The 141,857-nt window shown below is 47.7% G+C and overlaps 6 protein-coding genes across 6 annotated transcripts; 2 read left to right on the top strand and 4 right to left on the bottom strand.

The window, feature by feature from the left end:
- Window positions 1-4,827: 4,827 nt before the first annotated feature.
- Window positions 4,828-34,680, bottom strand: EDEM2 (ER degradation enhancing alpha-mannosidase like protein 2). The gene is made up of 11 exons (XM_045833651.1): window positions 34,490-34,680; window positions 34,163-34,273; window positions 32,287-32,326; window positions 28,977-29,082; window positions 25,071-25,196; window positions 17,561-17,772; window positions 14,989-15,130; window positions 13,596-13,720; window positions 10,293-10,437; window positions 7,439-7,560; window positions 4,828-5,390 (listed from the first exon to the last, which is right to left on the bottom strand). Exons 1-11 carry the CDS (start codon window positions 34,594-34,596, stop codon window positions 4,893-4,895), a joined length of 1,734 nt encoding a protein of 577 aa, XP_045689607.1. The 5' UTR covers window positions 34,597-34,680; the 3' UTR covers window positions 4,828-4,892.
- Window positions 34,681-49,736: 15,056 nt separating this feature from the next.
- Window positions 49,737-53,917, top strand: PROCR (protein C receptor). Its single transcript, XM_045833107.1, has 4 exons — window positions 49,737-49,997; window positions 52,188-52,439; window positions 52,774-53,049; window positions 53,288-53,917. The coding sequence occupies exons 1-4, from the start codon at window positions 49,919-49,921 to the stop codon at window positions 53,401-53,403; spliced, it is 723 nt and encodes a 240-aa protein (XP_045689063.1). The 5' UTR covers window positions 49,737-49,918; the 3' UTR covers window positions 53,404-53,917.
- Window positions 53,918-79,167: 25,250 nt separating this feature from the next.
- On the top strand, window positions 79,168-120,922 carry MMP24 (matrix metallopeptidase 24). Its single transcript, XM_045833191.1, has 9 exons — window positions 79,168-79,380; window positions 97,841-97,989; window positions 102,502-102,618; window positions 104,324-104,628; window positions 111,625-111,786; window positions 113,094-113,308; window positions 115,287-115,425; window positions 116,873-117,139; window positions 119,010-120,922. Exons 1-9 carry the CDS (start codon window positions 79,168-79,170, stop codon window positions 119,345-119,347), a joined length of 1,905 nt encoding a protein of 634 aa, XP_045689147.1. The 3' UTR covers window positions 119,348-120,922.
- A 104-nt stretch (window positions 120,923-121,026) lies between these two features.
- On the bottom strand, window positions 121,027-122,685 carry MMP24OS (MMP24 opposite strand). The gene is made up of 3 exons (XM_045833511.1): window positions 122,626-122,685; window positions 122,043-122,531; window positions 121,027-121,550 (listed from the first exon to the last, which is right to left on the bottom strand). The coding sequence occupies exon 2, from the start codon at window positions 122,526-122,528 to the stop codon at window positions 122,364-122,366; it is 165 nt and encodes a 54-aa protein (XP_045689467.1). The 5' UTR covers window positions 122,529-122,531; window positions 122,626-122,685; the 3' UTR covers window positions 121,027-121,550; window positions 122,043-122,363.
- Window positions 122,686-123,217: 532 nt separating this feature from the next.
- On the bottom strand, window positions 123,218-129,677 carry EIF6 (eukaryotic translation initiation factor 6). The gene is made up of 7 exons (XM_045833021.1): window positions 129,535-129,677; window positions 129,204-129,315; window positions 128,993-129,078; window positions 127,350-127,525; window positions 126,732-126,908; window positions 126,356-126,537; window positions 123,218-123,499 (listed from the first exon to the last, which is right to left on the bottom strand). Exons 2-7 carry the CDS (start codon window positions 129,308-129,310, stop codon window positions 123,490-123,492), a joined length of 738 nt encoding a protein of 245 aa, XP_045688977.1. The 5' UTR covers window positions 129,311-129,315; window positions 129,535-129,677; the 3' UTR covers window positions 123,218-123,489.
- Window positions 129,678-130,564: 887 nt separating this feature from the next.
- Window positions 130,565-136,807, bottom strand: FAM83C (family with sequence similarity 83 member C). Its single transcript, XM_045832629.1, has 5 exons — window positions 136,434-136,807; window positions 136,195-136,337; window positions 134,055-134,222; window positions 133,716-133,840; window positions 130,565-133,212 (listed from the first exon to the last, which is right to left on the bottom strand). Exons 1-5 carry the CDS (start codon window positions 136,690-136,692, stop codon window positions 131,781-131,783), a joined length of 2,127 nt encoding a protein of 708 aa, XP_045688585.1. The 5' UTR covers window positions 136,693-136,807; the 3' UTR covers window positions 130,565-131,780.
- Window positions 136,808-141,857: the final 5,050 nt, after the last annotated feature.

Raw genomic sequence — 141,857 nt, 5'->3', positions numbered from 1 at the left:
TTGTTACTTTTGAGGAAGTCCAGTTTTTCTGTTCCCGTCATTTGTGTGTGCTTCAGGTATCATCTCAGAAGACATCGATTGCCTAATCCAGAGTTACCAAGATTTATGCCTGTGTTTTCTTCTAAGATTTCATGGGTTTAGTTCCTATGTTGATCTTTGATTAATTGATTTAAAATTTTAATATGGTGTGAAATCAGGGTCCAAATCTTTCTTTTGCAGGTAGATCATTATCCAGTTGTCCGAGCAACTTGTGTTTAAAATGTCCCCTATTAGGTTGCCTTGGAGGCTTTTCCAAAAATCAACTGACCATAAAGGACGGTTTATTTCTGGATTCTCAATTCAATTTCATTACTTTTATGTCGTCTTAAGCCAGTAGCAATGTCTTGATTTTTGTAGCTCCCCAGTCAGTTTTGAAATCAGAACACATTGAATCCTCCAACTTTGTACTTTTTCAAGATTGTTTTGGTTTCTGGGCCCCTTGAATTTCCATATGAACTTTAGAATCAGTTTGTCAGTTTCTCTAAAAAAAGGAAGCTGGGATTTTGATAGAGATTCCATTGCATCTGCAGATCAATTTTGGCAGTAATGTCATCTCAACAATTTTATGTCTTCTAATCTAAACAATGTTTTATAGTTCTCAGTGTACAATTCTAATTCTTAAACTTCTTTCGTTAAATTTACCTCTGAGTAAGTTATTCTTCTTTTATGCTATTGTAAATGGAATTGTTTTCTTAATTTTGTTTCTAGATTGTTCATTGCAAATGCATAGAAATAAACTGATTTTTGTCTGTTGATCTTGTAGCCTGCAACCTTGCTGATCTAATGTTTTCTCTTATTTGGGAGAGGTATAAAGATAATGATTAATTTTAAACTTCAAATTAAGAATGTGTACCAGTCACAATGGTCTGTAGGTATACAGTCAGGTGCCTGACAGGAAACAGATGGCTCACTTAAGTGAGGAAAATTAGAGGAGCTTTTAATAAAAAGACTATTTACAAGAGTGTGGGCAGAGTGCAGGAGAACCACAAGAGATAACTCAGTGACCTGGGGCCAGTAATAATAGCAGGGCCATTACCATCCCTGGAAAGGCTACCATTACCTGAAAAGAAAGGGTTGGGCAGAGAAAACCACCTTAAGAGAAACAGTGACCTTCAGCTGAGAGACTAACCAGCCTGAAACAACCCGCTGGAAGGGAGCCAGGAAAGTAATTATGACCTCACCGTACTTCCTCTCCCCATCTCCTGCCCGATGCCCCATTGGCTAGACCCAATTGGTAGTCAAGAGAGCAAATGAGCCCATTGATGTTGTGGTTCACACAGGACTACAGCAGTTGACAACAATTCACCCATTTGGGGTGAGGAGGGTAGACAATACATCCATAGGGGCAAATGGAAGGTACCTACAAACTAGGTTATAATGCAGTAACAAGCAAACTCCATCTGAATCATTCAAACAAAGTACAAGTAAAGAAATAATAAAATAAAAGCAGAAATTAGGAACGGAGAAAAACATAACAACTGATAGCAACAACCACATCAAAGTTTGTTCTTTAAAAAGAATAATAAAATTAAGAATCTCTGGTAAGACTCATCAGGAAAAAGAGAAGGCATGGGTAACTAACATTAGAAATAAAAAAGAGATAGCCCTGGCTGGTGTGACTCAGTGGGTTGAGTGCCAGCCTGCGAACCAAAGGGTTACCAGTTCGATTCTCAGTCAGGATACATGCCTGGGTTGCAGGCCAGGTCCCCAATGGGGGCGGCGTGAGAGAGGCAACCATGCATTTATGTTTCTCTCCCTCTCTTTCTCTCTCCCTTCCCCTGTCTAAAAATAAATAAATGAAATCTTTTAAAACAAGAGATAAAATGGCTTTATGCTAATAAATTACTTAAAAATACAACTTTCTAGGTTGGGGTAGAGGATGGGCTTTAGAAAAAAGGACTTTCCTACCTCCCTGTGGCCTGCCCTCTAAGGTGTTGATTGTTGATCGGGGTGTCCATGAACGTGAGGGTGAGCTGGCCTCAGCTACAAAGAAACCCTGCATAATCAAGGGGGGGGGGTGTGGATCGTGGCTCTAAAAGCAGCCATATCCCTGACCAAGTATCTCAGTTGGTCAAAGCATCATCCCGACACACCAAGGTTGTGGGGTCGATCCTTGGTCAGGGCACACACAACAATCAACCAACGAACGCATAGATAAGCAGAACAGCAAATCAATGTTTCTCTCTCTCTCTCACCCTTCCTCTCTCTCTAAAAATCAATTAATAAAATTTTTTTTAAAAGAGCAGCCATAGCAAATGGTAGTTGTTAGTTTTTTAGGTGTTATAATTTCCTTAGCTTTAAGTCCTGTTGAAAGTTACAGCAGTTCTCATCTCTATTATGAGGAATTACGTGGAGGTGTGGTTCCTTTGGAGGTAAAGTACTAAGAGGACAGTAAGGATCGTGCCTACCCAGGTGACTGCAGGGGCTTGCCTCAGACCTGCAGAAAATGAGCAGCAGCTGCATTAACAAAGATTCTGGGCAAAAAACCGGAATCTTAAGTTGGCAGATAAATCCAGAGAAGCTCCAAGTTAGAAGTCATCTTCTCAGCTATTAGAGAAATGGCCAGTTCAAGGACAGGGCAAGAAATCAGGAAACGTGTAAGACAGGCCTGGAACATCTTGTTACACCAGAAGGCAAAGGAAGCTGTGCAAGGCACCTGGAACGGCATTAACAGGACTCAGGAGAGGTGCAAAGAGAGGCTTTTACTGGCCAGAAGTGTGACAATTTGAGTTTTGATGATAATAATTGCAATGGACTGAAAACCATCAAATGTGTTTAAATCCAAGAGTTCACAGTATTTAAAAACAAAAACAAAAAACCTCCTTGTCCCTGTCACCTTTAGAGGATGCCAGGGTATCTACCCATTATTTTGAAAACTTGAATAAACTATCCCTCAAGGTATCTACATAGTTAATGAGGGGACATCTTTCTTTAGAGAAATATTCCAGCCAAACTAGCGTGTCACTATTCTGTAACCCCTTCTGAAATAATGGACCTAGGTAATGAGCAACACAGGGCTGTTACAACGGAGACAACCAGACATATGTGCCTCCTAGTTGAGTTATACAACACTACTCATGAACCATTCTTGCAAAATAAAACTTTAAAAATATGAGTCTAATAAAGCCTGTAGAGCTTAATCTCAATGGAAATGTATATACATGGATTCATATTAAACAACAGCAGGAGAATGAAATGATCAAAACACATCATATGGGAAACTCTAAAATACAGCCCAGTTTTTTTCAACAAACAAATTGCTATGAAAGAGAGAATTCAAGACAAAGAAAACACGAGCCACAGACTGTAAGAAAATATTTGCAAGACATGTATGATAAAGGTTTTTTATCCAAAATATACCAAAAAATCACTTAAAACTCAACAAAAAACAAAGTCTATTTAAAAAATGGTCCAAAGACCTTACTTAACAGATACCTCACCAAAGATACACAGAAGGTAAATAAACATATGAAAAGTTTCCACATTGTATGTCATTAGGGAAATGCAAATTAAAACAAGATGATTCCTATAGCCTATTAAAATGGCCCGAATCCAAATCAGTTTTGACACCAAATGCTGGCACGACTGTAGAGCCGCAGGAGCTCTCCCTTGCTGCTGGAAACGCGAGCCGCCTGGGGAGACAGTTGTAGCAGTTTCTTCTGAAACCTAACAAGCTCTCACCACACCACCCAGCAATCACACTGCCTGCCATTTACCCACAGGGGTTGAAAACCTGCACACAGATATATTTTAGCAGCTTTATTCAAATTGCCAAAACTTGGGAGGCAACCAAGATATCCTTCAGTAGGTAAACGGTTCAATAAACTGGTACATCCAATGTACGAACAAGAAATGAGTTATCCATCCATGAAGACACAGAGGAACCTCACATGCAGATTACTAAGTGCAAAGCCAATCTGACACGCTACCTACTGTATGACATTCCAGAAAAGGCAACACTGTGGAGGGAGGGAAAAGATCAGTGATTGCCAGGGATTGGGAGAAGGAAGGGATAAATGGGTAAAGTGCAGAGGATTTTTAGGGCAGTGAAACTATTTTCAATCATTCTTATTTGAAACACGTGAGATTTCCCTCTAACTGACTTAGGGTGGCTATAAATGAGGCTGGCCGTGGGCTGACTGCCTTTGAAGCTGGGTCTGCTGAAGCTGGGTGATGAGTTCATGAGGGCTATTATCCTAGTGTCTCCACTTTTGTTTACTGTAAATTTTCTATAATCGAAGATTTAGTCACTCATTTCCACAGAGGCCTTCCTAACTACCCTACCTAAGGTAGATGACCTCTCCATGATTTTCTAGCATGGCATCCTCCTTTTCTTCATTGCACTTGCCAAATGGTATCTTAGATATTTACTAGTTTATTTCTCTCTACTAGGATTGGGTTTCCACAAGAATAAAAACTCTGCCTTGCTCACCACTGAACTGTAGCGCTGGGGCTGGCCCACAGAGGTGCTCAGTAAATCTCTGTGGCATAGAACGATGGTGCAGTAAATGGGAGGATAAAGGACGGAAGCACGGGCTGGGCGAGCACTAATGAAGAAACTCGTTTATAACAATACCCTCCACCCCAAGATACCAGAAAAAGGGAACTTTGAAAGGATGGAAGACTCAGTGATCAACTCCTGGAGACTTTGCAGCCAGCAGACTTTGGGTTTAGTTGCTTCTCCAACTGTATGAGAGAATAAACTAGATTCACAATTGTTTTTAGCCATGAACCCTTTCTTTGAATGAAATCTCCTGAAATAACCCAATATTTTAAATAGAAAAGCGAGACAGTCAAAAGCAGATTTATTGTTACAGTCTGGTTTCAAAAACAGAACAAAAATCATCCAGTGGTTATGAGGAATCCAGGAAAACCTGTCCCAGTAATGCCAGCTTAGAGGTGAAGGGCTGACTAGGGCAGCTCAGAAGTGGGGTTTTCTGCTTGGCCGGCTTCTTCTCCTTCACCCCATCGTGGTTTTCAGGGGAGGAGAATGTTCCTGGCCCTGCTGGGGGTTCCCATGGCCCCGAGCTCATCGTTTTCTTAACTCTTGACCTATTGCGTTTGAGAGAGAAGAACTCCCTCATCAAGTCCTCCACCTCCCACTGCTCTTCCTTCAGCCTCCTGCAGCAGTGCAGGGCGGCGGGGTCGATGGGGTGCGCTTCCGTGTTGAAGATATAGCCCCCAGCCCCCAGGATGCACTCCCCATAAGGAGTGATCACTGTATCAAAGGTGGAGCCGTTGTTGTGAATGAAGTTGTCTGGGTCAAACAGAAGGTAGAGGTATTTCACAGTCTCGGCCAGGAAGAAAGACTCCATGCGGTTGTCAAGCTTGTGGTCTCGCAGATCCTTGATCTGCCATGGGGGAGAGGAAAAGCAAGTCAGAAGAGCATCCCAGTGCAGCAGGAAGGGTCAGGGGACCCTGTTAGGAATTCCTGGTCTACCACTTAGCAACTGAGGGCCTCTGGGCAAATTATTACAACTTCCAACAGGGCCTCCTACTTTCATTCTTCCCCTAAAGTATATTTATATCACAAGTCTTACCTGCCACTCCTCCACTGAAAACCCCCAGGTGACTCCTCATTTTACACAGACCAACAAACCACAGTCCAGGGCCTAAAAGGTCCTTGATGATCTGGCCCCACCCTCCCTGACCTCGCCTTTTATTACACTGTCCGTTGCTCCTGCAGGCCCAGCCACGAGGCCTTTCTGTTCTGAGAGTGAGCAAGCACATTCCCGCCCCAGGTTCTTTGGGCCTCATAGTTTGCTCCCTCACTTCCTCCAGTCTCTGCTTAAATGATCCACCTTCAGAAAGGTCTCCCCTGATCTCCACCCCTGACCTGACAATTCCTAACCCCTATTTCCCACCTTTTTGTGACTATGAACACACATCTAATCATCCCCTTTGATAGCACTATAAAAATGTGGCATCATATACCTGGCTAATCCTCTCTTGATGGGCAATAGGGTGGCCACCAAGAGTTTGCTATTATAAACAACCTATTAGGAGTCTTATGAAGAAAAATTCATAGTGAGTTTATGGAGGTAGATGAATATAAGTTTACTTGCTACAAACACTTATTGTAGCTTCCCAGAATTAGCAATACATTTTTTAAGCAAAACTAATTCTCAGTGGACATCTATTTTACACACAAAAAATGTGCCTACAATACGAACTTAATGTACCAAGAATGCTAATTCTCTGGCCCCGTTTGACAAAGGCCAAGGAGGCAGATGCCTGTCCACATCCTTCACCCTGGACGGCCTCCAAGGGCTTCATTTTCATGGAAACAAGCTGAGCATTCCCAACAAGTCCCCAGTGGACTTATCCACTTCGGCTTATTACACAATACAGCAGATTGGAGAGTAAAACACCACTGCTTTATTTTCCCCCTTCATATATACATCTTTTCTTTAAATATATGCATTTATGTTCTACTTAGAGAATGTAATTATATAAAATTTTGAAAATAAAGAGGTTTCTTGTTTGTTTTTAATCCTTTACCCCAAAATAAAAGCCACTGTTGGCTGTTCGGTGAATTTTCTTCCAGACTATTTCCTCACACATCTGGTTTTTAAATGGAGTGGCTATTTACATCTTGCCTGCTTGGGTCCTCTAAGGCTGTGACACGGGTCTCACTCTAGACCCTTTCGATCCAGTCTCCACAGAGCAGCCACAGTGATCTTTCTAATATAAAATCAGACGATGTCACTGCCGTGTCATAAATCCTGCCCAGGCTTCCCATTCCAAGCAGAATAAAGGCCAGACTCTTCTCCACGGCGTATACAAAGCCCTACGTGACCCAGGGCCTGCGTACCTCTGGGACTTGACCTCTTCCCGCTTTCCTCCTTGCTCACTCTACTCCAGCGACCCTGGCCTTCTGTCTCCCACACGCTCGCTCATGGTTTTCCCTACTAAAATGTTCGGTCTTTCCTCATCGCAATAACCCTCAGCCTAGCACAGTGCCTGGTCTGTGAAAGACGTTCAATAAACATCTGTGAGACTGGTAGGCTGTGTCATTATGGATCCCCAGGTTTGAACACAAGGTTATGGGCCTCTGAATTTCCCTTCTAGAACCCGTTTTATAGGCCTTTTCACAAAACTCACCCTTGCAAAGTCGCCTATTCCAACAGCTAAAGGATCTCCGAAGCAGGGAGAATGCCAAGGGCATGGAGCCAAGACCCTGGGAACTAATACGAGCTCTGCTTCTACTATGTAACCTTTAGCAAGGCTCTTAGCTTCTGTCCCTCAGTCTCCCCATCTATAAAATAAAGGTATTATGTACATTTCTAAGGTCCTTTTCCAGTGCTAATATTCCAGAACTCCCAACATTCTACCCTTAAAGAGGCTCTTTAGCAGCAGGGGAGACATTTCCCAATTCTTGGAGCCATGAAACACTTACTGTTGCAAATCCACACTCCACTCTGCTGATTTTTTCAATGGACTCCACAGCATCTCTTCCAAGCTCTAAGAGGGTGGGATCCCCCGTAGCACGGTAGAGGTACATGGCGCTCTCAATGAGCTCTGCAAAATCCAAAGCAAACCCTTCTCACCCAGTGGCTGACCGGGGAAGGTTCGAGCCCACTTAGGGCAGTGAGAGACTCCTCCCCTCCATACCTTGTCTACAGAGCCCCCACTAGGAGGAAGGAACTTGGGACAACTCACTCAACGCTGAGTTTCCAGAGCCAACAGATCCAAAGCCTGAAGCTTGGTGGAGACCAGCATTACAACTGGCCATGGACTCCCATTCCAAGGAGAAACACACAGTCAGTCTCTGGGACAGGGGATGTGGCAGAGGCAGCTGCCTCTCTCCCAATATCCGTTTCCGCCTTCTTCCTTAGTAACAGAATCCCTGACTTTCGCTGAGTACATGGCTGCCAAGACTAACAGCCACTCTCAGCAGCCAGGTGTGGGATTCGGGTGCCTGACACCATAGAAAGCTATATAAGGCCAGACATGAGAGAGAAACATTTCTATCTTAACCAAGCTACTACTTTTTTTTTTTTTTGTCACGCTCAGCCCAACCTACCTAAAACTTGAAGAGGATGAGCTTGTCATTATAAGGCCGTTTCTGAGATGGGATGAAACAAAACACGAAGGCCAGCCTTCAATCTAGCAAAGATGCGGCCACCCCTTCACCATGCCCAGAGCAAGGCAACAGCCTTGCCCTAGTCTAGTCCACCCACAACTGGAATTTGATGTTTAGACATGGGCTCCATCTGAAGATGAGTGTTAACCAACAGGAGTTGGTCTAGATGAGAATATTTATTCTGGAGAAAAGAATACCCAGGAAGAGGTACTTACAGCTTTCAAATATCTGAAGAGCTATCATGGAAATGAAAGATTGGTCTTTGAGGGTGGCCCCAGTGGGTGGAAGCTACTGCTCAATAGACTGTCCTACTTCTCCGCCTGCCTCTTCTCCGAGAGGGAAGGACTCTCCCCTCCCCATACCGGCCCCTCCTCCGGGTTATTGCCCTTCCTGGTTTCCTCCTCGATCAGCACTTTCCCCGTTTTTGATTTATTACTGCAAACTCTATTTCTTGTTTTTGGAGAAAAGATCTCAGCCTTCTCTCCAGTTTTCTCCTCCTTCTCCGCCCCCCGCCCCGCCACCCTCCCTAACCCCAAAGGCCTCTAGACAATCGCTAATCTAATCACAGATATTCTAAGACACAGACTGGGACAGTTCACTGGTAGGAAAGAAGAGATAGTGCTGTTCCAAGAAGCCTCCCCTTCAGCTGCAAGCAGCCGGCTGGACCAGTGCGCCCAGGGCCAGTCGTTTGTCTTCTCTTCCTCACCCAGGGGCCTACGTTTCCTAGTAGCTGCTTTAAATTCCTAAATACCTGGTCACCTCTCTAGAAAATGGTGACAGCCCAAGATTTAGATTTGGACTTGGGGTCTGGGGTGGGGGGGGGCGGGTAACAGTCCTCAGAGGCTTTGCTAGGCTCTGTGTGTTGACATTGCTGATCAGATACACGTACCAGAGCAGAAGGCACTGGCTAATCTAATTATAGAGTAGGACCTTATTTCCCATTTGCTATTGTCTTGGGATAGGAAGGGTGACTAGACTAAGGCGTTGCTGGATTCCTGGATGTGGTGTCTTACTTTCCACTAATGCCTTCCGGGTAGCCTATCCTGCAAATGTAACAGGTTGCCTCTGTAAGTAGTGAGCTCCCTGCCACTGGTAGTAACCAGACAAAGACTAGATGACCACTTGACATGGCTTGAACACACAAGCCTAAGCCTCATGCTTAGTCCCAAACTCTGTCTTCATTTTGTCTACTGGTAACACTGGAAATGACGATACCTTCTGAGTTTTTGCTTAAGGAAAAAAAAAAAGCCACGAAAATAGATGTATAAGTACCAGGAACAGCAGCCTCTAAGGAGTCAAAAGTGACTGATTTGCTCTTCCCAGCGGCTGTTTTACTCCCTCTTCTGTTCCCTCTCCACAACTCCCATGACGATCACTTGCACTGGAGAAGGAAGGAAAGGGGGCAGAGGAGGGCAGAGTGGGCAGAAGCCACTGGAAGGCCTGTCTCACAGCTAAAAGGAATTCTGGCGGGAAGGTGTGAAAAGTCTAGGACAGTGGAGACGGAACCTATTTTGGGATGGGGGATGACCGTGTGTGCTGACTAAGCTTCCTTCCTCTGTCCCCCTGTCCCTTCCCCACCTCACAACATTTAACCTTGTTGCAGTGAATCAGAGGACCAGAGCTGGAAAGGAACTGGAGACTTTATCTAGTGTGTAGTCCCTTCCTTCTCTGCATCTTGATTCCTGAGCTGCAAGTAAGGAGGTGGGTGAGACCAGATGATTCATTCCTAAGGTCCATTCCAAAGCTCTAACATTTCTTACTACAGAAGCATAATTTATCTGACCCACTGACTTAGGAAGTTTGCCTAAACTTCTGGAATCTTGATGGTAGGAACTCAAAAGGAGTAAGCCTGGCTTTTTCCATCTTGTTCACATGCTCAAGTTTGAAAGAGCGTATTTATTTAGGGGCCCTGGCTTCCAGTCCTAGCTCCAATATTTATAGCCTTGGGCAAGCCACGCCAACCTATCAGGCCTCAGTTTCCCTAAGTGAAAAGATGAGGATAAGTAATTCCTAGCAGGAAAACCATCCAGAGCCACTGGAAGAGTCAGATGGAAACAAACAAACAAACAAACAAGACTAGCGAATACTTGTGAGGCATGGAAACCTCTAGAGACATGAGGATTTGGGGTCCAGAGAAACAAACCTGATGGCCAGAGCTGCTGCTTACCTGGCCGAAGTGGGTAGCCCTCCCGCTTCTCCACTGTGTATCCCTGAGGAATGTTGTAGAATTCCGGGAGCCCCCCAAACTGCTTCCACACAGTGTAGTAGTTAAGGAAGGTCTTCATGGCATTGTCAATGTCCCCAATGAGGCTCTGTAGGAGAGAAATGGTTGGCAGGCAGGCAGCCACCAGGCATAAAATCCCACAGTCTCAGGGAAGAGAAAAGCAAAAGCTCTAGAGCTAAGAAGGCCTGCAAGCAAACCCTGCGTTGGCCATTTACTCACTGTGAGGCTCCGAACCAGACATTGACCTGCTCTGAGCCCCATCTGAAAGATGCAAACTAGACCTCAGACATTGATGTGAGGGACAGAGGTTGTATACAAAGTGCCTGGCTGCCGGTGTGTGCCCAGTTGCTGCGGGCCACTGACAGTTTTTACATAGGCAAGCCGGCCGTCTGGTTCAAAATCTTAACAAAAAAAAAAGAGGTTGACTACCAAGTCTCACTCCCACTCTACACCCCAGCATGTAACCATCTGGTATTAGTTTGTAAACATAAGCAAATACACATGAATATATATTATTTCCCCCACATTAAATATAGCTGATTAAATGTACTGTTCTCAGGTTCCCTTTATTCACTTAACAATATAGCTTGATTTTTTCCCATGTAAGTTCATAAAGAGCTCCCTCCTCCTATTGCATTGCATTCCACTGCTTGGACCATAATTTAATTAGGTCCTCATGAATAGCCAGTCGGCTTGGTTCTAATCTTTTGCTATTTGCTTTATCAAGGTTGCAATAATCTTGTACATATGTCACCTCAAACATACGCAAAGTGTGTCTATAAAATAAATTTCCAGAATTAAGATCGCTGGATCAGAGGATGTGCGCATTTGTAGTTTTACTAGCTGTTGTTAGGTAGCTATTATTAACATAAGCTCACAGGGAAACAGCGGGCCTTCCTGACCTCTCCATTGGACGTCTCAGGGACAGGGCAAACTTGACTCTTCCCAAGCAAAATGCTTGGCTCCTCATTTCCCCACAAAGTTGTCTCTCTCCCCTCTCCCTTCTCATAAATGGCACCAGCATCTACTGAGTTACTCTGGCCAGAAACCTGGTGGCTGTCCTTGGCTCCTCCCGTATGCCCTACCCACATCTACTCCATCAGCACTTCCTATCAATCTCCAAAACATCGAGATTTTTCTCTCTTTTTCTCTAGAGCCACCACTGGGTCTGGTCACCAGCATCTCACACTGGGATGACCTCAAAGGCCTCCTCGTTTATCCCACCACTTGTCCTCTCCCCCTCTCCAGCCCGCTGTCCCCAAGGCAGCCAGAGTAACCATCTAACTACACGCACCAGACCTCAGGGCTTTCCACAGGCTTAGCACAGAGTCCAGACCACTCCCCGTGGCCCTGAGGGCCCTGCACGGTGCGGTTACTGCTGACCTTCCATCCACTGATCTTTTCCTCCCCTGGACTGTGGCTTTTCTTTGTTTCCGATAAACACCCAACTCCTGACTCAGGACCTTCACACACAATGTTTCCTCTGCCTGGAAAGTTACCCCCCGCCCTCAGTCCCTCAAGTGTCAGCTTTAGCATCACCACGTCTGAGAGGCTGTCTTATAGAAAGTCCGTCCCTATCCAATGTTCTGTTTTTACCTCTGATTTGTTTCCCTCATTGCCATTTATTATTTTATGTATTTATCTGTTTAAGTTTGTCTCTGTGTCTTGCCCCCTATCAACTTTATGAGGGCAGCAGGGCCCGGAACCCAGAAGGCATTCAAACATTTGTTGAGTAAGTGCACGAACAAATTTGATATCTCTGAGCCTCCTTTCTTCATTTATGAAATAACAGTTACCTCAGTGTGTTGTGATGATTCTGAGTAAAGTCCCTGGCACAGAAATCATTTTTTACAAGTATTTAATTTATCACGAACTTCTTAAAAAATAAGCCCTAAAATCTCATTAAGAAATATATTTCCAAAAAAATTGCTTTTATATTTTATAATTACTTATCAAAAAATTGTAAGCTTTAATGTTGTTTTAATAATTTATATATTAATAACTAAATATAGAAGAAAAGAAATGAAATACTCAGAACCTAGGGTCACAGGAAATTTTCTGTTTTTAACTTCTATGTACTATAACCAAGCCTTGTTACAGAGATATATTATAGGGTATCAGTAAAATTTTTTCAGCATAAAATATAATAATTAGGATAAAATTCTGTTGGGGGAGTAGAATGGAAATATGAGTTCAAGGAGAAAAGGGTATATGGTATGCGACACATAAGATTAAAAATATGCAAGGGGTGCTTTAGTTTTTCAAAATTCTTCTAGGTGGCATTCAAGCAATAAAATATGAAGATCTCAGGAGAGCTGGACCAATATTTAATATTATTGAGTTCTCCCTGAGCGTGTTTTCACATCTGAACAATAAGAGGCTAGGCTAAGAGTGTGTAATGAAGGACCAGTTACGTACATAAACTACAGTGTGTCTATTCAAAGGAATACGTGCAGCTGTTAAAAAAACGTAAAACTACATTGCATCAATAAAGAAAATCTCTAAGATATAACCAGTGATAAAAGAAGATGTACATGTTCCTATATATAAAAAGAAAAAAGGGGGATACAAACATTCACAAATGTATGTATATAAAGTTGTGGAAAGATATACAGAAAACTGATTAATAGGGGCTGGACTGGGGAGAGGGTCTGGGGGGCGGGGCTCAAGACTTCACTTTTCATGGTATTCCCTTTTGTGCTTTTTAAATGTACCACCACCTCTGTGTCATTACTTTTACTTAAAAATAAAAAGAGCTAATTGACAGAAGTATTGTGGTACACCTCGGGGGCTGAGCAGACGGGCTCTAAGGTCCCTTCCAGCTGCGAGTCTCAGACCGGGTAATGGAAAAACACGGTGACGGCAGGCAGCAGCCCCAGCTGCGTTCACGCCCTTTCTCGGGGCTGCTCTCGAGAAGGAGGAGATTTGGCAGAAATGTCCAGTGCAGGAACAGCTGTGGCCAATGTCTGTTACTGCCCAGCCTGGAAAGACACTCTCTGCCTTATATTAACAACCTTCCAGAGCAAACTAGAAGCCAGGTTCCTGACACCTTCCAGCTCCCCTTGGAAAATTTGGTGAGGCGGAATTTCAAACCTGTCCAGTTCATTCTGTCTCTCTTCCATTCCCAAACCATCCCTCCAATAAAAGTACCGAAGCAACTAAACTACGGGCTTTGAGTTTCATTTCAGAATGAGCTTGCCTTGTCAGTTCCATAGGAAAACGACCTCCCTCTCTAACCATTCCTACCTGAATACCGGGCCAGTAGGCCTCCAAGGACTGGAAGACTGGCATGGACACAGTCCCCTTGTACATCTGCACCCACAGGTACCAGTCATCGAAGCGGGTGTAATTCCGGATGGCTTTGTTATATTCTGCAGTGGAGATGGGATAATGGACATGTCAGTGATTAGGGAAACAACAGGCAGCCCTTGGCGACCGAAGCGTGGACTTGAACTTTGGAAGGATCATGTGATGGTTTAGCCTCAAAGCAGACTAGGAAGCAATGAGACAGAGAGGAAGGAGTATGGGGTCTGGAGTCAAACTTCTGGGCTCAAATTCTAGCTCCAGATTCACCACGTGCCAGCTGTGACCTCGGGTAAGCTTTCCCCTCTTAAGCCTCAGCTCATGCTCTGGATAGTCAGGAAAGCAATGTTCTATGCCTCTTAGGGTTGTCCAGTCATTTAGTCACCCAACAATATGCACTAAGCACCTACTACAATGCCAGGTACCCAGGGGTGGCAAACAAGACTAAGAAGGCTCTCAGCCCTCAAGGGGCTTACATTCTAGTGGGAACTTGAACTTACACCTCCCCCTAAACTGTAAACTCATGAGGGCCAGGACTTTTTTTGTTGACTGCAAAATCCCCAATACTAAGATAGTACACACTAAATACATACAATACTCTCTGAATAAATGAAACACCAAATACACATGCAAATAAATAAGACAATCTTACCCAGTGTTATAAGGAACAAATAAAACAGTCCATGCTCAGTGCTTGGCACAGCACTTGGCCTGTCACTGGTACTCAAGAAATATTTGCTGAACAAATGAATGGTGGCTATAATAATAATTATTAGGTGCTCAACAATTCTTCCACATCATTATTACTAGTGGCTAAGGGCCTAGAGGGTAACATGTTTTTACTCAACAAGCATTAATCTACAACCTACCTTGTGCAAAGCATTGTGGGAAATACAAAGATGAAGAAGGCATGGATGCTGTAACTGTGGGTGACAGCTGACTGCAAGAGAGAGGCTAAAGGCCTTAAATTCTGAGGAAGGATTAAGCTACCACGTGGGCAAGGTGACATTTAAGCTGGGCCTTGAAGGTTAAATAGAATTTGGGCGCATGAAGACAGGAAATAAAGGTATTCCAGGCAAAAAAAAAATGCATGTGCAATGGCCAGGAAATAAAAAATCCAGGGCCACCCACAGAGAATGCAGCATGGTTCACCAGCTCTTGTAAGAAGGCAGCAAGAGGTGTAGTGGGCATCAAGTGGGCAGCGTACGTGCACGGTGACTTCAGACCTGGGTATTCAGAACTGATTCTCTACGCACTCGGGAGCAACTGAAAGTTTATAAACAAACCACCTGTCAACAGGAAAAATCATGGGGAAAGCCCCTTACCCTGCCTTTACCTAGGAACATGGCCATGAGCTTCTTATCCTGAAGAAGGATGGCTCCTTTCACCAGGTACTCAAAGTAGGAGTCCACACCAGCCCCGATGCCTGCGTCCTGGGCCACCCACTTGCCAGTGAGCACGTCAATGTGGTTGCCGACCTAGGAAAGAGACAAGTGTCCCGACAGAGGGCCCAAGACGAAACAAGGACCTCTCCGCACCCCTTACTGCCTAGTGAGATAAGGCAGGCACCCCAGTGCTTCTTTGGGAGACATGCAGGCTATCGGGATACAGGGTTGGGGGGTCCAGGCTGCATCATGGCCAGCCCTCCTGCACAGATATGCAGCCCTCCTGCATGGATACACATGTACAGTGCAGATGCACGTCTTGCACATGTATGAGGACTTAATATCCACATTGAGCAAAAACAAAACAAAACAAAAAAACCAAAAACAATGATTTGGAGTGTTTATCCCCTGTCCCCAGTGAGTGTGACCTGGGAGATGAGAACTTGCTGTTCCCACAATCGGTCTCCGATTTCTAAGAACTCTGCACGTGGCCCCAGTGTTACAGAGGCGTCCAACCCACGGCCCAGTACGGCTATGCATGCAGCCCAACACAAAATCATAAATTTACTTAAAACCTTTATTTTGGTCATCAGTTTGTATATTTAATATGAGGCTCAAGATAACTCTTCTTCTTCCAGTGTGGCCCAGGGATGCCAAAATGTTAGACACCCCTGGAAGACACAAGACATACTTAACATCTTTCCCTAAATCAACTCAGGGAGGACAACCAAGAAACGGGGGGAGTGGATGCCCATGAGGGGAGGAACTGGGTAGCTGGAGACAGGAGTTAGAGGACCTTCACAGGTGTCACTGGTTATGTTCTTTGTATCCTTTGACTTGCGAACCATGTGACTGATAAAACCATTTTAAAATAAGATCTAAAACAATTAAACGAAGAGATGTGTTGTCCATAATAACTTAGATCCTGATGGAAGCTGATAACTTCATCTGTTACTCAAAGAAACTGCGAACTGTGCTGTGTGAGTTTGGGTCCTCCCAGGAGCAGGTCCTCAGCAGGGAAGGGGGCAAGTAGTTGATTTTGAAAGTGAGTTCCTGGAAATACCAGCAGAGGAAGAAGAAAGGCAGGCAGGAAAGTGAGGCAGCCCTCAGAAGGCGTGCCATCGGGCAAGTTACCACCATGGGAACTGGAGCGCGATGCCAAGGGGCAGCTCTGGCAGTCCACGCAGAGCACGCGCCTCTGCGTGATTTCAGCCGAGGGACAGAGACCTGGGGAGATTACCCGCAAATTCCCATCAGTACTCACTGACTGGGAACTGCTCCAGGGCTAGCATTAAGTCCTGATACTTCCAGTCGAAGGAAAAGAGCAGGATCCAGACACGAGAAAAAGCTGATAAGCAAAGAAACACGGGTGATGGTGGTCAGAAGCCAAGCCAGTGTGCACGAAAGTGGTAAGGGCTGAGAGGACACGGGCAAGGCACCCACAGGGTCCACGAGGGCCCCAGGGCTCGAGAAAAAACTGCCTGTGTTGGACTTAATAACAGAGTGACTATAGGTTTCCAGAGGGGCATGTTCTTAAGGGATTTTCAAGGATTCCTCATAAGAGTTTCACTTTCAAGCTTAGAATTAGACTTTGCATAAAATGTGCCTCCATCTGAATCACCTTCAGTTAACAGTCTTTATAAGTCAATGACTCAGCAAAAGAGGTATTAATACATCATCATCACTACTGAAGCAACCGAGGATCCGAGAGGTTGAGCAACTTGCTCAGGGTCACACAGTTTCTATGTAGCAAGGCCTCAGCTCAAAACATGCTCTGACTAAATCTAATGCTATTTCCTGCACAGCTTTGGTTAAATTACTGTTTTACTAGATTATCCAGTTTAGGAGTGAAACTGACCTTTGAAATCAACTGGCCCAAGTGTGTTAAGTTGCCACGAGTTAACAGGTATTAGGAAGGGGAAGCTCTGGGGTCAAATAAGTTTGGGAAATGTTGAGTTAAGCAAAGCTGAATAAATTTATTTGCCATAGGATTTAACACCTTTAGCCTGCTGATGTTCATCACGACTTCCCCCTGCTTCCCCCAAAAAAGATACTATATATAGTATTCCCCCAATTTAATTGACTGGGAATTGCTTTTTCATGGAATAACCATTCATCATCTCCCAGAACCAGTGTTCTAAGAAACACAGTTTTACAAGCAAAGATAGACAGTGAAAATGAGGGCCAGGTGGGCTGACGATCTGAGGTCACCAAATAAGTTAGGGGCATGAAGCACATGACCCACTCCCCAGCAATCAGAGAAATTCAAGAAGTCAAAGCTTAACATAGTCCCTTTTCCCTACCAAAGGATGTTCTCCTCTCATGCTCTCTGCACCTGTGCCAAAACATGAAGTGGACGCTTGGTCTGTTTCCAGTGCCATGAGCCTAAGTCCTGGACCACTCCTGAGGTCATCCTCAGTTGCCTTTGGCTGCACTGCAACTTGTTGCTCAGAGCCCTGAGCCTCATAAACAGGGGCCAAGGTAGCCAACTTGACTCTGACGGGAAGGGTGCAGCCAACCTACCAGCCCGATGTCTGACCGGCTCTCCCAGAGACGCATCAGGGCCACTCTGGCCACGTCTTCGAACACGGGGTCACCAGTGAGGCTGCTCAGGGTGGCGAATTCCACAATGAAGGTCCCGATCCCTGCCGTACAGGTGACAGGGGTCTCTCCCGGGTTCACGCCATGAAGCAGGTTCACCGTTCCATATGGCATGCCAGTGGGGGTCTGAAAGGCTGAACGATCACAAAATTATGACCCTGGACAGGAGCAGGGAGCTAGGGATGGCTGGATACCGGCCCAAAGCCTGCTGCCTTGGCCAGCACTTCCTCTTTATCTCCTGGGCCATCTACTAGAGACTCGGCCAGAGAAGGACAGATGTCACTGGAGGGCTCTCAGTGGCCATGGAAGCCGGCCCCTGTCAAATGCTGCTCCCCAGGACCCTCGGGCTCTTGCCCACGATGCCGAGGAAAGCAGAGGGCTGCTCTCTAGGATGTCACATGCCACACATGCTCCTGCGGACACAGCAGCTCTACCTTTACCTATTTCACATGTTGCCTTCAGAGGCCAGGCAGGCGACTCAGTGTGAAGCAGGCAGGGTTTGACTGCGGGGAGTGATGGGGCTTGTGGCACCCTGAAGAGCAAGCCCCCTTAGAAGCCACTCGTATGCTTTTAATTTTTTATTTCAGTTTTACTGAGATAAAATTGACATACAGCATAACTTGACTTACATATATTGTGAAATCATTACCACAATCAATTTTGTTACCCTCCATCATCTCATACAGATACAAAAAGAAAAAAGTTTTTTTCCTCGTTGAGAACTTTTAGGATCTACTCTCTTAGCAATTTACAAACACATCATACCACAGTGTTAACTATTGTTGTCCTGTTGTATGTTACACCCCAATTCTTTTTTTTATTTTTTTAGATTTTTATTTATTTTCAGAGAGAGAGGGAGGGAAGGAGAAAGAGAGGGAGAAACACATCAATGTGTGGTTACCTCTCATGCACCCCCTACAGGGGACCTGGTCTGCAACCCAGGCATGTGCCTGACTGGGAATACAACCAGCGACCCTTTGGTTCGCAGGCCCGCACTTAGTCCACTGAGCTATACAGCCAGGGCACACAGCCAGGGCACATCCCCAATTCTTATTTATCTTGTAACTAAAAGTTTGTGTCTTCTGATTCCTCCCATATACTTTTTTAAACCCCATTTTGACCAAATGAAACATATCTGCAGACCTAAACACAGGACCCAGTTTGATATTCCATCTTTAAATAAAGAGCTTAGGGCCTAAATTATTATATTTTTTAAAAATAGACATCAACCACTAAACCGCTGAGATGGTCCAACCTCAGTTCATAGGTAGGAAAAGTTGTGCTTGCAAGGAAGTGACTCAAAGGTCACACAGAGAAAGCCACACAGAGCTGGGATGGGAATGCCTGCCATGTCCCCACTCCCTTCCCCTCTCCCCACAAGCCCAATGCTCTGCCCACCCCTCCCCACTACTTTCCGATTCAAGGCAAGGAATGAGACAGGCAGACATTTCCTCTCCAGGCCAAAAGGTCAAACTACCCACAGCAGCCTGTGCGTCACCAAACTGTGAACAAACTCATCAAAACCTCCAAGGGCTACGAGGTTCAGCAACTTGGCTGTAGATAAGAAGCTTGCTATCTGGCAGGCGTGAGGGGCAAGCAAGGAGAATGAGAGCCACAACCCAGAAGGGCTCAAAGGAGTATTTCCGAAAAGTTAGGCAGTATTCATAAGAGAGGGAATGAACACATTCTATTTCTTGACCTAAACGGTAGATACACTGGTGCTGGCTCCAATATGCACGTTTTAATATGGACATTTCTCAGGACAAAAGTTTCTTAAATGGCACCAAAAGAAGAAGGGAGCAGCCAAGCAGAGTTTCCTCTGGGGATGGATCGCACTGGACATCATGTCTGTAAGGAGACACTCGGGCCGGGAGCCATGAGGGAGACCTGAGCCCAGCTCACTCCCTCTCCTCAGTCCTCCCCCCACCACGACAGGCAAGGACTGTGTGAAAGGGAGAAGTGAGGCGGCCAAGAGGCTGGTGGAAAGCACAGCATGATGTGTCTGGGTGTGAACGGCCCTCGGCCTCCGCCACACCCCGAAGAGAACAGAGTGTCCAGCCGATGCTGTCAAGGCCAGCTGCTGCCACACCAGACAAACAGACTGAGGCTTGGCCTGCAGCCCTGCACTCGGCTTAGCTAAAAACAAGCACCTCTCATTTCGATGACATTTGAGGTTCTCCAAGCACTTTCCCCTTTCTGACCCTGTTCAATGCCTCCCCCAAACCAAATGTTACTAAGCAATGAATGAGTTAACAATGAGATTAAGAAAGAAATCAAAAGATACCTTGAACTAAACGAAAATGAGAAGACGAAACTCAGACTCAATGGGACACAGCAAAAGCAGTCTCAAGGGGAAATTTATAGTATTACAGGCCTATCTCAACAAATAAGACAGACTCCCGGTCAAGATGGAGGCGTAGGTAGACATGCGTTGCCGTCTTGCACAACCATAAGAAGAATTACTATGAATTTCGAAATGAAAAACACCCAGGACTGCCAGAAGACTGAACTGTACGGAAGTCCAACAAACAAGGATTTAAAGAAGCTATATTCATCCAGACAGGTAGGTATGAGGGGTGGAGATGGGGAGCCGGGGCACAGAGGATGTGGTGTGGTGGCGGCGAGCCAGCAGTGGCGAGGTGGCAGCGGCAGCCAGTGGAATGGACAGTCCCACATTCATGTGTGATGGACAAAAGTCAGGAGGGCACCTTGCACGCAAATGACCCCAGGCCCAGTCCAGACCACACAGCCCAAGGTGCCAGCACCAGGAAAAATAAAGCCTCATAACTTCTGGCTGTAAAAACCAGTGGGGGTTGGGGAGGCAGAATAAACTTCTAGTTTCTCAGAAGAGTCCAGAACATTTGCAAACCCACCCACTCTGCCAACCACAACCAGGGCAGCAGCTGAAAAGACACCAGTCACATATGGGAAGTGGGTGAACCAAGTGGAAATAAGGTGAGTGCCAGGCGAGCCCCCAGAAGTCAGCCAGCAGCAGCACTGTCCCCTCTTCAACCCTTCCCCTACTTCCCATGGAACAACAAAGTGGTAAAGCAGGCGGCCTGCCCTGGCAAATGCCCAAGTCTCCGCCCCGTACAACTTAATGGGTGTACTAAGACAGGACGTCAAAGAAGCTCTACCTAGTACGCAGACACAGGGAGGCTGCCAAATGGGGAGACAAAGAAATGTGGCCCAAATGAAGGAACTGAACAGAACCCCAGGAAAAGAACTAGGTGATGTGGGGATAGCCAACCTATCAGACTCAGAGTTTAAAACAGTGGTGATCAGAATGCTCAGAGATCTCAATGAATATGGGAAAAGCATAATGAAAGAAATGAAGGCTACATTATGAGAAATAAAAAAATCCACAGGAAACCAACAGCGAAGGGATGGAAGCTGGGATTCAAATCAACGATTTGGAACATAAGGAAGATATAAACATTCAACCAGAACAAAATGAAGAAACGAGAATTCAAAAAAATGAGGAGAGTTTAAGAAGACTCTGGGATGTCTCCAAAAGGGCAATCATAGGGGTGCCAGAAGGAAAAGCAAGAAACTGAAAACTTATTTGAAAAAATAATGAAGGAAAACTTCCCTAATTTGGCAAAGGAAATAGACATACAAGTCCAGGAGCACAGAGTCCAAAACAAGTTGGACCCAAAGAGGACCACACCAAAACACATCATAATTAAAATGCCAAAGGTTAAAAATAGAGACTTAAAAGCAGCAAGAGAAAGGCAAAGGGTTACCTACAAAGGAGTTCCCATAAGACTATCAGCTGATTTCTTAAAAGAAACTTTGCAGGCAAGAAGGGACTGGCAAGACGTATTCAAAGTCATGAAGGCAAGGACCTATATCCAAGATTACCCTATCCAGCAATGCTATAATTTAGAATGGAAGGGCAGGTAAAGTGCTTCCCAGACGAGATAAAACTAAAGGAGTCCATCATCATCAAGCCCTTATTATATGAAATGTTAAAAGGACCTAAGAAAAAGAAGATTAAAACTATGAACATTGAAATGACAACAAACTCACAATTATCAACAACTGAACCTAAAAAGCAAAAACAAAAACTAAGCAAACAACTAGAACAGGAACAGAACCATAGATATGGAGATCATTTGGAGGGTTATCAGCTCCGGGCGGGGGCGGGGGGGGGGAGGTAAGGGAGAGAATGAGCAAAATGTGTAGGGATTTAGAAGCATAACTGGGTAGGTACAAAATAGACAGGGAGAGAGGAAATGGAGAAGCCGAAACACTTACATGCATGGCCCATGGACATGAACTAAGGGTGAGGGTCACTGAAGGGAACATGGGTACCAGGCAGAGGGGGAAAAATGCAGAAAAGTTAGGACAACTGTAATAGCATAATCAATAAAATATACTTAAAAAAAAAGAAGTACAAATAGGTAGTTCCAGAATAGCCACAGGGATATAAAGTACAGTATAGGAAAGGGAGTAGCCAAAGAATTTATATGCATGACCCATGGACATAACAAATGTGTGGGGACTGCCTGAGGGAATGGGGGGGTGGTGCTTGGTGGAGGGGGACAAGGGGAGAAAAATCAGGACAACTATAACTGTATAATCAATAAAATATAATTTAAAATATATTCTAAAACTAAAACAAAATTGAAACTTGGTTCAGTTACTGGAAAGTAACTGAAATATGTTTGATTCACATACAGAACTGGGGTATGTGAATTTACTTTTTCAACTGTACATTTTATAAAATCTAAATAAACATTCAAAGAATATAAAATACTAAATAAATAAATAAATAAACATTCACTATTTCTGATGAAAATCTAACATCCAAATCAGGATGTGCTGTAAATGTAACTTACATACCACAATTTAAAGACCTAGTATAAAAAAAATCCCATTAACAATTTTTATACTGATTAAATGTTAAAATAACAACATTTTGAAATATCTTGGATTGAATAAATTATTAAAATTTAACAAAAAGGAAAACAAGAAAAACCTCAAATAAATAATCTAGCTTTACACACTTAAAGGAACTTGAAAAAGAAAACAAACAAAGCCCAAAATGAATTGAAGAAAGATAATAAATGAAATACAGTGAACAAAACAATATAGAAGATCAATGAAACCAAGAGCTGGTTCTTTGAAAAGAGAACAAGACTGATGAACCTTTAATGAGACTCATCAACAAAAAAAGAGAGAGGGCCCAAATACATAAAATCAGAAGTGAAAGAGGAAAAGTAACAACTGACACCAAAGAAACACAAAGGATTGTAAGAAAATATTATGAACAACTATATGCCAATAAGTTGGATAATCTGGACAAAATGGATAAATTCCTAGAAACATACAATCTGTCAAAACTGAATCAGGAAGAATCAGAAATCTGAATAGACAGATTACAACCAATGAAATTGAAGCAGTAATAAAAAACCTCCCAACAAACAAAAATCCTGGACCGGATGGCTTCACAAGTAAATTTTACCAAACATTCAAATAAGAACTAACACCTATCCTTCTCAAACTATTGCAAAAAATTCAAGAGGAGGGAAGACTCCCAGGCTCATTTAATAAGGTCAGTATTATCCTAATTCCAAAACCAGATAAAGACACTACAAAGAAGGAAATTACAGGCCAATATCCCTGATGAACATAGATGCTAAAATCCTCAACAAAATATTAGCAAACCAGATCCAGTAATACATTAAAAAGGTCATACACCATGATCAAGTGGGATTTATTCTGGGGATGCAAGGCTGGTACAATATCCACAAATCAATAAGCACAATATACCACATAAACAAAACGAAGGATAAAAACCATACATCAATATCAGTGGATACAGAAAAAGCACTTGATAAAATATAGCACCCATGTATGATAAAAACTCTAAGCAAAGTGGGAATATAGGAAACACACCTCAATGTAATAAAGGCCATATATGACAAACCCACAAACAACATCATACTTAATGGGAAAAAACTAAAAGTATTTCTCTTAAGGTCAGGAACAAGACAGAGATGTTCACTTTTACCAATATAGTAGTAGAAGTCCTAGCCACAGCAATCAGACAAGAAGAAGAAATAAAAGGCATCCAAATTGGAAAGGAAAAAGTATTATTTGCAGATGACATGATACTGTATATAGAGAATCCTAAAGATCCCACCAAAAACCACTAGAACTGATAAATGACTTCAGTAAAGTAGCAGGATACAACATAAATATCCAGAAATCAGTTGCATTTTTACACACTAATAATGAACTATCAGAAAAGAAAACTAAGAAAACAATCTCACTTACAATTGCATCAAAAATATACCTAGGAATAAATTTAACTAAGGATGTAAAAGACCTGTACTCAGAAAATTATAAGACACAGAAGAAAGAAACTAAAGAAGGTACAAATAAGTGGAAGCATATACCATGTTCATGGATAAGAAGAATTAACATCATTAAAATGTTCATGCACCCTGGCTGGTGTGGCTCAGTGGATTGGGCATGGGTGAACCAAAGGGTTGCCGGTTCGATTCCCAATCAGGGCACATGCCTGAATTTCGGGCCAGGTCCCCAGTAGGGGGTGTGTGAGAGGCAATTACACATTGATGTTTTTCTCCTTCTCTTTCTCCCTCCCTTACCCTCTCTCTAAAAATAAATGAATAAATTTTTTTTAAAAATGTTCATGCTACCCAAAGCAATCATAGATTCCATGAAATTCGCATCAAGATACCAATGGTGTATTTCACTGAACTAGAACAAATATTCCAAAAATTTATGTGAAACCACAAAAGACCCTCAAGACAGCAATCTTGAGAAAGAATAAAGCTGGAGGAATCATGCTACCTGATATCAAACTATATACTATAAGCCACAGTGATCAAAACAGCATAAAACAGATATATAGATCAATGGAACAGAATAGAAAGCCCAGAAATCAACCCACACCTTTATGGTGTATTAATATTTGACAAAAAAGGCAAGAACATACAACAGGGTAAAGATAGTCTAATGAATAAATGGTGGTGGAAAAAATGGACACATACGTGCAGAAAAATCAGACTAGACCACTTTCTTATACCACACACAAGAATAAACTCAAAATGGATTAAAGGCTTCAAGGTTAGGCTCAAAACCATAAAAATCCTAGAAGAAAACATAGGCAGTAACATCTCAGACATTTCTCATAGAATTATTTTTTCTGATATATCTCTGGGCAAGGGAAACAAAAGAAAGAAAAACAAACAAATGGGACTATATCAAACTAAAAAGTTTTCTGCACAGCCAAAAAAAAAAATTAACAAAATGAAAAGACAGCGCATTGAATGGAAAAACATATTTGCCAATGATACATCTGATAAGGGTTCAACATCCAGTATTGCCACCCTCATTTCCAGCAAGGGAAGCAGGACCTACTGAACTTCCTCTCCCTCCATCGCAGTGTGGGTCTTACCTGGGAGGAGTTTTCGGGCTGCCTCCTCAGCCAGCCTCAGGAGAGGTCCAGAGCAGGGCCATCCGGCCTCCACTTCCACCCCAGCCTTCTTTGACAGCAGGTGAGCAGACAGAAGTCCTCCTACCACTGCAGATGGAACAAAAAGCAAGTGTCAGAAACCCAGGGACCAGTGTTTCCCCTGTGCAAACTAAAACTAAACACTCTCACTGGTGGCTCACTGGGAAGGGGCTAGAGCCATCTAGTGAGAAGAATCCCTTAATTCCCCATATTCAAATAGTGTTAAGTTTACAAACTTGTGTTCTCTCGGTGGGTCACAAAAACAATGGCTATCTTTTTTTGTTTGTTTTTAAGTCCCTACTGTCTACCAAACACTAAGCACTATTGTCTCCTGTTTAGATGAAGATACTGAGGTTCAGAGAAGCAAAGGGACTTTCCCTGGGTATCCTGGTAGGTGGTAGAGCCAGGTCTGTCTGCCTCCACTTGGTCACTCCACCTCCCAACCCCTACCAAGACCTGGAGTGGGGAGAACGGTGGGCAGAGTAGTTTTTACCTTCACTTTATCAATTTATCACATAATATTCAGGACTTATAAACAAAGGTTCTGTATCTGGAAATATGGCTAAATAGATACCATACAGACCCTCTCACTGACCAAAGATGGTGACCTTAAGCTGCAGTCTGTCCCCTCCTCTGGCAGAGTGGAAATAAGAAACAAAGACAAGAACTACCCAAAGCAGGGAGTGTCATAAAAGACCCCCATGCATAATGATGGCATATGAAAGAAGTACATGCTGTATAAGAACAAATTAGAAATAAGCCTGACACACCTTCCATAGGGTACAGTAAGGAAAACATTTCATTCCTCAAATCTTGATGCCAAATAAAGGGGAAAAAAAATCTCCCCTAAGAATTAGTAACTACAGTCGGTACTCGCTAAGTTTATTCACTAAGCCTGAATTCACACCAACTGGGTTGTCTAGAAAACTTTAAAAATTTAGCAAAAAGTGGTTTTTGGAAGATAGTACCTCCAGCCACATGGCAGAAGTGAAGAAAAACTGTATCAGGAAGAACCCACCGTCAACCCAGGCCTCAAAGAATCCCACAGGTGCAGGGGGAGGTCTAGGGAATGAGTATACATTTAAAACTACATAAATCACAAAACATACAAAGGAAGAAACAAAGCATTATGAGTAAGAGCCAGCAGAAATGACACTAGAACAAGACTTAACAACACTTCAGATACTGCAATTACCAGACACATGATACAAAATTATTACATGTGATACAGAGGGGGGCAAAAGTAGGGTTACAGTTGTGAGTACGCAAAACAGACTTTATTCTTGTATTATTAGCTATTAATTATTGTATTATTTTCTATACAAATAGCTGCAAACCTACTTTTGCCACGCTCTTTATATTTAAAGAGATAAAAGAAAGTTTGGAACATATGAGCAAGTAGCTAGAAATTATAAAAATGACCAAGCCTACTTATAAAAGAACTAAATAGAATTTCTAAAAGTAAAAAAATATATAACTGACATTTAAAATTACAGATAGGCTTAACAGCAGATAGGATATATCTGAAGAATTAGTGCACTTGAACACAGAACTCACAAAAATTATCCGAAATGCAACCAAGAGATAAGATGACTTGTAACAAACACAGAAGGGACTTGGGGCAAAAAGGTATAATACATATCTGGCTGGAGTTCTAAAAGGGGAAGAGGGAGGAAATGGGGGAAAGGCAGCACTTGAGGAGAAAATAGTTACAAACTTTTTAAAACTCCTGAATGACACCAGTTCTCAGATCCAGGAACCCCAAGCGAGATAATAAAAAGAAACATTTATACATCTCACAGTAAAACTGCAGAACGCCGAAGGAAGAAAAAAGATCTCACAGCAGTCAGAGCCCGTGTAAGAACAACTGCTAAAGCCCAGTGATGAGCACATCTGGTTCATTATACTATTTCCTCTACTTTTACGTGTATTTGAAAACTCCCATAACAAAAAATTGTTTAAAAGAGGGAGTTGCCAAGGTAAATACAACTGATTATCTACAAAGACATAAATTAGATTGGCAGATTACTTAACAATGACAATGAAACCAGAAGACAACAGAAAAATTTCTTCAATGTGCTAGCAGAGAATAACTCAATCTGGAACCATTCGCCCTACAAAAACATGACCCCCCAAAGGCGAAACAAATGCAGCGAGATAGACATTTTTATACAAATGAAAGCTGAGCAAGTTTGCCAAGAACACACCTGGATGAAAGGCTGTTCTCAAAGAAGTACTTCGGATAGAAGGAAAGGGGTCACAGAGGTAAGGTCTCAGACCCTACAGAACAGACGGTCAGAAAAGTGCTAAACAGATACATCACCTGTATGGGACGTCTAAACGTCACCTGTATGGGACAACAGTAATGAAGGGAGGGCTTCAAAGAATTTCCACAGCCTATGGGTCAGGACACCCTCAGAGTCAGGTTCTGTACTATTCAGGAGGAGAATGAAGATCTTCATTAACTTTACGTTTTGTTATGTTTGTTAAATGTTCTAGGAAAACTATTTAAAAACCTAGATATTATGCATAATATCTAAATTAATAAAAGGAAAATAAAATGAGGGGGGAATCAGTCTAAAGAAGGCACAAAAGAGGAGAGAGAAAAAGAACAGAGATAATGGGGCAAATAGCACAAAAAAGAATCACAGAAATGAATGTAAACATGCCAGTAATTATTGTAAATGTAAATGGATTAAACATTTCAGTTAAGAGATTGTCAGAATAGATAAACAAAATATGCAACTTACAAAAGACATAGAGAATCATAAAAATACAGAAAGACTGAAAGTAAACGGGTAGGAAAATGTATATGGGGCAAATGCCAACCAAAAGAAAGCTGGTATAATTGCATTCACATCTGAGACAAAGGGGTACAAACAGCCGTATTTCCAGGTGACAGACTGGGCTCAGAAGCTGTGGGACACAGAGAGGAGTGTGACCTCACACTCGGGTCTGATCCCTGAATTGGGGTGGTATACCACGCTGTCTCTCTGCAGCATCATCTTTTAAAAGGTTGTATTTATCACATTTCTATAAAATACAAATAAAGATAAGCAAAATAAGGGGGGAGAACGTAACTCTGCCATCCGGAGGTGCAGCTGTTGAACCACTGGCGGTCCACAGGCTCACTGAAAATAAGGGCTGGGCTAGCTCTGTAAGAGTCATTGGAAATTGGCTAAAAATATTGACTCTAGGGCCCAACCCAGAGGTCACAGTTTGTTGGTTTAAGGAGGAGCCAAGACAGGTGAACTTTTTAAAAGGTCACAGGTGGTGCTGATGGATCCCCAGGTTTGGGAGCTTAGTACTCGAGACTTGCACTGTGTAACACGGCCGTCATTAACCACATGTCACTACTGAAATTTAAATTCATTAAAATTAAATGATGTTACAGATTCAGTTCTTCTTCAGCGCAGCAGACACATTTCAAATATTCAATAGCCACATGTGGCTCATGGCTACCATACCAGACAACATAGCTATGAAACTTCCATCATTGCAGAAAGTTCTAATGGGTAGCGCTTCCTGTACGATAAACTCCAAGGCGAGGAGGATCACCTCTTTCTCATTAATGGCTGTGTGCTGAGCACCAAATATATGTCAAATATGTGAGTAATTCTGGCATGTTTCTTTCCCATCTTTTCCATCCCTGCTCATGTCTGAAACCAGTGAGGGATCCTGAGATCTTCCCTCTCTACCCTCCAGGAGGGAAGGAGAGCTGACATCACTGGTTTGGGCTGAGTGCCTTGGCAGGGTCAGCCCTTAAGAGCCAATTTACCACGTCCTGGTTTATACAGAGGCAAAAACTCCACGCTCTCTTTTCCAAAGGCCATAGAAGGCAACCCTTACCTCGGATGTTGGTCTCAAACACAGAGGCGTTCACATCGATATCAAAGTCCAAGTTGTCCTGGAGCACTTCAACTACTCTTTGGAATTCTGAGACATTCCCCAAAATCTGGGAGGGAAGAGACACATGACAGTGAGGCCATCTCAGTCTTGAAGGCATCGAAAATGTTGGATTGAATCCCACACTGGTGTAGCCCTCACTTATTCAACTTAAGACCTGCAGTTTCTGTTCTAGGACTGGTGACAGGTGAAGAAAACAATGAGAACTGAAATTCATACAGACCTAAGATCAAGAGACTGGTTAGAAAAATTCTTGGGTACCAATTCAAGAGTATTCATATAAATAATATAAACCTGTACAAAAACAATACAGACTGCATACCACATTAAAGAATTCTTAGTTTGCTACTTACAATAATTATGTTGTTTTTAACCTCTTTACATTCATCCTTGTGGAAAATACTGTGGGTCTGTTGGCCCACCACTGACTCCCAATCTTCTGTACCCCTGTAGCCTCCCAACATAGAAGCCAGAAGCCTACTTTGCTGCTAGAGGTGATTGTGTTACCCAGTCCATTCTGAGCCTTGAGAAGTCTACTGGGGGCACGTCTGGGAAAGCTTCTTTTTCCCCAGCAAAAAAGGGCAGACACAGCTAGTGTGGCTTTTACTATTCTTGTCTTTCTGCCTTGAAAACAGACTAGATTTCTGGCGCTGTGGCAGCCATCTTAGACCACGAGGTACAAAGCATGAGAATGAAAGTCAACACACTAATGGTAGAATGGAAAGATACAAAGAGCCTGGGTCTCTGATGGCACAGTTGACCCAATGTTAGACATTACCTCCAAACTATTTATTACTTGAGAAAAATTAAACCCTCTCTGTTTAAACCATCACCCAATGCAATCCTGATACCTTTTCTTCTGATAAGAGCATCTCAATTTCCCCTTGAGGAATCACCCTTCTTCCACAGTTACTCTTATAGTTTGGGAAAGGCTGCCTCAATCCCCTCAGCTGCACAAATAGGCACTTGACCTGAACCAGATAATGTACTTACTGCATCTTGGCCAAGTGATTGGTTCAAGAATAAACATGTGACCCAAGCCAAATCAATGAGACTTAGTTCCTGCAATTAATGCAAAAGGACCTATCCTTTCCCCCACACACATTACTAAATGAGCGCAATGTAAGTCTGGACCTACTGTTGGCTACCCTGCCAACATAAAGAGAGCCTGAGAACAAAGCCAATGAAGAAGGCAGAGATAAGAGATGGAGAAACAGATTCCTGAAGACACTGTTTTCATGTCAAGATCCAGCTGGGTCTGAAGCCAGCCATTACCTGGACTTTTGTTATTTGACTCAGTAAATTTCCTTCTTGTCTAACCAGTTGGAATTGCATCTCTGTCACTTGCAACCCAAACAATCCTTATCTCAGTGTTCAAGGCCCTCTATGATTTGAACCAAGCGACCTTTCTGACCAAGTCTCTCATGATTCATCTTCATCTAGCCTATCTTCATCCACACAGGAAAACTCTACCCAACTCCCCAGTTTCTTGCCTTCAGACATGCTGTTTCCTCTGCCAGAAACCACTCCCAGCTACGTCCTCCTATTTCCAAATCCTACTTATCTTTGGTAGTCTAAATATCACCTGCTCTAGGAAACCTTTGATTTTTCCAGCTGAAATTAACCTCTTCTTCCTTTAAAAGACTCCAGGAAGTTCATCCACACAATTCTTAGGGGATCTATTTCTTTCCTCATTAAGAGAATCTTTGGACAGAAGCCTCACTCATTCCTGCATTCTCCCAGAGTGCCGCACGTGGCTCATGAAGGGATTACACAAGGAGTGTTTGTTGAATGGTTACATGAGTCTTTCTCCACGTTGAAGCTAGTGATCTGCTCAAAACAGAAATTTCATCATTTCCTGCCCTCTACTTAAGAGAGTTCAGTGGCTTTCCATTTTTTCAAATTAAAGTTCAAAATCCTTACCATAACAAACATCATCTGGCCTCCATCAATCCCCCCCAGTCCCATCTGCTTCTCCCTTTTCCTTCCCCACATCCCGTACATACTGGCCTTCCTTTAATTCACTCCACTTGCCATAGTCTCGCGTGCCATAAGGCCTTTGCGCATGCCGTTTCCTCTGCCTGGAACACTCTTTCCTCCCTCACTTTCCTAGTCAACATTTGCCTCTCCTTCAGATACCAATTTAAGTGTCATTTCATTACCTTGAGGAAGTCCTCTGTGTCCTCCTCAGTGTAGCTCAACTTATTCTAGTTATAACCACTGAAAGAACTATGTTCCTTTCCCACAGTGCACTCACCTCGACTTGTAATTACACATTCCTTTATCTCTCTTACTAAAATCATAAACTTCAGGAAAGCAGGGAATGTCTGTTGAAACTCACTGCTGTAACTCCAGAGCGTCGTACTATGCTTGGCATACAGTTAGCCTTGAATAAAATATTTGATGAATGAGCCCTGGCTGGTGTGGCTCAGTGGATTGAGTGCTAGCCTGTGAACCAAAAGGTTGCCAGTTCAATACCCAGTCAGGGTACATGCCTGGGCTGCAGGCCAGGTCCCAAGTTGGGGGCAGAGGCAACCAATGGATGTTTCTCTCCTCTTTCTCCCTTCCCCTTTCTCTAAAAGTAAACAAATAAAATCTTTAAAAAATATATTTGATGAATGGGCAAATACATACAAATTAGCATGAAGGATAAAAAAGCTAATTTATATCTACAAGGTGATCACCATCATGTAAATACTATTAGTATATAAAAATGAGAAGGGTTGACAAGAACCAGCAATAGTGAAATCGAGGGAAGAGATTACATCCTCTCTTGTGGCTTCTTCAAGGCCATTTCATAGCTATGTACACTAGGCAAGTCATCTTATCTCTCTAAGCATTAGATGTCACAGTGGTTAAGATGGGGTTGTTGGAAGGATTCAACAAAATAATACATGTAAAGTGCTGAGCACATACACGACACACTAATTACTGCTTTGTTTTTATCACTGAACTTTCCCATTAGAATGCAAGCCCCTGCAAACAAGGAGGGCATCAAAGTCTCTGGGTCCCTCACTCTGACTAGAGTTCTACAAGCTATCCTTGTTCTGTGTTCATAACAGGTCTTCTACACAGAGTTGCTGAATAACTGAACCTGAATAAGTTTGGGGTTCTTCGTGAATTTCCTCTATCTAGCTGGGCAATGAGAACCTGAAGCTTCAGAATCATGAGATGAAAATAAAAGACCTAGGTGAAGAATTCATTTTTCACCAACAGTCAAGCTGCCAAGAAAAGGAACAGATAAGACACTTACCAGCAAGGTGTCCAGAGCATCAATTAGAGTCAGAGAAAAACTGTAAAAGAATAGAAATCCCAGCTGCTTAGTAAGAAAATCAAACCACATATTAAGTCTGCCCCAGATCAGTACCCAACAAACGAATACATGAGGCACAGCAATACCTCTGCCTATCCCACTGCCAGTCACAACAGAGAAGCCATATTGAAAATTTCCAGGAACCTCTGACCCATTTAATGCACCTGGGATAGTGGACTGATTAAGTTCAACTGTATCACCTGGCATTCTTCTCCGCCATCGGGAGGCAGTATGAGATTGCATCTAAGGATCAAGGCTTTTCCACATCTAGAGACTTATCTCACAGTGCACAGAACTATATGCTTGAGAGTGCTCATAGTAGTATTGTTTAGAACAGCAAAAAGCTAGAAATAACCCAAATGTACATCAATTGAAAAGTGATTAATTGTAGTACATTCAAACAATGCACAGTTATGAAGTTGTCAAAGACTTTTATTGAGTTCTTAAAAAATGACTTCTGTCAGCTAATGTTAAGACACTCAAATTATATTGTTAAGTGAAAAAGACAAGGGACAGAATAGGCAGTGTAGTATGTTTCTATCTGCATTTTCAAAAAGAGACAGACAGAAAGCAGGTTAGTGGTTGTTTGGGCGGGTGGTGGTGGAGGAATTAATTATAAAGGGGCACAAGGGAACTTTTTAGGGTGTTCTATATACTCTTGACTGTGATATCAGAACATCAGAAAAGTTCTATCTGTTGATAATGGTTACTATACACTTAAAATGGGTTACTATACACTGAAAATGGGTGTATTTTATTATATGTAAGTTATGCTTTTAACTTTAAAAGGTGACAACATAATGGTATTAACCAAAACTATTTCTAAAAGACACAAGAAAGTGCACAGTGGTCCGAGTATTAGGGAACGGGAGGTATTTACTTTACTTATGTGATCTTAAACTGCTTGAATTTGCCATTTGCTTCTATTACTTCTTTCAACTAAAAACAAAAAACAAAACCAGCAGCACAAATTTTGTTGAGTTTACTTAACTTGTCCAGTCCTTAGCATACTCATTTGTAAAACAGAGATAACAGCACTTAAATAACTCCTAGGAGTGTTAAGAGAAGTAAATGAGATGATACAGGTAAAATGCTTCGCACAGTGTTTAATCAGTGTCAGCTTCAGTTGAATGCAATGATTTCTTCACTCAGCAAGGAACAAGACAGAGAATTCCACCACTCACAGATTTTTATTCCAGTGCAAGAAAGACAAACTAGTGGACAAGTGAAAATGATAGTATCAGAGAGGGAGAAGTTCTAAGAAGAAAAACACTGTGATTTGTGAGAGTGACCTGCCTGGCAGGGGTGGGTGGTTAGGGAAGCTGAGGCTGAGGTGACATTTGGGGCTGAGATCTCCAGAAGCAGTCAGTGATGCAAGGATCATGGGGGGGGGGGGGGACACGTGTGTTTCAGTTTCGTTAACAACATAGACTCTGATATTTCATGTTTGGGAGAGTTACATCCCCTTCTGGGCTTGTTTCTCCACTTATAAACTGAAGGGATTGGGTCTTTTCACTTCCTGAAGACTTTCCATCATATTCTACAATTCGGGAGATTTGCCCAAGTCCCCACAGCTGTGCCTCCTGGTTGGAGCCCAGAGGTTCAGCCCACCACTTCGAGATCCAAACATCCAGGGGGCTGGGGGGATCCGAGTGGTGCTGGCCTGAATTGGGGGGAACGGGGCCTCACCCTGGTGAGGGAGGAACTTTTCCCGATCCGGTAACTAACCCAAGAAGCCAGCAGCCCCAGAAGGCCCACCCACCTAGGAGCGGAAGGCCAGACCCCGGCCTGCCCCTCGTTCCTCCGCTCGCACTACCTGCCCCAGGTGTCGTGCCCGTCACAGGTGAGAGGTCGCAGCTCGTCGTAGGGAAATGCATTCTCCAGGTAGCTGTCGTAGGCGTGGTAGAACATGGCCTTGACTCGCTGCCTGGTGCGGGGTACGAGAAATAAGGCAGGGGGACAGAAAATGAAATCAGGCAGGGGGAAGAACAAGAAATAGGCGGAAAGTGGATATCACCCCCTGATTCTGCCAGGAGTCCGAGCAAGTGAGGGTAGGGGTCCTGGGGTGGAGCTAAAGGGAAAGGACCCGGTCTGCGCTTTCCATTCCCCAAATATGCCAGGGCGGGGAGCCAGACCCCTTCACCTGTAGTGGGCGGGGTCGGGCGCGGTGCCTTCGGGGCCCGGCGCACCATGGTGTAGGGGCAGTAGCAGGCACAGGAGGCCGAGCGGCACGAGCAGCCGGAAAGGCATAGAGTTCGTGTCTGTCAGCACTGCCGCTGCCGCAGCAGCTACCGCCAGCCGTTCATCCTGAGAGCCAGGAGGCTCTTCCGGGCACCCGCGTCACTGCGCCTGCGCGCTGATGAGTCCGTCACTCACTTCCGAACTACAGGACCCAGAATGGAACCGGTGGCGAATCCCGGGCACAGAGCATCTTGGGATACATAGTCTGGAGCGGAGGTCCACGTGTCTTAAAGACAGTGACGAGTACAGCTGGTATAAGTAATTAATGTCTTAGTAACAGCATTGATTGAGCAGTTGTGTATTAAAACTGTATGGCGTACTTGAATACATTTTTTAAAACCACTTTGTTAAGGGTGAAAGTAGGGACTAAATATTTGACTAGTGGAAATATTTATATATAAAGATGGATGAAGAATGTTCACCCTTTACTATTATCAGGCATACTGAGTTCCCCAAACCAGTTCCCTGCTGATTAAGGTATAACTTACTAGCATTTATTTGTCCAAAGCTGCCACTCTCGAGATTTCCAGAAATCCTGTCAGTTCTAGAAATTCATGAATTCTTGACCTTCCTATCCTCTCATTTGGGATGTGGTTACATCCTCCGGGTCTCTTCAGTCTCCATCCTAGTACAGAGCTTCCCTGTCCTAATCCCCTGGCCCACACCAGTGGCTGTAGCCCTGTAGAATATCCCAGGTGAGAATGAAAACCCTGGGACACTGTAGCTTTAAAAAGGTTTGGAGCACATTTGTCCATTTTCCTTCTTGCAAGTTCCAAGAGTTTGGTCAGCATTTTAGGCCACAGCGACACCCACAACTTTGGGCAGTGTGATATACAATAAAATCAAGCCTGGATTTGAAATGAGACCTGGACTTCAATTCCAACTTCAAGTCCACTTAAAGCTTCTAAATATGACCCTGGAAATTGCCCCTCCTCCAGACTCAGCTTCCTCATTTATAAAATGAAGAGTCTGAACAAATGGACCTCTGAGATCGTTTAACTCTAGCTTTCTATGATGCAAGTGTAATAGGCAGTTAGGCATGAACAGAGTAGGAGCAGATACTCCAGGTACAAAGTGTCACCTGACAGAGAGCCCCGGGTGCCTAGCAACCTCAAAACTACAAGCCCTTGCATGTCCACTCCCTTAAACATTAAGCCCTGGAAAAGATATCTAGGCCTCAGCTGAGTTTCTGCTCCAGGCCCCCAAAAGTAGCAAAACCAGGCACAATGGTGGACCTCCAGACCAGCTTCAATGACTAATGACCCCTTGGTGCCCACCAATTAGTGGAGACTGTGGCCCTGAGGGGCCCAATGGAGTAAGCTGATGAATATTCTATTGAGAATATCGATGAGAATATGATGAATATTGATGAAATCCTTCCCTGAGAACTCCCGATAAAACCCCCCAGAAGAAGGACCCTTCACAGCTGCCTCCAGGGACCATGCTCTGCTTTTCCCCAGCCCCTTCTTTTCCAGGGACCCATTCTCATTTTCTCTCTCTCTCTCTCACTCCTCTCTCTCTCTCTCTCTAATTCCTCCACCTTAGTTCACTGGAATCTTTCCCCCTCTTCTTCCTCAAGGCATGTTTTCTTTGTTCTTTGTCTCTCTCTTCCTTCTAAGCTCCAAGGGCCCTTCTTTTGCCTCTGTAACTTCTTATCTGAGCCCATTTTTTCTACAGCTCATTTCTTCTACATCTCTAAATAAACTTTCTAAATAAACTTTCTCTTACAGTTTGAGCCTTGGCTCTGAATTCTTTCTTAGCCAGAACTCAAGTACTAAGATTGCTGAACTGAGGTTGCTGACCCAAGGTCTAATATCCGGTGTCGATTTTGGAATGCAAACAAATATGGTCTCCTTTGGTCGAACATCCTTGGAAAATATCCCTCAGATAAATATCCCGAAATGCCATCAGTTGACATGAGAATTCAAACGCTGACTTTACCTGAAGAGCCTGAGGCAGTACAGCGTAGAGGTTAAACGTGGGGGTTTAGATTTGAGCAGGTCTGAGTTGGAATACTAGCTCCATCACCTATGAGGAATGTAGCCCCACCAGTTTTTCTTCTGAGCCTCATTTTACTCATCTGTAAAATCGGAATAATACTATTAGCTACCTAATTGTATTATGAGGATTCAGTGAGCTATTACATGTAAAGTGTTTGTCATAGTGCCTGGCAGAGGAGACATTAAAAAAAATTAGGATGCTTTTGGAAACTCTTCTTGGAGGTGCCAGATGGATGGGAAACAGAGACTGGGACAACAACCCCGGGGGCCCTGTATTAGCTTCCTGTGCTACTGTCACGAATTACCACACACTTGGTGGCTTAAAGCGACAGAAATTTACTCTCTCACAGTTTTGGAGGCTGGAAGTCTACAATCAGTTTTTCTAGGCCAAGCCTGAGATGTTGGCAGGGCCATACTGCCTCCTCCCTCTGGAGGCTTTAGGCGAGAATCTGCTCCTTGCCTCTCCAGCTTCTCCTGAAGAAGAGAATGTTGCTGGCATTCCTTGGTCTTTGGCTGCATCATTCCAATCTCTGCCTCTGTCTTCACACCACCTCCTTCTCTGTGGGTGTGTATCACGTCTTCTTCTGCCCCTCTCTTGGAAGGATGCATGTGATTGCATTTAGGACCCACCTGGGTAATACAGGATAATCTCGCCTCTCAAGATCCTTAATTTAGTCACATCTGGAAAGACCCTTCTTCCAAATAGGGTAACATTTACAGATTGTAGGGATTAGGACCTGGTTATCTTTAGGGGTCCATTTCTCAGCCTAGCACAGGTTTGGGCCTGGGTCTTTCCCTGCTGTGAAACTTGCTCAGGCCTAATGGTTCTCCATAGAAGTCCTGTAGCTTACCTTTTTGTCTCCCATTCAAAACTCTAGTAAGGATAAGATGTTTGCAGTGGAGTGGAGCCAGGTTGCTTGATGATAACAGGTCTTTTTTATGTTCAAGAGTGACATATTCATAATTTTTCTTTGTTTTCTTTTTCTTTCTCTTTTTTTCAAATATTTTATTTATTTATTTTTGAGAGAGGGGAAGGGAGGAAGAAAGAGAGGGAGAGAAGTATGGATGTGCAAGAGAAACAGATCAGTTGCCTCTCACACACCTCCAGCCAGGGACCGGGCCCACAACCCAGGCATGGGCCCTGACCAGGAATCGAGCAGGTAACCCTTCGGTTCACAGGCTTAGTCCACTGAGCCACACCAGCCAGGGTTGTCTTCTTTTACTAATTTGATGAAAACATGCACTTTCCAAACTGTCATAGAACAAATATAACCACAACTTATATTTCCACAATTTACATGGTTCATTTCATAGTTATCTCATGGGAAAAAAAAATTGTTTTACCCTTTGGAAAAGGACTCTTTCTTCCAGACTTCACCTCTCATGCTGTGTTTATTTTGGATTCTGGAAGGTTGTAGTCCACCAGAGAAGTGTCAAATTGAACATTTACTTGTGAAGAGACTCAGCGTACATTGCCCAACGTCTCTGAACCAAAATTGTCGGATTTGAGATGTGGAAATTGACAATAACATAAAGGATTTCTGTGGATTAAATGGTATAGTAGTCAAAATTCTCAGCACTGTGACTGGGACATACTTAGTTATTGATAAATATTCTCTTTACTGCTCTTTTATTCCTCTTTTTTTTTAAATGGGGGGTCCATGTATGACTTCTAGTTACTGAGCATCCGCCCCTAGTAATCCAAAGTGTTACGGGCAATCATTCTTATCCTCAAGAGTTTGAAGCACAGTGCTGCGCACACACGTGACAAAGATTCCGAAGTAGCCAAGCCTCAGTCCTTTCTCTTAAGTGCTCAAAATTTTGATAGGAAAGACATCTGTTGGTGAATACTTGGAATCACAGAGTGTTCACGTCTTCCTATGGGCCAATAGGGTTTGGAGGATGCACGGACTGTATCAAAACCCAAGGTCAGTACTCTCGGACTCTGCACTGAGTGGAACAAGCCTTGGACTATTGGTCAGAAGCCCTGGGTTCTATTGTTAGTTTAGCTACTATCTCTGCATGATTTTAGGCAAGACACTTTCCTTCTGGGGCTTCAGTTTCCATATCTGGAAAATGAGATCATGAGACTCTCTCTCAGCACAAGGAAAATATTAACAGATTCATACAGACTTATTGCAAAAAAAAGTCAAAAAACAGAATTAGACACACATTCACTGAAGAAAATTTCCCCCAGAAAAATCATGAAGCAGAATAAAATGGTAGAACAACACTCAAAATAAAATTTGACTATTAGCCAACTGAATAATAATATCAGTAATGCTAATAAGAAAATGGCCAGAAGATACCAGTAATAACAAACATTCGTATACAGCATGTACTACGTCCCAGGCACTATTCTTAGTACTTTACATGCATCTACACCCTTACCCTTACCACAGCTCTCTGAAACATTATTATTACTATCACTATTTTACAGATTAAAAAATTTAAGCACAGATTTTAAAAACTGAAGGGAGTTACAGTAACAACCCACATCTCACACTGAATAAATGGTAGAGCCAAGATCGGGACCCAGACAACGGATAATCTCCTGCATTAATGAAAGTAATGGCAAGTGTATGAATAAAAGGCAAGTACTGAATAAAAAAGTGGAAATCTGACTTTTGCAGTGTCCTCTAGCTTTAGCTTCATGTGAGTCTATATTCAACTTCCCCTCCCTTTTTGCTAGAAAGTCAGTGTGAAAAGTTGAATTCCCTGAAGCAGGAAGCCAAGGCACTTTTGTTCACCTTTGACCCAGTACTCATGACTACTTAAAGCAGGGAAGTATCTGGGAATTTCTTTTTTAGCATCTGGGGATCACGTGGTTCAAGTGGATTCTCCCAACTCCCAGCGCAGAGCTTGCATGCTACGTACTTTGGGAGTTCCAAGAAATAACTAGTTTATTCCTGGGAAACTTCCTGTCTCCATCTGTAGCTTTTAGAAATGCTTGAATTTCCCCTGACCGCAGCATATGCAAACATTTAGAGCAATGAAGGACTCCTGGGTCAGAGCCCCAGACGTGTATTATAATGCTCATGTTTCAAGTGAACTTGGATCTGTGGTTACATCTGCTTAGAGAAACCTAGCTATCCTGGGTATGTTTAGGTAGAAGTACTGACTCAAGAAGTGACCACAGATGGCCTCACAGTCTGGTCCGTACCAGCTCCTGGGCCAGACAATAATCTTTGAGATCTCAAGCCCTGAAACTGGTGTTCATTCCTTATAAGCAATTCAAAACAAAAACAATCTTATACTATATAATAAATGGAAGCAACAGCCAAAAGGTGGAAGCAATACAAGTGTCTATCAAAGGGCGGATGGAAAAACAAAATATGGTATAAGTAGAATGGAATGTTATTTAGCTTTGTAAAGGAAGAAAATCCTGACGCGTGCTACCACATGGATGAACTTTGAGGACATTATGTTAATAAAATAAACCAATCACAAAAGAACCAAAAACCCCACAAATGTTGTATGATACCACGTACATGAGGTACCTGGAGTGGTCAAATTCATAGAGAGAGAAAGTAGAAGGCCAGCTGCTAGGGGCCAGGGATGGGGGATGGGTTATTGTTTGGTGGGTACAGAGTGTCAGTTTCACAGGATGAAAAGAATTCTGGAGATGGAGGGTGGTCGTGGTCGCACCGCGAAGTAACTACTTAACAACACTGAACTGTGTGCTTAAAACAGTTAAAATTGTAAATTTTACATTATGTATTTTACCACATTTTAAAAAATTATAAAATGGAAAAATATAAATGGATAGTGGCCCAACAAATTTCTCATTTTTTTCCATGGTGTCTACTTCACCGCTTTTTTTAGGAAATATCCAGTTCTTCCAAAGAAAATATGTTTTTATAACGGGGAAACGGTGCCTGCTTTGCTGATTGCCCAGAGCAGACACTTTCTCTGCCTATTTGATGGCATGGAATTAGCCTGACACCACCCCAGGCTGACGGAGGGCAGAGCATAGGCGTTTCCTGAGGCTCTGCCTCGGCCTCTGGCCCTGCGGCCCCAAACTCTACTGCTGGAGAGAAGGGAGAAGCCTACTAGAATGCAAATCCTTTCAGCAAACATTTATGGAGAGCTGATAATAATAACATTTAGAATTTGTTAAGTTAAACTTACTAGTGCTCAGAAAAACAATCCAAAACATGATGCTAAAGTAACAAGATGATTGTGTGACCTTTTGATGTGACAATAAAGCATCGAGCAAGAGTCATCTGCCTCTGAAAAGAAATTTAACATTATTTACACAATTGATTAGTGTCCAGACATTTTATAATTCTGTGAAGTAATGAGGTGTGATAACTTCTTTTGCTGCCTGGTGGAGAAGACAATCCTAAAGGTTATGGTTTTATTACCCTCTAAGACATTAATCCATTTGTATATAATATAGCAATCTCATTTCAATGTTTTTCTTTTTCAGTTTTTATATTTTATTTTGAACTGCCTTCGTTATTCTGCTTGTCCCCTTATTAAAGAGTTAAATGAAACATTGATGTATGCTCCTGTCTATTTGTATGAGAATTATGTTTTTAACATGCTGATAATTATTCTTGACACTAGGCGTTAGACCCTGGGTTATGCAATACGCAGACCCATGATACTCCTTTGAGAATAGTTTCTATTGTATCCTCATTTTCCAGATAAGAAAGCTGGAAAGATTAAATAATTTTCTGTGGGCCAATTATGTGTCAGGCATTTTGCTAGTCACAGTTTCCTTTCCTTCCCTGGACATCTATTTATTTGTTCATTCATCCAATAAACATCTATTGAGCACCTATCATGTGACAGGTACTGTGGTAGGCCATTGATACAGAAATGTTAAGACACATTGCCTTACTTATTACAAATTTTGATGTGAAGGACAGATGCTTAAACATACATTTATCATGAAAAGAGGTAAGGGCTGTGATGAGGGGAAAGAGTGGGCTATAGTAGAACAGAGGGAATAGCCAACCCAAATTTGTGAACATGAAATCATGGAAGGCTTCCTGGAGTAGGTGGTACCTACATTAATAGTTTTAGGTGGGCCAGAAAAGGGGGTGAGAATCACCTCAAGATAAAGGTCCAGTTCCTTAGTGTAGCATGCCAGGTTCTTCCATGGACTCCTGGTTATCTCTTTACATCACTTCTTCCTCCCCATCACCTATTCTATTTTGACCATACTTAAGTATCATTGATTTCTCAAACATGTTATGTCCTTTCTCTTCTCATATATTCTTTTGTACCTCCTTCTCCTTCCGTCTGAAACAACTTTCCCCGTGTATTTTATTCTCTCTTGGCCCTATTTCTACCCTTCACCTGTTCTGGAGGACCAGCTTAGGCATCTCCTGCTCTGAGAAGTCTTCTCTGACACCCAGGCTAAAATACTCAATCATACTGTGTTATCGTTGTCAGTTTCCAAGGCTCTCCTCCCTACTGGATCGTCTGCTTCCTGAGAAGGGATCTCATCTGCTTCAGGTCCTAGCACACAGTAAGTGCTCAATAAATGCCCAGTGAATAAAAGAATAAAGCAGCATGTGAGCAGCTTTAAAGGAAATGAAAGAAGAAGAGAGGATGGCTCTCAGAAGCTTTTAGAAATAACCTGTGGCAGTTCGGAATAACAGAAGCACAGAGTATAGTGGCAATTGCTAGGGACTGAGCTAACAAAAATAACATGTGCCCAGAGCTGTACTAGGTGATTCACTCATATTACCTCATTTCATTCTCACAACAGCTATGTGAGGCAGGTACCATTATTCTTTCTATTTTACTGACGGATTCAGAGAGGCTAAGCGGCGTGCCCTAAATTCACAACTAGCAAGGGGTAGAGCTGAGATGTGAACCCAGGCAGCTTTACCCCAGAGCCCATGGCCTCAGTCTGTACCCCTTCTGCTCTGGGGCCTGGGGGCCGTGCAGCATGGGCTGAGAAGACAGCACAGAGATCCCTGTAAGGAGTTTACAGCACAGAAGAGAAGACAAGGCGGTAGGCTGTGACAGTGTAGCTACAATGGGAGACAACAGTTTATCAGTTTAGTGAGAAGAGCAAGAAGTCACCTCTAAGCTGGCATCCCGAAAGGCTTTCAGAAGGAGGTGGCATCCGAGCAGGGCCTTACAGGAGTGGGAAGGATCTGGAGAGGCCTAGAGAAAAACAGCGGAAGGATAAAACACATGTAATAATAACTCATAATTAATGCATTGGAACATTAACAAATTAAATATGGGAAATCACATGATCATATCATTAGATAATGACAAAGGACTTGAGAAACTCAAAACATTTACTGTAAAATCCCAGGAAACTATAGAAAATATAGTCAGTAACATCGTAGTAACTACACATGGTGTCACATGGGTACTAGACTTTTGGGGTAATCACTTCATCAGGTATATAAACGTCTAATCACTAGTGGTACACCTGAAGCTCAGACACTATCGTATGTCATCCATAATTAGAAAATAAGTTCATTTTTCACAAACTCAGCAAACTAAGAATAAAAGGAATCTTCAATAAAGAATCTCTATTAAAACATACAAAAATCATATTTAATGGTAAAAAATCAAAAGCTTTCCTTTTAAACCAGGAAAATGACAAGAATACTCTCTTACATTTTCTATCATTTCTACTCAACCTTGTATTAGAGGTTGCAGCGAGAACAATCAGTTCAGAAGAAACTGTATAAAAATTAGAAAGGAAGAAATAAAACTGTCACTATCAGTAATATGACAATGCATATAGAAAATTCAATTTTCTATAAATAATAATTTGATTACTATAAATAATTACTAGAATAAATAAGTTTATTAAGGCTTCTAGAGAAAAATGTCAGTGTAATTAAATTATCAGCATTTCTATATATCAGCAATAAGCAGTTAGCACATGAAATGTCTTTTAAATACCATTTTAAATACCATTTTAAAATATGAAGGACCTAGGGAAAATCTAACAAGGGCCGGGCAAGCTTTCTAGAAAGAAGTTTATAAAACTCTGACAGACACTAAAGAAGGTGTAAATAAATAAAAGATACTGTCTACCATAAATCAGATGATTCAATATTGCAAAACTGTCAGTTCTCCCCAAAGCCATTAACACATTATATGCAATATCAGCCCAAATCCCATCAACCTGATAAAATTATTCTAAAGTGTATGTGTAAAAGTTCAATATACAAAAATAGCCAAGATACTCCTGAAGAACAAAGTGGAAAGACTTGATCTGCAACATATGAAGATGTATTATAAATCTATGCTAGTTGCAATAACATGGAATTGATTCAGGGAGAAAAAAATAAACAGGCCACTGGAACAAAATGAACACATTTACTGTAAGTCAGAGATGTCACTGGGGGTCATTGGGAAGGGCAGACTTTCCATAACTGGTGCTGGGACAAGTGGATACCCACTTAGTTTCTGGATAAAAGAAACTAATCATGACTTCTGCGTCATGCCGTACACTTAAAGGTGAAAGACACAATTATAAAGCTTTTGATGATGAATAGCAGAATATCTATGTGACCCCAGGGCAAAGAAAGATTTCTTAAGGCACAAAAAGCATGAATAATGGAAAAGATGGATAAAGTTGGGACTTTCTTAAAATTGGGAACTTCCGTGTGCCTAAACACAAGAGAAAGTAAAAAGATAACGTTTGTGTGCTCCGTGTTCAGGAAACCAGGAGGAACAGATATGGATGAGAATGGAATACACGCAGAGATAAGGCTAGAAAGATAGGGAGAAACCAAGCTGGGACCACCAGGCTCCCACCACTTGCTGGGCAGGCAAGAGCTGGAATCGCAGTGGCTTTATGAGGCTTCTTGTCCTGTTTCCTAAACTGGGGGGTGTTAGTGTCTATAGGGGAAAATCTTGAGTGATATTTATATCTATTCCTTTGCCTCCCCTTCAGGAAATCATACTCAGTGCCTACCCTCCATTCCCGCTGCAGGGTCAGTTCTGTTGGCTGCCCCAAAGCCGAGCTCCTTTCTTATCTCTCCCACACACCAAACGCATACCGAGTTCTGGCACTACGGGTGAGTCATCTCATTTACCCTCACCGGATGGTCTAAGAGTTAAGAAGGCATATTTTGGAGTTCAACTCGCCAGGGGTTGAGGCTCAGCTCTGTCTTTTACTTGTTGGGTGTCTTCAAGCAGGTCAGGTCACTACTCTGTGCCTCTGTGCTCTCATTTGTAACATGGGAATAGTGGCTGTTTTTTCATACTTTTCATAGAGCGCTAGTGCGAATAAAACACATGTACTCTGCTTACTTAATACAGTGTCTTGCACATTGCAAGTTCTCAGTATGAGTTATTGTTATTCCATGGCCTAAGGTGGAGGTGATCTATGAAGGGACCACACTTTGTTGTTATCTGAGTTGGGCCTGTTGGTTTAAACTGCGCATCCTCAGTAGCTAGGAGGGGAGGGAGCAGGCTAGTCCCTTGAAGTCCGGCTGGGCTCACTGCCAGTCCCTGGCTCAGCCCTGGCTCCTGACAGGGCCTCCACACACTCACTGGTGCTGCGCAGCACTGGCCCTGCCCTGCTTCCTGTCTCCCTTATCTTCCCCTGGCAAATGCTCTCTGGAGTGAGAAATGCCACCACTTGCTTCCTTCACTTCCTTTTGCTCCGTCAGATCCTCATTCTTTAGCTCTCTGTCAAATCTCAGCTGCTGGCCCTGGACCCACTCCTCTCTGTGGTTATCTGCCCCTCAGCCACCCAGGCAAGGTGCAGCGTCTGTCTCTCTTCTCTCACTTACCCCCAACCCTGGGTGTAGAGGGAGGGAGGGAGCACCCTTCAAGCAGGCCCCTCACCAACTTTCCTACCCCCAATACTCTCTTGATTCTCCCTGTACGCAGTCCCATAACCCCATTATTTGTTTGTTTGTTTGTTTGCTTGCTTATTTATTTGAGATAAAAACATCAATTTGTTGTCCACTGTTGATTATGCACTCATTGGCTGATTCTCGGATGCGCCCTGAGTGGGGGTCAAACCCACAACCTTGGGGTATCTGGTCAACATTATAATCAACGGAGGTACTAGGCCTCTTTCAGTTAAAAATCCCTGTTCTGCACTTCCCTTGGGCAAGTTACTTAAACTTTCTGGACCTTAATGATCTCATCTGTAACATGGAGAAAATGAGCCTCATGCTATCTGCCCCAGAGGAACTGCACGAATTTGGGGCATGCTTTAGATTATACATAACATAAATATTCAAGCGTGTCAAATGTATGTATCCAAAATGTGTTAATGGATTGTGATTCCCCCCAAATTTTTGAGATACTATGTGGTGGGGTTAGAATTACAAACTTTGGCATCAGACACACATGGGTTCAAATGATAGCTTTCGCTGTGTGACCTTAGGTAAGTTACTTACCCTCTCAGAGCCTCAGTGTTTATTAATAAAATGAGAATGTTAATGAAACCGACCTCAGAGGGCTGGCAAATGGATAAAGCAGGATTATTTATGTAAAGAGCTTAACACTGACCTGGACTATGATAAATGTTAGCTAAAATAATAATTGTTGTCTTTGCTATTTGGTTTTTAAGACTCTAGTGTGTGAGGAGGGTGCTTGGAATAACAACTCAGTAACAACCGAGTGTGGTCCCTTCAGAGATGTTCCCCTTAGCACACAGGTGGCAAACACAAGGGCTGCAGGCTGAATCCAGCCCTCCACCTCGTTTTATCTGGCCCGGCACCTTGTTTCTACCCAGCGGCAGCACTGAGCTCCTTGCCCTAGTTAAGGAGTAGTTACATATATACAGTCCTAAAATTACATTCGGCCTTTTGAAGGCAACTGAGAGGCTGATGTGGCCCCCAGTGAAAATGAGTTTGACGCCCCTGCCTTAGGATGTGGAACAATAATAACTCATATTGAGAACTTACAGTGTGTGAGGTTGCTGTTGCCGCCTCCGTCCTTGACAGATCTTAGCTGATGAGAAAGACCCCTCTGCAAGTAGCGCTGTGGGTGATGGGGTGGCCCCTCTTTAACCGCAGGGACCCAGGCCTTACCTGCATAGATCAAAGACTCACAGCACTCAATTCCAAATCCGTTCAATCATACACTTTATCACCCTCTGTCCCAAAGCACCCTTCAAGCACTCAAGGGAGAAAAAAGGCAAAGCAGAAAGATGCACAGACTCACTAGGAACCAGATAAAAAGCAAACCAAAACCAAAACAAAGTGCCATTTATACCCAACCATCTGACAATGCCATGAGTTGGCAAGGATTTGGAGCAAGGGAATGCTCGGGCGTTGCTGGGAATGTAAGTTGGCCCAAACTTTCTGTAAAACAACTGGGCAGTATGCAGTAACATTAAAGATGCAGATGCCCCATGACTCAGCTATTCCACTCCCAAGTTTGCAGCTACAAAGATTCTGCCACAAATGCACAAGAAGACATGTACAAGAATGCTCATACTGGCATTGTTTGTAATAGTGGGAAACTAGGGAGGGGGGATAGAACTTTAATGTCTAACAACAGGAGAATAGATAAATTGTGGCATATTTATAAAATGGCATACATAAGCAGTGGGGCTAATGGATCTACATGTAACAACATGGATGAACTGTATTAGTATGTCAGGTGAAAAAAGCAAGTTACATAGGAATCTGTGCACTTCGGTACCATGTATAGAAAGCTCCACATATGCAAAATACTATATATTGCTTAGAGAGGTATGTATACGTAGTATAAGTATTAGAAATGTAAGGAGATGAAAAATAGTAGATTATGACGGGCAGTACTTTGGTGGGAGAGGGGAGAGAGATGCAGTTGGGGAGGCTTGCCCCGGGGGCTTCGATCATGTTGGCAACATTTTATTTCTCGTGCTGGGGACATGCATGTTTGTAACAAAATTCTTCAAGCATGAAATAGTTCTTCAAATATGAAATATTTCATAATATTTTTAAAGGCAAGGCAATAACTGGTAGTGATTTAAGTCCTTCCACTTTTCTTGAGTCCCAGTTCAGGAAAACCAGGCCCCCGTTCTTCTAAGTAGACCATTTTGGTGAGCTGGGAAAAGACTTTGATGTTATTCCTCAGCTCGTTTGCAAAAACGAAGAGGTGAGCGTGGACACTCTTACGTGCATTCCCATCGGAGAATGGGCACCTGGTGTGTGTCCAGGGTTTGCTCCCCTTCCACTATGACATCAACTCTCCCTCCGAGAAAAAAATACAAAGTTTAAAGTCCCCCAAGCCCTTTCTCTAACCCCATTCCTCAGAGGTGATTTCTACTGACAGTAACTTTCCAGGCATTTTTCCTATGTGTATACAAATACTTAGATACACGCAGAATGTTATTTTTTAAATACAAGTGGAACTTAATCAACAAACGAAAAAGCAAGCAAACTATAACCAGACACATTGAAATTAAGAGCAAACTGACAGTAACGGGAGGGGAGGTGGGAGAGGATAATGGAGGGAAAGGGAGGGTTGTCAGGAACGTGCACAAAGGACGCATGGACAGAGCCAAAGAGGGGCAGGCTCCCGGGTGGGAAGTGGGGATGGGGGCGGGGGTCCGGCGGGGTTGGGGGGAAGTGGTGGGGGAGAAATGGAGACAACCGTACTCGAACAACAATAAAAAATGTGAAAAACTAAAATAAAAAATTTGTTCATGCCTAAAATAATGGAATTAGTACTTGGACAGAGGGAAATATTTTAAACTAAAGAGATGGAATCATACTAAGTGTATCATTCCCCAATTCATTCACTTATCAATGCCTCGTATCAATACCTCTGCTCATAACGATCTTGCTACTCTCTTCTACCATAACTTATTTTAAACTTTTATTTTTAATTCTAAAACAGGTACATGATCACATTCTAGATGCAAAATTTTCAAATACAGAGAGAGTGATAAAACCCTTCACCAAATAGAGTGAAAAGCTTTTTACAAGATTGCCACCCCTAACACGTGCGTGCGTGTGCACACACTCTCTCACACTCAGTGTCAGGCTCCCCCCTGGAGGTAAGCCACTGCTGTATCTGCTGTGCATCCTTCCGGATTCATTTACTCCCATAAGGAAATAGGTTGTTTAGTTTGTGTGTGTGATTGACACATAAATTGCTAAACTGAGCATAATGTCCTGCAACTTACTCTCGGAGACTTATGTATATCATCTCTATCTCATTCAGTCATCCATAAGGTGATATTTGTTATAATGTTACCTACTATGCGCACTACCGTAGACACATAACTAACAAGATGGACAGCCTCTGTCCTCGTGGAATTTACATTCTGGTAGGACATTCAGACAATAAACATGTAAATAAATAAGTAGTATAATGTCAGGCTATGCTAAGTAATCTGATGAAAATAGAGTAAAGATTGGGTAGGGGGAGGTTTTATTTTAACGACTGCATAGTATTCCATAGTATGGATTATCATACTTTAGGGGAGTAACTTTCCAATTTTTCTACTTGCTTCCTGTAGTACTAAATATGTATTACATGCTATCCAAACCCATCACAGGAACATATATGCACAAAAACAAAACACACATATAACAACCAAACAAATGTTTCATGAAACGATGCTTGACTTTACCAACGGGGATACACTGAAATGTTTTATTCTGTTCTGATTCATTTTAATTGTTTTCATCGTCCACTAATAAGATTGTGACCTCAGTTTAAAAGCTACTGCTTTAAGTAACCAGTCCTCTATTGAGATTTAGATTGGTCATAATTCTCTTTTATTACAAATAAATGATGCTGTGGTGAGATGCTCTATACTCATTTTGTGATTCTTACTGAGCACAAAATTCCCTGATTGTGTAATTACTATTTCCTTTAAATTGCTGTAAAATGTAGCCAGCATGCAAGAAAACGGAATTCTAATCCCTGATCTGTGGCCACTAACTATGAGGCATAAGCTTTGGTCAAGTCCCTGAACCTCTCTGGGCCTCGGTTTCCCCATTAGTAACCTGCTGGTCCCTACACCCCAGAGTCTGCTCTCAGCTGAAAACAGATGCCCCACCCTCTGACTCATCGAGGGCAGGAATCCTCTTTGAGCCCCTGTTCCCCCTTTTCGGCTGCCGCTCCCTGCTCCCCAGAAGCAGCTCAGGGAAAAGAAACAGGCAGGTCTGGGCAGGAGGGTGTAGCAGGGCGGGACTCGGGGCGGGCAACAGGGAGGCCGGCCCCCTAGTAGGAAATGAGACAGGGTAGGAATAACACTTTATAAGCCTGACGCCCTTTTCCTCCAGCCACCCGCTGGCCATCTTCCAGCCTCCTCTGTTCAGTCCCCTCCCCTCCTGGGCAGTCCTCACTTCTTGTCTCCCAAGGCTGCAGTCAGTGGGAGCCCCCAGCCTGCCAGAGCCAGGAGCCCAGGTGGGGTCAAGAACTCCAGCCCCAGGATGTTGACAACATTGCTGCCGCTGCTGCTTCTACTGCTCCTGCCCAACAGGGCCCTTTGTAGCCTGGAAGCGTCAGATGGTGAGTCGGGGCACATCTCCTGCCTTGGGATGGTGCTGGAGACTTCAGCCTGTCTGCATATGTGGGCGAGACCAGGGGAGAGCTTATCCCATGGTGTGTGTGTCTGTAGCTGGCTGGATCTCTCTATAGGGCAGGCAGGATCCCAGAGACAGGCTTGTGACCTAAATCCAGGTGAGAAAGTACAGTTCAGCACATGGGAAGGGGGAGATGGAGGAGGCCAGGGTGGGAGAGTGGTGGTGGAGGACAGGACTGGAAAGATGGGACAGGGACAGGTACAAGTGGTGAGGGAGTTAGCCTCAGGGAGAGGGAAGAGACAGGGGTGAAGTCTGGAGAGGGAGAGCTGAGGGTGTGATGGTGGATGGGGATGAGTCTAGGGAGGGAGGGAAGGTACCCAGAGATGAGATGAGAGACGGAAGGAATGGGAAGACATGGAGAACAGAGGGAAGACTTGGGAAAAGCCCGGGGCTGAGATACGTGAGGCAGAAAAGGAGACCAGAGAAGGTGGAGGAGTCCTGGGGGAGTGGGTGAGGCGAAGCTGGAGGAAGGAGAAGCCGTGGCCAGTGGGAGAAGTCTGGGAGATCCGGCTGCCTGAAAGGCTCCATTTAAACACAGAAGGGGAATTCTTGCCCTTCATTGTCATTGCACGGTGGCCTCCTTCCCCTTCTCCTACAATCTGTACAGCTTCAGTCTCCCCCTCTGAGAAGGAGTGAATAATAACCAGTATTCAGTGAGCGCTCACTATGGTTAATGCACGTATGGGTTCATTTAACCCCCACAAAATCTCTACAAGGCATGCAATATTATTATTTCCATTTCACAGAGGAGACGGGGGCGCACAGCAGTTAAGAACCTGTCTAGGGTTACCCACACAGGTGTTCTTATTCACACCCGTGGGAACAGAGCACTCCTCAAATGCCAACGTCACGACACACACGCACAGATGTGCAACCGCAGGCTCAAACCCTCCTCACACATTCTCTGGGCACCGACTCCGTGCCCGGCCGTTACAAGGTGCAGGAGGCAGAGATAAGCAGATGTGGTTCTAGGCTAGAGGAGCCCAGTGCTGCCCGTGTGCGCAGACAGTTCTGTGGGATCCCTGGAGCAGGTCCACAGTGTCTGGGAGGGTAAAGAGGAGAGGCATCAGGAAAACTTCTCCAAGGAGAAAACAACCAAGCTGAGCCTTGGAGCGTGAATAGAAGCTTGCCAGGAGGCAGAGCAACCCTGACATGCTATTTGCATGTCAGTCAAAAGGCAGCACGGGGAAGTCCAAGGACTTTGATGTATGTAGGTCCTGGGAAGAGGCTGGAGAAGGCGGCAGGGGCCTCGTCCCCAGCAGCCTTGAATGCTGTGCTAAAGACTTGGGACTTGATTCCGTGAACAGACACCCTATGGGGAGTCAGTAGAGCTGAGCGGCTAAAAGTGCTAGACTCCAGCTGCTTGCGTTCAAACCTTGGCTCTACTCTACCATTTTAGCCTGTTTCCCATATGGACTGGGGTTAATAATAGCAGCGGCTGCATTAAGTTAATGGGAGGAAGGCACAAATAACATAATAATGTGTGCCGAGTACAGTGCCCAGGTCATAATAAGCCCAACAATAATAATTATTATTATAATGATTAATTATTGATAGGGGAATGTGTCCCTGGAAGATTTTAAGCAGAAGAACACAATCTTATTTCTGGATGAGGTGGAGGTCAGATTAAAAGGGGTGATACTGAAAGATGAAGGCATGGGTGTGAGGAAAGAGGTCACCGCCCCAGCCCAGGTGAGGGCTGACGGGGCCTGAAAGAGGGCACTGGCTGAGGAGTCAGAATTGGGATGTTTACTGCAGGTCAGGAATTGCTGACCAACTGGAAATGAAATGGGGGAAGGAAGGGGTGAGAGGGAGAAAGGAGATCAGAATGGCTGTTCCACTGACTGCCTGGATTACCCTGGAGCAAGTGGCTTCTCCTCTTCTGGCCCGTTTCCTCGTTTGTAAAAAGAAGATAATAATCCCTGCCCCACTCTCCTGGCACGATTACTGTGAACATTAACTGGGAGGGAGGGTGGGAGGACACTTTATGAAGGGCCAAGAAGGTGGGCGGCCAGCCTCTGGGTAGGGGATTATTATCTCGGCTATATGCTGACCCATCCTTCGCCAGCCTGTCCCACGCCCCCCGGGGAATAATGTGCTGACTTCCGCCCCCCAGGCCCGCAGAGTCTCCACATGCTCCAGATATCCTACTTCCCAGACCTCCATCAAGTGTTGCACCGAGGCAACGCGTCGCTGGGGGGGGTCCTGACACACGTACTGGAAGGCCAGGACTCCAACATCACGATCCTCCAGCTGCATCCCCTGCAGGAGCCCAATAGCTGGGCACTCACAGAAGAAAGCGTACGGCTCTACCTGCAACTGTTCCAGAACATTGTACAGCTGGTGCACAAGGAGCGGGGTGTGGCTTGTGAGTGGCCTGCGCATGGGGGCGGGGCCTACGTGGAGCAGAGCCTGTAAGGGGGTCTTGTGGATGGGCGTGGCCCCAGGGGGGTGGCCTTGTGTGGGTTGGTGGCTCTCTGGAGCCCAGAGGTGCCCAAGCACCAGTATTTGCTTATTGCTGAGTACCAGCTGGAGGCTGGAGAGGAGTCGGTGTTCAAGATCATAGGCCTTTCATCAGGCCCTTGTCCCATTCCTAGTCTTGGGGTAGACCCACCCTGAACCCCAAAAGTTCACTTCCTCCTGATGGACATCCCTCACACCTTCTCCACACAGCCCCTTGACCCTGAATCCCCCATCCACAGTTCCTCTGACCATTCGCTGTTTCCTGGGCTGTGAGAGGCCTCCTGAAGGTTCTAAAGCCCAAGCCTTCTTTGATGTGGCTGTAAACGGGAGCTCTTTTGTGAGTTTCCAGCCAGAGAAGGCCACATGGGAGGCAGGGCCCCAGCCCCACTCCGGAGTGGTCGCCTACACCCTGAAGATGCTCAACACCTACAATCAGACTCGGTACGACCTGCAGCATTTCCTGCAGAACACCTGTATACAGTACGTGAAGGAATACAACGCAAAAAGTTCGAAAGGTATGATAGCATCGGCGATGGGCCTGTGTGGTGGGTGGGTTCCAGGCAAATGGATGGACCTGGATGCCTTGAGAAACAAGAGGCCCAAGGCTGGGGGTTTGGGACTGAGTACACGTAGCTTAAGTCACTTAATGAATTAGCCCCCTTCCTTTGGGGGCAGAAATTCCTTGGGTTTTGACTCAGACCATGGATTCCTTGGGGGTATGTTCTTCACACTAATTCTCTGCATGTTCTCCAGAGAGCCAAACAGGCCGCTCCTACACCTCGCTGGTCCTGGCTATCCTGGTGGGCAGTTTCATCATCACTGGTGTGGCTGTAGGCATCTTCCTGTGCACAGGTGGACGGCGGTGTTAATTACTCTCCAGTGCCCTCTGGCAGACTGCTGGACCAATGGGAGATCTCAGCTCACTGAAAAACCAAACAGATTCCCCATCTGGGACATTGTTTCTCAGAAGGTTTGGAGTGGCAGCTTTCTTCTCCCAGATTTGCCCACCCAGAGTTTGGGGGAGAAAAGGGGAGAAGACTAGGAGACAGAGTACTTGGTTTATTAAGTACTGAACTGGTCCGAAGATGTGAATGCTTCTCTTTCTTTGTGGAAAACAGATGGTGGAGTTGTGGTGGTGGTGGTGGGGTCTATGGCTCATCCTCCAAAGACAGACAGAATCACCAAATAAAACAAGTCATCTACAACCAAAATAAACACCATTCAATGTTTCCAGGTGTGTCAGACGTAGGAAGGGACAATGGTATGAAGGAGGTAGAAAGAAATAACCAGAGAAATGGTAGAAGTGAAAACTGTAAGTATTATGGGAGCAAGGAGTTATTAATCAATCAATCAATTAATAACTAATAAATTCCTTACTTATAATAAGGCATTATTATTTCCTCTACTTTGCAAAACTTCTAGAAAGGTAGCCTCTACCCTTTGCTTCTACTTCCTTATTTCCCAAGCACCCATCACCCACTGCGACCTCACATTTCTGTAAACTGCTCTAATAACATCAACGACCTCTAATTGTGAAAACTTCATCCTCCATGGTATGGGCACATTTCACTTTGTGGACTAGAACTCATATTACCCCAACTTCTGACATATCATACTTCTAAGTTTTAGAAACTGTTCAATTCCTTCATTATGTTTTAGCTTCCTTAGAATTCCATTTTGGAGTTCCTTTTGTTCTCCTTTAAACTGTACCTTTCTGGGTGACCTACCAACTTCCACGGCTCCAAATACCATCTGTCTGTGGTGATTTCTTGTCTTTGACAGTATGTATTTTGTCCAGAAACAGACTTGAGTTTTACTTCTCTGAGCCAGGCATTTTAGCTTCTTTGAGTCTCAGTTTCTTTGTAAACAGGTGTGATAAAATACACAAAAAGGGTACAATACCTCATAGAGGCATTATACCTCATAGAAGCATTATGCATATTAAATAAAAATACAATGTATATATACTCAATAAATATAGAGTGGGGCAAAAGTAAGTTTATAGTTGTGAGTACGTAAAACACAATTTATTCTTGTATTATTATTTATGAATTATTGTATTCTCTTCCATATGAATGACTATGAAGCTACTTTTGCCACACCCTGTGCAGCACTTGCTGTTGACCTCCAGACACCCCATAGGCACTGATTCTTGAAAATCACTGCTACTTTAATATTTTGCAGACATTTTAGAGCCAACATGTTCAAAATAAATGCCAGACCTTTCTCCCCAAACCTGTTCCTTCTCTTCTGTTGTTTACTATCAGTCAAACAGAATTACCATCAAATCATACCAACATAAAGACCTCAGTGTTACCCTTTACTTACTCCCTCTTCATCCTCCATCTATAAAATACAATATCTGTAGACTTTTCTATTCCCTCCTTCCCACTCCCCTGCTTTTGTTCCAGATATCATAATGCATCTATTTCTTTATGGTAGGCATGGGGGTGTGCCACCCGGTCCTACCTTCGAGGAGAGACTTGCTGTTCAGCTACAGGGAGCAGAGCCAGGAGATTGCCTCTTGCTGCTTCAGTGTCTACCTCACCTACAGAGAACAGTCCCATACAAGGTCATGCTCATCCTAGGGCCATCCTCATCTGATGAGTGAGCAAAGCTGGGGTATAAAAAGGTTCAGCCTTTCTGGCCTACTTCAGGACAATTCTGATGAGCAGTATTCACTCCAGAGCCCCTTGCCAGGTTGGTTGGCTGGGTCTGTGTCGGATCTACATGGCAGCTTGGCTTTACCCTCTATTCAATCCTGCTTCCTCCCCCTAGTTAATATCTTGCACCTCAAACTCTGTTTCAGCATCTGCTTCCCAAAAAACCCACCCTGTGATGGACAACCTCACTCTGTCACCAGCAGCTGAGGAATTTTCACAATCTTTCATCTGGACTATGGCAATAGCCTCCTCCTAATTGTTCTCCTGGTCTTTAATTTCTCTGAGTTTTGTCTCATCCTCTACATAACAATTTTTAAAGCATCGATTTGATCATATCATTGTTCTATTTTATAAATTTCCCATACTTACTGAGCTAAATTCAGAATCTTCAAAATGACATTTAAGAATTTGTACCACCTGGCTCCATCCTAATTTTCAAATTTTATTTCTTACCACTTCTTTTTGCCCAACTCTGCTTTAGATGATAATTTTAAAAGCATATTTTTAAATGACAGAAGTAATACCACGACAGTAGCAATATAGAAGTTTACCAGGAGAAAAGTGAAAGACCCCTGCTTTCTCCTTCATTCTACACCCTTACCTCAAAGTTATGCCAAGGTTCTCAGTTGCAGGCAACGGGAACCAACTCTGCCAAATGCAGGGGGAAATGAATATATTCGAAGGTTATCGAGTAATTCCTCAGAGTTGATGGGAGGGCCAGCTAATGAGAGCTCAGAAGATAGAACCAGGGACAACAACCAAAGTCACAGCAAAGGGGCGGTTGAGATAAGGACACTACGGCTGGAACCACTACCTCCCTCATCACTGTAGGCTGCCATCTTAAATGAATTCTACTCCACTGCAGTGTCTTTACACTCTTTGTTCAAGGTTCAAAGTCCTGGTGGGAGCATTCAAATGACCAAGCCTAGACCATGTTGCCTTTGCTTTCGGTGCAAGGAGGTTGGGGGGGGGGGGGGCGGGGAACTTTAGGTACAGTATCTTTGGCTTCTCTTGGGGGGTGTGGGACCCTGTCTCCCATTAAGATTCACACAGAGAAAGAGGTTTCAGATGTTGGAAAACCAAAAATAAACCCTAAATGTTCACTATGTCTCTCACCATCAGTTTATTTACTCATTCAATATATGCTTATCAGTTGCTTCCCTATATAAGGTTGTATAGTGTGTACTTTGGAAGACACAGAATGATGAAGACATGATTCTTCTTGAGGAGATCATTGTTTACTTGAGACGATACAACATATACAAATGAGGATAACATAAGGCAGGATATCCTAATAACTGGAATAAACTTATAAATAAAAATGCTATTTTGTGATTTACTGTTGTAGCTATCATTTACATATTGAGTTATAGTTTTTGAATCATTTAACTTGCATTTAACATTTAGTACTGAGTAACATTCTATACTATAATTTCATTAAGAAGCTATTGTAAGATAGGTATTCTCCGCACTTTAGATTAGGAAACATGCTTAGTGAGGATAGTAAACAGAGGTAAGTAAGTACATAAAGTAAATGGCAGGGCCAATATTCAAACCTGTACCTTCATGTTCCAGAATTTATGCTTTTTCTTCTCTAGTAAAACTGAAGAAATCAGAGGAAACTGGCAGGGACTGGGGGCGGGAAATGTAGGATTTGTGGGTGGCTAAGATATGACTATACAGAGATAGGAAACAGAACAGCTTGAATAATGGCACAGAGTTAAGAAAAGGCAGAATAAGTCTTAGGAAGGATAACTAGCCCAGTGTGGTAGAAGGAAAAAAAATGGTGGAAAACGAGACTGGCAAGATAGGCTGGGATTTCATTGTATTGGGCCTCTAAAACCTGGTGAAGGAATGTATTCTTTAGGAGGGGAAAAAAACCCGTAAATGATTGAAGGTTGATGGACAGAAAGCTGCAGAACTCTTCTTTCCTGTTTGGTCAATGCTGCCACCGCAGTACTTCAGGCCCTCACCAGCTCTGACCTAAACTGCTAAGATCAGATATTACTCATTTTAATTCCCTCAAAAATTTGCCATCAGAATGGTCTTCCTAAAATATGCCAGTCATCTGCTCAGAATTCTTTAGTCCTTCCACTGTTCATAGGATAAAACCCAAACTCCGTAATATGGAGTGAAGACCCTCCATAACCCAGCACCAACCTATGTTTTCTCTAGCTTTCTCTTTAACCCCTCTTAATCCACTTGGATTGCTATAACAAAAATATCATAGAGTGAGTGGCTTAACAACAAACATTTACTTCTTAGTTCTGGAGACTGGGAAGCCCAAGGTCGAGGTGCTGGCATATTTGGTATTTGGTGAGGGCCTGCTTTTTGGTTCACAGGTGTCCATCTCCTCAGTGTCCTCACCTGGTGGAAGCAGGGAGAGAGATCTCTGGGGTCTCTTTTTTAAGGGCATTAGTCCCACTCATGAGTGTTCTATCCTCATGATCTAATCACCTTCCAAAATCCCCACTTCCAAATACCATCATATTGGAGATTAGGTTTCAACATATGAATTTGGGTGGAGGTAGGAGTCCACAAACACACAGTCTATAGTAACCTCCTCCTTTCTCAACCTACCTCTTAGCTCCTCCAAATCATTCTTGTTTTCTCAAATATGCTCTCTCCTTTCTGGTCACGCCATTCCATATTGTATTCTTTTCTCTTCCTGGCTTACTCCTATTCATCTTTTGAAACCGAGTTCAAATGTCATCTCTGCTGTGAAGCCATCCATGGTTCACCTACACATAGCATTTGATAAAATCTAATACTTTGTCATGATAAGCACTTAACAAACTAGGAATAGCAGAGAACTTATTCAACCTGATGAAGGTTACCTATTTTTTTAAAAAACCCATAGCTAACATCATACTTAATGATAAAAGACTAAAACTTTCTCCCTAAAATCAGAAACAAGACAAAGATTTCTATTTTTCCTGCTTCTATTCAACATTGTATTTGAGGTTCTAGCATGAGCAATCAGGCAAGAAAAAGAAATAAAATGCACCTGGATTGGAAAGGAAGAAGTAAAAGTATATCTATTCAGAAATGACATGATCTTATATGTAAAAAAAAATCCTAAAGGATCCACAAAAAAAAAGACTATTAGAGCTAATCAACAAGTTTAGTGAGGTTTTAGGATACAAGATCAATATTTAAAAATCAATTGTATTCCTATGCACTAGGAATGAATAATTCACAAATGAAATTAAGAAGAGAATTCTACTTACAATATCATGTACACTCAAAACCATAAATCCTTATTGAAAGATATTAAAGAAGGCCTAAATAAATGGGAAAACATCTTGTATTCATTGATCAGAGACTTTATATGTTAAGACAGCAATATTCCTCAAACTAATCTATAGATTCAATAATATCTCTATGAAAATCTCATCCTTTTTTTTTGCAGAAATTGATACCCTAATCCTAAAATTCATATAGAAGTACAAGAGACCCAGAATAGCTCTCTCCAAAAAAACTTGAATAAAAATGTTGAGGACTCACACTGGACTTCAAGACTTACTGCAAAGCTACAGTGATCAACACAGTGTTTTACTGGCATAAAGACAGACCTATAGATCAATGGAATAGGACTGAGACTCCAGAAATAAACCCTTACATTTGTGGTTGGTTGATTTTCTACAAGATGCTAAGATAATTCAATGAAGAAGGAATAATCTTTTCAACAAATAGAGTTGAGACAACTGGATACCAGCATGCAAAGAATGAAACTTGAATCCCAGCCTCACACTATCTACACAAATTAACTCGAAATGGATCAAAGCTGAAATATAAGATCTAAAGCCATAAAACTTTTAGAAGAAAACATAGGTATAAATACTGGCCTTAGATTAGTCAATGGTTTCTTAGACATGATACAAAAAGCACAAGTAACAAAAAAAAATAGATAGCTACAATAGAATTCATCAAAACAAAATACTTCTGTGCTTCACAGGACACTATTAATAAAGTAAAAAGACACCCCACAGAATACAAGAAAATATTTGTAAATCATATGTCTGATAAGAATCTACTATCCAGAATATATAAAGAACTCTTACAACACAACAATAAAAAGACAAGTAAACCAATTTTAAAATAGGTACTTTTCAAAAAAAGATACACCAGTGATCAATAAGCACATGAAAATGTGTTCAACATCATAGACATTAAGGAAATGCAAATCAAAACTATAATAAGATACCATTTCACATAATCAAGAAAGGCTATGATAAAACAAAGACAAACAATAATAAATGTTGGGAAGATACGGAGAAAGTGGAACACTCATACAATTCTTCTGGGCAAGTAAAATGGTGAAGCCACTTTGGAAAACATTTGATAGTTCCCCAAAAGTTAAACATAGAGTAACCATATGATTCAGTAATTCTACTGCTGGTATATACTCAAGAGAATTAAAAATATATATTTATACAAATACTTGTATATGAATGTTCATCACAGCATTATTCATTAACAGCCAAAAGGTGGAAACAATTCATATGTCTATCAGTGGATGAATGGATGAACAAGATGTGGTATATTTGTACTACGGAATATTATATAGCCATAAAGATGAATGAAGTAGTGATCCATGCTACAACACAGAATAACATTGAAAACACTATGGTAAATGAAAGAAGAAGCCAGTCACAAAGAACCACATCTTGTGAGATTCCATTTATATGAAATGTCCAGCATAGGCAATCCACAGACAAAGAGAGTAGGTGAGTGGTGTCCAGTGCTGAAGGGATAGGGTGGTGACCGAGAGTGACTACAAAAGGATACAGGATTTCTTTTGGGGTGATGTAAATATTGTAAACTTAAATTGTGGTGATGAATGCACAATTCTAAATATAGTTTAAAACATCAAATTGCATACTTGGGTGAATCTTATGGTATGTGAATTATATCTCAATAAAAATGTTTCAAAGTGGTAACAAAATAATCTTCAATATGAAAAAAGGAAGCAATAGCTGCTTAAATCAATGATCAGCAAAAAAAAATTAACTTGTTTTTTAAATTAAAAAAAAAAAAAGCCCCCAGGCCTGGCTGGTATGGCTCAGTGGATTGAGCACAGGATTACAAAGCAAAGGGTCTCCGGTTCGATTCCTAGTCAGGGCACATGTGCAGGCCAGGTCCCCAGTAGGGAACGCACAAGGAGCCACCACACATTGATGTTTCTCCCTTCCTTCCCCTCTCTCTAAAAATATATATATTTTTAGAAGTATATGTGTGTGTATATATATATATGTATTTTTTTTTAAGAAGCCCCTAGAGTTAGGTTAAGGAAGGTTAATTTTCTCTTTGTGCTTTCTCAATCCACAGTCTGCTTGATATTTTTCTGAGTCCACAGGGAGAATAAGGAGGTAGAATTATAATAAAATGCTACACCTGAACTCTCTTGTACTGATAGGGAAACTGAAGCTGGGAAAGACTAAGTGGCTTGTCCAAAGTCCACAGGTAGCTGGCACAACTGGAACTGGACCTTGGGGCTTCTCACTTTTGACCCTGAACTATTGCTGCGAGAGGGGGCAGGAGTCCTAGGACTTAGCGGTAATGGGATCAGTTGTAGTGATCCTCTGAAAGTTGATGTCCATATCCAAATGGAGAGGTAAAGAGGCAAGAAAACAGTGGGATGAGGAACTGACCCTTTAGGGAGAAGGTATGATTCTCATTTCAAGGAGGTTCTAACAGAGTAGAGAGTGAATAGGAGGTTCACCTGCCTATACTTACACATGTGAATACTTGTTCGTAGTTGTTTACCTTGGATTAGTCAGTGCCCCTCTCTGAAAGAGAGATTTTAATTTCTAAAAGATACCTTCTAGCTCTGATAACTAGGATTCTGAGTTCTGAAGTCCAGACAGCTGGCATTTGGGCAACTGTAAGGGCCCCAGAAGTCTTACCCTTAAGCTTCTTAAAACTCCTTCAGAATGTAGCTTAGGCCTGACCTCAGCCATCCAGGAGGTCCAGCTGGAATTTGCACAAGAAATAAACAAATCTGGAATAAATTTAAACAAGTCACTTCCCGAATATTCCAAAAGCCTCCTTCTGGGTGGCTTGGCTTACAAGCATGGCTTGTAATTCCCTGCCATATAATTCAGTTTAACATTTTATGTCTTGATTATATGCCTCCTGCCAGGTGGTCTCATGTTTAGGTTACTGTGAACTATTCTTCTTCCAATTCAGTCAAGTGTTGCCGAGGCCAATTTGATGCAAAGCATTGTGCTAACTGCTCTCAGGGATGTAGAAATGGACAAATTGAGATCTCTGCCCAGGAGCTCAGTCTAGAGCATGCAAAACTACTCACTGTTTTCTACCTCCATGTCTTGTCCCACTGGAGGGGTTCAGAGACAATAACACTTTTGGGGGTGTCATCTAGGATAGCAATGCCTCCTTCTGGAATACATCTTGAAGAACCAGCCCAAGGCTCTTCTTGAGAAGATGTCACTCTTTTCAGAAGTATGTCCATGGTGTTTGGCTTGATTTTTTTTTTCATCATAAATTTGCTTGTAAGCAGATAATAAACCATGAACATTCCCCACTATAATGAAAATCTTTCAATGTTAGGGTCCATGTCTTCAAACGTTTTAAAGATCTTGTTGAGGCCTACAAAAGCTTCTGCTAAACCCTTCACTGTGAATTTTCTTGGTGTGTCTTCTTCTTTTTCTTCTCCTGCAGTTTCCTTTTCTCTTGTCGCTCCTTCAGCAAGGCACTCCTGTTCCATTTCCATCATGAGGCCGCTCCTCAGGAACCATATCTGGGAGCACCCCAATGTCATCCTCATCCACAACCAGGCTAAGTTGTTCACCACGTCAACAAGCCTTGTTGACTTTTGCAACCTCCTCATTCTTGGAAAATCCTTTGAAGTCATGGATGAAGTTCTTGAGAGTCTTCTTCCAGATCCCATTCATACAATCCTTGGTGATATCACCCCAAGCCCGAGCAAGGTTCTTGACACAGTCACAGATGTTGTAATCCTTCCAGAACTGCATCAGTGTCCTCTCATTGTCTTCCTCAACTGCAGCAAGAGCCTGGAAAAGGTCCTCCTCTGGGAGGAGGCCTGCAAAGCTGATATAACTCCTTGGTCCAGTGGTTGGATCAAGGAGAAGGTATTTGGAAGGAGACACACCACTTTAACATTGGGATGAAGATGACCAATGAAGGAGGATGTCTGGGAGCATTATCAACAATACGCAAAATCTTGAAAGGTGTGTCATTCTCAAACAGTACTTCTCCATTTCTCCAGCTTAACAATTCAAAAGACACCTTGGGAGAGAAGCTGGGTGGCCCATGACTTCTTATTGCTCCTGTAGTACACTGACAGCCTGTGCTTGCTGACCTGCTTGCAGGCCTTGGGTTTCTCAGTGGGCTAGATCACAGAAGGTTTCAATTCATAGCCTGAAACATTGTCCCCAAGCAAGACTGTTACCCGGTCCTTAAAGGCCTTGAAACCTGGCGTTGACTTGGCCTCCTTATACATAGAAGTCCTCTCAGGCATCTGTTTCCAGAATAGGGAGGTTTCATCCAAATTGAACACTGGCAAGCAATTTTCCTCCACAGCCAGCTTATCTCGAGTTTCCAAAAATTCTTTGGCTGCCTTCACAACAGCACTCACAGACTCCCTTCTCGTTATATAATGAATAACGACTCTTGAATCATTTAAACCACCCAGAGCTAGCAGTAAATTCATCAGCATCTGGTCAGGCCTTTTTTCCTGCATTGCAAACTTTTGGCTTTGGCTATGATCTTCACGGTGCCGAGAGGAACACGTTTCTCGTCTGATCTTCAATCCAGCTCTTTAGAAGTTCCTCCATGTCTGACACAGGCCCTTCTCAAATTCTTGTTAGTCTCGTTGCCTTCAGTGAAGCAGATCCATTAACAGCTTCCATCACTTTGGTCTCGTTCTCTAAGATCCGTGGCTGTAGTGGAATAGGATATGCCTGACTGGTGAACAACACCCATCACTGATTTTCCACTTTCATAATCCTCAGTAACTTGGAGTGTGGTTTCTAGGTTAATCACTCGATGTGGCCTCTTACTGGCAACAGTAGCAGTGGATTCTGTATGCTTGTGGCCATGATGAACAAAACGACACGAGGCTACATCAAGCACGAGATGGGATGCAATGGAGAGATGAGGTAAACACAAGATACATGAGGCTGCTGCCTGCACAGCGCAGCACTCCGTTTTATAGCAAACCACTCTCTTATAAGTAGAAAGAGTACCCTCTAAAATACTAAAACGTGTAGTATAGTAAACACGTAAACCAGTAACATAGCTGTTTGTTATCATTATCAAGCACTATGTACTGGACATAATTGTATGTGCTACACTTTTATAAGACTGGAGGTGCAGTAGGTTTGTTTATACCAGCATCACCACGAATACATGAGTAATGCTTTTCCCCACCATGTTATGGTGGCTGTGAAGTCACTAGGCATTAGACATTTTTCAGCTCCATTGTAATCTTCTGGGACCACCACTGTATATACATTTTGTCACTGACTGAAACACCATTATGTAGCATATGACTGTACCTCGATTTTTATTCTGAGTAAGATGGGAAGCCATTAGAGGCTTTTGAGAAGAGGAGCGCCATGATCTGACTTCTGTTTGAAGAGTGTCATTATGGCTACCATGGGGGAAATAGAACTTAAGGGGTAAAGACAAATTCAGGGAGCCCCAAGGACATGTACACTGCGTCTAAAAGGTTATTATAACAATACGGGTGAAAAATGATGGTGCTGTGAACCAAGGTGTTAGCATGGATGGTGTCCAAAGTACCTGGACATTGGACATATTATGAAGACGGAGCTGATAGAATTTGCTAACAGATTGGATGTGGGTATAAGAGAAACAGAAGAATGAAAAAATGACTTTAAGAAATGCAAATTAAAGCCAAAATATAATGAATGCTACTACTTAGCCACCAGAATAGTTAAACAGAGAAATGCAAGTCTGGGAACGAAGGGAGGGAGGGGGAAGGAAAAGACAATACTGGAGAGGATATAAAACAACTAGGACTTTGATACACGGCTGTTTGTAATGCAAACTGGTACAACCACTTTGGAAAGCTGGTAGTCCCACTGAAGCTGAATATACCTCCTAGGTATATATCTAATGGAAACCCTTACATAAGTTCAGTGAAAAATGTATATATGATTGGTCATAGCAGTATTCCCCGGAATAGCCCAAACTGGAAACTACCCAAACATTCGTGAAGAATAGAACGATGGAACAAATTATACCATATTTACATAATAGAATCTACAGCCATGAGAATGGGCAAATTATTATATGCCTTAGTATGAATTAATCTCACAAATATAATGTTGAGCAAAAGAAGCCAGGCAAAAAATTATATGCCCTGGCTTGTGTGGCTCAGGGGATTGAGCGCCCACCTGCAAACCAAAAGGTCGCTGATTTGATTCCCAGTCAGGGCACATGCCTAGGTTGTGGGCCAGGTCCCCAGTTGGGGGTGTGTGAGAGCCAAGTGATTGATGTATCTCTTGCACATTGATGTTTCTCTTCCTCTCTTTCTCCCTCCCTTCCCCTCTCTATGAAAATTAATTTTTATAAAATTTAAATTATATACTATATTCTTCCATCTATATAAATGTCAAAGACACACAGCACTAACGTATGGTTATAAGAAGTCAGGATATTGGTTACCCTCAGGGAGCTGTGATTAGAAGAGGACATGAAGATTTCTGGGGCAATGGTCTGTTTCTTTATCTGGAAGCTAACTATATAAATGTCCTCACTTTGTGAACATGCACTGAATTATACACTTATAAATTGTACACCTTTCCATATCAGCATTAGGTTTCCATAAATTTTACATTAAAGAGGAATGACTAAGGTTTTGGTCTGGGTAACTGGAAGTTACATTCTAATTTTTAAAAATATTTTATTTATTTATTTATTTTAGACAGAGGAGAAGGGAGGGAGAGAGGGAGAGAAACATCAGTGTGTGGCTCCTTTCACACCCCCCCCCCCACTGGGGACCAGGCCTGCAACGCAGGCATGTGCCCCAATTGGGACTCGAACCAGTGACCCTCTGGTTAGCAGGCCAGTGCTCAATCCACTGAGCCACAGCAGCCAAGGCTAAGTTCTCATTTTTTGAAAGGGGGATGCTATAGGAGCAGTAAGTTTGGTGGGAAATACACCAGTTTTGTACATATTCAATTTGATATTTAACAAAACACTTATTAGTATTATACTGATACTAATTTGTATTTCCATTCAAGTGGAAATGCTGATAGGCAGTTGGGACAGGTCTAAAGTTTAGGAAGAAGTCTAGGCTGCAGACCGAACTTTGGGAGCTTAGCATATAGGTAATGTGTAAATCCACGAAGCTAGATGGGATCACCTAATACCTAGTGTAGATACAGAAAATGTTTGAGGTCTAAACCCTGGGATGCTCCAACATTGAAAGACTAGAGATTAAAGATAAACCAGCAAAGGAAACTGAGTGGTGGACAGTGAGGTATAAAGGAAACTAAGACGGAGTGGCATCTCAGAAGCCCAGTGAGAAAAGAAGTTCCCAGGGGAAGTGAGCAACTATATCAGATTCTCCTGGTAGGCGGAGGAAGGACAGGATTGAGAATTGATTCTTGATGGACATCATTGGTGACTTTGGTAAGAGCACTCTGGGTGGTGTGGTGGGGACAAAGCCTCATTGGAGCGGGGTTAACAAAGAAAATGAGGAAACCGATTTGAGCCAATGAGTATAAGTAACTCTTTTGAGGAGCTTGGCTTGTTTTATAGGAGAGCAGAAAAGTAGGGTATAAAATACAGTGTTAATTAAGGGTATTAAGAAAAAATGTGTGAGCCCTGGCTGGTGTGGCTCAGTTGGTTGGCATGTCATCCCCAAAATGGAAAGGCTGCGGGTTCAATTCCCAGCCAGGGCACATGCCTGGGTTGCAGGCTTGGTCCCAGGTCGGATCACATACGAGAGGCAACTGATCGATCAGCATTTCTCACTCTCGTTGATGTTTGTCTCCCTCTCTTTCTCCCTCCCTTTCCTGCTCTCTAAAATCAATAAGCATGTCCTCCAGCGAGGATAACAAGAGAAGTGTGTAATTAAGTATTGAAAGGAGTTATAGGGTTGAGAGGAATGTTTTTCTTTTAAGAAGGTAGACAATACAGCATGTTTGTACACTCACAGGATAATCAATAGGAAGGGGAAGTGTCAGCATTATGCTGACACCAAAATGCAAAAGAGAGGCATTACAAGGAAACTACAGATGCATATTCCACATGAACACAGACCCAGAGATCTTCAACAGACTATTTGTGCATGCAGTCCAGAAACATAGAAAATGGATAATCTGTCACTACCAAGTGGGGCTTATTCCAGGTAATTAAATAATGGTACAACATGAAAAAAAAATCAATGAATGTAATTCACTCTATTGACAGACGAAAAGAGAAATAAAAATACATCTTGGGACCGTGAAGGGAAAGTCAAGAGAATAGAAGATAAGGTCATTCAGGGCACTGACGTCATCGAGCTGCTTAATTAATCAAAGCTGAAGCCACCCTTGCTGCAGAACATTTCATCGCCTGAGCCAAAGAGATAACACTGGAGCTGAGGTTCAAAGGCGCTGCGGGAGTGAGCTGTGTGGATAACTGGGGGAAGAGGCTGCCAGGCAGAGGGGCCGGCCAGGGCAAAGCCCTGAGACTCCCGTTGACCCTGCTTGGGGAGCTGGCAACCCTCCGAGCTGGAATGAAAAGTTCCCGAGTCAAAGATTTCATGAGGTTAGAGGAACGAATTCACTCACTGGGATGGATCTGAGCACCAACTTTTCGTTTTCTTGAAAGTTGTGTCACACCTGGGCCGGAGGACCCAGTAGCCAGTGATTTTGTCCCTGGGCTCGTAGGACTGGAAACCATGGAAACAACGCACCGGCTGTCTTCTGTCAGCACTCGACCTACGGGAGATGAACGGATAAATCCCAATGAGGCATCTGTTTTAAACATTAGCTTTTACCTTACACATATCCATGTGGCACATCTTAAATGTTTTTTTATCTTGATATTTTGTTAATATCAACTAAGGAACAACATAACATTGAAAGACTATGTACACTCAAATGTTAGTTAGAAATGTATTTGTTAGTCTACATTTTTAAATTTATTTTCCCCATCTAATTATAAAAAAGTAATACTATAGAAAATATGGAAAATGAAAAAAGTAGAAAGGAAGGGGGGAACCAAATTTCATCAATAAATATTACTATTTAGAAATATTCCTTTTTAGAATTTTTCTGTAGTTATCATTAAAGTAATTGGAATCATAGTGTATATGCTGCTTCATTTGTGTATCATTGTGATAATGCTAGTGTTATTACAAATTTTTTATCAATTATTTTAATGGTGCATAATATATCACCATGTAGCGGTGTCATAGCTACTTAACCACTCTTCTGTTGTTAGAATCTGTATTTGTTTTTACTTTCTCACCATCGCAAATATGTATGGTGGTACCTAATGTTTTTTATCTACTGGTTAAAAAAATAAAGAAGGAAAAACACATGATAATCTCAACTGATGAAGAAAACACATTAACAGCACTGGCTGGTCTGCCTCAGTGGATTGAGTACTGGCTTGCAAATCAAAGGGTCGCCAGTTCGATTCCCAGTCAGGGCACATGCCTGGGTTGTGGGCGAGATCCCCAGCAGGGGGTGGTGAGAGGCAACCACACACTGGTGTTTCTCTCCTTTTCTTTCTCTGTCTCTTTTCTCTAGAAATAAATAAATAAAATCTTTTAAAAAATAAAAATAAAAATAACTTTCAAAAAGGAAAAAGAAAACACATTAACAGAATTCAACATCCATTCACGTTGAAGTCTCTCAACAAAATAGTAACAGAAGGCAATTTCCTCCCCCTCCAAAGGCGGTCTGTGGAAAGGGTATTATAGTTTACCGTGGAAGGCTGCATGTGTTCTCCTTAAGATGGGAAACATGGCAAGGATGTTCACTCTTGCCATTCCAATATCATCCAGCAAGTTCTAACTAATGCAACAAGGCACGGGAGTCAGGAGAGACACATGGAATGGAAAGGAAGAAGGAAAATGCTCTGTTAGTAGCCAACATGATCGTCTATTTAGAAAATTCTATTAAATATACCAAGAAAAACCTCCTAGAATTAATTAGCAATGAGTCTGGCAAAGTTATAGAATACAAAGACATAATAAATAAATAAATTGTATTTCTATATACTGGCAATGAGCAATTGAAAAACAAAATTAAATAAACAATATATTTACATTGCACCAAAATAATAAGGTACTTAGGGATAAATATAACAAAATATATGACAGATATTTATGCTGAAAACTACAAAGCTCCAATGAAGGCAATCAGAGAGGATCTAAATAAACGGAATGATAAAACATGCTCACTGATGGGAAGGCTCAATTCTGTTAAGATGTCAGTTCTCCCCGAACTGACATAAAGATTCAACACAAGCCCAGTAAAAATCCCATCAGGATTTTTTGGTAGATACCAGTAAATTGACCCTAAAATTTATTCAGAAAGGCAAAGGAACTAGAAAGCCAAAACAACTTCAAAAAAATAGAACAGCATTGGAGAAGCCACACTATCTGATTTCAAGAGTTCCTCGACCACTACACTAATAAAGACAGTGTAGTATTGGCAGAAGGAAAGATGCACAGATCAATAAAACAGAGCAGAGAGTCCAGAAATAGACTGACACAAATACGGTCAATCGATTTTTTTTACAAAAGGATAATGGGGAAAGGTTGTCTTGTCAACAAATAATGCTGGAGTAATTGGACATTCATGTGCAAAAATGTTAACCTTGACCTGTACCTTAAATTTTTTTATTTTAAAACTTTAGTTGGAATAGATCATAGACCTAAATGTAAATCTATGAAATGTTGAGAAGAAAGCAAAGGAGAATAATCTTGGTCACCTTGGGTTAGACAGAGCCCTTTAAATGCAGCGTCAAAGCAACATTCTTAAAGGGAAAAACTGATCAATGGGACTGCAGGAATAGAGGGCACAGCAATGTTGCTGGGCTTAAGGGGAGAGGGGTTTTGACTACAGAGGGGTGGCGTGGAAATTTTATATTTTGTTTGTGATGGTTACCTGACTGTGCATTTGTCAAAACTCACAGAACTATATACCAAAAAAGTGAATTTTACTGAAGTAAGCCACAATTAAGTTATATACACACATATACAACATGTATGTATAAATTTTTGAAGAGTTTTCTTCCTCGTATTACTATCAGGTCACATCTCTGGATTCTGTATTTGTACCACTGATTTTTTTGAGCCCACGATTAGGACTGTTTTAATCCCTGTTCACGTTCCATTTCCTCTCATTCCAGAACCTAAAACGTCATCATTTGGAATGTATGCGTTCTGAGTAGGTTATTCTTCCTGTCTCAAGAAGGTCCAGCTCCTATTATTAGGAGTGGTAAAATAACACGCCATCTGCCATTAGCACTTGAGCGGGGATCCGGTTATTGGGTTAACTAGCTGTCATTGCGGATGGCAGTGGCAGGCCTCTGAGGTCGGGGACACGGGACAGCTGTGCTTTGACGGGAGGAAAGGGAAAAGCCTGCAGCACAGCGCAGCAACAGGGCACCAGAGGCTAGAGGTGGAGGTGGAAGGGCGGCGATCAGGGAGCAGAGATGGGAGCGCGCCAAGAACACGCTGCGCTAACTTCACAGCTTTGCCTCCGGCTGGCTCTGGACTTAAGCCAGTCTCTTCCTTGAACTTCCATTTCCTCTCTTCTGAATCAGTCCAGTCTTTGCTCACATCTGTTCCATAGTGTTACCAAGATCCTCTTCCTCTGTCCCCATTTATTCAACAGATATTTATCATAACTGACTCTAATAACACTCTCCTCTGTTAGTACAACGTGAAAACCCTCGTAAGTCTGCTTATCTCTTTTGATCCAAGGGAAGGAGAATTAGCCCTAATTTCCAGCGATGGAAGTAGAGGTTCAGAAAGGTTAAGTGATTTACCCAAGGTCACCCTTTTAATTGAGGCCTGGACTCTTTCCACTACTTATACTCTGCTGCCCCCTACTGTGCATTTAGCATTAGGCAAAGCATAGTTGCTACCATCTAAGAGCGCTTATATTTGTTAATCTAATGAATAATTATTGAGATCCTACTATGTGCCAGAAACAAAGACAGACATGGTCCTTGTGCACATGGAGCTTATGATGCAGAGGGGGAGGCTGAACTGCACCAATAATTACAGAATTACAGTTTGGATAAGTACTATGCAGTATAAGGTGCTATATAAGGGTGTTGATTAAGGACTATGTATCCTAGTCTGGAAGATTAGGGAAATATTTCATGAAGTGGAATTCGTAGGAATGGATTACTTATTGGCTACAGAGGAGGTTGAGGAGCTCTCAGGTTCGAACTGGGCAGACGGAGTACTGTTACTAAATTGGGAAAGCCTAGAGGAGGATGAGATTCCGAATAGAAAGAGTGTGCGCTTGGCTTTGCCTTTTGCAGTTTGGAAATCCTGTGAGACGTGTAGGTATGGGTGTGGAGTGAGCAATTGGACTTAGGAGTTCAGGAGCAAGGTCTAGGGCTAGAGACAGACGTTTGGGAGTTGATGGAATGCCAATGGTGTTTGAAACTGTGGTCATGGGTGAAATCTCTAAGTAAGAAAAGATCAGAAAGAGAAGAGGGCTTATAACTGCCCAGAGAAACTCCTGAATGTAAATGTAAACGGTCAATTAGAGGAGAAAGAACAGAAAAGGGAACCTGGAAAGAGGGGCTTTGAGACAGGCAGGAAAGTCAGGAGAGTGTGATAGTATCAAAGCCAAGGGGAGAGTGTGTTTCAAGAGGGGACTGGAGAACCGAGGTAGAAGTTCTGCATAGACATCACATAGAAGCTGTGTGCCTGGCTAGCCTGTGAATCAGAAGCCTAGAGGTTGAGAGAACCAGGCCAGGACCTCCTCGAAAACCCTGCAGAGGCCACCGGAGTATGTTGTCCTGGAATGGTAGTCTTTGTGCTTTTTCTCACATACCGCCAAAAATAATTTTGATAAATGATGCCACTCCATCATTAAAGGGTAGTTCCCTGAAACCGATAGTTTTAATTGCTCCTCTGTCACTTCCAGGATTTTTTATTGCCCCAGGCAATGTGCCATAGTGAGGTCCAGGGATCTTTTTTTTTCTCTCTCTAAGATTTTGTTTGTTTATTTTTAGAGAGAGGGGAAAGGAGGAAGAAAGGGAAAGAAACATCAATTGGTTGCCTCTTGCTCACCCCCACAACTGGGGACCTAACCTGCAACCTAGGCATGTGCCCTGGGCTCGGAATCAGCGACCTTTTGGTTCGAAGGCCAGTGCTCAATCCACTGAACCACACCAGCTGGGGTGGGATATGCCTTTCTTACGAAGACTAGCAGGACTACAATTATGAAGTCAAAGCCAGCTTGGAGCCTTAACCCCACAACCTTTCTCAGGTAGAATACACACGGAAGCTGAGGATCGGGAAATTAATTCCCTTAAAAATATCAGTGCACGAGTACCCTTTAGAAAGTCTTCTTGTATCATAGGGATATTGCATACCCCTATTTGAAAACTAGTGTTGCAAAGGATTATGGGCAATCTGAAACTATTGCCAGGTTCCTGGAACCTGAAACTGACTGATGGGACCAGCTGGCCCTGATGGAATCAGATCCCTACTTTAACTATCTGACAGGTATAGGGAGTTTCAGAGATAGGTGTGGGTGGTTTAGGGGATCCTCCATAGGCTTGACAGTTTAGGCATCTTCCACCAGTCCTGCGGACCATCTGAAACTCCATCACGGCTCTTAGAAGCAAGAGCCAGCCATCAGGGCCTGCTGGCTTCAGTGACATTAGCGTCCAACCCAGCTTAGCAACATGGAGGCCAGAAGCACTGAGGCTGATTACTTAGAGCGCCCCTCCAGACTATCCATTCCAACTCATTCTCTCAACTCCCACGTGCTTAGTTGGTGTGTGAGGTGTTAGGGTTACCACCCCCCCAGAAAAAAAGCATAAGCCATAGGTCAAACCCTTGAGATAAAGAGGGAGCTAAACTAAGTTCTTGTCATAACAGTAATACAGACCCACATTGTCCTTCCCAACACCTATCTAGTGCTTCTCTGTTTGGATGCGGCAGTTTTCCCAGCTGGAGAATAACTAGGTTGATTCTGATCTTTTGTCATTATGAAGAAAGCTACAATGAATAATTTTGTATGTTTGTACATATGCAAAGGTTATCCATCGAGGATAAATTCTCAAAATCAGAGTAGCTGGGTCAAAGGTGTGCTCACTTTCAAGGTGGAGAGGCATTGCTAATTTGTGCTCCAAGGAAGTATCCCAGTTTATGCCCCTTCCAACAGTACTTTCCTCGCGCCCTCTTTGGCACTGTAATAGCCAAAGTTGTTTTTTTTACATTTGCAGTCTTGTCAGAAAACAATAGCTCATTGTTTTAATTTGCCTTTCTCTAAATATAAATGAAGTTGGTCTCTTAAAAATATATATAAGTGCATTCATGTTTATGTCTACCTGAAGCCCATATGTCCTTGACCACTTTTGAACTGGGTAATTCGTCCTTCTCTTACTGGTTTTTAAGAGCTGTCTTCTGTTAAGAAAACGAATAATAAATATTTTACCCAGTTGATTGTAAAATTTACTTTATCTCTGGAGGCCTGAATTTTTGGAACCACCCACCTAAAGTGAATAGCTTTTCCTTACATTTCAGTATATGCCCTCTTTTTAGGGGAATGGCCTTTAGAGACTGTTACACTAACTTAAAAAAAATTCAACTTATATTTATTTATTTCATAGAAAATATATTCATATGGTTTTTTAAAAGGTCAAAGGACACCAAGATGCATACAGTAAAAAACCTCCCTCTCGCCCTGCCCTCACACCACGTAACCACACAGTCACCCTCCGATAAGGCATTTGCTGTTACCCTTCCATACGTCACCCTTTTACCAGCAAACAAGAAAGTTCATTCTGGCTCTCTCCCTCTCTCTCTCCTTTTCTCCCATACTATCATTACATAAATAGTACCGCACTATACCCAGGACTCTGCTTCTTGCTTTTTTTTTCATTTAACATTATATTTTGGAAATAATTTTCTAACAGTTCATAAAGTACTTCCTCATTATTTGTAATGGCCTCAATATTGATCCATTGTATAAACCTCATTTTGAATATGCTCTTAAGGGAAAAATCTAAGTGGAAAATACCCCCAGATCATTTGAAGCTGGATCTTGAGACTGAGGCAGGGGATTGAACTGGGACTTCTTTACATCCTTAACAACTGGACCCTTTCCTCCCTCCAAGCTTTATCCCCTGTTTTTGGCCAATTAAAACTTCACACAATCTCCCATTGCTTATAACTTTGAAGTATGTGTGGTGTATATTGCACATAAAACAATTGCCCAATGACACAGGCTCATCTCAAATACCACTTCCTTTTTGAAGCCTTCCTTGACTTCCCGATTTCCCCGCCAGAGTGACCGCACTCCCTCGCAATCCTACGGCACATCGTAATGTGTTCAGGTTATTTGTCACATTGAACACCTGCTCAAGTCTCATCTTTTTTTTTTTTAACCTGAAAACTGTCTCACTTGCCACAGCACCTTCAAGAGTGGCTGCTTAGTACTGTCTATGGAATTTTTAAGGTAATCAATGAACAAAGGTGCAAGGAGTTAAGCACACACACTTTATGTCAGGCACTTGGATTTTATTCCTGGTTTTGCTGTCTTCTAGGTGTATCATTGGATAAATCACCTCCCCTCTCAACTTTTCCTTAGAATCCACTTCATAAGACAGTTGTGAGGATTAAGCGAGATAACACTGAAAAATTGCTCCGCAGATACCAAGCCCTCATTGAATGCTGGCTGCTGCAATAAGGATTCAGAAGGAGAGAAGTCAGAGAGACTTCTACATCTCTCAACTACATTTCCTTTCAGATTTCAAGTAAGAACTTCCTTCTTCCCTATTCTTGTTTTAGGTTGTTTGGGGATTTTGTTTTATTATTAGGTTTTGTCTTTATCTTGGGGATAAATTTGGCCGGCTGCAGGCCTAGGGCCCCCCAGCAAGCAGCACAAGCTGCCCAGTGCTGTAGATTTTTGTGATTACCAATTCTTCCCTTCCTTTATAAGAAGTATCTCTGCCCTGTGATTGAGCTTGTAAATTAGTTTCTTCCAATCAAATGTTAAAGGAAAAACATTCAATGACACTTGTTAAAGCACAGTGAGGAAGACTTGACTCACAGCAGCGGGGCTACCGCCACAGGCACAGGGTCCACCACACTGGGATTTTGCAGCGGGCAAGAGCAATTAGTCTCAACTATGAATCCGCCATGGTCCATGTGGGAGTTTATAGTCAGGAAGCAGGTCAACAGTCAGTGGGTGGAAAATTACTAAGAAGAATCATCAGGGGTCCAGGATCTTGGCTGAATGAACCTAACAGGATTCTTGTTGAAGACAGGCCAGGATGATCAGACATCACTTAGGGATCAGTGGAGGATGAGGAACGCAATCAGATATGGAGGTGATCATCAGATATCGAGGGTGGGTGTTTTTAATTAACCTGCCTTTGCAGGGTTCGAAACTAGATTTACAAGGAAGTGCACACAGAGGGGCCTAGCAGATTCAAGAGCCTGACTAAGGCTGGGTCAAGCAAAAAATCTTGGCACCTCTGATATCTGCAGTGAAGAAGCCCATGTGACCTGGGGGGAGGGGGGCCGGGGGGAGGGGGAGAAGGATGTTCCACAGCATAAAGAGCACAGTGTCTCAGAACTTCAGAGCTTTTTAGTTCCGTTCTCAACTTTTCTTGCCTCATTGCAACAGCCTCTTAACCCATCTCCCGCGAACGTCAAGGACTGTTGTGAGGAAAGCAGCTAGCACGGGGCTGAACAAACCACCAATAAATGCAATTCCCCCTCTAACCTCCTCCACGCTGGCACCAGATTTACAGGCCCAGAAGTCCTCTTCTTCCCTCTGACTGTGGATGAATTACCCCAGCTCACGGCCAGCCTTTCCGCTGGTATGCTGGTACGTGTGTCCTCAAGCATCTCGCTGCCGCTGCCGCAACTCTGCCCGTCTCTCCGGCAGCAACGAGCTTTCCCTCTCCACTGGAGCCTTCTCTGTCAACGTTTAAACAATATTTTTGCCCATCTTGAAAGCAAACAAAAACAACGCTTTTTGACTCTATTTCCTCCTCCAGCTGCCACATTTTCTCCTTCCGTTTGTAGCAAAACTCCTTGGAAAAAGGTATATAAACTCAACATTTTCAATTCCTCTCCTATTCTCTTTTGAACTTACTTGAATCAGATTTTTGTCCCCTGCATGACACCAAAACTGCTCTTCTCAGGATCACCAATCCGTCCACACTGGTTAATCACATTATCGTTTCTTAATCATCATACTGTTCGATCTCTAATCAGCATTCAGCCCAACTGATTACTCTTTGTCCCTTAACACACTTTCTTCCCTTGGCTTCTGGGGTTTCTCCCTCTCCTAGTTTTCTTGGTTTTGCCTGTTCCTTCTCAGTGTCTTTTGTGGACTCCTCTTTATTTTTCCAACCTCTCAATATTCGAGTTGCCCCAGGATTGAGTCATCAGAACTTCTTCTTTCTCTCTCTACACTCACTTCTTAAGTAATTTCTTCTGGTCCCTTGGTTTTTAAATGTTACCTATATTCTGAAAACCTCTAAATTCATATTTCAGCCTAGACCTCTTTCCTGAACTCAGGCCCACCTATGAAACAGCCTACTTGCCACTTCCACTTGGATGCTTTACCCACTGAACATCACCCACTTATGTTCAAACCCAGACTCTCAATATTTCTTTTCAGACCTGTTCCTCCTGTGGCCTTCTGTGTGTCCGATAATAGCCACTCCATTCTGCTGGTTACTTGGGTCAAAAAGTTTGGTGTAATTTGACTCTTCTCTTGTTCTCATATCCAGTCCTCATATCCAATCCATTGCCAAGTTTTGACAGCTCTACTTTCAAAATTTATTGAAAATCCAGCTACACTTCACTGTCCTCACTTGGACCCTGGCCCAAGCCACCATCAGCCTGTACCTTGATCATAGCAATAGTTCCTACCTGGACTTTCTGCGTATGGCCTCTCTGCCTGTTCTCAGCACAGCCAACAAAGTGCTTTTGTTGAAGATAAGTCAGAAGTTGTCTCTGCTATTTTCAAAACCTTTCCTTGGCTTTTTATGTCAGGTAATTAAAAACCCTTCCCTTTCATAATCTTCATCTTCTAATACCCTCACCCTTCTTCCTGTCTGACCACACCTGTCTCCACGTTGTTCCTCAGATTTACCAGGCATGTCCTTGCCCCGGGACTTTTTCACTTCCTGTTCTCTTTGTCTGAATTCATCTCTCCAAGATACCTGCATGGTTCACTCGCTTGGTCCCTCAGGTCTTCAGTGAAAATATTTCTGTGTAATTGTAAATCTCTCTAATAGACTACAGGCAACAACTATAACTTAATCTTCTTTAAGTCTCCAATCCAGCCAGCACCCAAAACATACTTAATAAATATTTGTTGAATAAAGAAATAAGAGAGGACCCCGGCTGATGTGGCTCAGTGGATTGAGTGCCGGCCTGCGAACCAAATGTTGCCGGTTCGATTCCCAGTCAGGGAACATGTCTGGATTGCAGTCCAGGTCTCCAGTAGGGGGTGCACAAGAGGCAACCACACACTGATGTTTCTCCCCCTCTCTTCCTCCTTCCCTTCCCCTCTTTCTAAAAATAAATAAATAAAAACTTTAATAAAAAAAGAAATAAGAGAAGAGGCTAAGGTCTCCCATTTCTCCGAAGTGAGTTCTGGCACAGATATAATGCTTCTTGATAATATTATCAATATCAAAGTTTTTCCTAACATTCACTCAGTTAACCCTGTAGTTTCATATGGTCCCTTTCATGAAGTGGAGAGAATGAGTGCTATGAATTTTATTTCACAAATGAGAACACCAAGGCTCAAAGAGATTAAATGACTTGCCCAAAGGCTCACTACAAAGTAGTAACAGCCCATACATGAACCCAGGATCTGACTCAAAAAGGAAAACTGCTTCATTTCTGTGAAGACACTACCATACATCTTTCTGGAATTGCCATTAGTTACTCCAAACTCTTTTCTCTCTTCCTCTTTGCCCAGTGTCTCCTAAATCTGTCTCCTCCCCTATTTTAGAAAAACAAACAAACAAGAAAAAAACAGGGTTCTGAGATCAGATTGTTCCAGCTCTCCCACTTATGAATCCTGTGATTTGGGGAATATTCAGAACTTCTGCTTCTTCATCCTAAATTAGGGATAATAATAATTGTATCTATTTCATAGGGTTTATCTGTGAGGATTAAATGAGATATAACACAGTAAGAGGCTTAGCCTAGTGCTGTGTGCATAGTAGGCATTTAACAAATGTTACTCATCTTTGTTATCATGGGTTCTTTATACCTGGACTATTGCAGTAGCCTCCCAGCTAATCGGGCTGCCTCCCGTGGTCGTCGTTCTGCACCCTGGGATGGGGGAACTAAAGTGGAAATCTATTACGTGCGAAGCACTTCATCCTTACAGCAACCTTATGCGGTAATATCAGCATCATTTTATAAAAATGGAATCGAGCCAGGAGTTTAACATAGGTCGGACTCTAGAGCATGTTCCCTTTCCACTCTTCCAAATTACCAGGCAGCTGTAAAACACCATTTTCCACACATCATCCTGCTCAAAAGAAACAGAACACCTTCGATCGCCGCCACTCCCATTTCCCTTCAGAACATAACCCAAATTCACTACCCTGGGAGTGAAGGTCCTGCACTAGTTCCCTCCCTTCCCAGCGCTGTCCTGGAGGAAGCTGTGTTCCAGAGACGCTGATCTGCCCCAGTCGCATCCTGCCCGCCTTCACCTTCCCACCTGAGAAGACCTCCCCATTCCCCTTCCCGGGTTGACGTCCCTCCAGGCCTAGCGAGAGGCCCACCTGCCCCACAACAGCGTCCCGGACCTCCCCGCCCCCCTCAGGTCCCCCCTGGCCCTGGAGCTCCCGCCCGAATCCTTTCTGACACTTGGTGTTTGCTGCCCTGCGTTTCCTCGCACGGGTGTTTTCCTCGCCAAGCTGTAAACCTCTCCGCTTCGGAAGCCAGCCTCCTTTCCTTCTGTATCCAAGTAGTCCGGAGTCCTACATATATCTAGAAAGTGCCCAATGATATGGGTTGTTTGGGATGACAGATGATCTTCCCAGCTGGGCGATCTCTCTCCCTCTCTCTCTCCCTCTCTCTCTGACGAGGGAAGGCGCTTCACCTTAATTTCCCCTAATGCCTCCCAGGTCTGCCCCCCGAAGCACTCCTCAGCTCCGTCCTTCGGTTTCTCGCCCTCCCCGCCCGGGGCAGCCCCTCAGCCCCCCTCCAGGGCCGGCTGTTCCCCCAGCGCCTTCTCCTCCCACCCGGGGCAGCTCCTGAGTCCCCGCGCCCAGCCCACCGCCCCTCAGACTCCGGCCCCCCCTGGGGGGGGGTGGCCGGTCCCCCGGCCGCAGACCCCGCACCCTAGGGCCGTCACGTGGCTCTGTCCCCGGGAGTATTTGTTTAGCCTCTCGCCCCTCCCTCCGGCTGCCCCCGGGCCCCCTCCTCCGGTCCCACCCTTCGGACCCTCCTCCAGGGCTGCTCTTTCGGCCTCCGAGACCCCCCCCTCCCGCCCCGCTCCCCCACCAGCGCCCGGGGCCGGCCCGCAGCCGCCGCCCCGCGGTCCGGCCAGGTGCTGCCCCCCCGCGCCCCTAGCCGCCCCCCGCCGGGGCGGGGCGCGCGGAGGCGGGGGCGCGCGGGCGGCCGAGGCGGCGGCGGCGAAGACAGGCGGGCCGGGCGCGTGTCCGCGGCGCCGTGACTCGGCGGCTCCGCAGCGGCTGCAGCGGGAGGACCCGGCCGGAGGCGCCGCCGCTGCCGCCATCGCCGCCGGGCGGCCGGGCCCCGCCGCCGGGATGCCGAGGAGCCGGGGCGCCCGCGCCGCGCCGGGCCGGGCCCCGCGCCGGAGCCGCCGGCGGGCCCCCGGGAGGCTGCTGCTGCCGCTGCTGCTGCTGCCCGCGCTCTGCTGCCTCCCGGGCGCCGCGCGGGCGGCGGCGGCGGCGGGGGCCGAGGAACGGGCGGCGGTGGCGGCGCGGGCGGCCGAGGCGGAGGCGCCCTTCGCCGGGCAGGTGGGGCTGGAGCGCGGGGCCGGAGCGCGGGCTCGGGGCCTCGGGGCAGGGCGGGGGGCGGCGCCGGCCGGGCCGCGCCCGCCGCTGGGGAGCGGAGGTGGCTCTCGAGGATTCACGCCTGGGGTCCCGGCCGGGTCCCAGCGCCGGGGCTGGCAGGCTGTGCGGAGGCCGCGGGGCCCCGGAGCCGTTTCAGCACCGCGGACAGGGGCGGCGGGCGCGGGCGCCGCGGGAGGGTCGGAGGGCTGTGCTGGCGGCGGGGTGTGTGGCCTGCAGGACTGTGTGTGTGAGGGAAACCGTACGGCGCCTCGGAGTAAATAGTAAGCTCAGCCAGTCTGCCGCGGGTTGGGAGAAGAGCCCGAGGATATTCAAGCTGGAGAAAAGGATGGGATAGGGGGTGGGGGGCGAGGGGACGGGGAAGCACTGGATCGCTGTCTTCGTATCCGAAGGCTGTCACGTGGAAGAAGGATAGACTTGCTGTGCATGGTCCCACAGGGCAGAACTACAGCCAACAGGGGTGGGGGTAGGCGTCGCAAAAAGGCAAATTTCGGCTCAATATAGGAAGAAGTTTGTAACAATCAGAGCTGCTCAACCAGCTTAGGAGGCGGTGAGCTGCTCATCACTGGCATGTGCAAGCAAAAGCTCCAAGAGGGGATTGGATGGATACATGCACAATACCTGCATAGATAAATGCATAATAATAACGGCAATGCCAGCCACCCTCACTGTGCACCCACTATGTGCCAGGCCTGGTGCTGTGTTGTATGTGAATTACTAGTATCTTATTTAATCTTCATAACTACTCTAGGAGATAGTTGTAATTATCATCCCCATTTTACATGCCCACCTGTCCTTCCTTCGGGGGGAACAGAGAACTTAAGTAACTTGCCCCGTGTCCCAAAGCTAGTGAGTGATGAAATTGGGATTCTCACCTGGGCGTGACATTATTCTGTATTCCGTGGGGGTAAGGGCAGTGGACTGGGTGATTTCTTTGGCCTATTCCAACCTAGAGGTCTGCAATTCTAGTAAGTGATGTTGGTTGAGATGGTGTTTTTTTGCTGAAGAGAGCCAGAGTTAGTGCCTTAGGGAATCCGAGGAGACTGAGTGTGCTTGTCCGAGCAGGCAGTCTATTTGTTCAGAAGAATCTGCCAGAGTGGGGATTGAGCACGGAGCTCAGGGGGCCATGAACTCTGAAATGTTGTGCAAAATTGTGTTTGTGTGTGCAAATGTGTTTTTCTAGGAGAGAATCCATAGCTTTCTTCTGACTCTCAAAGAGGTACATGATGCAAAAAACTCAGGGTGGGTAGAAAGTCTCTTTAGCTCCATTTGGTAGTTGTCTTCCAAAAATTTTATAATTGCTGGCTGACTTTTAGCTAAAACTTTCTATAGCCCGTTTTTGTTTTCATCTTTATTATATCTCAACATAATCTATGTGGTCAGTTTATGCCCTATAAAAAGCAGGATTGCTCTAGTCTTCCTGAGTGCACAGGGTGAAGTGGAAAGACCCTGACTTGAGATTTAGGAGGCCTGGGTCCTAATCTGACCTTGGCCCACAGTGGTTTCTATGACCTTGGGCCATTTCCTTGCTTTTTATAGGCATGGATTTTACCAACTTGAATAGGAAGGGAGACAGCCAGATGATCTCTACTCTAAAACCCTTTTATTCCTGTGATATTTCAAGCATTAAGAGGCTATTTGCTTGAATATGTCAGGATTTGGAGAGAAGGTTATGTGTGTCCATTCTTTATCCTTGTTAGCTTTACTGGCTTTGATTGTTCCACCTTCCTTAGCCTTTGTCTTTGCACTCTTAAGTTTCCCTCTTACAACACAGGCTTTCCCTGGAGTAGCCGTATGCATCCTCTGGGTCACTTTGGTTGCCCTTTTCTAGTTATCCTTGGGCCCCAACTTTCAATAGATATAAATCCAACCGTTGTCCCCAGATGTGGGACCCTGTGGTCTTGCACAAAGGAAGGATGATTTCCTCTCTGGTGTTCAGGTCCCCTCCTGCTTCTGCCCTGCCCTTTGTCAGTCTCCTGACCCCCACACGTGAGGCCCCTCCTTTAGGAAACACTCTAGCTCCCGGATCCCTTTCCTGGGTCAGAACTGATAGCCTGGAACACAACACCCTCCACGTGGATGACTTTTATCGGAGTGCATCACCTTTCATTTCCCCACATTGACGTGTATCTGCCATTCAGCATCTCACTCAATACCTTCCCTGCAGCTCCCACCCTCTCCTTCAGCAAAGCATTCCCCTACCCGATAGGGCCCCATGTGATCCACAGCCCTGAAATTTTCACTTTGCTCCACTTCTTCTGGATCACTTATAAAAAATTTAAATCAAACAAGTCCCGGCATAGTCTCCAGGGGCCCCCTGCACTCTTAATCTCCTCTCATTTAGAGAAGTGACCCTTTATTTCCATCCATCGTTCCCTATCTCTAAGTGAGTTCATGAGAAAAACACCACCCTGAATTCCATAATGACTCCATTTTCAAGGCCTAATATATTGTCCAAAACTTTCCGATAGATACATTATATCCACTGCTTCTCTCAACGTGTTTGCACCTAATTATCCCTTTGTTGAGTATTAGTAGATCACATGATTGAAACCTTATAGAAATAGTGTTTTTTAGCCAGCAGATAATGTTGTTTACTCCCCTTTGCCTTCTGAAGCTTCTGGAGTCTGACTCCACCCCACCTCTTCACTCGAGGGCTGCCTTTCCCACTGCTCACTGGTACACACGCTTGGACCAGAAAGGCTTGCCTCTCCTTATATTGTAAGACAGTTACCCAGGTTTCCCTGGACATCAACACATGAAGTTTATGTCCGTGCCTCCACCAATCCATCTGCAGCCTCTCCTTAAAGTTCCAGCACAAGCTCTGCTTCTCCAGGGAACTTTCCTTGACTTTTCTAGTCATTTATTTCTGTCTCAGGGGAACACTTTGAGGCAGCCCCAGTCAGTTTGCCACTTAAGTTTTTTAAATACTTAAACATTACCTGGCCAGTGTGACTCACTTGGTTGGAGCATCGCCCCGCAAACTGAAAGGTCACAGGTTCAATTCCCGGTCAGGGCACATGCCTGGGTTGCATGTTTGTCCCTAATTGGAGCACATAGGTGAGGCACCCGGTAGGGGTGCGTGCAAGAGGCAACCAATCGATGTTTCTCACATAGATGTTTCTCTCCCTTCCTCTCTATGATCATGTCCTCAAGTGAGAAAAAAAATTTAGCACTGGCTGGTGTGGCTCAGTGGATTGAGTGCTGGCCTGTGAACCAAAGGGTCACTGGTTTGCTTCCCAGTCAGGGCACATGCCTGGGTTGTGGGCCAGGTCCCCAGGAGAGGGCATATTAGAGGCAACTACACATTGATGTTTCTCTCCTCCTTCTTCCTCCCTTCCCCTTTCTCAAAAAGTAAATAAATAAAATCTTTTAAAAGAAAAAGAAAATAAAAACATCATTTGGCGGTAGGGGCTAGTTATAGTTCTTAGGCAGGACCTCCCCCAACCAAAATGCTTTATGTTTTTAGCTCTAACACAATCCCAACTCTCAATGCTCACTGTTAAGTACTCAAGCATTCGATGATTCTACTCTATCCTTGATACCAAAGAGTTGCGTGGATCTGAAATAGACTCTCATGGGCATGCAGCCTCCAGGTCCTTTCTAAAACCCTTCTTAGGGATATGTCTTAATGTCTACCTGTCCTTCCTTCCATGGAAACAGAGGTTACTCCTTTTAACGGTGGTTCCACAATGTCACCCTTGAGTTGTTTCGTAACCATTAGGTAGGTTGTCATCTAGTGACAGTGACATACAATGAAGAGGAATTGAGAGAGAGATGACCATGACCTTAGAGACCATCAAGGAAGCACATAGTAGTACTTAACAGATACTTCTTGAATTGCCATTTGTGAGCTGCCCAAGTGCACTGAGCCTGACAGTAAGTGATTCAGAACTAGAACTTTTCCCCGGTTTCCTGACGTCTTACTGGAAAGCGTTTTCACTGTCTTTGCCTTTGGGTTCCATATCTCCGATCTTTCATTACCAAAAGACAAAGCCAAAAAATTTTTTGCATTCAGTCTGTTTTGTCCTTTGCTTTCTTGAGTCTTTCTTTTGTATTTTGCACATTGGCGGGGAGGGTTCCCACCGATTCTCTAATTGGCTTCCTGTGTTTGGTTTATTTAAAGCATCTCTTTCTCTTATTAGCTGAGTAGAATGCCCCAAAGATAGTTGTTGGTTTTTTTTTTAATTTTTGGACCTCCTAGTTTCCAATTTGATCCTGGGAAAGATCAGTACAGGCAGAAAGAGATAAGCCAATCAAAACAGGCCACATGAGTAACAGTGTGACGCCTGGTCCAAGGGCATAATGAACTCCTGCCTTCTAGACCAGTCTGAGGGGTCTGCTCTGGGCAGATGGAGAATGTCCTTTGCTTTGCATCTGTAGTCAAGGAAAGCTGGAGCCCTGAATGAGCCCAGGCAGAGGGTAGGCCTCTTAAGAAGCACTATCAGATTCCCAAGCCAAAATTCTATTTCAGTGTGATCATGGCCTCCAGCATATCTTTATTGTTGCCACAAAAAATAATTCTCACTCTTAGACAGTTCTTCCTTTTGCTTAACCTGAATATAGTTGCTGTATTTTTTTTAAAGATTTTATTTATTTATTTTTAGACAGAGGGGAAGGGAGGGAGAAAGAGAGGGAGAGAAACATCAATGTGTGGTTGCCTCTTGCACGCCCCCTGTATTTTTAATTCATTTTATCTTACTATTACTGTGGTTTTTCTTATTCTTATAGGGTGCTTTGCACATTCGTGATCCTGGCAACAATGCCATGAGGTAGATAGGAAAGACATCATCCTCATTTTATAGAAGAGCCAACAGAGCCCTGGCTGGTGTGGCTCAGTGGACTGAGCATCAGCCTGTGCACCAAAAGGTCATGGGTTTGATTCCCAGTCAGAGCACATGCCTGGGTCACAGGCCAGAGCCCTGATTGAGGATATGCAAGAGGCAACAATTGAAGTGTCTCTTCCTCTCTTTCTTCCTCCCTTCCCCCTCTCTAAAATAATTTTAAAAATAATAGTGATGATAATAATAATAATAATAATAATAATAATAATAAAAATAAATCTTAAAAAAAAGAAGAGCAAACAGAGACTCAGAGAGGCGATATGACTAGTCTGTATTTGCCCAGGACCCATGTGTAACTAGTAAACAGTAAAGAGAAGGTCAGAACTAGAGTTTCTGTCTTGGTCTGAGCGCCCTCCCCACTACACTAAACTGCCCTGTCCTGAGTAACCATGATAGCCTTCTGGCCAATGCTTTCCATGTTCAGGTGTGTCCCACTCCAGTCCTTGAAGAGGTAGTTCTAGAGCAAGTAAAGGTAAATGATACTTGTACCAAGGGTATTCATCTAAAGAAATGCTTTGCCTTATGACATGGTATAATTTGAACTCCAAATGAGAGGAACTGAATTCTTAGTGGACTGCAGCCAGTGTCTCCTCAGTACCTACATGGACCTGGCACATCCTAGACACTTGGTGAACATCTTGAAATTAATTTCATTGTCTGTGTCCACCACTGACTTCTTTGAATACTGCTTGGTACGTTAAAAACTCAGTCCCTTTGTGGAAGAAGACATGAACGCGTGCTGGAGACATAAACAAGGTCTGGCGCACTGCTGAAGAGGGAGGAGATGAGGTTCCCCGCTGAGGTTGGGGAAGTCAGGGAATATTTTAGGAAGAAGGTCGATATTGAAGAGAAGCCTTTGAGGGAAGGAAAGGATGGAGAGGGGGGCAGTCCAAAGAGAAGGAAAACCATGAACCAAGGCTCCGCAAAAGCGTGTGGCATGTTCAGTTACCAGCAAGTAGTGCGCTGTGCCTCAGGCGTCAAGTTACCCGCTATTTCCAGGAAGAGAGCGTGAGGAGAAGGCACTGCAAAGGGAGGCTGAGAGCAGATTGTGAAGCTGGCTTTTTTCCAGCGGCTTAGGGGAGTCATTAAGGGTTTCTGAGCACAGGAGTGACCTGTTCGGAGCCATGTGGACGAGGCAGAGGGACTGGGGCCCCTTCCGAAGCTGCTCTGGGCGCTGGCCCCTGCCCAGGACACCTTCAGCTTTCTCAGTGCAACGCAGGTCTGTGCACCTGTTTTAGGGACCGGTGAGTGGCTGGAAGCCGCGAATGCCAGCTCGGGCCCTCTCCGGCTGAGAGATCTGAGAGCCAATCACCTGCGTCCTCTGGGCTTCAGGACTGATTCCACTCGAGTCCTTTACCAGTTTTTCTTCGTCGTTACTCCGTGCATTCATTTTAAAAGCCAACTTTGAACTAGGCTTTAATGATATATAGAATAACAGCAAAGCCATCTGTATAAAAGATAATATTTTCTTCAAGACCATGCCGTGTTGTTATCACAAAGTAGATAGAAAGAAAGAAGACATTGTTCTGAACAACTTTTGTTGGCAGTGATCGTGTAAAAACTCACTTGTATACCATAAACACTCTCGCGTGCAGTTCTCTGTGCCCCAAAAGCACAGGGCCAGAAAGGTGGGAGTCATCTTCCACCTCTTCCTCTCCTCGCCCGCCTCAGTGGAATTAATTGCCAAGCCCCAGCAACCCCACCTCCTGAGTGGACTTTCCCCAGTGTCCACTGTCTTCACCTCCACCTCAGTCTCAACTTCCAGCTCCTCTCGCCAGGACCTCAGGAACTTCCCACCTGATCAGCCTCTCTCTCCGGTCCCTAATCCTTCTTCAAACAACAGCCCAAGCGACCTTTTAAAAATAAATCTATAAGGAATCAGTCATATCTGAAGCAAATATGGCAAAAGCTAAGATTTAACAAAGCTGGTTGGTGGTTATCCAAGTGTTTGTTTTATCATTGCGTATGCTTTTGGATGCTTGAAATATTTAATTTAAAAAATTAAAAACAAATGAAGAATCTGATCATGTTCCTCCCACCCTCCCATTGCTTCACATCACTTTTAGGATGAAGGGTGAACTGCGATCACTGTGCTGCTACTTCTTCCTTTTAGTTCATCTTATGGGAACGTGCCAAAGGCAAAAGTGGAATGAAGAGTATTACGAACCCCTGTGTAGCCAGCACCCACCGGGCTGAGACCCTGCGTCACTGGGTCCTGCCCACCTCCCCGGCTTCCCTTCGTACCAGCCACCTCCAGCCACCCTGGCCTTCTTCCTCTCCTTCCAATACTCAGGCTCCTTCCCACCTCGGGAATTCAATAAGACAGTCTTTTTTCCGGGATGCTCATCATTCCACCTTTACCTCGTTCACACCCAGGTCTCAGCTGAGATGTCACCTCCTCGGGGAGGCCATCCTGACATCACAGCCACCGCTCCTGTCATGCACTGTCACAGCCACTTCTCCTTTTCCTTCATGTCACTTCTCCCAAGGAAACCGCCCGTCTTCCCACGTCTGTCTGCCCCACAGGCTGTACGCTGCACGAGGAAGAGTCAGTGGGGGAGACACGCGTGTGAACCACTATTGGCGATGTAACGTGGCATGCTGCTAGTGAGGGCTGCACTGCATGCCATGGGAGCACGGAGGAAGTCCGTGGGACCCCGGGAGCCCTCCCAGGCGAAGTGGCAATTGAGTTCCATTTTGTAGGATATTTACTAGTTTATCAAGGAGAGGCCAGAATGCATGTGGGAAGAACATTCTAGAGGAGGGAATGAAAAAGGTACGGAGGAAGGAAACTGCAGGATGTGTGCTGGCAACACGAGGAGGGCTGTGGCTGGAGTAGCGGGTCCTCGGGGTGGGCAATAACAGGGTAGGCTGTAAAGACAGAAGATAAGGCTGGAAAGGTGCATTGGCCTCAGATGGTGAAGCGTGTTGAGTGCCACACTAGGGAGCTTGGACTTTAAGACTGGTGGTGAGGAGCCAGAAGGACGGCTCCACACTGAATCCAATTAGGCTAAAATAATAGAACTCTATATGATTACTTAGAGGTTATCTAGTTCAGCCACCTGCCTGTTACAGTTGAGAAACTAAGGCCTGACTGTGGTCTTTGTCTTCCCTCTGCCCTTTTCTAACTCACCCTGAAGTCAAGCCCCAGGGGACAGAATGCAGGCAGGTCTGCAGGAAGGCCCTGGGAAGGGCCGGGAGATGGAGGCTCCTCACTTCTCAGAGAGTGAATGAGGACCTCGCCACATCCCTGGCCTTGGAAGGCGGCCTCTGTAGGACTGGAAGACGCAGACATCCCAGAGCTGACCCAAAACCCCAAATGTGCCACCTCCCTGGGCATGGTGGTTGTCTGGCTTGTGGTGGCCTCCTGGGAGTGGGCCAGGGACACGGTGCAGGACGCCAGGGGATTCCCGCCAGTGCACTCACCGCCCACTTGAGCTGGTGGCAGCCAAGAGGCAACACCGTGCCATTAAGGTGTTTGTCAAGAAACTAAGTTGGGAATTGTGGGCGATCCTGAAAGCCCTTTTTAGATTGGCTGTAAGGAAAAAAAAAGAAAGACACAGTTTTAGAGGCAGATCAGAGCTAGTGTGGAGGGTGCTGTGTGACAGAGACAACCCTCCCTCGGAGGCAGGGATGCTAGGCTCTGTTTTCATTTCCTCTACCAACTTGCTTTGTGATTTTGGATTTTGGAAGTCATTTCTCCCTCTCTGAGTTGTATATTTCTCTTCTGCAAAACAAGCATGTTAAAGTAGATGCTCTTTAAGTATTGCTGGCCAGTGCATTTTCTGGATACCTGAATGGTTAAGCCTTCAAATTTGAAGTGTTTGAAAACTGGCTCAGCGGCAAGGCTGGGCCCTCAGCTGTATGGGTTAAAGGAGGAAGCCGGGTTTCGGTGGGACGGAGGTTGGAGCAAACGGACCCCGAGATGGGGCTGACCTCTGAGGGGTCACCAAAGGTGGCCAATCTGTCACTGGCGAGTGCTGGAGCAAGAATACAGACTACAGCACTGGGAGTCTGCTTCCTATTCGCCAAGATCTGCTCAGCACCTTACATGCATCCCTTAGCTTCCTATTGCTGCTGAGATGAATGATCACAAATTTAGTGGCTTTACAAAAACACAAATGTGTTATCTTACAGTTCTGGAGGTCAGAAGGTCAAGTGGGACTTATGGGACTTAAAGTGTTGGCAGGGCAGCTTTCCTCTGGAGGCTCCAGAGAGGATGTATACCCTCTCTCCCACTTCTGGAAGCTGCCCACATTCCTGGGTCTGCGGCCCCTTCCAGCAGTGGCATCACTCTGACATCTGCTTCTATTCTGACATCTCTGACTCTGAGCCTCCCCCTGGTGAGAGCCCTGGTGATCACACCGAGCCCACCTGGATAACGTGAGATTATCCCTCCCCACGAAGGTCCCTAATCATGTCTGTATAGTCTCCTTTGCCAGGTAAGGCAACACAGTCACCAGCTGGGGGTGGGGGGGGTCAGGATGCGGGTTTCCTGGAAGGACCATTAGTTTACCTACCACAGTGCATCATCTCATGGAATCCTCCTTGCAAGCCTTCTTTTATTGCCCTCGATAGAACAGACAAAGAAAAAGAAGTTAGGTCATCGCCCAAGGACATTCTGCTGGAAAGAGCAAAGTTAGGCAATACAAGTTTGGGACTAGAGACTCAGTCTCTGGAAGAGACTGCGAATCAGGCAAGGAATCTGAGACGCTGCAAACAGATTAGGATCATAGCCGTCTCACCTTAGGACCTGAGTACCAGACCAGGAAACTGAGGCAAAAGCCCAGGTGTAAGGACTGAGCTAATGTGGCAGTGGATGGGGTGGGATGATCTGGGCCCACTCTTGATGCTAGAATGCAATGACTCAGTGGAATCTCAGTGTCGGGGAACTGATGGGCCATTTGCTGAAGTCAGGGCCGGCCAAGGAGATGGTCAGGCAAAGGACCGAGGGTGAGAGCAGAGCCCAGGCACTGAGAGCAGGAGCTGGCTGTTTTTAATAGAAGGCTTTTCTAAGTGGGTAACATACTTTCTGCCTTAGCCAATTAGAGGTGATATGTGTGTGTGTGTGTGTGTGTGTGTGTGTGTGTGTGTGTATGTATTTTATCCTTACCCAAGGACATGCTTATTGATTTTTAGAGAGAGAGGAAAGGACAGAGAAAGAGTGGGAGAGAAACACCAATTGGTTGCCTCTTGTACATGCCCCAATCAGGGATGAAACCCACAAACTAGGCATGTGCCCTGATGGGAATCAAACCCGAGACCTAAAGGCTAGGGCTAGGGATGACACTCAAGCCACTGAGCCACACCGGCTAGGCTAGGGCGAGGCAATACATTTCTTCACGGCACAGGGCCGTCACTCCCGAAGGTCGTTACTGCAGTGGCTCTCACGCTTTAGTAGGTAACCTATTCGCCTTAGGTACAGAGTCCCAATCCCCAACCAGAGAGTCTGGCAGTAAATCTAGGTCTGGGTTTGGGAATGTGCACTTTTAACAAGCTCCCCAGATGATGCGACGCTGACAACCCACGACACGCAGAACTACACACAGAGGAACATTCTCAGTGTTCGGGGCTACAGCACAGTGAGGTGTCAGAGTTGCTCACCATCTATCAGGAAAATAACAGCCATTATTATTGCTATCTTTCCTGAGTCCTTAGTGCCCCATATTATTTTACTTAATTGTCACAACTACTCCATGAGGCGCATGCTGATGACGTGATGCAGGTAAGGGATGTGAGCGGTAGAGAGGCTGAATAATTTGCTAAGTTGTGGGACAAGTAAATGGAAGAGCTAGGATTTAAACCCAGCACGAGAGTGTGCGCTCTTGACTCTGACCCTAAACATCCTCTGCTCAAGCCGCCTCGCTGCTCACTGCTCTCCACACCCCTCAGCAAGCCTGCTCACGGCCACCTGCCCAGACAGGAAAACCAGCTCTCACTCTGCGCCTCGTGCTGGGAGGTTGTTGACTGAGTGCCTTGCGCTTTCTCTAGAACAGAGTTTAGGGTTGAAAGAGCTGCTATTCAAGGCAGCTCTGTATGGGAATCCCTTTATTGTGGCGGTTCTCAATTTTGCCCACCTCAGGGCAACTTGCAGCAATGTCTGGAGACATCTGGCATCTAGGGGGTGGAGGCCAAGGATGCTGCTAAATGTCCTACAGTGCACCTGACAGCTCCCCACCATAACAGAATGATCTGACCCAAAATGTCAATGGTGCCAAGGTGGAGAAACCCTGTTCTATAGCAAGTTCCACCCAGCGATCACTTGCCCTGAACACTTTAATTCGTTTTCATTCAATAACATGTACCTGCCACAGGCCCTGGGCTAGGCGTGGGGATACCATAGTGAAGAAGACCATGGGCCCTGCCCTCAGGCACTGTATAGGCAAGAAGAGGAGACCTGAAATTCAACACGTGGTTACAACACTGTGTGATAAGGAGGAAGGCATGCCGGGTTTCAGACGTGTCTGGGTTTGAATCCTGACACTTGGGAACCTCTCTGAACTTCAGTTTCCTCATCTGCAGCTCAGGGATCAGAATTCCTGCCTTGTGGGGCCGTGGCATGCTAGGGCGCCTAGCACAATGCCAGGTATACAGTGGGTGTTCTAAGAATAGCAGCTATTATCATTGTGATTATATCAGAACAGTTCTGTTAGAAAGTTGTCTCTTGCAGTGAGTCAGGATCTGCATCCTGCAGTCTCCCTCGCTGGGCTGGTTTTGCACTCCGCGCCAACCGGAATAGAAGTACCTCCGTCATCCACAGGTGTTTGGCTTTTCCAAGATGGTCATGCTACCTGCAGCCCTCCCCTCTCCAGCCTACAAACTCCTCGTCTTCCCTCCAGGACGTGGTTCCTCGCTTTCCTGGCCACCCTCCCTTAGCCATGCTCTAGTCTGTCACTGTCCCTTTTCACTCGTGGCTTCTAGGACTGGACTGGGACCTCCTGTGCATTGTTGAGACGAATGCCTTGTTCCTATGACATCACCACCCTAATATGATCTTGGTTGCCCAAACTCTTTGATCAAGCTCCTTCATTCTTTCTCCTTCAATCTAGCCCATGCTTTGAAAGTTGACACTTCCCTGCCTGGTCCTTCTGAACAGACTTCACCTCTGGCCTTTCTGGTAACATTGCATTTCTGGTCGAACATGGATGGGATCCTGACCGGGATCCTGACCGTTGTCCCACTCCTTCTCCAGACCTTACAGCCTGGCTTGAGCTCACGCCCCACCCCCCAACCCGGTGTGATGCTCCTGCGTGCCTCCAGGAGCCTGCTCTCGCAATTTTAACCGCTGCGTCTCTCCCCTCCCCCACTCCCCGCACACCGGGGCCAAGTCTGTTTTCCAACAGCAAACGGCTCCACCACCAGTTGATCTGGTTCTTGCTGCCTCCATTGCTACTTCTAATCTTGCCACCACCTCCGCTGTCTGCCACTCTCTTCCCTCTTCGGGCCACGGTTTTTCCCTCCTTGTTGTTCTCTGCTCTCTCCTTTGCCTACCGCTAATCCTGCACGTCTCCGCTTTAGCTTCTCGGGAACCAAAATCCCGCCTTCTGGCCAGCAGACCAATCGCGCTGTGCTGTGAGTGAGCCCCACTTCCTCGGTGCAGCCCAGCTATTTTGGTCCCTGCTCTGCACTCTGAGATTTTTCTCACTTCCCTCTGGGTTTACACCTCTTTCCGCACTTAAAGGGTGACAGACATCTTCGAGTTGGTTAACTGAGCTGTAAAGGTCAGACTTCTGCGTGACTGGTGATTGATTAATGGGTCCAGGTGTAAAAAGATGAAAGATAGGTCATTTTTCCTTTAGTGGATTTTATCTTTTCTTTTTTTTCAGATGGGACAATGGAGCCTATTGCCTCATTAGGCAAGGAAGTCAAACCACAATAGACTGAATTTCAGCAAACGGTTTTTTCAGCCTCTGATAGACGACAGGAACTGTGCTTGGGGCTTTCATGTGTATTACTCATTAAACCTTCCCAGGTGAAATTCCTTCCTCATTACCCAGACAGTGCCTCCTAGATGAACTGTTCATTCATTCATTCATTCATTCAGGGATTGTTTAGTGTGCCAGGCACTGTGCTACGTACTATAGCAAATACAAAAATAAATATGAAGGCTCTGCTCCTCAGGAACTTAATCTACTGAGGAAAACACATCAGCCGACAGGCGCGATAGGCTTCGGTGGCTGTGTTCAGGGTGGTAGACAAGTAAGGCACTGCAGGAGCCAACGGTACCCACCAGCTCTGCCAGGGAGAGTTAAGGGAGGTTCGCCAGAGGAGATGACATTTCAGCTGGACTGAAGGATGAGTTTGCTAACACACATAAAGAGAATGGGCTCTGTAGGCAGCAGGAACAGCCTGGAAGTGTGAAAGGGCAGGGAATGTTTTGGAGTTGGTATGACTGGAGCGCAGAAGACTTGCTTCAACATCAGGGGTTTCTGCCCAGAGCAGTCAGAGAATTGCCTGGCTCACGGAGCCAGTGAGTGGCAGGGGCAGAGTTCAGCCGCAGAAGTTGGGACTGCCTGGTGGCTAATCCACAGTCCTTGGCCTCCCACCCTCTCTCTCCCTCACACACACACAGACACACACTCATGCGTGCGCACATGTGCACACATGTACACACACGCACCAGGTCCTGCCTCAACGCCCCGCTCCCTGGTTTAGAGCTGTCATTTGACCAGCCCCTCCTACTCCCATGTCCCCCCTTGGGCGTCTGCCCCGAGCTCTGAGGACTGCCCCCAGTGAAGCTGGGAGGGAAGCAGAACCCAGAGAAGGCTGATCCATTCCGATGTCTGGTCCCGACCCAGACATTTACCCAGGACCTGAGGGCTTAGATCCTAATCCCTGTCGCTGCTGAGAATGACTCTGTGACCTTCAAAATGGGTCCTGATTGGCTCTGGGATGCTCCTTGCTGGAGCATTCCAGAGAAGGAGCCGGTGAGTCAGGCTGCCCTTTACTGAGGAGGAGCTACTCTAATTTCCCGAAGCCTCAGAAGGCTGGAGTGGGTCTGTGCCGACACTGCCCTGTTCCCTGCCTCCTACCATCAGCAGTCAGGGGGCTGGCGGGGAGAAGATTCTTCAATGCCACGCTACTTTAGAGGTGGGCGCTCAAAAAACACTCAGTTGGCTGCCTGGCTCGTCAGTGGTACCTGTCCAAAGAGCTCCAGCCATTTCCCAGATGCCATAATTCATCTTAGTTGAATTTTTTAGAGAGGAATTGGATTTATTTTAGATTTGTACCACACCTCTTTTGGGAAGGCTTGTGGCAGTTCACAGATTGAAGCAATGTTCTTAAGTAAGACTTTTAAGGATGAAACATAACTTGGTGGTCAGAAAAAAAAAGAAAAAGAAAAGTAATAGCTCCTTCTAAGCATCGCCATGCTTAACCCTTAAGCTATACCCTGGGCTGAAAGATTCCTGGCAGAAAGGCCAAAAGGGGAAACCACTGGGTTGCCCAATGTTCCTTTTCTGAAACCAAAAACCATACAGAATCTCCTGTAGGGAAAAAACTCCCTCAAGCTAAAGTCTGACAGAACGTGATTGAGTCTGGTGCTCAGGAAGGTGGGTGACAGGGTGAACAGTACACAGCTCGTCAGCTGTCCTTTCTCCTTGTGCAGTGCCCCCAGTGCTGTGTGAGAGGTCATGTTCATAGGTCACCTGAGAGCAAGCAGACTTGACCGTGACAATGTACTACCATCCACAGGACCCACGAGGACTGGCTCTTGGTCCAGGGAGAATGTGAGAGGGCAAGATGACTAGATTTCAAGACGCATGTAATCCAAAGAGATAACAAACACCTTCTGAGTGATTATGTCAGGTGCATTTGTTCCTTCAATCCTGCAGAGGAGGGATTATCATTTACATTTTACACATAAGGACACAGAAGCTCAGTTTGCCCAGAATCGCACAGCCGGCCAGTGGTGAAGTTAGGATTCAATCTCAGGGCTGCATGCCTCTTTACCATTATACCACCCTGTTTACTCAACCCAATGATCCTTTTTTTTTTTAAAGATATTTCTTTTATTTTTAGAGAGAGAGGAAGGGAGGGAGAAAGAGAGGGAGAGATGTGTGAGAGAAGCACGAATTGGTTGCTTCTCACACACGCCCCAGCTGGGGACTGGCCTGCAGCCCGGGCATGTGCCCTGACCTGGAATCAAACCATCGACCTTTCGCTTTGCAGGACAAGGCCCAACCCACTGAGCTATGCGGGTCAGGGCACAACCCAACAATTCTTAGTTAAATTTCCGTAAAGAAAGAACATGATGTGACGTGCTGGCTGTGAGGGGCGAAGAGACTTGATGACATGACGTAACCTGGACCGAGAAGTTGGAGCCCCTGGGTGAATGGATGGGGAGCTGTCCGCTGCCCTGTCATGTCCATTTCCAGATGCCTACTAGGGTGTTTTGGCTGGTCCTAGGCCACCGTCAAGTCACAAATGGTTCTCTGTAGTTTGTCCACTTTGAGAACAGATAATCACACAGGGTGGGGCAAATGTAGGTTTACAGTTGTGACTCTGCAAAACACAGAGTTCATTCTTACGTTATTTTCCACATGAACAACTGTGAAGCTACTTTTGCCACACCCTGCATATCATCTCTCCCCACTTCCTTCCTTTCCAACCCTCTCCACTCTTCGCCACACAGCTCCCCCCAAAGTCCTAGCCGTTTTAAATACTTCTCAGAATGTGCCACGCTCCCCCATAGCTCCAAACGATTACACATTTACATCCAACAAGTCTTAGCTCAGACCCCGTCTCCACCCGGAGGCCGCCCCCCAGGTCTCCTTTCTCTCCGTCTCCTATGTGGCTAAGATACTCCCTGTTTGTCCTTCTACAGAACCCTGCACACACCAGATTTTCAGCATTATATTCTCACGGTGGGTTTGTTTGGTGGGTCTGTGAGCTCCCTATTCATCTTTGCAGCCCCAATGCCTTGCACAGTGCCTGGCAGGTGGTAAGTGCCCAGTAATGTTTGTTGAATAGACATAATGAACAGCTACCGTTTGTCAGGCACTTCCTGAGCTCTGGATATACAAGGTCTGTCCAGAAAAAGTCCAGCCATTGTTAATATAATGAGAACAGTTTGCACAACATCAATGCAGCCTGGCAGCCAAGGAGAGTGGACTGGAATGCACATGCGTGAACAATGACGACTTCACTGTACTAGTCAGTGGGGGAGGTAGATGCTTTTGGGTGAGGATGTGTACTGTGTGGCCATCACATTCAAAATGATGGAGTAAAGCAACGAATCTGCATCAAATTTTGCGTGAAGCTTGAACATTCCTCTGCGGAAACTATCCGGATGATTCAGAAGGCTGCAGCTGTGGGTGACAGTGATTGGCAGCTTCATAATGACAACATGCCCCCTCATGCATCATGTCTCACACGGTTTCTTGGCGAAACATCAAATCACCCAGGTGACTCAACCCCTCTACAGCTGAGATTTGGCACTCTTCAAGCAATTCTGGCTTTTCCCAAAACTAAAATCACCTTTGAAAGGGAAGAGACTTCAGACCATCGATGAGATTCAGGAAAATATGACAGTGCAGGTGATGGCAACTGGGAGAACTGTGTGAGGTCCCACGGTGCCTACTTTGAAGGGGACCAGATCATTGTCTTATGTACAATGTTTCTTATATCTTGTATCTTCTTCAATAAATGTCTCTATTTTTCATATTATATGGCTGGATACCTTCTGGGCAGACCTCGTACAGGGATGAGTAAAAGCCAGACTCTTCCCCTGAGGAGCTCTGAGTCTGATATGTAATGATTAGAGCCCAATATTATAAGATCTATATGATCTATAATAGGGGATTTAGGGAGCACAGAAGAGGGAGAAAATAATTTAGTCTGGGGAGTGAGGGAAATCTTCCAGAAGTATAATTTATGGGCTGAACCTTAAAATAATGAACGGCTTTTGCCAAACTCTAAAGCACTATCATACTATCAAGCTGGAGGGGAAATGCATGAAGGCATGAATGAGATTCAGTGTTTGGGCAACTTCAAGACGTATTGATGTCTTGTGCCACAGTTTGGAATGAAAAACATGTTTTAACCATAAAATATGAAGGAGATAAGGTTGTTGCTCTGTTGTGGATATTTTAAGACTTTATTATTCTGAATATTTTGTTTTTAACTGTCCGATGGATTTTATCACAAGGCAGTAAAGACGTCACAGTCACCTTTGGTGAAACAAAGAACTCATTCACAGTTTCTGGTTTGCCTCCTTCCAAAAGTGATTTGATGTGACTTGTAATAAATAACAGGCACATCCACAGTTAGACTGTCCATATAGGAACAGTAGATGGGAAGGGAATGAGACGGTTTCCTGCATTCCCTTTCCTTCCTGAGCTCACGCGGTATCAGGACAGTCCCCCGTGGGTGGGCGCAGGCCCCACCGCAGGAAGCTCCCGCGAATGTTCATGGTTCAATGAACACACGGCCATTTTTCTCGCTTTCCAACTGATGCCACAGATGTTTTCTGGCGATCTGGTTTCTTTCGGCTTCCATCCCCTCATGCTCTTCGGTGGAAATAATTGTCTTCACTTTGCCACCCTTCAGATTCAAAACTTGTTTGAGCTCCATCACCCACGCTCTTTTCAGACTTCCTTACCATTCGGAAGTTTTTCTCCTTTTTATTTCTTAATGACTCCATGCATAAAACTTAGAGAAAAGAAAAGAACAACAAAAAAATGAGTCCCCCATGGTCCTATAGCAAAGGATATTTATTAATTATTTTTATGTAAAAATTTTCTTGACATCATTTCAGACTTTCAGAAAAGTTTTCAAGAATAGGACAAAGAACTTACCTCATTCCCCAATTATTAACATTTTACTACACATTTCCTCTGTCTCTTTCTATTTTCTCCTGAGTCTATTTTTTCAAAAAGTTGCCAACATCATACACCTTTACTTAAACCTAACTGCTTCAGTGTGTACTTCTTAAAAACAAGAAATTACCTTATATAATCTATTCTTACTATTATTCTTAATGTGTGCCCTTGTAGGCTTTTCTATACATATATGTATGTATTGATATTTAAATTAAATAATATATTGTTTTATTTATTTTTTTATAGTGGCTTGCTTTTCTGGAGGGATTAGCAATAAAGGTCATATATAATCTCATGCCAATAAATATTCTACAGCATGAGTCTTCATCAGACTCTGATTATAGACACAGGTCTCTGGAGGCACATTTTAACAGGCCATTTTACTTCTGTGAAAGAACTGTTCGTATGCTCTTGCATGTCCAGTCATACGTCAGTGAAAACCACTGAATAAATGAGCCAAGAGTCAGGGTGGTAGGAAGCCCTGAATGCAAATTTCAGCTCGATTCTGTAGTCAGGAGAGACCCAGCAAAAGCTTTGCAGCCGGAGAGGAACCCAACAAGAGCTGTGTTTTCTGGAGACAAATGTGACATGTCTTCGGGAGGGAGTGGCGGAGGAAGAACCGGAGCACGAGGCCATAAGCTCCTGGGATAAAACGTCCCTGGTACTCAACGACCACCCCCTGCCCAGGTGGAACAGAGCCTTCTCCAGCATAATGCCTCCTCTCTTTCCCGTGTCTTTCAGAACTGGTTGAAGTCATATGGCTACCTGCTGCCCTACGATTCACGGGCCTCTGCGTTGCACTCAGGGAAGGCCTTGCAGTCAGCGGTCTCCACCATGCAGCAGTTTTACGGGATCCCAGTCACCGGTGTGTTGGATCAGACGACAATCGAGTAAGATTTGCACAGGGCATTGTACCTTTGAACTTTCCGGACTTAACGCTTGGGCTCACTTTCGTCATGGCCTCCTGTGTACATCACGCCCATCCTATTTCTCTACCTTTTCCTCTGCCCTGTCATCCCGGGAAGCAAAACCCCAAGGTGTCTTTTCCTATGTGAGCTGCTGATGTGCTCCGCCACAGACGTGCCGTGCGACCTTGGACAAGTCACTTAAGACAAGTCACAGGTCTCTGAGGGCCCTTCGGGGCCTCAGTTTCCTTATCAGCACAGTGAGGGGTTCGGTTATAGATGATCTTAAATTTCCTCTGACTTGTGCTTCTAAAGCTTGCAGTTCTGTGTGTCTCCCCTCAGGCACTCCCTGAGGTGTGCACTTGATACAGAGACCCCTTGGATGACAGGTTGACAAGTCTCACTTCACTTTTTCCATTTCCCGAACATCTGCCGAGCATCTGTGCAGACCACGCACAGTGCCTGAGCCTCCGATCCCTGCCCTCCAGAGGTTCACCATGTAGTGAAGAGGACAGTCCTTTGGCTACATCACTCTGGGACTCAGGGGGAAACACTGAGGTTCAGGACTGACACCTAGGAAGTCGTAACAAATCAGCACGGAGGATGGCTGCTGCGAGCACTCAGCCGGGGGAGGAGGGGGAGGAGGAGAGTGCTGGGAGGGAACCCCTCAGAGCAGCTGAGAAGCAGCAGGCAGAGAGATCTGAGAAGCCTGGGGCTGTGATGTCAGGGCAGTGATGGTGGGAATGGCCACCGGGCTCAGCTGCTGCAGGGCAGTCAAACAGAGGAGCGAAAAGTGTCTGCTGAGCTTAGAAACAAAGAGGCCATTGTAAAAATCCCCGAGGAATGGTGGAGACGAAATTAGCAGTGGGGAGAAAGCAATGGGGAGAAGGGGAGGTGAGGAGTAGAGATGGCAAGTGTGGGAGAAACTTTCGGGAAGCTTAACAGTGAAAGGAAGAAGGAAGGGGTGGTAGTTAGAGAGGAATTAATTTTGTCTGTGTAACTTTGGAGAGACTGAGCAAGCTTAAGTTTGTTTAAGAAATGGCCGTGCAAGTTATTAAAGCTGTTTAATGAAACCCTGAGAAAGACCTGGAGTGAGTTTCCCAAGGAGGTGGTGAGGGGTGGGGTCCTGAGCTCTGGTGGAGGAGAGAGCAGGGCCTGGTGAGGGTGCGGGAAGCTGGTGGGTGGGGAACAGGAAATCCACCCATTGGTGGAGCCTGGATCAGTCCCCCGCCCACTGCCCCCAACCCCGTGGTGAGGTGGTGAGTCACTCCTTGGGAGAATCAATCACTCTGGCCTCGATTTTCATTTACAAAGGGGAGTGTTAAATTATGCCTCTCAAATTCTAGATTCCATTATTCTGAGCATCTAAGCATTCAAAATTTGGTGAGTGCGGGGTTTCATGATCGGAAAATTCTGTCCCAACATTTCCTGTTCCTAGGATTCTCTGACACAATGCGTTAGGTCGTTCCTATGATGCTGGGAGTACAGCGGGTCCCAAGGCCCCGCAGCCTCCTGAGTGAGCTGGGCACAGAGGGCCTGGCCGCCTTGCAAAGCAGGGGTTATTCTGAGGGTTTTGTGCAGACCTCGGGCAGTTGCATCCTGGGGCAGAAGCACTGGTGTCGCTGTGGAGGCACCACCTGGCCTTGGGTTTTACTCTGTTCCAGAAAGCCCCAGGCCTGTTGGACAAGGTTCAGAGTGTGGCAGGTGGACACGAGAGGAGGAGGCAGAGGCAACGGTGATCTGAGGAAGGAGGAAGGCGTTTCCCACTTGCAGTTCTGTCCCCATCTCTTTGCAGGAAGGCTGGGAACGCACGGAAGGGAAAAAGGCACCCACACTTAAGACAAGATCTGAGATGCAGAGGATGTGCAGAGACCTCAGTTTGGGCTCCAGCTTTGTGACCCTGGGTAGTTTACTGCCTTCTCTGGGCCTATTTCCCCCGGGGGGCCCCTCCAGGCCTTGTTTAGCCTTGCTGTTGCAGAGATGGTGCCTGGTTCTCCTCCTAGGGGCTGTCAGTGAAAGGAAGCTAGATTAGCCATTCAAAGTACCACTTTCGAGTGCCCACCTTGGGAAATGCCACACATCATTCATTCATTCATTCATTCATTCAACAAACAGTTCCTCTAGCCCCACCTTGTGCTAAGCATGAGAAATAATAGTTCATTTATTCATTCAACGGAGTTCCAGCCCCTCCTCACTGTTTGCTATATTTTGCAAGTTACTCAGTTTATCTGTGTCTCTTTTCTCTTATCTATCAAGTGAAGAACAAAGAATTCCTGGTTATCTCACCAAGTTTAATGAATACATCACACCCATCCCATTTTTCTACCTTTTACTCTGCACTGTCATCCCAGGAAGCAAAACCCCGAGGTGTCTGGTTCTCTGTTTTGAGAACCAGAAAAAAAATTTTTTTTTAAATGTGAACACAGTGAAAATTATCAATGTTTATTCGAATGCGTGGTATTATTATTATCGCTTATTATGACTGATTTCTGAGTTCAGGCCACTGTGGGTGACATGGAGCATGCGGAAATGATTAAGGCCTGGTTAGGTCCCTCCAGGGGCTTTTAATATTTGGTTAAAATATTCTCTGTCTCTTCTCTATATTGCCAGTGGCAACCGCTTTCAACAACTGCAAATGAGGTCAGACTGTTTTCCCTTCCAGCAATCCCAAACTGTAGTTTAGTGAGTTGGCCATTAGGCCAGCGGGGACTTAAATTCAAGCGGAGCCTGGGCCCCAGTCAGCCATGATCTTTTAAATCTCCTGCCCTGGCCCCGTTTTTATATGCCCGGCGACGTCCCCGGCCCACTGTTCCCTGATACAGCAAACAGTTACCAGGATTTACTTTAGTCCCAGGCACTGGGTGAGCTCTGGGGACACAGTGATGAATATGATACAGTTCCTGTCCTCAAAGAATTTCCTACTTATTAGAGGCAACAGACTGATACATTTAAAAAGACAATGCAGTGTAATAAGTTACATTTTGTGTCCTACAGTTGTTTAGCCACTTTTTTTTAAAGATTCTATTTATTTAATTTTAGAGAGAGGGGAGGGAGGGAGGGAGAAAGAAAGGGAGAAAAACATCAGTTTGTGAGAGAAACACAGACTAGTTGCCCCTCACATGCCCCCAACTGGGGACCTGGCCTGCAACCCAGGCATGTGCCCTGACTGAGAATCCAACCAATGACCTTTTGGTTCACAGGCCGACTCTCAATCCACTGAGCCACACCAGCCATGGCTAGCCACTTTTTTTTTAATCTTCACCCAAGGACATGCTTATTGATTTTTAGAGAGAGGGGAAGGGAGAGAGAAAAAGGAGAAAAACATCGATGTGAGAGAGAAACATCAATTGGTTGCCTCTTATACACGCCCCAATCCCAGACCAAACCTGCAACCCAAGCATGTGTCCTGACCGGGAATCACACCCACGACATTTTGGTTTACGGGATGATGCTCCAGCCTGCTGAGCCATACCAGCCAGGGGAAGCCACTTTCTGAACACTTATAGAGGGAATTTGCTGTGTTCCAAGCTATGTCCTCCTACTGTCAGATGGTTCTCATTCATTCATTTCATCATTTATTCAACAAATCATTATTGAACATCTGTGTCAGGCCCTGCACCAGTACTGGGAATACAGGCAAGGTTCCTGTCCTCATGGGGCTTGGACTCTGACGGGGAAAACAAAGAATCAAATATATAATTTCCATGAATGATAAATGCTACAAAGAAAAGCAGAATAAACAGACGGCGGTGGGATGGGCAGAGGAGGCTACAGCATATTAGAAAGGATGGGCAGGAAATCCTCTCTGAAAGGATGACTCCCGAGCAGACACTTCAATGAACAAACCATGTGACGAAGAAGAGAGTTGCAAGCAGAGGGAACAGCAGATGCAAAGACCATGCAGTGGGGAAAACCTCAGCACGTTCAAGGCACGGCAGGAAGGCCACTGTGGTGGGGCGGAGTATGTGAGGGGAAGGCGAGTGGAGGTGCTGTTAGACAGGTGGGCAGAGGCTAGACCACATGGGCCAAGGTGAGGAGTTCTGACTTTATTCTAAGTGTTTGGGGGAACCATTGGAGGGTTTTAGACCAGGGAGTGACATGATATAATAACATTTATAGAGCGTTTTCACATATGAGCCCTCCTTTGAGGCTCATCACACCCTAAGAACAGCAACAACTTTAATTCTCATATTGCAGAAGAGGAAACTGAGGCTCACGCCAATTCAATCGCTTGCCTGGGCCCTTCTGATTAGCGGTGGAGCTGGAACTATCAGGCCCATGTCTTCCGACTCCCAGTCTCTTATGCGGCAATGCTTCCTCATATTCAGTTGTGCGCGAGTGAGTGAATGAATGAGTTAGTCCTGTCCCCACTGGGGAACCCTTTGGAGCCAGGGTTTCGGCGGTGCACGCTGCCACGCAGGCTGGGGCTGGAGGCTCCGCAGGGTCTTCCCAGCGTGTTCAGTGACCGCAGTGTGTGTGCGTCTTCTCCCTGCCCAGGTGGATGAAGAAACCCCGATGCGGTGTTCCTGACCACCCCCACTTGAGCCGTAGGCGGAGGAACAAGCGCTACGCCCTGACTGGACAGAAGTGGAGGCAGAAGCACATCACCTACAGGTGCTTTGACTTCCTCTCGTCCTCCCTGGTCCTGGCTCCACCCTCACTGTTTTTTTTTTTCTGGCCTGAGTTTCGGAGGCTCATAACCGGCTCTGTCATCAGGGTGAGGGCCGGGGACTGAGAGCCTATGACTTTGCCCTCCTTGTGACTCCCAGAGGATGCTCTGCCTCCAACTTCAGGTTTCTTTGGTCCTTTGGGGGCTTCTTACTTGTGTTCTGTTTAGATTCCAATCGTTTTTAGTTGCAGAAAGTGGAGCATGGACAGTTCAGTGACCTTCAGCTGTGATAAAGAACCATAGCTGAGCAGAGAAGGCTTAGTCTAATAGACTTCATGCAGGATTCCCAGCACAGATTTCCAGTTTGTTTCTTAAGCAGTGTAAAGGACCCGAATCACAGCAGTGTCACTCATTGATTGTCTAGGGAAACCAAGGGCAGAGCAGGGTCAGTCTCTAAGGCAGCCCGGCAACCTCGAGCAGGGATGCTGGAGCCCATCACAGCGTACTCAGATATCGGAACTCGGAGTGGAGCTGGGACAAGAGCCAGCCCTACGGTGGGCTCACGTGGGCTCTGGTTGGTGCCTCGCAAGGCCCTGATTCCATCCGAGGTAAATGTGTTCGGTCTCAAGGGTCTAAGATAGAGATCATAGAGGGGCACCAAGGGCTCTCCCGCTGACGAGTTGTAGAGGCCGGAACAGGATTTTTTCAGAAATCTGACAAGAGAAGGAAACTGTAGAAGAATCTGGGTCAGAAACTGGACAGACTCTTATGGTCTCCTGAAGAGGTAGAGTAGATGAGGAAAAGCAACTGGATTCTAACCTGATTCTGACCTTCCCTTATGTCACCCAACATCTCTGAGCCTCAGTTTCCTTACCTACAAAATAGGTCCTTTTCCCGGGTGCTCACGGGGCAGCGCATCCAGAAGCAGTGACGCTCCCTGTGGAGAGCCATGCAGTATGGATATAGCAACCTTAAATAGCTGAATCTATAACCGATTAAATCAGATACCGCCCTATACCAGCTTTTAGGTAGGCAAGTAGTAGTCGGTGCCAAATGTTTTTTTAAGAGATGTTTCACTTAAGCTCTCCACTGTTTAAATATTTTATAACTTTTTAAAGAATGTTTTATTTATTTATTTTTAGAGACAGGGGAGGGAGGGAGAAAGAGAGGGAGAGAAACATTGATGTGTGAGAGAAACATCAACTGGTTGCCTCTCTCATGCCCCCAGCTGGGGACCTGACCTACAGTCCAGGTACGTGCCCTAACCAGGAATCGAACCAGTGAACTTTTGATTCGCAGGCTGACACTCAATCCATGGAGCCACACGAGCCAAGGCAAAATATTTTATAACTTTTATAGATGTACATATTGTATGTATTGGGAGAACAACATAAATTTTAGAAAATGCTAGTCACCAACTTATTTTTTTTCCTACATATTGGAATGAAATCCTATACTTAACACAAACTTTGTCAAAGACAAAATACGAAACACTGATTAAAGAGCTAAGACACTCTGATTGAGGCAGGGCTTGGGACCCAGAGCCTTGCCTACCTGGCCTCTCTTTCAGCCCCTAGGGTGCTGCCACAGAACTCTAGGCATCAAAACTTGAAGATCGCTGGGCCATCTGGTTCCTGATGTTCCTCTTAGCTCTGCTCGTGTCTGACTCTCTGTTCCTCCCTTACCTAGTTCACTCTGCTCTCTCACCAGCATTCACAACTACACCCCAAAGGTAGGGGAGCTAGACACACGGAAAGCTATTCGCCAGGCCTTTGATGTGTGGCAGAAGGTGACCCCACTGACCTTTGAAGAGGTGCCATACCACGAAATCAAAAGTGACCGGAAAGAGGCAGACATCATGATCTTCTTTGCTTCTGGCTTCCATGGTGACAGCTCCCCCTTTGATGGGGAAGGAGGATTCCTGGCCCATGCCTACTTCCCTGGCCCTGGAATTGGCGGAGACACTCACTTCGACTCAGACGAGCCGTGGACACTAGGAAATGCCAACCACGATGGTAAGACAATGAGGGGACAGGGGTCAGTTCTGGGTTTCTCAGAAGCCCCGAGGAAGAACCTGGAGGACACCATAGATGAGTCCCTGGTTTCTAGAACTTCTTGTCCAAGAACTAAGCGCATAAGGGGTGGGAACTGTGGTCCCTGATGATACTCAACATGTGACCCACCAGAGCCAAGGACATGGAGATGGGTCGGATCACTGAGTAAAATGGTCTAACTGAGCTGAGTCAGGAGGGAGGGATTAGGTCACGAAGAAGAAGACAAAGTAATGAATCAGAGGCTGGGGGAAAGGTTTAAAAAAGCATTCAAGCTGAAAGTGGTAGGCTCTGGCCTGACAGATGACAGCTGCAAAGGCCAGTCATCTTATGAGGTGACGTGACTGACTCTCCCCATTACGTCAGCCTCACAGGTGAGTAACTCTAGCATCCTCAGAGAACATGCTCTCGGCCACTGTGATTTAATGAACAGCCGCAGAGTCAATACTGCGCAGCAACAGTAACCCCGTTCTTCAGGCTGCAAGAGCTCCTCACCCATATTTACTCGTAAGGCACGTGTTCAGTAAGTCAGCAAGTGCACGTCATTTCTAAGATGAAGAGTTTGGGGTTTGAGTGGCATCGCTGACAGGTGGCAGTGCGAGGGCTCACGCCATAGTTCAGCTACGTGGCTGTGTCACTAGGGGCAAATAATTCACCCCCAGTCTCCTCATCTGTAGAATGAGGGATGGGGTTGGTGATCTCTGAGGTCCCTTCCAACTTTAATGAAACACGCTGCACAACCCAGGCGGTCCGCACGTTGTACAAAAAAGACATGGTCTCTGCCCTCTGGGAGTCCGGAGTCAAGTTGGGGAGACGATGGGTGCATCAGTCACCCCGTCACAGGCAGACTGTACGGAAGGACACAGCAGAAACACCAGGAAATGCAGTAGGAGTCTAGAGGAGAAAGGGACAGAGGATTCCATTCCATTCCATTCCAGATTATAATAGACACTAGTATGTTAATATTCTAAGGCCCATGTCAAGTGCCTTCCGCATTGTATATGTTATTACCCCCATTTTACAAACAGGTGAACTGTATAGAGAAACATTAAGTAACCTCGCCAAGGTCCCACAGTTGGCGAATGACGAAATAAGGCTTTGAACCTGAGCGTTATGACTCCAGAGCCTGTGCTCTTAGCCACCAAACTAAGCTTCCATGGCCCTTAAGCCGCAGGGCACACCAGAATCACCGGGAAACCTTTTTAACGAACACAGATTCCAGGCTCCCGGCCCCTAGCCTTCTGCTCTTCTGATTCCCTGGTTCCGGGGCTGGGCCTGGGAATCTGCACACAGCCTACGAATGCCCAGGTGCTTCTCATGCAGCAGTGCCATCACCTCAGGAAGCACTGTCTTCATCCGCAGTTTCCCTAACTTGTCTGATCAGAAGAACTAACGAGGCTTCTTGTAGACACATGGATCCCCAGGTTCTCCCCTTGGACATTCTCATTCCTCATCCTCGGCACTTTGGGGAAACGCTGGGCATTCTTTTTCTCTGATGGAGCTCAGGGTGAGAGCAGACTTCAGAGCCTGTTTCCTCAGAGGCCGAGCCTGCTGTCTGTAGACCAGGAAGCCTCCTTGAGAAAACTTCCTATTTGCATGGATCAGGGGTCATGGATCAGGGGTCATCAGCTCTTGGCTTATCCTCACGAGGGTGGTCCAGGAGGCTGTCTGGCCGAGGTTCAGCCCAGGCAAAGTTATAAAACTGTTCAGCTTCTCGCTGCCCCCTGCCCTCCTCAGGTCTGTGTCCTCTTTCCTATCCAGCTCCATTTCCTCTGCCCCCGGGGCCCTTGCCTTCTGTCCTCGTATGTTTCCTGGCTTTCAGGACTCCTGTTCTTTATCTCCTGTGCTTGGATTAGTGTCAAGGAACAGCCGTCTGTGCTAACTGATAAGGTGTGAGGAGAAGAGAACTAACATTTTTGAACCCCAGTTAGATGCCAGGCACTTGTCCACTGATGAAATTTTAGTGATAGCCCTGATAAAGATAAATGAAATTTTAAATGGTTGTTTTCCAGGGAAGCACTGGAGAGACACTCCTCTTCCTCTGCCCTCCCCTTCCCAACTCTGGGGTTTGCATTTCCCACTCCTCGCTGCGGGGTGGGAAGGAGCTGGGACCATCCCAGCCACCTCCTGACTGTCCCATCCCATCCTGATGAATGGCTGCAATTCTGATAGAAACTCCAAGATGGGCAATGTCTTCTTTGGACAAGAGTCAGGACTCTTCTGTGCTCTGGGAAACCGAGCACGAACCATCCAGATCTGGTTCATGAGCACAGCAACAGAGCCTTGGCTGGCAGACCAGAATGCAGCAATTGCCCTAGAACGGCATTTGGAAGGAAAGGGAAGGAACCGAGATTAATTGAGCCCCTGTATATTATCTCAATTTCCACATAAACTCAATGAGGGAGTGGACAGAGGCTTCTGGGAACTTTTTGTTTATTGGCTTTCTTATCTACCCTGCATTCCCATTATGGGAACTTTCCAACTCACAAAAGTAGAGAGAATGACATTATGAACCCCCAGGCATAATTATCAGCATTATGTCATTCCTATTTTGTCTACCCTCTTCCCTACACTTTTATTTTTTTTGGCTGAGGTATTTTTAAAGAAAATCCCATTTCACCTGCAAATACTTCAGTATACACTTCTAACAGATTATTTTTAACACAACCACAAAATCAATATCAAACTCGACAAAATTAAGAATTTCTAAAAATCAAATACCTGGTTTGTGTTTTCCCAAATGACCTCAAAAATGTCTCTTCCCATTGTTTGCTTGCATCAGGACCCAAACAACAGCCATGCGTGCATCGCCCACGGCTGACACGTCTCTCAAGGCCCTTTCCATGTAAGGAAAGGGCTCCTCACCCGGCTCCTCTGTCCCGTGCTGCCCGTGTTTATCGCAGAAACTGGGCCACTTGTCCTGAGCATCGTCGTTGGGCTTGACTAGATTCAGATTCACTGTTAACTTATCTCTCTTCCCCATATTTCCTGAATATTGGTGATTAGATCAACAGGCCTGACCAGATTCCGGTTCACCTTTTTGGCAAGAACGCTTCCTAGGTGGTGCTGGGCCTCCCTAACCCATCACACTGGGAAGCAGGTGCGATGCAGCTTGTCCTACCTTTAGGGACGCTGAAGTTGACAGGTCGGCTCAGGTGCGCCAGCCTGACCCAACCATTACAGAATTTACATGGGCAACTTTTGTTTGTTGGTTCGTTTTTTGTTTTTCTTCCTCCTGGGGAACTTTAAAAAGAAAAAAAAAATTACCTAAACCCTAATCCAAAAGTCCTGAATCAGAAACTCCTGGATCAGAATCTCCTCTACCCGTGTGTTTAAAAGGTTCTCCCGAGAGCCCACTGGACTGTAAAGGTGATTCTGATTCTCCAGCTCCTTGGAGTCTGGGCGAAAGGGAGTCTGGCCCACCGCACCTTTAAGCTGGTTTTGGGGACTGCTTCCCAGTACTTTCTGTTCTCACTTCTCTCCAGTGAGTCAAGCAGTGAGGTCAGCAGAATTCACTAAGCTCTGCTGGGGAGGGAGCCCAACCCCAGGGAAGGTGATAAGACAGGCAGAGTCATCCAGACCAGCCGTCACAGGGTAGAGCCAGAGCCGTTTGCAATTACTTCAGTGACTCTCCCCCACCTGGGGAGCTAGACTCAGCAGGGATCCTAATCTCCATTTTGCAGATGAGGCGAGTAAAGTTCCAAGTGGTTAAGAAATTCACACAGTTGGTAAGTGGCAGAGCCAGGTGTGAACCCAGGACTCTGAATTTTTAACCATCACCCCCCCGGTGATTCTGCTGCAGGCGGTCCAAGGACCCCACCTGGAAAAATACTGAACTTCTGGCACTGTCCTGTCCTGCTGCTGTCACCTAGCCCTCTCCAGCACAGAACTTGCCTTCAAAGAGCTCACAGTCCTAGAGCTCTGAGAGTGAGAGTGGGCGCTAGGGGCTAGAACCTAGGGTGGAAAACAGGCAGTGCCATAGAGATAATTCAGATAAACTGCTGGGAGAGTACAGAGGAGGAAGCACTCACTGCCAGTGGGAGAAATCAAGGAGGGCTTCCTGGAAGACATGGCACTGAGCTGAACTCTGAAGGAATAAGGCTATTTCAGGTGGAGGGGACAGCACTGCCAAAAGTATAGAGATGAAGGGAGATGCTACAACTTTTGCAGGGTTGGAGGAATCGGTCAGATGGGCCTCACCAAATGTGGAGGTCCTAAGGGACGGAAATGAGGCAGAAATAAGGTATATAAGGTATACTTGAGTAGCCAAGTAGACTGTTGGGTGCTCGCTAAGAGGCCCAAGGCTTTGAGCTCCCAGCTGACAGGATGCGGGTCCTCACACTCAGCTCACTGGGACCTGGCTATTTAATGTGATGATTCTGTGCCAGGAGCCGGCGTGGGTGCTTTACATACCTGGTCTCACTAACCTTCACCTCAGCTCTCATGAAGGCACCCTATTCCCTCCATTTTACAGAGGGAGAGATTTAAACTGTCGCACGGCTTGGACATGGCAGTGCTGGGATTCCTGGCAGTCTGGCTCCCAGGGACTGTACTTCTGACCACGGGGGTCTTCCCCATCCTGCTGCTGTCCCACTCACAAGCTCCGGCCAGCTCTCTGGCCCCTGGGCCCTCCCCTCCCGCCTCCACAGAGCAGCCCACAGGTCACCTGGGTTTCTGTGCAGTGAGACGCCAGCTCCCCAGCTCTTCTCTGCCTCGAGGTCCCTGGAGCAAACCCACTGCCCCTTTCCTTCAAGGACGTACTCCTGTACTCTACAGAGAGCAGGCACAGAGGCTCACAGCATAACAGACCCAGGATGAGGACAAAGGTTTGGTCTGGCCAGGCACTTGCAGCCCTGCTCCCTGGTTTCCCGCTGAGGTCCCTGTGGACGCCCCCGAGAAGGAGCCTGGCTGGGGGACAGCGGCCCGAGCAGCTTGTCCCGGGTGGAACAGGCCAGGAGCAGGGCCAGTACTGGACCCCAGGAAGCAGAGCTGCCTTCCGCTGGCTCCGCAGCCGTCTTTGTTTGGGACGGAGCTCAGAGATGAGCTCACCCATCCCTGCTGCCAGAGGGACAGGGCCTGAGGAAGAAGCTGGGGGCGGCCTGGCCTCCTCGTGCCAGCCCGCCCTTCCTCAGCAGAAGGCAGCCCCAGGCTCTTGGCCAACCTTGCCCTGATCTAGCCCATCCTCCTTCGCTGAAAACACTGGTGGTGTCAGCAGAGCGGCAGCCAGGCACGCGTCTGGGTCCGCCCCGTGGGGCTCTTCTCTTCTCCCGAGACTTTAGCCAGGAAGCCCAGAGACAATCCTCAGCCCCGTTTGACCCTCACACGGCCCTTGGCTGGGTTGGGGTAGAGCAACTTTGCCAGCGACACTGGGGCAGAGTGGACACTATGGCTCCTGACAACCAACCAACCTCCTGGGCTCCCGGCAGCCTCCCCTGACTCCAAGGTGGCAGGAATGGACTTCAACATGCCTTCGAGCTGGGCTGTAAGAGGCGGGGCTCAAGGGCATTCAAATGCCAGAGGTCAAAGCAAGCAGGGGTCTGTCACTGGACAGACGAGAGTCAGGACTGTTGACCCAACAGCCTACCCGACACCCAGATCGTTGCATTTTTTTTCCACAAAGCTGGGCTTATTTAATTTCCCCCCAAAGCCAGCCTTGCCCTATCCCAGGCCTGAGTGCAGGGGAGAACTCCAGGGAGGTGGCTTTAAGAGGATCTGGTTGCTAGGACCCCGCTGGCCTTGTGCCTCCGTTCTGATCGATGGGCTTACTCCAGGCGCCGACCTTCTCTGTCTCGTGTGTGGTGCCCAGCGCTGCCCCGCGGTGCCATGTGTCCAACCCTCACACAGCCCTGTGAGGCGGGACGTTCTTCCCATTTGCAGATGAGGAATGAGGCTCAGTGGGTGGACCCTCTGGCCACGTTCCCAGAGCTGGCGGGGGTTCAGCTGGAAGTGAACGAGGTCTGTCCCGCTCAGGGGCGCGTGCTCACGCCCACTAGGCCACACTGCCGCCTCGGCTTCGTGCTCGGGGTCCCCTGCCCCACCTTCTGCACCTGGACCTTGTCGTTTTCCACTCCAATTTGAATCCCTGCCTTGATCTTGACCATAGCTCAGTTCTTTCAGAACCGAGGTCTCGCCAGACTGAGAGCTGCCACCCGACCAGAGCCCTGCCTGACCCTGGCTCTTCTGAAGCGCACCTCCAGCCTGCCGCCCCAGAGCGCCCCTCTGCTCGCCCCACTCCTCTGCCTCGGCTCAGGCCCTCCCATCTCGCACCTGGACCCTTGTACCAGCTTCCAACCCCACCCTGTGACCCCCCTCTCTGGTCTCACCGTCCTCTAAACCTTCCTCCAACCACAGCCACAGTGATGTCATCATGTCACCAAACCCCCCGCCGGCTTAGAAGCCGGTCCAAAGTCCTCCGCATGGCATCACAGGGCCCTGCGTGCCAGCCTGGCTGACCTCATCCCCCTCCAGCCCTCCCCTCGAGGTTTGTTCGGGAGCCAAATGGAATGAAACTGCATGTCCCTGGGTCTTGTTTATAGCTTTCCCTCTGCCAGGGGAGCCGCCCCCACCCATCTCCCTCTCCACCACCACCCCCCGCCCCCCGAATCCATCCTGCTGGCCAACTTCTCTTTCAAGGCTCACCTGAATCTTCACCTTTACAAAGACTTCACGGAACATCTCTAAGTTTAGAGGACTCCTCCCTTCTTGGCATCCTCTCCCGACCCTTACTTACCTCTGTTAGGCACCCCGCACACCAGTTCCACTTACTTTGCTTCTCTCTCCCTGTCCTCCACGGTACTGAGAGTTCTGGAAGGCAGGGATGTGTCTGGTTTCTCCGTGTGGCCCAGTGTCGGGCACAGGGCCTGGCACAAAGCCTATGGGTGTTTGCTGACATAACGGATCGACTGACCGACACCTAAGTGGATGCCCCGGCACCTCCCCCTCCCCTCCCCCTCTCCGCAGGGAACGACCTCTTCCTGGTGGCCGTGCACGAGCTGGGCCACGCGCTGGGGCTGGAGCACTCCAACGACCCCAGCGCCATCATGGCGCCCTTCTACCAGTACATGGAGACGCACAACTTCAAGCTGCCGCAGGACGACCTCCAGGGCATCCAGAAGATCTACGGTGCGTGGCAGGGGACAAGGGGCCACCGCTTCTTCCACAGGGCTTGGCTGTGACTGCCCACCTGTCGTGGAGGGGGCGGCGAGCAGGGGTGGAGGGAGCATTGCCATCTATCCGAGTAGCTGCTGTGTCTCTGACAGATGTCTAAGCTTTAGAGACTTTCGACGCCATTGCTTAATCAGGGGAGGCAAGGCTACCTCCCCACCCCCTACCACCCCCCATTTGCCCTCATCTTGGGAAACGGAGGGGAGGGTCTGAGCTGCTACAGGGAGGGACAGCAGTGAGTGGAGGCCCACTCCCTCCCTCCTCTTCTCTCCTCTCTTCCCCCTCCTCGCACCTCCCTCTAGCCTCCTGTGGTTCAGGTCTAAAGGGGTCCCACCTGTAGCCAGGAGATCCACACATCTGTCCAAGTAATAGTGATACAACATGATGAGTATTATAAACCAAGCTTTTTTTTCTTAAATAAAAAGAAATAAGAAGCTAGGCTGATATATTGAAGAAACACACTGCCATGCCTCCCTCCCAGTTCCCTGGTCAGGCTGGTGTGCGAGGTTCTCGTTCTTGGCAAGCAGGTGGAGATGGAAGACCAGTTTTCTTGAGCAAATGCCTGTCCACACAGCGTAGCCCCGCCCCCCACTGCCCCCAGGCGACGGAGCATAGAAGGGCTCCCTCTGGAGGTCCCAAGGGCCTCACAGACTGGGTGGCCCCACCCAGAGCCCTGGAGCTAGGCAGGCTGTCTCAAGTTGAAGCTGCAGAGGGCTGGTCAGGGGTGAGGGTAACTGGGAAGTGTTTTGAAACAGAATGGCCAGGATCTTCCGACAGATCAGACATGAGGTGAGGAGAAGGGTGACAATAAGGTTTCTGGCTTTCGTAATTGCGGGGGATAGGACTGACCAGTCTGTAGCTCAGACATCTGGGCTGGGGGAGTGACTTGGGAATCTTTGGCATCCCATGTAGTGGCCACCGGCCATACTGGAGCAGGACAAAGAGGGGAGGGGGAGGGGGGCCCCGTGTGTGCGGAGGGGTGCAGAAAGAGGGTTGGGACACTGAGCCTAAGAAGGGACATGTCCTGTCACAGCAGGAGAGAAGAAAAAGAAGATACCAGACTTGGGGGCAGACAGATGAGAGTCCCGTTTAATGGTTGTCACCTAGTTTCTCAGAGACGAGGGGAGTAAAAAGTGGGGAGAAAGGACAGGAGGCTGGAGCAGGGCGGCCTTGTTTGTCTCAGAGCTGCCTCCGTGACGATGCGACAGGGCAGCGGGGGGCAGGGGGTGCCCGGCCCCTTTCTAAGACGCAGCCCCTCTCTCCAGGACCCCCAGCCGAGCCCCTGGAGCCCACAAGGCCTCTCCCCACGCTCCCCGTCCGCAGGATCCACTCCCCGTCGGAGAGAAAGCACGAGCGCCAGCCCCGGCCCCCTCGGCCACCCCTCGGCGACCGGCCGTCCACGCCCGGAGCCAAACCCAACATCTGCGATGGCAACTTCAACACAGTGGCCCTCTTCCGGGGAGAGATGTTTGTGTTTAAGGTAGGGCCGGTTGACTGGCACCTTCCAGGGGTCCCCTCCCGTTTCTTTCCCACCACGGAGCCAAAGAAGGCTGCTGTCCCGGGATTTGGCCTGCCACGGGGCCTGGATGGAAGCCGGCCCAATGGCCAGGACACAGGTCTCTCCCTGCTGCCGCTGAGTGAACCAAAAGGGAGGTGGGAAGATCGGTGACCCTGCACCTTCCCGGGGTTAACACTGGGGAAAGGTACCGGAGACCAGCTTCTGGTCCGTGACTTTAAGCAAGTTGCCTCCCTGCTCTGAACCTCAATTTCTCCATCTGAAAACTAGAGAGTCATTCCCCTAACGACGGGTGTACGGAGATCAAATAGAGCATGGCCATTAAGCAGGCACAGTGGTGGCTGTGGCTGCCTCCAGATCCTACCAGGGCCGAGAGGCAGGTACTGAGACGTACCTGACAGAAAGCAAGCCAGGTTGCATCTTGTCACCCGTCTGGCCCTGTCCTGCTAGCCCTGGGCTGACGGGGGGGCGGCCTGCTTGGTGTGTGGCAGCTGGGTTCTCAGGGAAGCAGACTCTGAGATGGTGTTTGGAAGGCAGGAGTTTGATGAGGGAAGCGGGATCGGGCAGGAAGAGGAGACAGGCAGCCACTAGGCCCACTGCAGACCCATCCCCCCCAGGGGTCTCTGGAGCTACATTGGCGGTCAGATTTATCCCACGTTAGGGCCTCGATGGCTAGAAATTTATGCCCCTGCCTCATTCAGCCAGCGGATAAGGAAGGATGTGACCCTGGGGGAACTCTCTGAAGCCGGGGCCATCCCAAGAGGCTGGCCACACTCCCAGCCTCAGAGGCAGTAAGCCCTCCAGGGATGGGGATCCGGACAGCACCTCTCCCTCACTCTGGGAGGCCGTGGAGGACCGCCCCACACCCTTCATGGAGTTCTCCCCAGCAGGTTTCGAGCACCGAGCAAGAACCAGGCGCCCTGGGTCAGCCTAGTCCTGCCTCTCACTGAGCGGTTCTAGGAAAATCACTGAAGGCTCTATCTCAGATATACTTACAAGAGTTGTGAAAGTCAAAATGAGGTTTAACAAACTGGATGTGAAAGTGCTTTGTAAAACACCGTTAAACACTCTTTTCCAGCTGTTGCACCATCTTGAGGAGCCACACGCGTTCCTCTGTATTCGCGCACCCTCCCACTGAATGGCTCCTAGGCAAGTCTAGCTCCTCTCATCCCCGTTTACACGTGAGAAAGCTGAGGTCCCAGGAGGTCTGGGCCTTGCCCAACATGCCCGCAGCCAGGGGCTGCAGGGGGACAAGGCACCGGTCTGCAGAGGGGAGCTTTCATCACACTCTCGGCCTCCTTGTCTGCCATTTAGTCCACCTTGACTATAAGCCCCATTCTGTTCTAGGCACTTTGCCTATGACCCCTCATCTGACTCCCGCCCCCTCCCCCCACCATTATTACCCGCACTTGCCGGTGAGTTTCTTTAAGTGCTGTGCCCAAGGGCATGCAGCTGTAAGTGGGGAAACCTGAATTCACACCCAGGTCTTGGGAGAATTCCCACAGTGTGCTTCCCATGGTTCCTTGCCCTGCTGGATGGAGCCAGGCAGGCATGAGGAGGGTGCTCTGCCCAGGATCAGTGACCATCTGAGCTTCCCAACAGCCGGGGGAGTGGCCCTGCAGATCTCAGTGACTCTCTGCTGCCCTCGTGTGGCTACTCTGGGCCCAGGCATCATCCCTTCTGGCTCCTCCACACCTCCTCCCCGCCATCAGACCTGTCTGCTTTGTCTGGTGGCCCCTCCCGCAGCAAGAGCCATCTGGAGGGTTACATGAAGAGAGTTAAGGAGCATCCTGTCTTCCTCACAGGGCCTTGAAAGTTAGAAGCAGTAAATAGAAAAGCATCACCGAGGGTTTTGAGGCTGGGCCCAGGGGAAGGTGTTGAGCTGCTGGGCTGAGCGCTGGGTTCAGAGGCTATGCCCCTTCCTCTCTCCCTTGACCCCCAGGATCGCTGGTTCTGGCGTTTGCGCAATAACCGGGTGCAGGAGGGTTACCCCATGCAGATCGAGCAGTTCTGGAAGGGCCTGCCCGCCCGCATAGATGCAGCCTACGAAAGGGCCGATGGAAGATTTGTCTTCTTCAAAGGTAATGTGGTCTGTGCTGAGGGACCTGGGATATGGCTCTCTGCCCTCGGGACCCCCTTTTGCCATCTGTAAGCCGGGACAGGTGGGTGGGAGGCAGGCGCACTCCCGGGCCCTTCCAGCCCTGACAGAGACACCAGCCTCTGACAGGACAGATCCCTGCCGGCAGGCAGTGCGCAGTCGGGGGAAGTCAAGTCAGGGAGTGCTTGTTGGGGGTCATATGAGCCCAAGTCAGTGGGGCGACAAGCCTCGGCCACGTGCAGTAGAGGGCTGCACAGGCCATTGCAGACCACCTGTGTTCGCTGGAAGACCACCGCGTCAGTTCTGGAGGGAGGGGGTCACCCAGCCCAGAGGCTGGAGAGGTCAGGGAAGGGGGCAGGGCCGGCTAACGTGTGCTGCACGCCCACCGGGTGCCCACCCTGGGCTAGGTGGTTTCACTTCAGCTACCTTGACCTCGGCCAGGCCCCAGGAGGCTAAGACACAGACAGTTAGTGAGAAGCAAGGAAAGCATTCCGACGGGGGAGGAACAGCATGGGCGAAGGAGAGAGTGGGAACGTGCACGTGTGTGGCGCCCTGCACCGGAAAGCGGTGAAAAGTGGCCTGAGGGGCAGTTTGGGGGCGAGGCCTGAGGAGCCTTGTTTGCCAGGCCAGAATTTAATATTGACCCATTAGGGCAACACCAGAAATTGCTGTTTCCAAGCCGCAGAGAGCCAGGGGGCAGGTGCAGGGGCGGGGAGGCCATTTCTGAGAGGGTTGCTGGGAGCTGAGGAGAGCGCTGTCTGTAAGGCCCGTGGCGGGGGCAGCAGAGAGGCTGGAGCTACCTGGAAGATCAAACCCAGGTCTCAAGAGAGGCGGAGCACTGAGAGGAGGAGGAAACAGGGTCAAAGGTGATGCTGGCACTTGTTAGGGGCTCTGGGAGGCCAAAAGGTGAGCAGGGAGGCAGCCCCCTGTGGTGGAGATGAAGAACTCCAGGGAGCCGCCTTGGAGATGCCCAGAAGCTGGTGGGCCGTCAGGGTACCGAGACTGGTGCTCAGATCTACTGGGACAGTGACTGTGGGCTCCGGCCTCCAGTTGGGTGTCATTGGTAGCAGGTGGGGGTGGGTGGGAAATGGGGAACACTAGTGTGTGTGAGTGGCTGAGGTCACCCAGAGAGGAGAAAGGAGCAAGTCCCACAAAAGGAAAGAGGGTGAGACATGGAGCCCGGGCAGCATGGGGTGATCCGTGACTGGCTTCTGGCTTCTGGCTTCTTGCCCCTTAACTAAGCTTTGCCTGGGCCAAGGGGCCTCCGTCTCCCACTGAGGGGATCCAGCAGGCCTAGGGCTGTTTCCCCCTGAACACTCTGGCACTATGAATGACTTCAGTCCCAGCAGGAGATGGGCCAGGAGCACTAGCCACAACCTCTGGCATTGAGTGACTGGGCAAGGCTGATCCTGGGCTCCTCTTGGCCACAGGTGACAAGTACTGGGTGTTCAAGGAGGTGACGGTGGAGCCTGGGTACCCCCACAGCCTGGGGGAGCTGGGCAGCTGTCTGCCCCGAGAAGGCATTGACACGGCTCTGCGCTGGGAACCCGTGGGCAAGACCTACTTTTTCAAAGGCGAGCAGTACTGGCGCTACAGTGAAGAGCGGCGGGCCACGGACCCTGGCTACCCCAAGCCCATCACCGTGTGGAAGGGCATCCCACAGGCCCCCCAAGGGGCCTTCATCAGCAAGGAAGGATGTACGTAAGGGCCGGGCCGGTGGGAGGGGTCCCAGCAAGGCCCACGGGCACCCTCTCGGGGTATCCAGGTCCGAGAAACACCACCTGGGGGCAAGGACAACCGCCTTGCGCCCACCCACATTCACACAGTGAATCCTCTTACCAGCTACCAAGCCTCGGTGTCTCATCTTCAGGAACGGGTCGCAACTGAGAGATGTTTTCACAGACTGCATTCCTTCAGACAGCGTTTCTCAGGGGTCCTCGGGGTGCTCTCGGAGTTCGAGTTATCACATCTGAAAAGCAGTGAGGGATACGGTGGTTCGAAGGCGACTTTGCACAGGGCTTGAGGGCAGGAAGGTAGAGAGAGAAGCCTTTTTGATTTGTGAGACATTTTCCAAGCTCCTCCCGGAGGCCGGACTAGGAGCTTCTCAAGAGGAGGGGCTGGGTCTTGCCAGGGGCAGAGTGGGCACCCACAAATGTTTGTTGGACACATCTCCACTGACATGACCAAAAGCACAGCCTGGCTGGTCTCACACCCCATCTCCACCCCTTACTGTGAGTTTGGGCAAATCACTCATTTTCTCAGTTCCTCGTCTGTAAAGTGGGGATAACAATGGTACCTGTCTCATAGGGTTTTGTAAGGATTAAACAAGATAAATTATGTAAAGCCCTTAGACCAATGCTGAGCACATGGCCAATGCCATATGTTTTAGCTGCTATCATCATCATCATCATCATCATTATCATCATCATCATCTTGTTGGTGTGTTTTAGTTTATACAGAATGACAGATTCATTCACTCCACAGTGATTACTTGGAACCAGGTTGTGTGGGAGGGCCGAGGATGGAGCAGAGAACAAGGCTTGTATTACGTTCTGGCTCCCAGGCTAGAGGCAAAAAAAAATAAGCAGCAGCAAATGCTGTAAGGGGTAGAAATGCTGGGAGAGAGCAACAAGGCAGAGGGGCCGCATTAGAGAAGGTCGTCGGGGAGGACTCTCTGAGGAGAGTCGCTGGTGAGAAAGCCAACAGCCACAGGGACAGGAGCGGCGGCTATTCGGTGGCTCTCCTGTGTATCCGATGCTTTATACACACAGTCTTGCTTTCTGGGGAGCCTCAGAGACAGATGACATCAACGACTTTGGCCAATGAAAGTCCCAGCCATGGTGGGGAGCCGGCCAATGAGAGTCTTCTGAGAACGTTGCTGTCCCTCTCTGCACTGGCTGGTGACTGAGGCTGTTGCCAGGCGCCTTGGGGTAGCCCCCAGCCCTGCTCCCTTCTTTCCTTCCAGCCCGTCCCCTGGAAGGATCCCAGAGGCCCTGCAATCAGTGTTGCAAAGCGATGTGTGCCAAGCCAAAAAAAAAAAAAAAATCCCTGATAAATGCAGAGAGGTAGTGTCCGCTGTCAAGAGAAGGTGAAGCCCCGCTCCCTGCCTCCCTTGGCTCAGGTGGGAGCCGGGCTGAGGCCCTACAGCTGTGGGGACAGTGCTGTCCGAGCCCCAAACTGGGGGCTCGATCTGACCCCACATGAGGGCACCTGCAGTGCAGTGTGACGGGCCTGAGAAGGACCCCGTCTGGCAGGCACGGACTGAACTTACCCATTCTACTGAAAGCCCCTCAATGGCCGCTCCAGGTCCTGGGTGCCCCCCTCCGCAGCCACACTATTTGCAGGATGTGCAGAGCTCTGCGCTCCCCCACCCCCGCCAATGTGCCAACACACTGCCCCCACCACCCCGGAAGCCCACCCCTCCTTCAGAGGCCCCCTGGAGCACCCCCAGGGTGGGAGAGGGGCCCCTCCTCCATGCTGCCACAGCACCCTGCACCCTCACACTGGCCCAGAGCGGGTGTGGGGCAAGCGTCTGGGAGTGGTGCTGACACCGGGCTGTTTCCGCAGACTACACCTACTTCTACAAGGGCCGGGACTACTGGAAGTTCGACAACCAGAAACTCAGCGTGGAGCCTGGCTACCCGCGCAACATCCTGCGTGACTGGATGGGCTGCAACCAGAAGGAGGTTGAACGGCGCAAGGAGCGGCGGCTGCCCCAGGATGATGTGGGCATCATGGTGACCATCAACGACGTGCCAGGTTCCGTGAACGCGGTGGCCGTGGTCATCCCCTGCATCCTGTCCCTCTGCATCCTGGTGCTGGTCTACACCATCTTCCAGTTCAAGAACAAGGCAGGCCCTCAGCCTGTCACCTACTATAAGCGGCCAGTCCAGGAGTGGGTGTGAGCAGCCCAGAGCCCTCTCTGTCTACTCAGTCTGGCCAGCCAGGCCCTTCCTCACCAGGGCCTGAGGGGCAGCTCTGGCCACTGCCCACCGGAGCCAGCAGGGCCCTAGGCCAGGGGTCATGTAGTTGAAGTGGTGGGTGCATTGGCCTAGGCTGAACGTGGGATAAGGAGTGGTGGCAGCTGTGCCCAGGAGTGGCTGTCTGGCACCCAGACGCCAGCCTTCTGTCCTGGGTAAACTGCTCCCTACTCAAGGCAATAGGCCAGGCACCAAGCCAGGAGGAGGCCCTGTGGCCACTGCATCCGGTGGTGTCTGTGAGACACCACAGCTTGGTTCCTGGCTGGACCCAGCACCTTCTGTGGGAAGCTAGCACGAGCGTTCTCAGCCCCATCTGGGAGAAGCCACCAGTCCTGGTCCCTCTCTGCCAACACCTGCTGGTCAGATGTGCCCCCCACCCGTACCCCACCGTTCTCCAAGGCTACAGGACCCTGCTGCCAGCACGGTGGGTGACGGGCTTCCCCTGCTGGCATGCAGCAGATCCCTCCGGAAACCTGCCCCATACATCGGGGTCTCCTCTGAGACCCAGGACTTAGGGTCACAGGCTGCAGGCAGGGCTGTGGCCCAGCTGGGTCTCACAAGGACCTAGCTGTCACATCTTGAACATTTAAACGTCCTGTCTCTACTCTTTAAAGTCCCATTCTGCAAAGGCTGCTTGAGGCTTTAGGTGAATTAGAGGTGACTGTTTTGGTTACGAGGCCTGCATGGCATGTGATGAGGACCAAGGTGCTGCTAAGGCCATTCCACCGCCCATACACTCCAGGAGCTGGGCCCTGCTCATGAGGCCAAAGCGCTGGGACAGGAGCCGACCCCTTTTCCGGAGGCTGATCTGAGTGTGACCACCCTTTACTCCCCAGACCCTGGCCCCATCCCCCAGTCTCCAGCCCCACTCCGGCCTGTAGCTTGCAGCCTGGGGGCTCAGCCTGACTGGTTAGGTGAGGCAGAAATGGCTCCAGACCAACGTCCTCACAGCCTTGGGGTAAGGGACTCAGGGCAGCTTTCTGAAGCGCTGAGCCCACACCCCCCAGCTACACCGAGGCCCACTGAACCTCTCTGCCCAGGACCAGTGTTCACATCACGAGCGTGGCCCTTACTAGTCCAGCTCACCAGGCCCACCTTCCTGCATTGCTCTTTAGAAAAGGGCACCCGCAATGGGTCGAGGCCCCAATCCTAGGGGCCCACCCTACACTGTCTGGCAGGAATTCCTAGGGCTCGGCTTGCCTCAACTCCAACCCAGTGGAGGCAGCCCTGCTTGTCACTGAGGAGCCCTAGGCAAGACCAATGGGTTCAATGATGCCCGCTGGCTCTCTGCCAAATCCAAGAGGCAGTGCCAGTCTTTAGGGTGCTGGCAGGGCCTCGGATGCCAGCCTGGCCCTCTAAGCCTGCACGGGCCTTGCCGCCCGCTGTGGCTTCTGGTCTGCGGGTTGGCTTAACCTGTAGGAGACAGGGACTTCTGCTGCCCGGGAACTGTCCCAAGCAAAATGTCTTGTCCCAGAGGCACCTATTTGGGTCCACTGTGTTCCCTGTCATTATCCTTCTTTTTCTCATTTTGGTCAAGGGCGGGCTCCCTGGGGCGGGTGGGGAACAACTGCGGAGATATTAGTGATTCATAGGTTTGTACAGTGTTTTATACTTTGCAAAGCACTTTATTAGCTCACACCTGTCCACTCACATGAAACTAGTGTAGGCCCTGGGAAGCCGAGGGTAATTCTCACCCTGCCCTCACATGAAGCACAGAGAGGTGGTGACATGCCCAGGCTACCCAGGGGGCTGGCTGGGCCTTGGGTCCAAGATGAGATCAGAAGTGTCTCTTTTATCCATCTCTTCCTGGCCTCCCTTTCCCCTTCCCTGGTCCCTTTCCACTCCTCAGGTTGGTGCTCTCACTTCTTGAACGCTCTAGGCCCCCCAGGTTCCCCGTTGGCTCCTGGTACTGCCGAGGTCAGGTGAGGAAGAGCAGGAGATGGAGGCAGGCAGCCCAGGCTGCAGATGTGAGGGATGTGAGGCTGGGCCCAGACAGGGCTCAGCCTGCAGGCTTCCAGTCTCGGGTCCTCCTGCATCGTCTCGCAGTCGTCTGTGTGTCCGTCGTCCCAAGGCAGAGCAGACAGAGGGGGGAAGTCCTGGGGGCCCTGGAGCCTAGCTTCCCCTCGGCCTGGGGAACATCACAGCATTTCAATGTCAGTCACATTTTAAACTGATCAGCCTTTGTATAATGTTTTTTAAATCATTTCTAAATAAAACAAAAATACAGAGTGTGTCATTTCCCTTGGATGTGGGAAAGAGGATCAGGTTCCGACAACGGCCTGAGAAAGTTCTAGGAGGAGAGAAACGGGGTACTTTAAGGTGTCCAGGAATGGTCCCGTTCATCTCATCTGCCAGCCCAGCCATCAGATGCCCCCTCCCTCCAAAAGACTGACTCGAAAGGCCCAGGGTTACTGGAGTCCCAGAAATACAGCCTGATAATACCTCACTGGGGTCCGGGCTAGAGGGGCAACCTCCCTTGGGAGGAGTATGGGAAGGGTCACCGCGGCAAGGCCTTCTCTCAAGTCAAGGCACATGGTGCAATGACCAGGAACAAAAGCAAGAGCCCAGTTCTCAGCAATAAGGGACAGGGGAGGTGAGGTGAGTAGCCCTTAGGTCTTACCAAGAGCCCTGGCCGGGTTCTGAAGTCAGTGACAGGGAAGGCTGACCCAAGACCCAGAGCTGCGGGGTGGGGGTGAGCCCGAAGGTCTGAAGTGGCTTGGGTGCCGGGTGGAAAGCGAAGAAATTCAGGATGGCAGGAGGGGCCAGAGACCAGACGGTGCTCCATGGGCCCCACCCCTGCACGTCCTCCACTCGCTGTCATGTCCGGGGAGCGAGAATGGGGGGATAGGTTAGGAGAGACATGGGGGCAGACAACAGTGACCAGACCAGGAGAGGCGAACAGAATGACAGGCGGTGGTAAGGCCACTCGGAGGGCGGAGAGTCAGTACCAAGAGGTGCAGGCAATGAGGAAGCGCACGTCGTCCAGCGGTCCCCAGGGGCTGGGCTCGGGCCTGGGTCGCTCAGGACCCGCGGGTGCCGCGGGCTGGGGCTGCGCCGGCTCCACCGGCTCCACCGCGCCCTCGCCGCCGCTCAGCTGAGCTCCCATGGTCTGCAGGAGTAGAAGCCCGTCATGGGCTGGGCCAGCCCTACGCGCCCCTCCGGCCCCAGCCCCACTCTGGTCCCAGCCCCACTCTGGCCTTCACCTGACGCTTGCGGAAGAATATCCCGGAGAATCCCAGCGCCGACCTCCAGGCTTTGCGGGCCTGCGCAGCAGGGAAGGGCGTGACTGGCGTCGTGATGTCACAGACCCGCCCGCCTGCCGGAAATACCCTGATCCCGGGGGCAGGGCCCAGAAGACGACCCCACCCACCAGCAACCGGCCAATCCTGCCCCAACCTCCCAGGGCCCCGCCCCACGAGCTGCCAAAACAACACACGCCCACCCAAGCACCTTAAGGTAAGGTCCTGCTGGGGTTGAAGAGACCATCCGCGGTATCCGCGGCAACCAGGCAGCTGGGCCATCCATCCACGTTGGGTCAAGGACAAGACTGCCCTATGGCCAGGTGCCCCAGGGCCCTACACAGGGCTCTGCCCCGGGGTTCTCACAACGGCCCAGGGGAGAATTAAAACGGAATCTCATCCTTCGAAGGCCGCGTGGAAAATGGGAGAATTACACAGTGGGGTGTCAGACTGTGGACCTGGAGAGCGCGCGTGTGTGTATCCTACCCCAGTTTCCCCCTGGAACAATGGGGAGGGCTGGGTGCAGGCTGAAGCCGCCAAACAAACAACACATTCATAATGCACAGAAGCTGCCTTTAATTGGGTGGCACAGGACAGCACAGCTCTCAGCCAGGAATCACAGGGCCTGACAGCCAGCTCATGGCAGATTTTTGCAGTAAGTACAGATTCAGGAGATGGGCACAGGTGAGGAAGGGTTGGGCATCCAGCCACTCGATACCCATGAGCTCTCTGCCACCCTTCTGCCAGCATCCAGGACAGACTGGGTGGGACGTTGACAGGGAGCCAAAGTTCAGGGCCAGGAGCCCGCCAAACAGCACGGAAGGTGATTCAGGTTAGGCTAGGAAGAGAGAAAGGAGTATCTGTCAGCAGGTCCTCACAGAGGACGCCTCGCCCTCCACTCTCAAGGTGCTTGCCTCCACCCGTACCCCAGGCCCTTTGTCCCAGCTCAGCCCTGAAGAGCCGCCCTCAAAGCCCGCTCCAGGTTCCACTGATACCATGAGTTACAATCCAGTCTAGAACTCTCGATGCTTAAAAACTAAAAATAGCTCCTTTCCTACTCAGGTGGGTCAACTTATTAATTTATGCAAACTGTTATTGGTCTTAAATTGGATCCTCAGAGGTCCCGTCCAACAGACAGGAGAGACAGGAACAAAAGGGCTCAGACAGGCAAAGGGATGTGCCTAGACCACAGATCCCCCAGTGGCAGGGCTCAGGCCAGAACTTTCTTCCTGCAAGTGACAGCCATGCGCACGATCGTAAAAATGCAGCACATATTTCCAAGGGCCTACCTGACACCTTCATCGTAAAGTCTCACAGGCACCTCCAACTCAACGGGCTCAAAACCAAACGAGGCGAGTGAGCTTTGTCTCTTCTTTCCAATACCCATTTCTTAATTTTCTCAAACTGCAGTGCTGACCAGTGCTGCTAACCACAAGACTTTAACGAGAATTCCTAAAGTTTCACCCTCAAATGAAACATTTGCTCTAGTTTTTTAGTAGGTACCAATGATCAGGTTATAGAAATCTGTCCTTGGGTTGCTAAGAGATTTTTGTTTTTTCTTTAAATGATCAGTGGTGTGAATACTTTCTTTTTTTGTTATGAGAGCTTATGTTCCAAAAGGGCAGGGGGTGCATTTTATTCGTCGGCGCACCACTGCTGTGCGGCACGTAACAGGTACTCAAATGAAGGTGGCTGCACAATGACAAACCGCTGGTCCCCCTTTCCTGTGCGGACAGACCCTCTCCACCGCCCTCTGGCGCTGAGAGCGGCTGTGTCAGTGTGGTGTCCGAACTGCCCTTTCAGAATCACACAGGGAAGCTTATTAAAATGACCACACACGGCTGGGCCCCACTCCAGACCTAGGGAATCAGTAGCTGAGGCGTCTTTGTCAACAAGCATCCAACATAGACCGAAGACCAAAAACACAGATCTGCGGTCAAAACTTCTTGGCATGGGGGTGGGGGCTGGGGAGCTGGATGAAAAGGGTGAAGGGATTAAAAGGTACAGATTGGCAGTTACAAAATAGTACAGCATGGGGAAAATAATAACATGGTAATAACTCTGTATGGTGTCAGGTGGGTACTAGATTTATGAGGGGGATCACTTCGTAAGTTACATAAATATCTAGTCACTTATGCAGTACACCTGAAACTAATATAATATTGAATGTCAACTGTAGTTGGGAGAAAAAACCAACAACAATTCTTGACATGGGCATTCAGAGTCCTCAGCACGCTGGGAATACCACGCTTCCCCTTCGCACACTCCACACTCCGCCATCGCCGTCTGTCTGAAGTGCTTCCACTCTAATCCACGCACAATCACCCACTCATTCTTTGAAGCCCAGACTAAATGAACCGTGCTCCACCAGGTCTTCCTGGGTCCCAGGAAGCATCCCACCAGAGCTTCCCGGGCCACTTCAGGTGCCTTTTATTTCTCCTTTGAAGGTAGCTAAGACTTACATGCGGCCACTACAACTTTCCTCGCCTGCTCCACTGGGAGCCCCTCAGTGGCAGAAGTAGTACAACAGGTTGCCTGACTATCCCACATGGAGCTCATGGAACATCAGGCAAATGAACAGACAAGTGAAGAAGGCAGAATGAGGGGAAATGCTGCCCGCCGTCAGGAGGAAGGCCATTGCTGGGCGTTTGATCTACTTTGCCATTTCTAGCCTCATAAAGACGCCTGTGCTAATTGGTTGTGGCATATGCCTTGGGAAGGATCCTCAATGGGGAATGACAGAGGGGGCCAAATATCCAGCATCTGCTGATCTTCCAAAGGAAGAAGATTCTAGAAGCACAGGAGGCAAACACAAGGCCTGTGGGCCAAATCTGACTCTCCACCTTGTTTTATCCGGCCTGGCACCTTGTTTCCACCCAGCAGCAGCGCTGAGCTCCTTGTCCCTAGCTAAGGAGTAGTTACATCTATACAATCCTAAGATTACATTCGGCCCTTTGAAAGCAACTGCAAGGCGGACATGGCCCCCCAGTGAATATGAGTTCGATACCCCTGTTTTAGAGCCTTACACACCTGAATCTCCAGGGTTAAGGCCCAAGAACCCACTTTTTAAAAAACCTACAAGCCCTGGCCAGTGTGGCTCAGTTGGTGGGAGCACTGCCCCTACACCAAAAGGCTGGGGGTTCAATTCCCATAAGGGCATGTGCCTGGGCTGAGGGTTGGATCCCTGGTTGGGGCACAAGGGGAGGCAGTCAGTGTTTCTCTCCCCCCACTTCCCACCTCTCTAAAATAAATAAACAAGTATTTTTAATCCCCACCCCAAACCCAGATGATCGTGATTTTGATGCAATCCACACCCCCCAAGTCTGTTAGGCACCTGAAGTCTCCTCAGTTCCTCAGAACAGCCTGCCTTCCTTCCCTCGGTACACAGCTCTTTTTGTCTCAGTCTGTTGGCTGGGGACACCGACACACAGGCTGACACCATGTGGTAAGTGACAAATGAAGACAGACCCAGAGGGAAGCTTTGCCCAAAGTGGCAATACACTAAACCAAGTCTTCGAACCTGGGGTGAGCCGATGCTCAGGCAGTGCTTGCGAGCTGCACCTGCACAGCACGGCACGGCACAGGTGCGCCCGCACACACCAGGAGAAACCACGGGCATGAATGCACTGTGGTCCCCATTATAAGTGGCACCTCCTTCCCCTACTCTCCAAAGGCAGAAGAGAGGCCCAGATACCTGTCAATGAGGGAATCCCGCATGCTGGTAGCAATGGTGCTAGGCTGAGATTCATTCAGCTTGAAGACACTCTCCACCACCGAGAGCTCTGTGCTGGTTGTGTCCTGGCCACAGAAGGCACACCAGTCGTTCACCACCATCCCAGCAGCAATCACCTCGCTGCCTCGGTTCACAGTGCCCGCCTGCCAAGTGATAGGTCAATAAGGATCATGGCATCGACAACCCAAGTCTCTCCCATCCCTGGCAAGGACTCCCCAAACCCTGCTGCCTGACCTGCTGCCCCAACCCCAAACTGAGACAGGTAATAACCATAAGAAACCAGGACAAAGGGATCTGCTTCAGCAAGAGACAGAGGTCAGAGAACAAGAATGCTTACCACAAGAGGGACTTGAAGGAGAGAGGACAGCTCGTCCTGGTCTTCAATCGAAGTCTTCGGATGTACCAGCCCTCCCTGATTGCTGAAGACACAGTAGCTTCCTACTAACACCTGTTCCGCCACCGTCTGTCTGAAGACTTCCACCTTGAGCACATCGGCCAGGATTTCTTCTGTCTCCTGTCAGTCCAAGGTACTGTACTCAGGGGGCTGGACTTGCGGGTCAAAGAACCCAGGGCCCTTCATGCCCAGAACCACCTAGGGCTTGACACCCTAAGCCCCTCACCTAGAAAAAGGAGGAGCTGGTCTCCCCACACCACCCTCTAAACCACACTCAAGAGCTCAACTGTCAATCATCTCTCCTGGCCCTGTTGGTAGGACCTGATGGGTCAATCAACCTGATTCTGAAGGATTAATACCCTCCCCAGTTGCTCTCTGACACTGACCCCACCACGAAAGGCCTCTGTTATTGCTAGTTCAATGAGGGCCTGAGATGCGAGACCCCAGGCATAAAGAGAAACCATAAGAGATACCCCTAAGTCCCACCTGATAGGCAAGAACAGTGGCTAACCATTCACTAGATTAGTCTCGTGACTCTTGGGCCAAACCAGGCTGCCTTACCCTGTCCAGGTCTGGGTGGACCAAGGCCACGTAGTCATTGCAGGTGGTGACGTTGCCCAGGGCTGAGAGCCTCTCATCGACCCGCCGGATCTGCACTGAGTCTGGGAGGGAGTTTCGAATGTGCTGTAGCTCCTGGTCGGTGGTGTTGCTGGGTACAAGCAGACCGTGTCTGTTCCCTGGAGAGACCCGAATTGGGGGGTGGAGCAAGGAAGGATGGTGAATACACGAGATGCCTGCTGAGCCCTGAGGGCTAAGGATACAACCCAGCCCGGTTAGCTTTCCCATCAAAGCTTTGGGCCCAGACTCCAGCCCTGTAACCCATTGATCCATACGACACCACGGGGGGACCGGGAGTCCCACTGGGCAGGCTGCAGACGGCCCAGGAGTCTGTCCCAACCCACCCCACCCACTTCGCCACCACCAACCGGGGGATCAAGACTAGCAGGAGGGGCCCTTGGCATCAGTTGTATATTTTGCTACTTAAAAAACAACACTGCACATCTACCAGAATGGTTAAAAATTTTTAAAACACCATCAATACCAAGTGTTGGCAAAAATATGTGGAATAACCAATAGGACTGTAAATTGATTAACTACTTCAGATAATTACCTGGCATCATCTGCTACACTGAATATTCAAACACCCTGTGACCCACCCACTTTCTCCTAGGTATTGTATATCCAACAGATATACATACATGTATTTGCTAAAAAATATAGCAGCCCTATTTAGAAGAGACCAAACTGAAAACCACCCAAATGTCCACGGTCAATACAAGGGCAAATACACCGTGGCATGCTTACATAAGATGTACTGCACCTACAGAAACGAGACTGGGCAAGCAACAGTGACGCTATGACAACAATGACTAAACCTCTGCCTCCCTCTGCATGGGCACAGTTCCGGGGCCTTTGGAACTCTCAGTTACTCCCATCATAAAAAAAAAAATATATCTCCCCTGTTACATAAGAACTTGCTTCAGGTCCTAAGATCATGGTTAGGAATAAGAGTGTTCTTCCTCAATAACAAAATACTTAGAGGCCAACGCCATCCGATTTACGGTAAAAAAATAAAGGAACAAACCCCTACATGACCCTAGTGCGCACAACTGGAAATGAGGGGTGGCAGTAAGGGGAGACAGACCCAGCTGAAAAAAGAACCAAGGGCCAGAGTCAGCAGTGCTGAGGCCTAGGAATTTAAGATGTAAATGGATGGAACAGGTTGATCCAGAATCAAAGCCTGTCGTTTTTCAAAGGCAGAAATGAATGCCCAGAAATCCAAAGCAACTTGCCCAGTGCTGGTAACAGCGGACAGAGGGCATTCCAGCCTTGCCTCACCTGGTGAGTCACTTCAGCTTTCTCATCAGCCAGATTTGGCCAATAATTCCTAAATGCCAGGGTCTTCGTGAACAAAGGGTGGAAACAAGTGTAAGAGTGAAAGCACTTAATGTTATTTGTTGTTTCTATAACCAGAGATTGTCCCTAACCTCCTGACACAGCCTGCATCAGGCCCAGGCCTCAGAGATTCTGTAATAATGGACCGAAGCCTGGAAATCCCCGGGCCACTCGGGTCCCCTCCAGGGGTGTGATTAAAGGTGCTGGGAGGCTCCACTCCCTCCCTCGGCGTCTTCCACATGGCTTACCCACACACATACGCCCGATGATGCGGCAGCCGGCGATGGACGCGTGCACCACTGGGATGGTCTCGGCGAGCTCGCCCTCGAACACACTGTAGGAACATGCTCTCGGTGGGGCGGGGCCTGAGCCCCCACTCCGCCGGTGTCCCCGACTCCCAGGACCCCTTCCCGCCACCCATCCACACACGGCCAACGCGCTCCGGCGCTCCCGCCGCACCTGTAGAAGTTCTCTGACCCTCCGACGGCCACCAGGCAGTAGGTGTTGGTAAGTTTGGCAAAGCAGCCGATCTCACAGTTGTTCTCGAACGATGCTCGGACCGCCATGAGACCTGGGGGCGGTGGGGCCGGGAGTTCAAGGCCAGCGGATCCTCTCCCGGCTGGGGTCCTGGTCCCCACAGCTTGCCGCGACCCCACCCCCTCAAATCCCAGCGCGACCCCACCCCTCTCGGGCCCTCAGACCTCAGGTCCCGCCCACCCGGCCCCTTCAAACTCTCCCGCCCCGAACCCTCCGGCCGCCACCCACCCTGACCCGGGGCGCCCGAGCTGACCTTTGCGATCGCTCTCCACACGGACTGACCAGGTAACAGCAAACTCCGCACGCCTCAACAGGCCCTTCTCTGTCCCAAGTAGGTTTCCGTTTCCGCCTCCGCCTTGGAGACTTCCGGTAGAGCCCGGCGCCCCCCAGCCACGCAGGCGGCCACTCTAGCTCCACCCTCTCGGAGGGCTTTATGGTTGCGATCGGTGAGGTGGTGCTGCCGCCTGGCCCCGCCCCCAGCATGCTCACATTCATGCGTTCGTCATTCATTCATTCACTCATTCATTCACTCATTCAGGAACTTTTTAGGAGGTACAATCGACCGAGATATGTGGCAGGTTGGGTATGAGGGACACTAGAGGAGGAGCCAGGGATGTCTCACAGATAAGTTAATGATGGAGGAATTTACTGAAGTAAAGCCTGCAGAGGAAAAGCCGGTGTGGGGAAGGTGACAGACAGATCGAGTGTGAGGCGTGAGACAGATGTCCGGGCCAGACCTGGAGCCCAGGGAGGAGCGAAGCGCTGAGATTTGGGGCTGAAGCCTGGGGTGGATGAGGTAAGACCAGGTAAGAAGTGAGGCCAGGACAGGGGCTGGAGGACGAGGCGCGGCCAGAAAAGCGGAGGAAGCCAGGCTGAAGAAGGTATTGGAGAGGGGGGAGGATGGAGGATCAAGGTCTTAGGGAGGGTCCGGAGTGGGCAAGGGTGTAGGGGCACTACGTGCCCCCTGCATGTGCTCGATCACACTCAGCAGCCACTTTCTGACCCGGGATAGATAGTGCTGGTCAAGGGACATGCAGTCTTGGATGGGATGCACTTGACACACATTTTGCAGGATCTACAAAAGCCACAAGAGCTCTCGGGATGTCTCAGTGAAGGCAGAGGGTGCTTGGAGCCCCTTTCCTACCCGCTCCGCCCTCCTGTAGCCATCCGCAGTCCTGCAGGGAGTCCTCCGTGACTGCCCTAAATGGTGCACTTCCCCAGCCCCCGAGGCACAATCCCATAACTCCGCCTTCCTCGGGATACACCAAGCTGCAGCAGGGTCATAACATGTCTGCTTTTATTGATTTGTATCATGTATTACACGGTCTCAGGCAGGTGGTGAGCGCAGGAGAAGGACCCACTTGTCAGAGCCTGTGCTTCTAGGAACACTCAGCAAAATGTGTGTGTGCATGTGTGTGCGTGTGCCGCACACCCTCTACATCCTCCCCAACTCATCTCAGACCCCTCCCTCAGCCCCCTCCCCAGTGTCTCTTCACCAGAATGCCTCCGGCCTCTCCTCCGTCTGTCCAAACCCTCCCCATCCTTCAAGCCCTTCTCAAAGGTTGCCTCCTCTAAAATATTTTCCTCACCACTCCACCATCACCGGGACTCTCTGCGCTTCATTCTCTACTATCCTTTGTCATCGGTTTGCTTTTCATTAGATATTAATTAGCCTTGTCTTGCTGGCCAGTGGTTTAGGCACTTAATCTGGGGGCTGTGTCTGATTCGTTTGCCAGCCCTACAGCATGCCCAGCAGGGCTGGGTACACAAACTAGGTACAAGAAAATACTGGTTGGTACATGCTCTGCATATGTGTGTTTATGTGCATATTTATGGTCCGTGGGTCCTGAGGGGTCTACAGTGTGAATGAATGCATATTTTCTGTAGCCATTTGTTTAGCCAAACGACATGATGGCGTGTACGGGTGTGCAGCCTGTGGACATGAACCCTGCTGGTGTGCTACGTGTATTGTGCAGGCATTTGAGGCATCCGTGTGATGTGTGTATTTCGTGTGCATGGGGACATATGAATTGTTGATATTGTGTGTTGTGTCTGTGTCAAAACCAGTCGTAAGAGTTAGAGACACAGGCGTGGGTGCCTACTCTGGCACTTACTTAGACCTGATTCCAAGCAAATCATCAACTCTCTGGGCCTCAGCTTCCATGTTTATAAAATAGGGAAGATTACACCTATGACCCTAGGGTGTTTTATCTACTGGAGGTCTGTCTTGTAGGGCTGAAGATAAAGAATGAGAAGTAGTAACAGTGAAAAATGCCATTAACTGTGGGTTCTGTTTCCCCATGTGTATGTCCTCGTGTGTGTGTGTGTGTGTGTGTGTGTGTGTGTAGTGAGCAAGAATCCTGAGCCCAGGGTTTGTCTAACCTGGGCTTCTAGCCACCCTCTCCTCCCCGTGCCACGTCTGCCTGAGCTTCCACCCCAAAGTCTAGGATCTAGAGTCTCAGCAGACGGAGGAGGGACATATCCCTGCTGGGAGCAAGACTAGGACTCAAAGCGGCTTCGGAGCACCTTGAACTTGGACTTGTTGTACTTAGTGATGAGGTCCAGTTTGCTATGGCCCAGGGTCATCCGTTTCTCATCCTCAAATGGGCCATTGCTACTGCCACTGCGATGGCCACCTGTGGGGCTCCCGGGGAGGTCATGTTCAGGTCCCTGTCTGGCACCCTGCAGTTGATGATACTTGGTGATGAGGTCCAGCTGGCTGTGGCCCAGAGTCAGCCGCTTCTCATCCCCAGAGCCCACTCCAGGCTTGCGAGCATGGCTTGGTCCTGGGACACTATTGGGTCCAGGCCCCTCGCCCCGGAATGGGCCAAACTTTGTGATGAGGTCCAGCTGGCTGTGGCCCAAGGTCTGCCGTCGCTCATCTGGACCCTGCTTGCCAGCCCTGGCTGAGGAGTTGGCTTCAGGGAGCACTCTGGAGCCCCTAGCCTTGGGGTACTGTACCAGGAGGTCCAATTGGCCATGGCTGTGGTTTGGAGGCAGCCTCTTATCCTCAGGGGTCCCATTGCCAGGCCTGGGGGGACTTGGCTCAGGAGCACACCCAGCACCTTGAGCCCGGGGCAGGAGATCCAGCTGGTTGTGTTTCTGGGTTGAGGATAACCTCCTGTCCTCTCGGGCATGCTCCCCAGGCCAAACGGGGTCTGAGTTGGAGGTAACCCCAGGATCAGGGCCTCCTGCTTCTCGGGCTCTGGGGAAGGGGATGAGGAGGTCCAGCTGGCCATGGCTCTGACTCAGAGACCCCTTCTTCTCCTCCACGGTCTCCAGGCCTGTGCCAGGTACCCTGCGACCTCGTGGGGGGCTAGGCTCCTGACTTCCTGGGAACCCATTCTCTGGGAGCCGGGAGAGGGTGATGACACCCCGGGACAAGGGGAGGAAGGAGCGCTGGCGAGTAGGCAGAGGTGACCCCACTGCTGGAGTCAAGTGGCTGTTGCTATTGTGGTTGAGGGCAGGGGAGGACTGGGACCAGGGGGAAGCCCCCAGCTTGCCCAGGTTGGCCCTGTAGGGCCCTGGAGGGGAGCCACGGTTAGGATCTGACAGCTGGCGCTGTAGGGAGGGCTGGCCACTGGCCTTGCGACAAGCAGAGCCTGGGGATGTGGACCCCATACCCGTGTCACTGCAGCCACCGCCTCCTGGTAGAGCGAGGTAGGAGGAGCGGCCCATGAGAGGGGAGCGCTTGATGCTGCTGAGGCTGGTGCTGGAGGGTGGTGAGGACACAGGGCTCGGGATGCTGGGCACGAAGGTCAGGGCCACCGGAGGAGGGCACGGCGCCCTGGGGTCTTCACCGCTGCAGAAGCCCTCCACGGGCCGAGACTCGGCATACAGACAGCGAAACTCCCGGTCAAAGTCTTCCACGATGCGGCCCCTCAGCTGCAGCACCATGCTAGTGTGGGCCTGGCTGCAGAGCCAGGTGAAGCTGGGGGCAGAGCATCGGGGTCAGGAGGCCAAGTGCACGGCCCTGGGCCCAGGCAGGAGTCTCAGCCAGAAGAGCACACCAAGACAACGCCATCACCACGAGGGCCCAAGTGAGGGGGCAGGGCTCTGACCCCAGAGTCTGTATGAATCCTAGCCCAGTTTAGTGGGCTTGGGCACATGGTTGCCCACCTCAGGGCCTCAACCTCCCCATCTGTAAAATGGACCAGAGGCAAGGTTCCCTGAGGTCCCTCCAGTTCCAAGGTAAAATAGTTATTTTCTGTGCCAATGGCATTTAAGTAATCCTTCCACAGAGCCTCCAGGACCTTGCCAGGGGCAGTCTTGCTGCCCACGCTACCCCCTGCACCCTGCATGGTGCCTGGCATGGGCAGCCGCTCAGCCCATGCTGGCAGAGGTGGGTGAGTGAAGGAAGTCCACACCCCAGGCACGCTCGCCAGCCAGACTGGCCCAGCCCCGGGCCCCTCGCCCTCTGTCCCACTTGCTCACCTGTAGCTGCCTGCCACCACCTGCTCACAGTCCACGATGACGAACTTCTCCAGGGCCTGCCCCGTGAAGCGGCGGCCTGCCTTGCTGCAGTATGTGTCCCCACACGTGCTCCGTACACGCATGTTCTGAGCCAAGGAGGGACAAAGGTTGGGGGGTGACCTTAAGAGAAAGGGACTCGAGCCGTGTCTACATCCCACGGGGTCTCTGGTCTTAATCAGCTAAGGGAAGCCGTTCCCCCACTCCCACTGACCCCCACTGCTCACTGACCACCCAACGGCCTCTTCTGCCCTCCCTAACCCCCGCCCCACCCCCTGGTTACTGCCCCGGTCGCTCACTGACCAGCAGGTGCCCCCCATTGAGGTCCATCTTGTAGCACATCTCCAGAAAGTGGCCCAGGTGCTCCTGAGCCAGGAGCAGGTAGACGGGGACGCCGCGCCGGCTCGAGGCCTCCATGAGGTCGCACAGGAGCTCCATGTCGGTGAACACGTCCATCACCACAGCCACCACCTGGGGGAGGGAGAGGAGGCCCAGCCTTGTCGGGAGCAATGCCAGGGACCCCAGGAAAAGAGCACTGGGGCGAAAAGCAGGAGGCCAGACCCTGCGAGAAAACCTGAACAGAAGTGCTTTCAGCCGCGACCTCGCCCAGCGGCTCTTACTTTAGACACAGGGAGGTTTCACTGTCTTAAAGCCCCAGAAGTTGTACGAAAGGCTCTGTGTGCATTTTTTTCTGAGGACACAGTGTGTATCTGGCAACAGAGTCTCAAAGATGTCTGTGGATCGGCTGCACAATCTAGGGCTTCCCTCTCCCTGTGGAGAAACCAGGCCCAGAGTGGGGAAGGCGTCAGAGGCAGAATCCAGACTCCAATTCCCAGTCTGGTCCTCCCAATCCCCTCACTAGCTCCGGCCCTAGCTCTGGCCCAGCAACTGTCTGTCTGAGGTTCCTTTCTCAAGGGTCAGAGCTGCATGCCAGACACTGCAGTCTTGAATGTCCTTTGCTGGACCTGCCTCAGTTTCCCTGTGCAGCTACAGAGGTCTGCCTGACCCCTTACACCTATGGACTCCCCTACTTCCACCCATGCCAGCTGGGACCAGGTTGTCTCCTCCAGGGCTTGTGGCCTCCCTCATACAATGGGCTGCCTCAGAGAAGCCCTGAAAAACCTGTGGCAACACCAGGCCCCCAACTGTCCTTTCCTACCCTTCCCATTTCATACATCTGCTGTGAGAACCTCTTCTCCCGATCCACGCTGAGGGACAGGAGGGGCAGATCAAAGGCTTCCGGCTCTAGCCACACGGAACTGGGTTCAAACCTGCACTCTGCTCCTCCCTGAGGACATGGCCTTGGGCGAGTTGCTTCACCTCTGGAAGCCCCTGCTTCTTCATCCACTAAACGGAGGTAATGATAGCTATCGTACATCTCGGAGTAGCTCCATAAATGTTCGTTTCCTCCTGCCTCCTTAACAGATGAGGGCAGTGGGCATCGGGCAGCAGGAAAAGGAAGCCTTCCCTAGGTTAGTCAAAGTCAGTGGCAGCCTGGAGCAGAAGCCTGGCTTCTGGCCCAGAGGTGGAGGGTCTAGATGGGGGGGTGAGGAGGCAAAACGCTGGGGGATGCCCTGGTCCATGGCACAGGCCTGACCAGGGGCAGGGGGAACAAGGACCAGCTGGAAAGATCAAAGGCGCAGGGGTGACCACAGCAGCCACTTCACTAATTACCCTACTCCCTGTGCCAATCAGGCCTGGCCCACCCATGCCCAGGGCAGAGGCTGGCCTGCCAGGGCGACTCCGAAGGTACCAATGTGATCCCAGTATCCTGGCTCCTGCTCTACGAGACAGATGCCCTCCCTCGGGGCTGCTCCCTCAGACAAGCACACTGGAGCCAACCTCCCACACATCCTGCCCGGGGGCGTCCGCCTTAGGCCCACCAGGAGAAACAGCAGGAGGCAGGGCTGTGCCTGAGTCAGGACCCTTCCTCCAGCTCTGGGCCCTGGGCTCTACTCCACCAACTGCCAGGACCTTCCTGAGCACGTCCCAGGCCCTCTCTGGCCTCAGTTCCCTCTTATGTGAGGCAGAGGGTGGCTCAGATGTTCAGCCAGGTTGGTGTTCTTAGTTTGGGGATCAGAAACCTTTCTGAGAATCTGATGAAGGCCATACATCCTCTCCCAGGAAAGATGCAAGAGGACCCCTCTCTGCAATAGGCACTACATTGCATGCATTTTTAGGGCGTCTGTGGAGTCCCTGAGGGCCATCCCTTGGTCTATGCTTACCCATAATGTCCGAGTGCCAAAGGGTTACCAAGATAAATATGACACAGCTCGCCCTCTAAGAAGAGCTTGCGGTCTGGCAGCAGGTGTGGCAGGCAGAAGTTCGAGTCCCGATGCTGCAGCTGAGCTATGGTGTGTCTGTCCTTGGGCTCATCCCTTCCCTCCCGGGACCTCAGTTTTCACACCTGTGAAATGGATGTCTGAAGAGATGATGTCCTTACCTTGCGGGCCTGGCTGAAGAGGAACCGCAGGAGGTCTTTGATGTTCTTGGTCTTGTCCCGCTGAAAGTGGACCACAGCCTGGGTGGGGCTGAAGCCCGTGGCCTGTGGGATCTCGGGCCACCCCAAGTCCAGGTCCGGGGGGTCTATGTCAGAGGCCATGGGAAAGTAAGTGCCCGAGGTGACTTCAGAGAGCAGGCTGAGGCGGTCAGGCCCTGCAGCCTCCAGTCCCTGGGCCTCACCAAGCTCAGGGCCCCCGCGCACATGGCTGGTTATGTAGTCCACATCCAGGGCGCTCAGGAAGGGCAGTTCCCGCTCCTCCGAGATCACCCGCAGGTAGGCAGCCTCGCCCCGCTCCAGGAGGGCGTCGGCCGCCAGCCGGGCTGCCTCGCTGTGCTGCAGCACCAGCGGTGAGCTCTCCCGCCACCAGGGCTGCTTCAGCTCCTCCACCCTGCCCCGAAGAGGTCCTGCCATGCCCTGGGCTGCCAGGCCCCCAAACATGCTTGCCCACTGGGCTGCTGTCACCCTCCAGCAGGCCCCATGGCCTGCACCCCAAGCTGGCTGCACCAGGAAGAAGAGACCAGCAAACCCGGCTCCTGCCTGCCTGCCCTGTGTGTGCGGCAGGCCCCCGTTGCTGCTCTATGTCAGAGAGCTATGCTCCGCCCCATTGCCCCTGGCTTCTGGAACCTGTTGGGTCAGCCTCACCTGTCCGCCTGCTGTTGGGACTTGCCCTCCCAGGAAAACGTCAGTGGTAGGCCCTCCGCACACTCCTGTTCCGCCCCCCCCTACCCTGCCCCAGCATTGCCCGCCCCATCCCCACCAGGCTCCTAGCAAGTTTCCTTCCAACACTGACCTTTCTTCAGAGGCCCCCCTGGAGGTTGTATTGTGACCCAGCTCAGGGGCACACACACACGTGTACACACAAACACTAGGGCAGATGAATGACTCAGGACATCGAGATAGAGACAAACACACAAGCACAGCAGGCTGACCGACAGACTGAGAGCTAACAAGACACACGTAGACTGCAGATTGACGTGTGCAGACCGCACGCTTGATCACATGTAAACAGACCCAAACACCCACTGGGAGACCGGCCGTAGCCCCAGACGTCCCGTGACGGGTGTATTGTGAGCCTCGGCGCCCCTGCACACAGGCGCTAAAGGAGAGCTGAAGGGAGTGTCACACAGAACCGCGAAGAACACGGCCTGTCTGCCCCCATCGAGGCCCCCCTTTGCTCCCATGCGGCCCTGCCACTCTCCGCCTCCACAGCTGTGGCACTCAGTCACCCGTCCCACCCCCACCCCAGCACTGAGCCCATCCTCCGAGGGTCTAGAGCAGTGGCTCTCACCCCGTAGTCCCCAAGAATAGCCAGGATGTGTGAAATGCAGGTCCCTAGGCCCCAGCCAGCTGAGATTCTGTTCCAGAAGGTCTGGGTAGGCTCTCTGGAGCCTGCCTTTGTAGCAAACGACATGGTGCATCTGGGGCAGGGTGCTGAGCACCCCCCCACCCCCCGCCCCGCAACAAATGCTCTTCCAGATGGCTGCATTTCGAACACCCTCAACTCCAGGGAAGCTCTTGGCCTGCTGGGGACCAGACCGCAACCTTCCTCCCCGCCTCAGGAGCTGAGTATTAGATGGTTAGTGAGGAAGGGTGTTTCAGAGAATGGGGGAGGGGGGCGCAGAAAACGAACTACAAAGTCAGAAGGCAAACAGGGCTGGCAGGTTTCTTATCTCCGCTCTTAAGGGCCAGAGCCCCAGAGTTCTCAGATGCACAGGTGGGAGGTTTTGTTCTGGAGCAGGGGTGCAGAAGACGGCAGTGGGCTGGGGCGGCCGGCCAGGCAGAGGCGGTCCCAATGGTGCAGTGCCGGCAGGAGGGACCACCTCTCTGTGGAGGGACGCGGTCCAGTGAGGATGGCCAGGAGACCCCACACCATGTCTCCTGACCCTGTTTAGCACTGACTGCAATTGGTGTATCTGGTCTGTGATCCAGTCCGAGCACACGCTCTTTCACATCCACAGAGTTTCACACAGGGCCCCACACGTGCACAGGGGCGTGGGCAGGGCCCCTGCATCGACCTGAGCCCTGGGATCAAAGATGAATGGGGCTGGGCTCTGTCTTCAAGGAGTCTAGATGTGGAAAGTGTAACAAGGCGGGGAAAGACACAGGCCCAGAGATGAAATGCTGGAACACTATCTCAGAGGCAGGAGCAGAAACTGGGACACCAGGAACTCCAAGGAGACCCTCCCCTGGGGGTGGGGAGGCTGTGTGAGAGGCAGGAGGCTGAGTAAGCAAGGCCAGACTGTGGGCAGGTGATGAGCTCCGGGGCAGCCAGGTGGCAGGGCCTTCATTAGGGCCTTGTCCCCAGGTGTGTTTAAGGGGAGACCCAGGGCCTTGTCTGCGTGGGAGGGGCGCTCCCAGGAGGGGAGGCAGCCACGGCTCTGTGCTGCTGAGTTTCTGTGTTTATCTCTCAGCACCATCCGTCTACCTGATGGTATGTATTTTTAAAAATTATTTTTAATTGTGGTAAAATGCCCGTAACATATAGTTTAATCTTAACCATTTACAGTTCAGTGGCATTAAGTACACTCACACTGTTGTGCAACCATCACCGCCCTCCGTCTCCAGAACTCGCTTCATCCTGCGGAACTGAAACCCTGGACCCGTGAAACAATAATTCCCCATCCCCCTCGTCTCCAGACCCCGGCAAACACCACTCTACTTTCGGTCTCTATGAACTTGACTGCGCTAGCTACCTCACGTCAGTGGAATCATGCAGAATTTGTCGTTTTTGTGGCTGGCTTATTCCACTTAGCATCATATCCTTAAGGTTCTTCCCTGTTGTGGCCTGTGTCAGAATTTCCTTCCTTTTGCCCTGGCTGATGTGGCTTAGTGGATTGAGCGCTGGCCTGCAAACTGAAAGGGTTCGATTCCCAGTCAGGGCACATGCCTGGGTTGCGGGCCAGGCCCCCAGAGTGGGTATGTGAGAGGAAACCAATCAACGTGTCTCTCACAAACATTGACGTTTCTCTCCCTCTCTTCCCCTTGCTCTAAACATAAAATCTTTTAAAAAATCTCCTTCCTTTTGAGGGCTGAATAATATTCCACTGTGTGCATATACCACATTGTTCATCCATTCACCCACTGATGGACACTGGGTTGTTTCCGCCACTTGACTATTGGGAATAATGCTGCTCGAACTCGGGTGTGTGACTTTGGCTCTGTATTTTTGTATGTTTCCCTCTATGTCCACGTTTGTATTATATTCCACTTTTTCTTAGTAAAAGACACTGAATATTGGCAATTGTGTAAGGTTTAATGTACATGCCTCCACCTATGCAGAAATGTACCTGTGCATGTGTACGTCCGTGCACGTACTGCGGTGTTTGTGCATCTGCCTGGCTGTCTTTAACTCTCTACCTGCACGTCAATGAGTGTGTATTCACCTGCGTGTGCATCTGTGTGTACACACTCGTGTGCAGAGTCCGTTTGTGTCGGCGCAGATCTGTCTGTGTGCATGAGTGCCTGCGCGGCTGTGGTCTTGGGCCCTAACTTTGGTCCGAGGGAGCTCAGCTAAGGGCAGGGATGGGAAGACTGAGTCAAGGGACCCCGGCCTCCCGTTAATGAAAGCGTGTACATCAAACCATATCCCCCCGGGGCTGCAGGAATGGCAGCCTCTCCCTCTGGGCTGAGTGGGTAAAGGGCAACAGGAGGGGAGACAGGCAGACTCTGGCCATGGGCCTGGCCTAGGGGTGGGGGCCAGGGAGATGGGAACCATGCAGATAGCTCAGCCCAGACCCTGCCTACAGTGTGCTGGGTACAGGCCCCTTAATAATAGTTATTAAGAGGAAGGTAAAAAAATATCTTTCTGTCCAGGAGGTGTGTCAGGCGCCTGCCTGGCATCATTCTGCCATCCTAGGGGACATTTAGCCTTGTCTCTAACAAGCTGAGTGGCGCCTGGTAGGGGGAGCAGAGGCTGGGCTGCAGGCCTCCAGGTGCGGGCTGCCCTGGGGCCACACTGCCACACACCTTCAACGTGGCACTTCTGGGTCAGGGGAGATAAGACTCCTGGGGAGAAGCAGCCAGGGCCAGGAGGGAAGCCAGAGTGTGCCCAGCTCCCCAGAGTCAAAGCACATCGACTGCAGATCTAGAGACACAGGGCCTAGTGGCAAGTGCCACTGGCTCGAGCCGGGTGTTCGAGGATGAGAAGGATTTCGACACGTGCAGAGCGACAAGCAGACTGTTCCAGGCTGGAGGACTAGGGGGGCAGGGGCACAGCCGTGGAGGGAGGTGGGGGCGGTTGTAGGCAGGAAGGACTGTCAGAAGGGCCACCTGGGCGTACTCGGAAGAGGGCCTTGCTGAAGTGCCGCCTCTCACTGTGGAGACGACAGCACGGAGGCTGGCACGAGTCCCAGAGTGGCACTGCGGGGTAGCTTAGGAGGCGGTCCCCAGGGGAGAGCGGCAAGAAGCACCAGACTCCCAGTAACAGCCCCGGCAGGCGCGCTGTCCTTGCGTGCTGCAGAGGCTGGCTCTGGCACTTCCTGAGCCTGGCGATCACAGCTGAGTGCAGTGGCAGTGGAATCTGTGAACCTCAACCAGCACCACCTCTCTCCCCAGGTCATTGTGAGGGATCAACGGGCTACTCTGTGTCGAGTGACTGACCGACTGACCGAGAGGAGCAGCAGCACAGTGCATGCTGGTTCCAGAGCTCTTGCAGCCACGAGGGCAGGGGCTTGGCCAAGACAAACGGAGCAGTGACGGAGTGCCTCAAGCTGGGGCCCCTTCTGGCCCAAAGGGGCCCTGAGAGCAACCCAGGCTCCGGCCTTGCCCATGGAGTGCGGCTCTCGGACCCAGACTGTCATCCCAGGCCACAGGAGGCAAGGTCCTCTCTCCACTTCGCACACAGACAAGTATGAGCACCTTCCTGGGCACTCGGGACCCTGAGGCATGAGAACGGTGGCAGCAGGGTCTCACCTTCCCCTCACATCCTTCCCTGCACCCTCTCCATCCCATCCCATTCAGTGGTGGGCCATTTGGCCTCCTCTTCTCCCCCTCCCCCACCCTCCCGGTCCACCCGATCTGCCCTGCATGCACCTAGTGCCCACTTCAGGCCGGTGGGGCGGTTCCAAGGTGAGTAAGACTCCGTCTCTGCCCTGAAGGAACTCACTTTAGTGGGGAAGGCAGACTCATAAATAACTCTAAGCCACAGATTAGGCCGAGGTATAAACCAGGTGCGTGGGTGTAGAGCTCATGACCCATCCTGGGACCTTAGAGGAACCTCTTCCCCACCGCCCACCCCTACCAGGGCGACAGCCCTGTGGCAGGCTCTTTCCCAGGTGGCGACCTGGAACTGCAGGGGCTGTTTTGGGCCACAGGGAGGGGACGAGGGAAGGAGCAAGCCAGCACAGGCCCCTGGGTCTGGCTCCTGACTGAAACGTCCAGGGAGCCGCTCAGGGCCTCAGCTGCCGGCTGTGCAGCAGGAGGGCTGGCCTGGAGGCCTCCAGGCCCCTCAGGGCACTCACACTGTATTCCGTCACTCCTTGACGTTACAGGTCAGTCAGTGCGTGGAGACGTCCTTCCTGGAAATGCCCCAGTCAGGACCTCCAGGACCTTTTCTTCCAGCAGGAGCAGGAGGGGTCCTTGACCGGGGCAGGGTCTGGTCCTAG

The sequence above is a fragment of the Phyllostomus hastatus genome, unplaced genomic scaffold, assembly GCF_019186645.2.
Source record: "Phyllostomus hastatus isolate PE091 unplaced genomic scaffold, TTU_PhHast_1.1 phas_contig_17, whole genome shotgun sequence".
Classification (NCBI taxonomy): Eukaryota; Metazoa; Chordata; class Mammalia; order Chiroptera; family Phyllostomidae; genus Phyllostomus; species Phyllostomus hastatus.
The sequence above is the reverse complement of the archived record's forward strand: the minus strand, read 5'-3'. Positions and strand labels throughout refer to the sequence as shown.

Bases quoted from the DNA above. Each gene is read 5' to 3' on its own strand.
- EDEM2 (XM_045833651.1), bottom strand. From the start codon at position 34,596: ATGCCTTTCCGGCTGCTCGTGCCGCTCGGCCTCCTGTGCCTGCTACTG. The intron at 34,274-34,489 runs GTGAAGGGGTCT...ACCCCGCACCAG, and splicing joins CCCGACCCCGCCCACTACAG to GCAGCGAGTCAAGGCCATGT. The intron at 29,083-32,286 runs GTAAGTGTCTTA...CTTCCCTCCCAG, and splicing joins ATGCTCTGGACACCTTGCTG to ATTTTGGGGAATGTCTCAGA.
- PROCR (XM_045833107.1), top strand. From the start codon at position 49,919: ATGTTGACAACATTGCTGCCGCTGCTGCTTCTACTGCTCCTGCCCAAC. The intron at 49,998-52,187 runs GTGAGTCGGGGC...TCCGCCCCCCAG, and splicing joins TAGCCTGGAAGCGTCAGATG to GCCCGCAGAGTCTCCACATG. The intron at 52,440-52,773 runs GTGAGTGGCCTG...CCCCATCCACAG, and splicing joins CAAGGAGCGGGGTGTGGCTT to TTCCTCTGACCATTCGCTGT.
- MMP24 (XM_045833191.1), top strand. From the start codon at position 79,168: ATGCCGAGGAGCCGGGGCGCCCGCGCCGCGCCGGGCCGGGCCCCGCGC. The intron at 111,787-113,093 runs GTGCGTGGCAGG...CCCTCTCTCCAG, and splicing joins GGGCATCCAGAAGATCTACG to GACCCCCAGCCGAGCCCCTG. The intron at 117,140-119,009 runs GTACGTAAGGGC...CTGTTTCCGCAG, and splicing joins CTTCATCAGCAAGGAAGGAT to ACTACACCTACTTCTACAAG.
- MMP24OS (XM_045833511.1), bottom strand. From the start codon at position 122,528: ATGGGAGCTCAGCTGAGCGGCGGCGAGGGCGCGGTGGAGCCGGTGGAG.
- EIF6 (XM_045833021.1), bottom strand. From the start codon at position 129,310: ATGGCGGTCCGAGCATCGTTCGAGAACAACTGTGAGATCGGCTGCTTT. The intron at 126,909-127,349 runs GTAAGGCAGCCT...TTGGACTGACAG, and splicing joins TCCACCCAGACCTGGACAGG to GAGACAGAAGAAATCCTGGC. The intron at 126,538-126,731 runs GTAAGCATTCTT...ATCACTTGGCAG, and splicing joins TCCTTCAAGTCCCTCTTGTG to GCGGGCACTGTGAACCGAGG.
- FAM83C (XM_045832629.1), bottom strand. From the start codon at position 136,692: ATGTTTGGGGGCCTGGCAGCCCAGGGCATGGCAGGACCTCTTCGGGGC. The intron at 134,223-136,194 runs GTAAGGACATCA...TCCCTCCCCCAG, and splicing joins TCTTCAGCCAGGCCCGCAAG to GTGGTGGCTGTGGTGATGGA. The intron at 133,841-134,054 runs GTCAGTGAGCGA...TCCTTGGCTCAG, and splicing joins TCAATGGGGGGCACCTGCTG to AACATGCGTGTACGGAGCAC.